We start from the raw sequence: 141,426 nt of genomic DNA, 5'->3' as shown, positions 1-141,426 counted from the left end.
CTTCTTGATCCATTCATCTGTTGATGGACACTTAGGCTCTTTCCATGTTTTAGCTATTGTGGAGAGTGCTGCTATGAACATTGGGGTCCATGTGCTCCTATGCCTCAGCATTTCTGTATCCCTTGGGTAAATTCCTAGCAGTGCTATTGCTGGGTCCTAGGGGAGTTCTATTGTTAGTTTCCTGAGGAACCTCCACACTGTTTTCCAGAGAGGTACTGCCAAATATTTTTCCAAAGTGGCCGCACCAGCTTGCGTTCCCACTAGCATGGCAGTATATGAGAATTCCAGTAAGTCCACATCCATAACAACACTTGATATTTTTACTCTCTAGTTTTAACTATTTTGTGATATGAATAGGTATTCCTCTGCGTTTAAATTTGGTACATTCCCTGTTATAAAAGAAAGGAATATGACAGTTCTATAAAACATTAGGTCTGAGAAAATGATCTCAAATAATATTAGCTCTATCTGGAGTGCGTGGATGGATCCCAGTACTTCCAATTTGGGGGCTACTTTAATAGGTGAGTGTAATATGTCTTTTTGATACATTCCTTTTATTCATTTTGGGTGCCATGATCTTGACAGCATTTACCAGTCAAATCTATTTGGTAAAAATGCTTAGGGGCACCTGGGTGGCTTAGTTGGTTAAATGTCTGACCTCAGCTCAGGTTTTGATCTTGCGGCTCCTGAGTTGGAGCTCCCTGGCTCTCTATTGTCAGTGCACAGCCTTCTTTGTGTCCTCTGTCTCCCTCTCTCTCTGTTCCTCCCTCACTTGCTCTCTCTCTGTCTCTCAAAAATAAATATTTTTTAAAAATGCTTAGTAATATTAGAAAGCTTCTTTAAATTTAGCACTGTATAAAAAGACTAAGTTAGGAACCTAATTAGTACTATGTAAAGGACTATGCACATTTGAATAAATCTAACCATAAATATAAACAAGCTACAATTAATACAGAGAGATCTAACTTCAGAATGGGTCCCTGTACTAAGGAGGTAGTAAACACATGGTGCTCAATAAATGTTTATGAATGGTATTGATTGCACACCTTTTCTTTCATTGTCTGTTCTGAGTGGGGCTTTACCATTTTTATTGTTGTTGTTCAGTGTTTTGTGCTGGTCCACATTAGATCATTACCTTAACCGAGGCAGACTCACTAATTTACAGAAAATTTGCAGTGTTTACAGATACCCTGAATGTACATCTTAAATAGTCTACAACTGTATTTCTACATCTGTAGTTATTTTTATTCCTAGTCTACAACTTAATATAATTTAGAACTGTAGGGAAGACTGCTTTCCTTCAGTGGCCGGACTTTGAATTCACTCTCTTTTCTTTTTAGAACAATGGGTAAATCTTCGCTAGACAGCTATGATTTGGGGCAGGAAAAAGAAAAACAATGAAGCTGCCTGGCTTTAAAACCTATTTCTATTACTTAATTATGTGACCTTTGGTAAATAACCTCTGTACACTTCAGTTCCCTCATCTGTAAAATGGGAATAATCACTCCAACCTAGGAGAGTTGAGAGTTAAATAAGCCGTTATTTGTAAAGCATGTAGAACAATATCTGATACACGGCAACAACCTATAGGCATTTGTTAAGTAAAATAAGTTAAAAATTTTACCTCAAACTCAGTCTTCACTCAGTCACTCAGAAAACTTCGCTTTGGATTCCTGTATGCCCTGTTCAAATATGACACCTTGGATCCATGCATCCTCCCAAGCCAGCTCGGGCACAGTCCTCTTAAAGCAGACCAAGATGTTCAGGAACAGTGACCCCCAAAACACACAACAGCGTGCCCGGGTCTCCACTGTGTTAAGCTGAGTGAAAGAAGCCTGATACCAGAGGCTACATGTTGCAGGATTCCATTTACTTGCCATTCTGGAAAAATCAAAACCATTGGGATAAAAGCAGATCAGTGGTTGCCAGGGACCAGAGGTCAGGGGAGGAGTTAACTGCAAAGGGGCCCGAGGGCAATTCAGGGGTACCAGTGGTGAAGTGATGCAGCCACTCTAGATCTTGACTGTGGTGGCGGGTGAATCAACTATATGCATTTGTTAAAAGATACGTCACTATACTTCTCAGAGGGCACATTTTGCCATATGCAAATTACACCTCAGTTTTTTTAATAGAAAAAAGAGTAAGATGCACCACAAAGTCTTTTACAAAAAAGAAAGGTCATTCAGTTACACGTAAGCAGTCCCAGAATATGTGCAGACCCACGTCTAACTTCAGACACAGCTGGTTCCTGCATTTCTAGAAACCAATCTCCAGTAGTCCCGAACCTTTGGCCAGTTGCAGGATGATCTCAGCGAATTGGTCTTTGCTTAATTATCTTACAGGAAACATTTGAAATGTGCCGTAGTTGTTTTGCATCAGTTACTGACATCTGGCAACTAGGGATCCGTTAAGGACTCAAGGAGGGATAAAAAGAGCTGTAAGAATGGGCAAGGTGAGTTTCTCATGTCTGGAGAAACGGTTACTCCACTTGGTTGGCTTCATCAGTACCTCTCTGTCATTGTTGCAGCTGGGGAACTGAAGCCTGTATGTGGGTCTGAGAGCGTGTCACCTTGTCTCCTGCTTTGCCTGCTTCCAGAACTTTATCCCTTGTCATTTTAGCATTACGAAATTTTTGTTCCCGTACTGTCTCTGCTGGGATCTTTCCATCGATCGCGTCCCTTGTGACACCTATGCAATGTTCCACACGAAAGCTAACTTCCACGGAAAATCAGAAGTAGCTTCTAGAGCCTGTGGGGCTGCCCCTCCCCCCTGGGCAGAATCTCCACTTTCCACTCTGGATGCGGGCCCACAGCTACCCGGTTGCCAGGCTCCTGAGGGACTTCTCCCCTCTGTGACAGCCCCTCGCTGGCCCTCCCCCTTTCACTTGTCTCCCAATCTCCTAAAACCCTCTGCATCTTCAGCTTTGCTCCTCGAAGCCATGTGCCTAGGTGTCTACTTATTTCACTGCATCAGCATCTTTCCCAGAGGCAGCTGAAGAGAGGCTCTGGGTCCAATGAACAGATGACTAGAGAAGAAAGCTACGTTTGCCCTTCAGCCCCCAGGTCTAGCATCCAGGAAAAGAGTCTGACTTTTCACAGCACTCCAAGGGACTGCCTTTTGGCATGACGCCTATGCATATAGCTAGAAGAGAGACCCCCTTCCTTCTACATAAGTCACATAAACAAGTCCCTGAAGCCTCTCCCACCTTGGAGTATGCAGAACCTGAAATTAGGTTCAGTCACATACACGTGTGATGCCAAACACATGTTACCACCCACCATAGCCAACATAGATTAATTGGAGCCCTCATGTATCTGATCATTTTTTCTAAAAGTAGAGGTCACAGACTGACACTGAGAAGTGGTCAGAAATGTCTAATAGGAAACCAGTTTAGTAAGAAGATGGGTAGTTCTATAGAGGTCTACTACTGGTAGGCAAATCAGCCAAATGCTATAATAACTGAGATTTGCGTGGCACCTGGGTGGCTCAGTCGGTTAAGCGTCCGACTTCGGCTCAGGTCATGATCTCACAGTTCGTGGGTTCAAGCCCCGCGTCGGACTCTGTGCTGACAGCTCAGAGTTGGAACCTGCTTCAGATTCTCTGTCTTCTCTCTCTGCCTCTTCCCCACTCACACTCTGTCTCTCTTTCTGAAAAATAGATAAGAATTAAAAAAAATTTTTTTAAACCTGAGATTTGCCATTATGAGACAATATGACATGGGGGATGCTCAAGAGAATAGGCGAGAAGAGCAAAGACCGTGCCACAGGAGGCAAAATTTTAACTTTAGGTTGTGGTTCTTAACTGCCATTACATGAATCAGCTGCAACAGGCCCCTCTCCAGACGGACGGAATCACAACCTGTGGCAGTGGCCCCAGGAACCCGCACTTTAAAATATCTCTCAGGGGATTCCGACATGTGCCCAGGTCTGGGAACCCCATGTTTAGAGACTTCACCAGGAAAAGAGCCCCTCAGTGTTTACTATTCATTCACATAGGGCTCACAATGACTCTGTAAGGAAGGTACTAATATGCCCATTTTGCTGATGAGAACACTGAAGCACGGAGCGGTCACACAGCTAGTAGGGGGTAGAGCTTGCTTTTGAACCCAGGTCATCTGGCTTCAGACCCCATGATAATATTTCACAGAATTATTATTTTTTTAATTTATTTTTTAAATTTATTTCTGGGAGAGAGAGAGAGAGAGAGAGGCAGTGTGAGCAGGGGAGCGTCAGAGAGAGAGGGAGATACATAATCCGAAACAGGCTCCAGGCTCTGAGCTGGCTGTCAGCACAGAGCCCGATGCGGGGCTCGAACCCATGAACTGTGAGATCATGACCTGAGCTGAAGTCGGACGCTTAACCGACTGAGCCACCCAGGAGCCCCTCAACAGAATTATTAAGAGGAAAGAAAACAAGCAAAATATGAAATGTATGCTAACATGGTTAAGAAAGACGTTTAACGTGAGTTAACTCTTGTCCCATTGCACCCAGAAAGTCCCATGGAAGGAAGCACGCTAACATTCTGAACATTCTGCCTAAGGAAGTTTTTATTCCACTGTGTGTTATTTTCCCATTGTGTAAATGGCTTCCTTTTCTGTCTAACCTAGATGGACGCCATGATGTCATGCTTATTTGCCCTTTCCTGACACAAACAGTAATGAAACTTAGGTCCTTGAAAAACCCTCCTCTTCAGAGCCAGGGCACTAATAGCTTATTCAAATATGAGACAAGTGCCCTGATATTATCTAGTCTAGACATAGGGACTCATGAAAGAAGGTACAATTAGAATCTTTCAGTCTGGAGTTGATGTCTTCAAATACGTTTTCTGAAAATCTGATTTTAATATGTGTTCTCTTTTATAAAGAAAGCGAGAGAGCAAGCGTCTTTCTCGGGTCTTCGCCAGAGCAGTTAATTGTGTTTCTTCTTTCTACATCCTCTGGAGCTGCCAAAGTCCATAATTGAACCTGTGACTGGCAGGCAGAGTTTCTCTTGCATCAGCCACAGGGCTCTGCACGCCTAAACAGAAGGGCTGAGGAGCTGGCCACTCATTCTCCCGGCACATGAGTGGTGTTTCCTGAGGTCCCACCAGAATAGTCATGGGGCTGTCCAGGGTCCAAAATTAATTTATTAAGATGGCAGTTTGGCCTGTGTTGCCAGACAGATGGCCCATGGGTAACCCTTTTTCACAGAACACGGTTATTTCCAGAACCGAAGACAGACCAAAAAAGTCCTTTTCCTCCGGAGGACCCTGCTGCTATAGGTGCCAGTAAAGTCGTGCACGGAGAAGCTGTCGCAAAGGCCCCACCCAGGTTAGAAAGCAGGAGACCAACAACACAATTAAGCTAGAAGTAGCTGAACTATTTCAGGTGCTTCTAGTCAACATGATCCTTACCCATACTGATAGGGAAGGTCTTCAGGACAGAGAGAGGGAAGAGATGTCGTTTTTATATTAATGCAAATCAATACTTGTCGAATGGATAGATGAAGGCACAAGCCTTCACTGTGGTTGTTTTGCCCTAAGGGTGCTCCTTACCTCCTCTTTCCTGCTCTTCTCTGTCACCTCCTTCTCAGACATCCCCAGATGGTTAGTGTTATGGAAACCACTCAACTATTTTGTGTATCAGCTCTGCTCTCGTTTTCCACCCTATCCCATTTCAAAGCCTACCCCACATTGTCATGCAGTGCTTCTTCCAAAACTCAAACCTGGTTATATCAGTCCTCTGGAATAAAATCTTCTGTGGTTCTCACTTATCCACACTGGCTGAAATGTCATGGAAAGTACTTCCCAAAATGATCCCAGCCCACCTCTACAGTCCACAGAGCACTCCACCGATACAGCCAAGCCATTTGCTCCCAATATGCCACACCATTCAGGGCTCACAGAATAAGCCAGGAGTCCCACCGTCCTGAAGAGACAGTTACCTAGCTGCAAAACCCCCTTTTTCTGTTACTTGGCACTCAACCGCCGTCTCAATTGCTGACTGTTCTGAAGGCTTTCCTGGTAACCCAGACAAAATAATTCTATCCCGTCCCTCTGCTTTCCCTCCTCAGTTTCCCCCATCTGTGCTCCTACAGTGTTTACATGGCTGTCCCGGCTACTTAGCCAGTTTGATTGAAGATGTTCAACATGGACTCATTTTATCTTTCCCATGGCTACTAACCCACTCTGTTCCTTTGTTTGACTCTCCTTTCGCTCTGGGCAGCAAGCTCCCTTAACAATAGTTCATTCTATCCCAGAACTCTTCAGTCACTTCTGTTTATTAAGACAATCTGGTCCTGTTAGCCATCTCACATTTGGTACAAACCCCCTCTCCATCTCCCCAGGGCAGACAGGACAAGGCTGGATTGGGGGCCCATCTGCTTTCTGACATGGTCCCCTTTTTAAGGACCGGAGTGAGTAGGAGGAGCAGAAGGCTCCCTTTGTCACTTTTTTCTTCATCTTCAGTGGTGACGAGGGCACCGGCAACTCTTTTTTTTCTCACAGCTCATTCATTGGGGAGGAGGGGGGTTAGGAGTAGTCTTATAAAGAGTCACTGTGGTCGGGATGGAAGCCCCCAAATCTCCACTGATGGGAACTCAGTCCCAAAAAGTCCCCTAAGCATTGGTGGTTCCTTTCCAGGTGAATCCACAGCAACTCCAGCTGACCATTACCCCCAATCCCGCCCCCAGCCCCAAGAGAGGCATCACTCACAGCCCTCTGTGCTCCTTGCCACACCTTTTGTTGAAACAATTGACAGGTCTTGTGGGCTTTATTGGTGGAGAATTTCACCAAGACCTATGGAAGCAATAATAAAATCTTGACAAGGAAAATAGGTGCTCCTATGCTCAGGTTCAAAATAAATATTCTGTAAGACACCCAATTTATTGAGGATTCTTTTTAAGATGTTTTCAATTTTCCCTTGGCTTTCTTAAGAGTTTGTCTGTGAGCTAAGTTAGGGTATCATATGGAGCCAATCACTTTTTAAGTTTTTGTAACTTTAAATCACAAATAAAAATGTGTGTGTCTTTAAATGATAATTAGATTTTAAGGAAATCTGGCCCAGCATTTCTCAAAGTATGCTCTGAAGAAGTAGGCGCTTTCTGCGAAGGCATCCCGCAGGGGTCAGATTCCTTTGGGAAACAGCATATTGTTTAGAGCCCCCTCCTGGAGAGTCGCCGCGGGTATTGGAATATCAAAATCACTGAGAAGTTATGCAGTAAATAAACCTGCTGAACATTCTTGAACCTAAGATTTTGCAAAATTATTTGAGCTCTGAATTTCCTGCCCCAACTTTTTACCCTGTGTGACACTTATTGACCCAGTTTGGAACTTGCTGGCTCTTGCAATGAGTCAGTGTTGAATGCCAGAAAGAATATTATGAAGTGACAGTTACAGGGCCTGGCTTTGTCTGCCTTGTACCCTGGAGTACCCCCAGGCACAGAAATTTATCTCCTGGTGTCACTTCTCTAGCGTCTATGATACATGGGAGGCTTTAGCTCAATGCAGACCCAACCTTCCCCAAGCTAGGCATTCAGAAAAATTACCCTGTGATTCAACTGCCAAAAATTAATGGTAAAGCAACAGTAGACCTTTCTCTATGTGTTTTTCAGCAAGCCTATAGAAATTCTGCCTGATTTGGTTTTTAAAACCTTTATATGAAACATTAGTCAAAGGCAGACAGATTTTTCTGGAAAAGGAACAACAAACTAATTTTAAGCCTCAAAGAGGTGAGTTATCAACAAATTTAGTTTTTGTATACATAGAGTAGCACAAAATATCCATCTTTTTTCCATGCCAATGCTCTTTATAGATATTACTAAACAGAGTTAACACCCAGTCTATGAAAATCTGGATTAATCAATTATCAGCATATGGTTTTATCAGGGTGTTACAATTTTTTAAGTAGAAAAATAACTGCTATGAATTCTCCAAGGTTATTGGAAAGAAACAAAAATTCATTGTTGAGCAAATATTAAATTGGAACATTTGGAATCTTGTTTCTAAAATTATAAAAGTAATTCTAAAGGATGTCCATGAGGCTTATTTTTTGTTTTGTTTTGTTTTCAATGCAACTTAATTCTTCCACTCCAGTTAAATATTTCAGATTTCCTCTCTGTGGGACTCAGGCTGATTACTGAGGGGTTCCTGGCACCTGAGAATGGCATCTGTCTTCCTGTCACCATGCCAGCTTCACTACAAAGGAGGGATTTCCCCTTTATTCCCTAGTCTTCCCTCCATGAGGGAGAGACACACTCCTACCTCGGGGGTGGGGGTGGGGGGAGAGGACCATTTCCAATTACAATTGGTTCCTTTCCTCTGCCTTTGTGTGAGGAAAAGCCTTGAGATGAAACTCTTTGTCTTTTTTAATATGATTTTTGTATTCTCACTAGTCTTACTGACGTCTTTGTGTGGTGCAGTGGCTGGGATCCCACTGCATTTACATGGCAACCAGGAAATCAGTCATTCAGAGTTGCCATGGTAACCAGAGGTTGTGGGGGAGGGGAGGGAGAAGTCCATTTTATCACAGTAGGCTGTGTCCCTTCCAGGAAGCCTACAGAATTTTTAGAAAGAGGTCATTATGAACACAACAACAACAACAACAACAAATGCCAGTTGGCGTTAGGACAACCATGCCCCGGCATCATAAAGCTCTCTGTAGTAGAGGCGGGTGCCAGTGAGCACGCGGCAAACATTGCAAGGAGATAAAGGGCGTTGCCTTCTCCCCTCAGAGCCCTGGGTGTTGACTTGGTCTAGCAAGTCCGTGCAGGGAAGTCCGTAAGCACAAGCTCCACAATGAATTGCCCAAGTCTCTCTCAAGGTTCAGGGCTGCAAAGGAAAGGCAGGTAACTGATGTGTAAGGAGGGGGAATGTCTTGATTGGGTTGGGGCACAGCTCTACTTTTATGGTAAGAAGAACCCTGAACTGCACAAGTGGGGCAGAGGGTGCTGTCCCAAGAAAAACGGAAGTGTCTGTTAAATCTTGTTTCCTGCCACATCTGCTCCTGGGGCTGGGGGTAGTCATATTTCAAAAATATTTTTTTAAAAACAAGAAAGTCATGTGAGGTTAGCCAGTGAGATTATCTTTTACAGGCTTGATAATTAGAATCCCTAGCTGATGGGCAGATCATGGTTTATAACAGACAACAGGGGCTCTGGTTCCCAGGAACAGACTTGGCTCCTGGATTTATTTAGTCTGACCTGTGGGGAGTCAGAACTGATCCATGACTGATCATGTTTATAACTGAACTTGAGAATGCACTATTTGATTTTAAAAAGTTTTCTGATGGCAATATCCTAATGGGGAGATAAGAAAGTTCCTCTGTAGAGGTAGATCGTCTGGTTTGTAAAGTGAGAAAAAACAAACAAATCTCTCATCTTGCTTTCTAACAGCAGAGTGTTACTCTTTTGAAAATGAAATGATCCCAGGCACCTGGGTGGCTCAGTCGGTTAAGCATCTGACTTCAGCTCAGGTCATGATCTCACAGTTCGTGGGTTTGAGCCCCACGTCGGGCTCTGTGCTGACAGCTAGCTCATAGCCTAGATCCTGTTTCGGATTCTGTGTCTCCCTCTCTCTCTGACCCTCCCCTGTTTACAATGTCTCTCTCTCTCTCTCTCTCTCTCTCTCTCTCTCTCTCAGAAATAAATTAAAAAAAAAACATTAAAAAAAAAAGAAAATGAAATGATCCAACCCTTGATTTCTGTCCCTCCTTTCTCCAAACTTCCCTCCTCTACTACCTGTGTTCCTCTCAATAAACGGCTCCAGCATTCATCATTCATTTGAGAGTCTTCCTTACCCTTACTCCTCTGACATTTAGCAGCAAATTCTTACAGTTCTGGTTTCAAAACATATCTTGAATGCAGTCTCTTCTCTCCACCTTTAATATCCATCATACCCAAGCTATCATCATCTTTCTTAATTCTAAAGGAGCCTCCTGACTGGTCTCCCAGTTCCCATCCTGATCACACAAGGCAAGTTAGGTCATGCCATGCCTACATTGAGACCACTCTTTACCCACCCCGTGGCTGGGCACAACACTCAAAATGCAACCATGACCTGCTGTGGCCCCAGCATGCCCCTCCATCCTCATTTCCTAACCCTAACACTTCCCCATGGGTGCACTCTATTCTCTTATGCTGACCTCCTTGTCATTCTTTGACCACATCAAGGATTCCCTCATCTCAGGGTCTTTGCACCTGCTTTGATAGTCTTGCCCCCACGTTAGGAGGCCTCCTTCTTTCACTCCCTTCAAGTCTCTAAACGTGCTCAATTACAGGAAGCTTTTTGTTTGTTTGTTTTATCTATTAACATAATTTATTATCAAATTGGCCAACAGTATGTGAAGTGTGCTCTTGGTTTTGGGGGTAGATTCCCGTGGTTCATAGAAGACTTTTGTATCAGCCTGGGTCATTCATTGAAAATGAAAGTCACACAAGTTTTAGGAGATGAAAGGACTTGTTCGCCGTGTGCAGGAATAAGGTAGCCGACAGTGAGATCGAATGTCATAGCCGTCTTGAGAGGGCAAAGGGAAGAAATGACATTGTAGGAGCACAGAGGGAGCTGCACCCTGGAGTCCCGTGGGGCTGTCCAGAACAGAATGCTGAGGAATAAGCCACTGACCTCACTTTCTGTGCACTGGCTAAACACGGCTGGAAACCAGAGTCCCGGGGAGTCCAGGTAATGTAGTACTGGGTACTATAGACGTTATCTATAGTTGCACAACAAATTGTCCCAAAATAGAGTGGTTTGAAACAATAAACATTTGTTATCTCTTTCTTTGGGTCAGGAATTTGGAAGCAGCTTGTCTTTGTCTTTCCAGTCCCGGTGCTCGTATGAAATTGCAGTTAAGACGTCAGTTATTCGAAGGCTCATGTGGGATGAAGGATTCATTTCCACCGTGACTCACTTATATGGCTGGTGAATTGTTGTTGGTTGTCAGCAGGAGACTTAAGATCCTCCCCTTGTGGGCCCCTCCTCAGGGCTGCTTGAGTATCCCCACAATATGGCACCTGGCTTCCCCCAAGGGAGTGATCCACGAGGCCAGAGTGGAAGCTACAATGTCCTTTGGTGGCCTAGCCTTGAAAATCCCTTAGGTCATTGCATACTATTAATTACATAGAGCAGTTCTGAGTCAATGTGAGAGGAAACCACCCAAGGGTATGAATACCAGGAGCCAGTCATAACTGGGGCACAATCTTAGAGATACCACTGACTGAGCACAGCACAAAGCAAAGGGTGGAGAATGAATTGAAATGGTCCAGGGTGGCGGGGCGGGGGGAAGGTAGAAATCAGGGAATAGCAACCTTCTTACTTAAAATATCGTATGCAATCCTGCCACTCCATTCCCCATTACTCTGTTTTATGTTTCTTCACAGGACTTAATGCTACCTGACACATATTTGTGTATTAACCACATTGACCCTTGAACAACACAGGAATTAGGAGCGCTGACACCCCACACAATACATACATAATTCTTGTCTCCCCCCAAACTTTACTAATAGCCTACTATGGACTGGAAGGCTTACCATAACATAAACAGTTGATTAACACACATTTTGTATGTGATATGTATTATATACTGTATTTTTGCAATAAAATAAAGTAAAAAATACTAAGAAAATTGAAGAGGAACTATATTTTCAGTCCTGTACTCTATGGGAAAAAACCCATGTATAAGTGGACACATGCAGTTCAAACCCGTGTTGTGTAAGGGTCACCTGTGTTTTATTTTTGATTCTCCCTTTAGCGTATAAACTTCATGAGATAAGAGACTTAGTCTATTTTGTTCCCTGCTGGCACTTAGCAACCTTCCAAGATATACTTTTGTATTTGAATGTATAAATGATACCCCACTTTAGATTAAAAAAAATGTTTTTAAATGCCCAATTCCAGTAACATCCCCACCCTTTTTAAACCAAAAGTTTATCCCTTCCCCCAACCAAAAAGAAAGAGTACTGCTACTCAGTGAATTAGAATTTGCCTCTGGGAGCTTAGCAAGAAACACAGTTGCCTCTTAGTCCTGTCTCCCTCTTCAGTTTGCTATTCCTTTGAGGTGTTGTTAGTGCTTTCCTGTAATTTTAAAACCAAGTTTTCACATTTCTCCCTCTTAAAAGTAAATTTAATTGTCTTCTGTTTATCTGGCTCTCTGTTGAGTTCTGTTTTCTGAGGTCTTGTTTAAAAAATGGTTTTTGCGAGAAATATAAACACTTCCCTCCTAACTTCCCCTTTCTTTCCCCTCCTCTGTTTCTTCCTGAAATCTGCCAAGGGCACATGTGGATATTTCTTGCCCTCTGTGGCACTTCTGAGGCTAAAGAGGTTGCTGACCTCTGGTTACCCACAGTCAGTAGTGAACAGACGGCAAGCAGAAAACACTTGTTCTAGACTTCTTGCACCAAATGGGGAGCCCATGTTCATGTTTTATCCCAACTGACTGACTGTAAGAAGGAACCAGCCTCGGGAACATCTGCACCCAAATCTAGAGTGGATGGAAGGATGTTTTTTATCCTCTACCAGCCCTAGAAGGTGCATTATAATTTTTTTTTTTGATGTTTATTTTTGAGAGACAGAGCATGAGCAGGGGAGGGGTAGAGAGAGAGGGAGACACAGAATCCAAAGCAGGCTCCAGGCTCCAAGCTGTCAGCACAGAACCCAGTGCGGGGCTCAAACTCACAAACCATGAGATCATGACCTGAGCTGAAGTCGGACGCTTAATTGACTGATCCACCCATGTGCCCCTAGAAGGAACATTATAAATTAACACCTTTCTAGATATGAATGGGGAGAAAAGTAATCTGTTATGCTATGAAGCAGTGGCCCTTGGAGTGGAGGAGACAAGCTGGTTCTTATGGCCGGTGAGAAGACATGACTTAGTGCCACCTGTGCATACTTACTCCACACGAAATCTACACAGAAGTCTTCGTTGTAATTCCTTTCGGTGATGAGGTGCACCTATTCAGAATCTGTACCAGACCCAACAGTTTGGGTTTTTTTATGTTTTATTTATTTCTGAGAGAGAGAGGAGAGAGGAGAGAGAGAGACAGACAGACAGACAGAGACAGAGACAGCATGAGCAGGGGAGGGTCAGAGAGAGAGGGAAACACAGAATCTGAAGCAGGCTTCAGGCTCTGAGCTAAACGTGAGCACAGAGCCTGACGCGGGGCTCGAACCCACAAACCATGAGATCATGACCTAAGCCGAAGTCAGAAGCTCAACCGACTGAGCCACCCAGGAGCCCCAGACCCAACAGTTTTAACTCTTATCAATACAAAACCTCATCATTTGTATATATTAAAATATGACTAGTGAGTTTCTGACATTCTTGTAAAGTTCACTTCACAAAGATTTAGTGAGTACTTACTGGGTACCAGGCTCCATCAAGACCCAAGGTAAGCACATAGTTATCTTCTTAGAAATTTAGGGGTAGAAAGGTGTTTTGATTTTCCCATCTGATGATTGTCATAAATGGTGGGTCTTTGAAGAATCTCCTTAGGCTATTGTTCCAGAATAAAGTGGGAGTCTGTCTCACTAAAAATTAAGTGAATCTATTCATTACTGTACACTTTCACTTCTGCCTTGGAATCTTATTTTTCTCTAGTGGTGTCTCCTTGGCTATGGGCATATATAGCATTTTTTCTTCTTTTATATATTATTATTTCTTCCACTTTCTGCAGGTATAAAACCACTGATATATACAATCCTTAGAACATGGGGAATGTCTCTTCTGCTCTTATGTTAGAGTGCCAAGTGGGTTTACTGGGTACTGGTGGAGTTTTCTTAGTCATATTTATGCCATTAATTTTTAGTTAGTATAAACCTACCTACTTTCTAGATGTAAAACTGTGGGGTTGGGGAGTTAAGAGGAATGTATATAAATATTTTAGTAACAAACAAATGATTTGGCTGTGGGTTGGGCGAATTCTGGTATTTTGAGCTGGGAAGGATGCAGTGACAATAACTGATTTTGAACAAGTAACCCATTCTTTTCATTTGAAAGCAAAGCCATAAAGGACAAGGTATAAAGAGTGACAAACTTGCCTACCAACAAGATACTATAGGACATTATTAATTTTTTAAAAATTACAAATAAACCCACAAATGTTTGGCTTATAATCTTCCTCCTAAAATTAATCTGTGTCTCTTACTTGGCATATTTTCACCTTCATTCATATACGCAACAAGTATTTATTTCACACCTACAATGAGCTGTGCACTAAGCATTGCAGGAGGTACTAGAGATAGAGTGCCGAGTAAGACATTCCCTTGTAATCTAGAATTTCACATATGGTAAAGGATAGAGAAAGAGAAACACACAATGATAGTAAAGTGTGATAAGAGCAATAGCCAGGATACGCAAGAGGTGATTTGTGGAGGAGGGAGAATATACCTAACCCAGTCATTTTCGTTGAGAAAACTACACAAATAAAAATAAAAATAAAAAGTAAAAAATTTCCTGAGGAATCCTATTGTTTATTTTTGCCAATTCATTAACTTGAGATTTCCAAATTTACTATACACCACACAAGTCTCTGTTGGAATTTCCTTGTGTAATCATACAAATGAAAGAATGTTGAATACCTTCCTTCTAACGTAACTGATATCTTTTTTGTAATATTTCACAGGAAGTTATTGCAAATGTTTTGCGTTACTGAAGATGAACCTTTCAAGTGTGTAGATTTGTAAGAAGAGTCGTCAATGACAAAACGTTCAGGAGCTTACTACATAGAGTGGGGCTTCACTGTCATCTGAGCACATAATGGATTTTTCATACTAGTTGACTATTAATATTAGTCAGTTGGTGACCTCAGGGTCTGTCCTTTTAAAAAAATATTTATTTTTGAGAGAGAGAGAGAGAGAGAGAGTGAGCCTGGGGAAGGGGAAGAGAGAGAGGGATACAGAAAATCTGAAGCAGGCTCTGTGAATGGGGCCCGAACTCATGAACCGTTGAGATCATGACCTGAGCTGAAGTCGGACGCTTAACTGACTGAGCCACCCAGGTGTTCCGGGGTCTGTCCTTTTTTACTTTAGTGTCACCTTTTCCACCTTCCCACATCTTCTGATTTTCTGATTCCCGAGGACATTTTGGGTAATATTTTAAGCAGCGACGGTGGTTTGTTCGCTCATTCTCTTTGAATTTTGTAAAATATATGTGCTTGTGTTTTCAAAGTGGTCAGTACTACTCATAACTTTCTCCCACAGGGCCTCATTGTTTAGATTTAGTTAAAGTCAACAAACACGTACTAAGCACAACGCGACACACCGAGTGCTGTGCAAGGTGCTGAGTGGTACAGAGAGGCACAGCACTTGTCCTCAGCACTCAGACTACTTATTAGACTCAAGTGGACTCTGGTTGGAGAGAGGGAGTCACCACCTAGCACTTAACACCATAGTTCCTTCCTCAGTGCCTGTGGTTTTGTTTCTGAAATTCGATCATCGGAAAATTCAAAGTGAGAACTTAGGAGAAAAACAGAGCTGTTGGGGGACCCGAGGTCATAAGTAAACCTATGAGTACTCTTTACAATGGGGAAATCAACAAAGACACGAAGACAGAGGTTTTCAAACATCTTTTGTTCTCCAGCCTTTTGCTTACCTGTTAGCTATCTTGAAAGAGATCATCTTATCTGGTTGACATATTTGGCACAGAAAAATCAAGACTTGCCTTTCTGCCTCGCCTGGAAATGATTGGAGTTCTTAGTGTACAGCTTTTCTTTCAAGGCATTTCAAAATGGTTTCCTTGTGGGATGTTAATCTCATCGATTCCTATTCTTTAATACTGATGTTCCTTTCAGGGCATCTGGGTGGCTCAGTTGGTTAAGTGTCTGACTTCAGCTCAGGTCATGATCTCACGGTTTGTGGGTTTGAGCCCTGTGTCGGGCCCTGTGCTGACAGCCCGCTCAGAGCCTGGAGCCTGTTCCAGATTCTGTGTCTCCCGCTCTCTCTGACCCTCCCCTGCTCATGCTGTCTCTCTCTCACTCTCAAAAATAGATAAAATGTTAAAAAAAAAATCCTGACATTCCTTTCAAGGGTTGTTCTTCCAAGCCTTTGCTGCCCTCCATGGTCCCTAACCTCTGTCATACTTTCTTGCTGACTCCCTCTTCTTGATCCTGTTGTTCACTTCCTGTTGTCCCTGATTTTCTGTGTGGATCTTCAGATACTTTGTGAAGGAAACAAGTTGAATTTCGTGGGAACTGCTGTTTCTGTTTTTATGACAATAATGCATTTGGTTTAGACTCTTTTCATCAAGCCAGTCGATGGTCCAGCTCCACTCCTGCTGGTGGAGGGTCTGGAATGTTTCCTTCTTCTGGGAAAACCAGAACTGCAGACACAGTGCAGGCAGTTCCCACTCAGGGAGCATCCAGCCTTCTTTTGTCTGGCCAAATGCCTGCTGTTTCCATCCACATCCAGGCCGCTTACTGACTGACTTCCAGCTCTGTTTCTGCCTCCCTCCCCATCTCCCGCCTTCTTCCTTTCTGCATCCCTCCATACCTAGTATCTTCTAGCGAGACCTCATGATTTATGGTTAGCCTCCTGAGCTCCCAGCTCCTGGCAACCCTCGGCCTCCAAACCCATGCCCTTCCTTCCCGTCAACACTTGTGTCTCAGGAAAGCAAACTTCTTGAACTCACTCATCAGTGACTATCTCCCCAGTACAGCACTCCTATAACGCACCATATACGCATTTGGGTTAACGGCCCAATGTGGGTTAATGTTGGGGACATTTCAGGCAATATCAGGGAGGTATCTGGGGGGCTTGACACTATTCCACTTAATCCCCTCCTTCGCCCTGCCCAGGGGAAACGGGAAGGGGACTTCATGCCTCTAACATTGTGTCCTCTAGAGGAAGCCTTGGTCATTACTTTGCAGACCCCTTGTCTTACTAGCTTTTGTCCTGGGCCATAACACAGAGTCGGCCGTTTTTCATTAGTGAGGGGCAGCCTCTCTCTCTCAAGAAAAAGCTCTTCTCTCTACCTCACCCCCTGACTCTCTTTAAAGCAGACATGATTTAGTCTTCTTGACTCCTAACAGCTGGGGTAGGCTCAGACTTCCCGGGGGAGACAATGACCATGTGACACATAGATCCGAGTGGCACAAGATTTATTAATGTATGAACTTCCTTTCTTCCCATTTCACTCTCCTGTCTTCGCTGCAGCCACACCCGTGTGCTCCAGCAGTGGCTTTGCCGGTGCGCTTTATGGCTCCTGTCTGCTACGAGGGATACGAAAGGACAGAGAGACATCAGAGCTGAAACATGGACAGAAAAGTAGGCAAGGCTTAGCCAGAGAAAGCAAGTCAATCAAAATGGTAACGAACTGGCAGGCGTGGCGAGGGCGGCAGAGGGAGAGGAACAATATTGTCAAGAGATTGGAGAAGAGTTTGGGGATCTGGCAGAGGAGAGCTTCTGGGACAGCTGCGAGGTGGCAAAAACTGAAGCGTGCAGGAGGGACTGTGAAGAGTGTTTCTGGCTTATAAATCAGTCTCTTTAAAGTTCATCCAGAAATGCAAGTAAAGAATAGCTTTTTTCCCATTTCTTTTTAGAATTTATTTTTGAAAATTACTTTTTGTTGCCAGATTGTGCTTCTTTATAAGCAATTCGGTGTGGACAGAGAAAGGATTTACCTATATACCCAAAATTGAGAATTTGGCATGCAAGTTGCAGAAAACCAAGGTTTTCTGAAAAACAAACAAACAGACAAACCAGAGGGATTACTGTCTCTTATCCCATGACCAGCTTCTCATATCAGAGACTTCCCTTTCCTCCCCCTCCCCAGGCACCCAAAGGAATACAGTGGCAGGTCTGGAAGTTCTGCCAATGCCTACTTATTATACAAACAGTAACTACCTGCTCTGTGACAGACGAAGATGAGCAGAACCTTAAGGGGCTCTCATAGTAACAGGTGAGGCAGACCTATAAAAGCTCATTGAAACAATGCAGTTAATGATGCAGGGGTAGAGGCCAGGCTTCGTGTGTTCCCCCAGCAGAAAAACACCCGGCCCTGTTTGTGCAGTCAGGGTAGGCTTCAGAGAGAAGCCGAGTCTGAAGGATAGGAAGCGGGTGCCAGCAGACAAAATGGAGGAAGGAATAAGGGTGTTTCTGCCAAAATGAAGAACATATGCCAAGGTGCAAAGGAGAGCAAGAGCACGGTCCTATGAGAAACCGCTGTGCAGGTGGGGTTGCAGGTTAGCTAATAAGGTGAGAGTATAGTTGGGTGACATTCTGTAAGGCCTTGTATGTCAGGCAAAGGAATTAAGACTTGTGTCCTGTAGGTGATGGGGAGGGGAGATGCTGACTAGGTATAGCAGGGCGGTGATGGCATCAGTGGCTCATTTTCAAGTTTATTTGTTTAGTGAGAAAGAGAGCAAGCGGGGTGGGGGGGTGGGGGAGTAAGGGGGAGTGGGGGGGGGCAAGGAGAGAGGGAGACAGAATCCTAAGGAGCCTCTGCACTGTCAGTCGAACTCAGGAACCAAGAGATCATGACCTGAGCCTAAGTCAAGAGCCAGAGGCTTAACCGACTGAGCCACGGAGGCGCCCCCTGAACTGTTCATTTTAGAAGTGTACTTCTAGCGGGCATGGTTTGTAAGAGAGACAGGAGTTAGACACAGGTGGTAGTGCTGCAGTCATGTAGGGGAAACCAAAGCATTTATGTTAAGATGGTTGCAAGGAAAATAGGGATTTGGTCAAAGGGATAGTTCGGTATTATCAAATTATTCATTTGGGAACAAACAGACAAGGAACTTTCAATCAGACATGGGGTAAAGAAGACAAATGGTTTTGATAGCGTTCTTATATTCTGAAATGGGTTTGAATTCCTCATTAAATAAAATGGAGAACATAGAAAGGGAAACATGCTTTGGGTGAGGCAATGTGTAAAATTTGGAACATGTTCATTTCAAGGGACATTCAGCTAGAATGTTCAGTAATGCAGGAGAGATATCAGGCCAAAATGATGGCCTCTTTATGACCATCAACCTCTTCTACATGGTAGACCGAAGAAATAGAAGGTATCAATGCCAATAAATAAAACTATTGATGAATGTTGGAGTCTTTTACAGGTTTCTGTTCTATGCATTGATAACATGCATCGAGGATAGGTTGACGTTTAGTTGCTGCCGGCATGAACTGTTAACGGTGAGATGTAATTATATCTCCCAAGAAATGAACACTTTGCAGACCTAGCATGTACTACTACCATGCTCGTGTTCAGAGATCTGAACTGCACTGATCTTCTCTTTTGGCCAATCTATGCACCCCATCCCCCTCATATTTTTCTTCTCCAGACAGAGTCTATTAGGACCAATTGAAAGCAATGAGGTTAATGACAGAAAGAGAACGAGCTTAAAACCTAGTTTTCAGCTGTGAAGACAGGTTGGTTTTGAGAGTTCACAGCATTGGTCAGGTGAACCTACTGAGAGTTCATGAAGCTCCGGAGTGGGGAAGAGCCAATCAGAAAGCAACAGGTCAAATTCCTGGCAGACTTCATTGTCTGAGATTTTCCTATAAAGATGTAAAGGTAAATACCCACCACTCTCTGTTAGTTGAGAAAGTGTGTGAGAAAGAGAGAGACAAACAGAGGATATAAATAAATAAACAAAGAGACCTGTTTGAATCCAGAGTTAATGCCAAAATCCACTAGTCTAAAATTAGCCAGATTTGTTTCTGTAATCTTCCAACCATTAATAATTGTGCTTCTGTTTTTTTAGACTTTGTAACATAAATACTGTATTTAAATTTTTCTTTAAAAGCTCCTGGTAACCTTTGATGTGAAGATTCCTGATTTGGAGATAATTTGTGTCTGATTTTCACTGGGCTGTAGGAGGCAGTGGGAGTCTCCGTCCAATCTTTCTTCATACTACAATCCTATATGTTGGTTCAAAAGCAGTTCCTTATTTTCAGTCTTAAAACAATCCATTTTGTAATTTTCTGATGTTAGTTGACATTAGGGTCATTTTTTTAAAATTTATTTCTGGGAGAGAGAGAGAGACAGCGTGAGCAGGGAAGGGTCAGAGAGAGAGAGGGAGTCACAGACTGAAACAGGCTCCAGGCTCTGAGCAGGCAGCACAGAGCCCGACGCGGGGCACGAACTCACGAACCGCGAGATCATGACCTAAGCGAAAGTCGGACTCTTAACCGACTAAGCCACCCAGGCGCCCCTTAGGGTCCTTTTTGATAAAAGATTTCCAGAAAGAAAAGTAAAGTCTGTTCTTGGAATATCAAGTAAAAACAAAGAGTATGCTGGGACTGTTTCAGAACATTTCATAGGAACCGAATTCTGTACTTTCCAGGTTACTGTGCTGTGGTCTCAAACTGCTGGAGGGTTATTAAGGCAAGACTGGATTTAAAAAGGTGGAGTTGGGGAATTAACTCCATTGCCTGGGGAGGATTAGCTTTCCAGGCACTGAAGCCTAGAGAGAGGTTTCTTAACAGCACTGCCTGGCCACTGGACACTCCTGCCACCAGGCCATGCTTAATCTGTAGCTTCCCCCAAAGCACCTTGTATTGGTATTGAGGGGAGGGTGATTCACAAACTGAATAAATTGTCACCAAGAGCATCAGAGTTTGGTAGTGAATATACTAATGGTGGGGAACCCAGAAGCCAAGGACTCATCCTGATGTGGCTGCTGACTGTCAAAGTCATCTCATCGCTGAGCATAAGAGCTCTGAGCACTGAACACTCCCTAAGTCCCAGGAACGACTAGCATTTTGCGTACATCTTTAATCCTCCTATTTCTGCTGTGGGATGTGGCTATAATCCTTTCCATTTTGCAGATGAGGAAACTGAGGAACACAAGTTAACTGATTTACCCAAGTTCATATAGTCAGTCGTGACAGCTTGGATTCAAATCCTAGTGGACAGACTGCCTGCAGTCTCTACGCTTACCCATAACATTACACCTCGTCCTAAAGCGAGGGGAAAGGGTAAAAGGGTCATGAGGGTCCTTTCGGCCCTACCAGAGTGAGGGGGGCTGGGGGCAGGGGGCAGAATTCTCTTTCTGGGCTGGGAAGGCATTCAGCTCCACACCGTTCCTTGGCATCTCTGAGAATCTTCTGGGAATATGTCTTCACTGTCAGGCTACAGGTAGCAGCGCAGGGCTTGGTTTAGCAATGGTGCCCCACAAGGATACTTATCAGGGCCATTCCTTCCTGAGCATGTGGGTTAAGTAAGATCTCAGTGGTAGTGGGACCCTGGAGAAATTAAGCTGCTGGGATGCTGGCCACAGAGCAAAATGCTGCAGCAAGAAGCTGCAAGCTGCAGGCTCCCAGCTAGCTGCCTCGAAAGGGCCCACAGTAAATCATGAGCAGTCATTGAGGCTGGTGCTGGATTTCAGGGGCTGCGGACCCCCAAAACCAACAGGAATAGCAGCATCAGCCACAACCGGCCGCTACCGGCCAGTTGCTGGGAAGCAGACTGCGTGCGGGGAAGGGGGCCCGAAGAGGCGGCTTCTGGAAGCTGCTGTGGAGGTGAGGGAATGAGAAGGGGGAGGAAGGAACAGAGGCCCCAGAGGGACTTGGAACAAAGGGGCAGCGGGGGGTTCTGGTCACACTAGTGTCAGCCGCGCGGGAGGAGGTGAACGCGCTAGCTTGAAAGCGAGGGAAAGAAGAAAGCGGCGAAGAGCTACCAAGAAGAGGAGGAAGTGGGAGATGCGCCGCTTCCTGTAGAAAGCGCGATGATTGAAGACAAAGCTGGGTGGGGACTAGTCCCTGGGCTGCAGGCGCCGCTGCTACACACGCGCAGCGCACAGCGGCGGCCGCTCCGTGGCAGCTCCTACTACCGCGGGGCTGGGCCGGGCCGGGCCGGGCTGGGCTGGGCTGGGCGGGCTGCGCCGGGCTCGCCTGCACACCGCGGCTCCCACGCACACCCGCCGCTCTCCGACCCGCCGCGGGCGCCAAGGTAAAGGGGACGCTTTTCGGCTCGCTCCTTTTCAGTTGGGAGAGTGACCACCGCCTGCGGTCGGTCGTAAGGGCGGATTTCCGAGGGGAAGGTGGGGACGCTGCTTCGGGCTCGGGGGAGAGGAGTGAGGCTGGGTGCTTTTCGGAGGGCTTTTGAGAATGACCAAATTCGTGGCACATTTGCTTTTTGGTTTTTTGGGTTTCTTGAAATCATCATGAGCGCTTCGCTTTGGTGATTCGTCAGGAAAACACGCTCAATGTTAAGAAGCCGTTTGCATAGTTCTCTTGGAAGAAAAGCGGGGCTCAGTTGAAATCAACTGAGGCGGTGAAGCCCTGGGCTCATCCTCTGAGCGTTGCAGTCCCCTCGTTTTAAGGGTGTAAGTGGTGGGAAATGTTCGTTGCATTATCTTTCTTACATATTGCACCGAGGTGGCTTCTGTTTTGCACTATAATGACTGTGATTTAGCTGTTTTTTAAATTATGTTTATTTTGTTTCGGTTAAATCCTTTTGTACTCAGAATTTGCCAACAAGGGCTGGGATTGCGTATGTGAGGGGCAGTATTTACCATTAAAAAAAAAAAAAAAAAGGTGTCTTCCTCCCTCTGCTCTCTGTGCAGCTGCTTTCTGGATAACCTCAGAAACAGCTACCATTTGGCAGTAGGTATCATCCTAAAGTTGCATCCTTTCTCAAAGGGAGTGTGGCGGGTTTAACTTGTCCAGAATCAGATATATATGGATTTGATGTTTATTTGAATTTTATTCGTCTGTAGGTCAAGATGCATATTAACGTTAGTGAGGGTCAAAATGTAAAAGTGGAGCTAGGTTATTTCCTTATCTCTATACACAGTACACAGACCCCAATGGTAAGATCGGAATGTGATTTTTGTTCTTTGATTATCTTGAGCAATGGATCCTCTTGATGAGAGTGTCCATGATCATGACTTGTTCTTATAAATGAATGATATGTAAAAGTACAATAAATGGGTCTAATGGATTGGAAATGAAATTGTGAGATTTCTTTGGCAGGATATGTAGCAGAAAGAGCGTAAGACACTAATGAAGCATGTTTTTCAAAATTAAGCTTTGTCTCTAACAGAGAGTGTGGATAAGCAATAAATGGTCATTGATAAAAGGTTTCTTCTTGAATTTTTAGAATGAAAAAAGACGTTTTCAAAGGAAAGAAAACTGCATATAGTAAGGTAAAAAAATAGCAAAAAGGTCATATTTAGATACTCAAATTCTTAAAATACAGGCTTTTAAACACTAAATATGCCATTGAGAGCGTACAAGCCTCCTCATTTATCACCATTCTCGATTATGAGAAGCTGTAGGGTCTGTTTTTCAATGCCATCTTTCTGAAATTGATTTGGCTTCCCAACATTGATGGGTATCAGCACATGTTCAGAGATGAGAATCTTTAGGTAATAAAAAAAAAAAGTCTACTTTTCTGAGGTTACTTCTTAAATTAAACTTGTGCTGTGTCTAAGGGGCAAAATATTGCTTGTGTTGAAACCATAGAGTTCCCTGGGGACTAACTGAATTTCATCAAACCTGTAGGCAAGACGAGTCATCCCATGTACTTCACAGTTGCACTTGCCATTTGCCTCCTAAAGGATAAAACATGTAAAGATAATCCTCCAGGGAGGAGATGTAGGGTGGATCGTGGACCCAGAATGCCCCTCACCCGAGTTTTGTGATCGAGCTGCCTGTCATTAAATGAAATAGTTGGGAATCTGGGCTCTCCCTTTGGTACTCCAGCCTGTATTCACTAGATCCTGCCAATACTCTGCTTTATTTGGGGATGTGTAGACAATCTGCGTTCCTCTTTGCTGTGTGTTTCACAAAAGAGTAAGAAAATGAAACCTTGGCCCTCTGGTACAGGAGAGTCAAAAACAGAGTCAAAAGGGCCCCCTGTTCTCTTTCAGAAAACAATTAAGAGCTGCCTATTTCTGCACAGCACAAAACATTTCCTTTATTGTTAAATTCCAGTTGGAAGCACAACATTACTGAGTAACAGCAGGTCAGTAACTGTGATGGTAGAGGGTTTAGGAAAAAGAGAACGCTTCTATGCTATAAAACTGGATTATTTCCACTTGTTCTGGCCATACGGAATATTGAAAGACCTAGTGCTTTTGCCCAGAGTATTCAGTGGCTTTTGAGGGAGTCGACGGACACTGAAATTTTAATTGTATGGGTTTTTCTTCCTGCCATATGGCCAATGGCTGAGTGGAAACATGACTCCATTATTTCATGTCCAGCCCTGAGCCTCATATGGTGGGCACATAGTGAATGTATTTGGTTGACTGACTTTTTTAGCCTACTTCAGAAGGCAGGCCTAACTTTTAAGTAGAAAAGCTCTATCGTGAAAGCAGAAAGCCAGTTCAAAAAGAGAACTGTGGATAGAATAAAAGTACATCGTGGATTGAAAAGAACACAGGCTTCGAGAGTCAGGCAAATCTGCCTTTGAATCCTTCCCCTGGTTCTTACTACTTCATCTAGTACGTTAATGTATAAATTTTACTTTCTTCATTGTAAAGAGAAGTTAATGGTGCATAATCAAGGTTTGTGGGGTTTTTTTTTTTTTTTCATTTTGTTGCATTTTGGTTTTGCCTGTGTGTGTGAATATGTGAGTACCTGGTATGTGGTAGATACTCTGATGTCATTTTTTTCTTTGTGGGTGGCATAAGGGAAAATTAGCATATTCTTCACCTTTGCCACTACCTCCAAGATTCCAGGAGGTATTTTTTTTATTGAAGTAAAATATATATAACATAAAATTTCCCTTTTTGATCATTTTTAAGTGTATCATTCTGTGGCATTAAGTATATTGACATTGTTGTGTAACCGTTACCACTGTCCATCAGCAGATCTTTTTCATTTTTCTCAAACTGAAACTCTCCTCCCATTAAACAGTAAGTCCCCACTGTCTCCTCCCCACAGCCCCTGGCAAACGCCATTCTACTTTCTGTCTCTGAATTTGACTACTCTGGGTACCTCATCTGAGTGGAATCATACAGTATCTATCTTTTTCTGACTGGCTTAATTCACTTGCCATAATGTCTTCAAAGTTCATCCATGTTGTAGCAGGTGTCAGAATTTCCTTCGTTTTGTTTTTTTATAGTGGATAAGATTCCATTGTGTGTATATAGCACACTTCGTTTATTCACTCATCTGTTGGATGCCGGGGTTGCTTGCATGTTGAACCTATTGTGGATAATGCTGTTGTACACATGAGTGTACAATTATCTGTTTGAGTCTCTGCCTTCACTTTTTGGGGGGTACCCAGAAATGGAATTGCTGGATCAAATTGTAATTCTATGTTTAATTGTTTTGAGGAATGGCCATACTGGTATCCACAGCAGCTGTACCATTTGACAGTCCCACAGCACTACATAACGGTTCCAAGTTCTCCTCAGACTCCCCAACACTTGTTATTTCTTGAGGTTTTTTTTTTGTTTGTTTGTTTTTGATAGTAGCCATACTAATGGATATGGATTGGTATTTCTTTATGTTTTCAATTTGTATTTCCCTAAGGATTAATGAGGCTGAGCATCTTTTCATGGACCTATTGGCCATTTGTATGTCTTCTTTAGAGAAATGTTTACTCAAGTCTTTTGCTCATTTTTTAATTGGATTGTTTTTTTCAAGGAGACATTTTTTAAATGGTGGAATCTCTTAACAAAGTGCATCATAAAGATCATGATTATAATATTTATATTTATTCGCTTGTGTATCCAGTATTATCTCTGCCCAAGTAAAATACTTCTCTCAGGAGTAACTTTTAAAATCAAAAGTAGGGCTGCCTGGGTGGCTCAGTCCATTAAGTGTCTGACTTCGTCTCAGGTCGTGATCTCGATCTCATGTCTTGTGAGTTTGAGCCCCGCGTTGGGTTCTGTGCTAGCAGCTCAGAGCCTGGCATCTGCTTCAGATTCTGTGTCTTCTTCTCTCTCTGCCCCTCTCCCGCTCACACTCTATCTCCTTCTCTCTCTAGAAAACAAAATAAAAAACATTAAATTTTTAAAAAAAAAAAAAAAAAAAGAGAAAGTAAGCAAATCTGCATAGCTCCTGGTAATTGGTAATATCAAGGACCTGACTATAAAGTCCAAACCCTTATTGTAGACAGTCACACCAGTGAGCTTGCTCGTCACATGTGGACCAGGCTACTACACGGGGGGCACTGGCAGACTGTTGTTCCCACATTTTTCTAGTCTCTTCTCATTAGCTGGATGAGAAAAAAATGCCCAATAGTTAGTGGGGTCAGAAAGAGGGAAGAGAATCTAAAGTGCTAAATTGTTCCCCAGCTCTTTATTTTATTTTTTAAAGTTTATTTATTTATTTATTTTGAGAGAGAGAGACAGAGAGAGAATGTTCATGCATGCATGAGAGAGCAGGAGAGGGGCAGAAAGAGAGGCAGAGAGAATTGCAAGCAGGCTCTGAGCTGCCAGCGAGGAGCCTGACCTGAAGCTTGAACCCACAAACTGTGAGATCATGACCTGAGCCGAAACCAAGGGTCCAACCCTTAACCAACTCAGCTGCCCAGGCGCCCCTCTCCAGCTCTGTATAATGGAGAGGACTGATCTGTGAAGAAGGGGCTATCGTGGTTAAACAATACATTTCTGAAGAAGGTTTCTACTGATGAAATGTGATTCTAGTCTAAATTTCACTTTTGAAAATAGAGAATCCTTCTGTGTTTCATTTCTCACTACAGATTTCACCCCTGATTGTGAAACTGGTGAAGCAGGGTGTGGACAAGGCTGAGAGGAGCTGGGCAGGAAGACAAAAGGGGAGTCTATTAAGAGCAACAATATCTGGTGGTGTTGTGGGTACAGAGATTGACCTTGAATGATTTGAAGAGCCCCTGAGTGATCATATGTGTATTTCTTATAATGCACTCTTTATGTGTTGGTTGGGTGAATAATGAACTCTACTTTGTTTAATTTGCAAGCCTATTTATTCTGCATTTACTGGGAGGATCCGTGACTGGCTTTACTAGATCCAGGTAGAGAGGGGACTACAGAGCTGCATTAAGACTTAGTTCCTGGCCTATGACATTGTAGAATGGTACCACTGAAAATGACCTGGGGATGAGCTTAACCTGTATCCAACCCTCGATGAGGGATAATAGAAAAGGCCCAGAATGTAAGTTACCTTTCTAGAGTTGCCCAGATGATTAATACCTTCTTGCCTTCCAATTCAATCTCCATTTCACCTCCCTCCATCTTAGGACAAATGGACAGAGAAAGTGTTTATAGTTTGTCACTTTTAAAATTGTTTGTAAGACCAAATTATTTTGTTTCAAAAGAAGACCATAAATGTTTAAATTTAATATCCTATGTAATATGTAAGTATGCAGTTTCTGTGTTCAAATGTAAAGATGTCACAGTGGAATTGTGATTCAGGTTTCCAGGTAAGAGCATTAGAGATATATATGTTCCCCCAAATGCTTATGTTAAAGAAAAAGACTTATATTTAATGGGAATCAATGTTCAGACAATCTCTAGAGGACTTCATTAAACATTAAAAAAGAAGGAGCTCAATCTTAATCTCTAGTGATAACATGTTTCTTAGAAATGGTACCACTGTATACCAAGGTTTGAGATAAGACAGGATCAGCTCTTTTATCTCTTGACAAATATGTGTAAACAGTCAAGCTCTTTAAAGGAGAGGCTTGGGAAAACTAGGCCCTTGACCCCTTCCTCCCTGTTCGTTTGGACTTTCTTGCCCTCCTGCCAGCCTGGTTGTCAGGGTCAGACCTTTCCACGATCCTCTCCCCCAGTACCTGGCACTCAGAGCTAATGAAGAGGGTCTAAGAAGCTGGGTTCTACTCCATATTCACTGCGAAGTCAGTAGGGCCATTGCTGTTCTCTGAAAACCCTTTTCTTCTTTTTTCTTAATTTCCTATTTTACTATTCCCTGTGTATTTTCAATAAAACCATTAAACCCAAGTCCTACTACCTCTGTTTATTTCAGGTGATCTCACCTTCTGTTTATCTGAAAAGGTAAATATTACAGGCTTCCTCAACCTCATTACTTACCACCTCATAATATCTCTGTGTCTCCGTTTATTCTCTTCCCCTATCTTCCTAGGTCAAATGAACACAGCCTTTCATTCAAGCTGAGAGTAAATTCTCTACTCGGACTCTCCATTCCATTTTTTTTTTTTTTTTTACTTTGTAGGGGACTGTGTTCTGACAATAATTCTATCTCTTTCACATGTATTTGCTTTCTCCTCTTTATTGGCCCTCTCATCTTTGCCTGCAAATGTGATTAGTTCATGCACATAAATTAATTTAAAGTTAGGCCTGTTGCCAACAGAGCTTCCCCTTGACTTTTATAATCTCAGCCAACCTGTTCTCCTTCTACCTGTTGGGGGAGAAAAATAGTTTTCCCACTATCCTTCTAAGTTCTCATCTGGGAACCCTGTAACAAAAGGCAGATTAGTGAGAGAAAAGGAAATATGGTTTTTAACGTGTATACTTCATGTATACATGGGAGATACCCAGGAAAAGATGAGTAACTCTGAGAGGTGGCTTAGAATTCAGGCTGAAATACCATTGTCAGTTTTAAAGGTCCAGAAGAAGGGTTAGAGGAAGCCAGTTATGGGGGAGGTGGCCAGGAAAAGCATGGTAAATAAGAGTAAGATTAAGATTAAGCAGATTTAAGTTGATGCCTGTCCACTGACTAGAGTCTCTAGGGATTTAGTCATCCTTCCCTTTCAGGAGGAGGCACCCTTATAAATGGAGATTTCCCTTGTAAATGTAAATTTCCCTTTCACAAGAGGTAACTTCTAGTTTTTTTTCAGAATTTCTCCTGTGTCTGCTGTTACTCAAATAACCTGCTGAAAATAATCTATATGTCAAAGAGGCATATTTTGGGGTGACATGTTCTACCTTTCATAGCTCTCTTGAGTCCCCCAACTTCCCCACTAACTCCCAAGTTATGATCCCTAAAAATGTTTGTTCTCAAGATTTGATTTTTCTGCCCCTTAATTTCTCCCTCTCCTTTGATAAAGGACTCATTTTCTATGACTTCAGTCATTGTCACCCTGCAGTTTCAAATGTGATCCTTCACCATGATCATCCATCTGCTGCCAAACTTGTACATCAAGCACCATGCAAACATTCAACCCACTGAAAATGAAACTCACAAGTCCAAATCAGTGCTACTGTTGCCTTTCCACACCCAAAACCAGCTCCTACCTGATTCCTTGTGTACTAATAACACCCCATTCTCTCAGTCCCTAAGTTACAGAAACTAAACAGTTTCAGTTTTCCTCATCAAACAGCCCAAGTTGTAGCCAGTCCCATAGCTTTTTGCGCTGTCATTGGGCATGTATCTGGACACTACCTACTCTTCTCCATGGTGATAGCTGGTGTCTTACTTAGTCCAGGCTCTCTTAACCTCCAGTTGGACTGGTTTGTTTGTGTTCTTGCCTCTCCCTAGAATAACTTTTCTACTTCCTCGTCTACACTTCACCCCACAGTCTTATTTCTCTGAATGGCTAAATTCCATGAGTTCTATAAGACTCAGTAACAGTGCTAGCTCTTTCATGAAGACTTCCTTGGTTTCTTTCCTCCCCTCCCCAGTAAGAAACAATATTTACCTCTCCTGACATCTTCTGTTCTTTCATCATAGCACATAGCATATTTCATATACACATCCTAATGTGTATAATAGCAATCTTCCTTTTTTTTCCCTTCAGCCAGCTCTTTGAGGACAGTGGCCACGCCCAGTTTCATCTTTGTCTTCCTTACAGCATACGTATACAGTTATGTGTGGGTTTTTTTTTTGTATATTTGTTTTTAATTTCAGCTATACTGAAGTATAACTGACAAATTAAATAAGCCACTTAAAGTGTACAATGGGCTCCTCTGATACATGTATACATTGTGAAAGGATTCCCTCGATCCAGTTAATTAACACATCCCTTACTTCACAAATTGTTGTGTGTGTGTGTGTGTGTGTGTGTGTGTGAGAGAGAGAGAGAGAGAGAGAGAGAGAAAATATTTAAGTTTACAAATGCAGTTTATTTATAATTCATTTATTTACTGAACTTTCTTTCATCGCTTATTTTTTGATGCAGACTGGGCTAGATACTCTACGAGCAATCTAGGAGCTCATAAACTACAGGGAAACAGATAAAAGCTGACGTAATTACAATCCAGTTGGTCAGTTGGTCCACAAGCCTTAACTGAATGTCTGCAGTGTGCCACGTGTCCTTGGAGGGGCCAGGGAGACTTGGATGAACAAAACAGGCCAGTTCTTTGTTTCTTTGGAACTCACATTCTAGTGTTGGGAGAGATCCAGTAAACACATAAACAAGTGGCTTTTAGATCTGGCTGTGTGTTCAATATCACTGAGTGGTACTTTGAAAAAAATATCCAGGTCCTGGCCTTTTCCCAGGCTAATTAGATCACAGCCAGTCAAGTTTGGACCCCATTGACAAGAAACAAATTATAGTATAAGAAAATATCAGGTAGTGAGAAATCCTGAGATGGATGAAAATAGAAACAAGTTGAATGATGGAGATTGTATGTATGATGGTGGTGGTAATGGAAATGTACTTTTATTGGGTAATCCCTGAAGACCTCTCTGAGGAGGTGACATTTGAATTGAGACTTGTGGTGAGGAGAACACCATGTGAGAATGTGGAGGGTGAGAGTTCCCAGTCAGGTGCAAATGCTTTCTTGACATAAGGCTAAGGTGAAATTTGAGAGGCAATATGTTCTTTTCACACACTTGTATAATAATCTCGGAGTGCCCAAGTGGCTCAGTTGGTTAACCACCTGACTCTTGGTTTCAGCTCAGGTCATGATCTCATGGTTTGTGAGTTCGAACCCCATGTCAGACTCTGCTGGCACTGTGGAGCCTGCTTGGGATTCTCTCTCCTCCTCTCTCTGCCCCTTCCCCACTCATGTGCATGCACTCTCTCTTTGTCAAAATAAATAAATAAACTTAAAAAAATAATCTATGAAATACACCTTTCCTGTACAGAAAGCCACTTTTCCATTAAACTAGGCAGACTCCAAATGTAGCACACTTGGCTGCTCTTTTGAGTACTTGGTCTGGGTTAGATTTTATTCAGATCAAATTGATTAACACAGTCAGCAAGGCTACTTTGTTTAATTGTATTTTTCTACACCGCAGTCAGCACTAGAGGGTTTGTTGCCTAAACTAAATGCCAATGTGATTGGTTAAAATAAACCTTAGGTACTTGGTATTATCTCTTAGATGAACAAAGTAGACAAAGCAATGATTTTTGCCCTTAATTCTGTTGGGAGGAACCGAGGAAGAGCTCACAGAGGAGTCATTCGAACCACACAGAGCCAAGTGCTCATTGCTGGTTGAACAGTGAAAATCAACTCATTTCAGCAATCAAGTTGAGGACTGACATTTTCTGGGTGTGCTGTTTGTGCTCCGTACTTTGTGTACGTTACTGTTTGCCATTAGTTTTAAAAGTAACCCTGTGAGAAGTGAGCAGAATTTTTCTATCAACGTACTTTTGGTTGCTGCTAAAAGAACACCCTACCAAGATGGCTTAACCAACAGGAAATTTGCCTCACGACCTCCTAAGGGTAACACCAGAGCTATTCACAACCAGACACTGTTCTTAGCAACCTGCAGTCTTTCCTTCCTCCTGTTCTGACATCCTCTGCAAGTAGATTCTCTCTCTTAAGCTGCTCCCCTGCCTGTGCTGAAGTGGCTACTACAATTTCAGAATAACAGGCAGATTTCAGTATCTAGAGGCACAGTGAGGTGACTGATTCCTTTTCATGGACCTCTTATGAGTGTTACAGAACAGCTGTCTCCAGCCGAATTCCCCTCACAGCTCACATGCCTTCTCTATGGCGGGTAGGCAGACGGAAGCCCTGTGATTGGCTAACGTGGGGGTTTCCTCCTGAGGCCGTGGAGCCTCTTCTCTGAAGAACATGGTCACCAGAGCCCGGAGAAAAGGTCTGGTTCTGTTAGCAAAGAAGAAGGAGTTGATTAACAAGTAGAGTCTAGCACTATTATTATTCCCATTTTATTTTTTATTTTTTTAACTTTTTAATGTTTGCCTATTTTTGAGAGGAGAGGGAGAGGGGGAGAGAGAGAGAGAGATAGAAAGAAAGAAAGAAGGGCAGAGAGAGAGGGAGACACAGAGTCTGAAGCAGGCTCCAGGCTTTGATTTGTCAGCACAGACCCCAACACGGGGCTCCAACCCACCAACCATGAGATCATGACCTGAGCTGAAGTCGGCCCCTTAACCGACTGAGCCATCCAGGCACCCCTATTATTCCCATATTATAAGTGAAGCTATCAAGGCTCAGACATGTTAAATAATACCAAGAGCCCACAACGTGGAGTTGAACAGTGTTTCCATGCATTTTCTTTTGAAAAAACACACATACAAATGAACAAAAAGCTTATTTTCATTAATGGTGGTGATATAGGTAGATGGGAGAAAGAATTCTGAAAGAAAATACCAAATGGCTAATACAAGACTTAGTAAGTAACCTTCTAAACAAATTATTCCGGAAGCAAATACATCAGGTCTTATAAAGCCATAAGAATGCCATTTAACTTAGACAACCAGTCTCACATTATTTGCATTGTAAAAAATATATATAAAATATATGTATTATGTATATATGCATTTTATATGTATATATAAAATGAGATTTCCTGCCTGGTCAGTTAAATCAATTTGATGTAAACAAAGTCCACCCTTGGCCAAGACAAGCCCCAGGGAGGCCAAGGGTTCTGTGTATGGCGCCTGTCGGACTTCAAAGAAAGCCTTGTTTTCTCTAGAGAGGTGTGTATTTTGTTGATTACAGCACCTGTAAGAGAAGAATGACTAATCTCTGGAATTTCTGATTATGAGTTATTTCAAAAATTGTTGTCACTTTCCAGCTCTGGAGGCAACATGCAGTTCCATTATCATTGCCTTTTCTTCGTGCTTCCTACTTTCCACTTGGCATTGTGCTTCAGAGGTCACGTGTGTGAGGCAGCCATAGTGAAAAAAGGGAGATTTCAGCTAAATTGCTGTTATTATAGTGTTTTGACTGCTTGCCTTGAGGTGTGGTTTCTTTGCGTTCTCATTATAGCAGACTAAGTATTAATAGTAGGAGTACCTTTTCTGTAATAAATGATTGAGTGCTTCCTACTCATATTTGCATTTTTAAACAGGAAAGTGAAGTTAATTTCTAGGCTTTGCCAACAGAGCTCTATTTAAGAAGGATATTCATCTGATCTGTACAGAACAGATCATATGAGAAAAATGGTGAAAAAACAAATAGGAAAAAAATCCATTCATTTTGAGTCTTTTTGGAGAACTGAGCTGATCCTTTGCCATTAAACAAAAATCTCATAAGTGATGGCTATGTTTAGGGAACCTCACCATGCATAGGCATTAAAGTAATTTCACTAAGGAAAAAAAAACCACAACCTTGGTATTGAACAGCCCCTAGATTTTCTTTTAATTAAAATAGTACAAAAGTTAAGTAAGAAAAGGTAAAGGTTTCTAGGTAAAAAAAAAAACATGCTGTGTTTTTTATTATAAGTCTTAAAATGATCCTAAAACACCGTAGTGTAAAAAATACTTTTCTATAGAGTCTGAGTGGCTCAGACAGTTGAGCATCTGACTTCATCTCAGGTCATGATCTCATGGTTTCGAGTTCAAGCCCCGTGTCGGGCTCACAGCTCTCAGTGCATAGAGCCTGCTTCAGACCCTCTGTCTCCCTCTCTCTCTGCCCCTCCCCCATTCATGCTCTCTCTAACACATAATAATAAATAAACATTAAAAAATCATTTTCTAAAGCTTAATACACAGGTGAGCATAGTTAAAGGACACCAGTTTGGAATCAAAATCTCTTGAGCAAGTTACTTTCTAAGCCCCAGTTTCCTCATCTATAAAATGGGAAATAATAATGACAATACTTACATCACAAAATTGTCAGGAGAAAATGATATAATGGATTAAAATGTTTATTTAGCATAGTGCATGACATAGCAACTATTTAGAAGTATAGCTATTATTACTGTAATTTCTACTGTTACTACAAAGCTGGAATAGAGTATCTTTTATTCCATCCACGGGATTCTTACCAAATTCTAGTAGAAGTGACTGCTATGGCCCAACATTAATCACAGGTATAAGGAACTTGGAGTAAGGAATCACTCGAGGAAGCCTATTTCCCTGGGATAGCCAGATATTAATGTTTTGACTTAAGCGTCAATGTCAGGCTTGCACTATTTGTCCAGTAATCTATGCACTTAGTCATCCATATTTCCAGTTTTCCTTCCCAGCCCATGATAGACTTACACTTCTCCGTCCACTTTAGTTAGATGTAGTCACATATCTTGTATTAGTCAGTGACATGTGAGCATAAGTGCTATTTATCACTTCCAGGAAGAAGCTTCTAAGAATCAGGATGTGAGTGCATCCCTTGGCAATCGGTGGTGGTAGAACCAGAGAAATGGGGGCTTCATCCTTAGGCCTGGGTCTTGGAGTAAAGGCAGCACAGAGATAGTCTCTCCACTGACCTGCAATGGACATGTAGTGGGTGGGAGTGAGAAATAAGCTTTACTGTCTTAAAACACTAAGATTTGGGGGTTGTTTGTTACCACAGTATAACCTAGCCTATTTATCCCTTCACATTCTTGAGGAAAAGTATGTTATTGGTAACAGTGCATAAAATGTGTAGCTACTTGGAGACTGTCATTTTTAGTGACTATTTTGTGTGTGTGCGTGTGTGTGTGTGTGTTGTACATGATAGTATGTGAAAGCATCAGGAGATAGAGTTTTAAGTTAAATAGATGTACAAGTTTCCATTTAAATTTTATTTTAAAATAAGGTTTGTTCCCAATTTGTACAGAGGAAAACCAACATACCAAAATTACCAGCCTGTTCTTTTTTTTTTTTTTTTTTTTTGAGAGTCAACTATGATGCCAAAGTCAGGACTCTGAATTCTAAGCCCAATACTGTCATTGGAAAACGGTCCCTCTCACTGAGAGCTTACTCTGAATGGTGCCTTGTGAGGCAAAGAATCTTTTTCATGGACTAAGCCCCACCCATGGTCTTTGTCTCCAATAAAAAAAATGGTCTTCCCTAAGCCCTATTGTGACGTTCCAGTTATAAACACTGATACTTACTACATAGAGGGTCTCAAATAATATGTATTGGATGAATGAACAGAAGCAGTCCACAGTTTTTCCAAGTGTCTGAACTCTTTCATGTTTGCATTTAAAAAGTAAATGTCTTTATTTTGGACATCGATTTAAATACATCTTGGTATTAAGACTTACATTTATTCTTTTGTAACACTTTACAGGTGACCGATCATGTAACCACAGATTTAGGCTATTTTCTTTGATATTTTTTTAGTGCTGATTTCATTTCACTTGATTATTTCACTTGGGTCTCGAAAACTACATTATGAAATACCTTAATTATTTAAATTAGGAACAGATTAATTATCTCCAGTGTACAAACTCAAATTAATTTCATTATTAATCCAAGTTTTAAATTGATTAATCTTGGAGCATTTAAGGAACGAAGCTGCATTTTTTTTTCATCCTTAAGGAGAAGGGCATATTTGATTTGATGAATCTCTCTCCATCACACCAGTTTTGCTAATAGGAGCGAGAAATTTGCAAGAAAACTTTGAATAGCTTTTGTAAACCACCCAGAAACCTGTGTGTCTGGGGCTTCTGGGAGAATAATCTGTGAGTCATTTTAAAAAAACAAACACACTCATAATCACAGTGCATGTTGTTACCATGGTAATTAGGCCTGTTGAGTTGGCTCGCTTATGTTCCTGTCAAGGGAAGAGGGGGAGAGAAACTGAGAATTCAGAGCTTGGACTATCAGCTTCTATTTGCCTACTGCAAGAGAGAGCTTAGGGGGGATCTTGAAAACACACTGGCATAGTCATCCTAAGAGGGGAGTGAAGAAACTGGCACATCTCCTTTGTTATTGAATATAAGTTAGCCATATTAATGTCAGGTGTTGTGATTCACAGGGGGAGAAGAGGACCATTTGACATTCTCTTGGGGGGGCAAAAGGGGGAAAATAGATCCTTTATCTGATATATAATTAGCTATAAGTCTCTAAGGTCTACCTGGGGAAGTGTTTTATATGCCAGCATACAAGGCTTTAATGATCTTCCAAAAGACACCACATACCACTGACATAACGTTATTGCAGAATTAAAGGATCCTCAGTGCATTATTCTAATATGGGTAGAGACTGGTTTCGTGAGGCCATTGTTTCAGAGCTGATCTCCAAGTGGATGAGCATCTTTTCTCTATTATATGAGTAGATATGACTCCTTTATCTTGGACAGTCATCTTATAATACAGGCCCATGGGTCACAGAGATTAGGGAGGTTATGTGAGCTCTGACAAATCTGTTGCCACTCCAGAGGAAAGTAAAATCAAAATATAACACTTGTTTGATGGACAGTCAACAGAGTTATTGGACCAGTGGAATTACGGGAGGGAGGAGTCATTATGATTCTATATGGAGAAAAACAACAACACCCTTAAAGGTATGAGTTCGTGCATATAAAGCTGCTTTTAAGAATGTTTCAAAGTTTACTTTAAGAAGTCTAGATATCCTCTCAAATGGATAATTATAATATGTTGACTAGAGTTTTATTTTTTTAGGGTATTCCTCAAGCAGATTTTAAAGCAGATTTTATTTAGAGCTAAACAACTTTTCCTTGTTAAAACTGTTTTTTCAAAAGGCTTGAAATAAAGTGCCATGGTGTGTGACGAAAGGGTCATAGAAACTCAGGGAGTTTGTGTGTGGTGTTTGCCCTTGATAGGCTATATTAACTACTTCTTGAAACTGTGGATTTCATTTTTTCTTTCATATATGGAGAGAAGTCACATGTGGCTTGAACTCCATCCTGTGCTATCTTAATTTTCTTAACATTATGAAACAATGCTTAACAAACTTTTTTTTTCAGATAGTAATTCATGGTGATTATTGAAAATACTTATGTATTTCAATACTTACGTTGTTAGTTGAGCTGCATGTAACAGAGACTCGACTTCACTGTGGGTGACAGAAATTATTTCTCTTTCACATAATAATTCAGAGGTGTGAGTAGTCCAGGGTGGAAAGGTAGCTCTGCTTCCAAGTCCATCCAGGGACTGAAGCTTTTTCTATCATGTTAGTCAATCACTCAAGAGTGTTTCTCTTGCCTTGCAATCTGAAGTAGTAGCTTGCCCTAAGGATCTCACTTATCACCAGCAGGAAGGGACATAGTTGGAAAGGGGAGGGCATGGCCCACAAGTTGACATTTATCACTTTTGCAGCTGTCCCATTGAACTTTGTCTCATCGCTACAGTCCTTGCAGCAAGAGAGGCTGGGAAAAGTAGTTATCCTTGACATCTATGTTCCTAGCTTAAAATTCCATTATAAACACAAAAGAGAAGAGCAGATATTGGACATATCCAGCAATTTCTGCTACTTTCATTATCCCATAGATAATAGGATAGAAGAGGTAATAGACAGTTTACATTTTGATATATCTTCTCCCAATCATTTTCTAGAATAACCTATATCAGAAAGATTATGTATAATATTTATCAGAAAATAATATTTGTGATATACTAGAATATTACATACGAAAAATATAAAAAATGATTAGAAAAAATATATTTGAAACATGTATGTTACAAAATTAACTGAGGTCATACTATATGTAATTTTGTATTTTTTCACATTACTTTATATGGTGTATATTTTCCCTTAACATTTAAATTTTTGTATGTGTTTTTAAAAACAGTTTTATTTACTTATTTTGAGAGAGAGCATGAGCATGAGAGGGGCAGAGAGACAGAGAAAAACCCAAGCAGGCTCTGCACTGTGGGGCTTGAACTCACAAACCATGAGATCATGACCCGAGCTGAAATCAAGAGTCGGACGCTTAAGTGACTGAGCCACCCAGGCTCCCCAGTTTATTGTATGTATTGTTTCAAAGTTCCGTCATGCCGAGTTTTTTACTCAGTAGGTTGTATTACTGGTATTTCATCTATTTCTAACACCTTGGTAAAAATTCTTTGTCTACATTTTGGATTTTTTAAATAAAGTCAAGGAGTGATAACACTAAGACAATGATTGAGGACATATTTGAGGATCTTGATAAGTAGTGCCAAACTCTTTTCCCAAGAGGCTGCTAGCGTCAGTAATGCATAAGAGTGCTGGACTCCAAGCAGCCTTGGGCAGGCTTGTTTTGCAAGCCCCACTAATCATTGTTTCCGTAGGGTTCTCTGAAAATCGGTTGTTTTTGGCCCTTGGCTTCTTTTATTTCTTTACTGTCATTAATCATGAGATAATGCTTTCCTGATAAGTTTGGCTCATTTTAAAATATATGATCCCTTCTAGTCATCTGGGAGCTGGTTGGGTTCACAGATGTGAGAATCTTATGCAGTGTGAGATGTTTACAGACACTGATGTTCATGGGTCCTGGGACCCAATGTGGTTTTCATTCAGCATCCTCAGAAGTCACTGTGGCCAAGGGTATGCGTGTCTCTACTTCTAAACAGCCCACAGAAACTTTAGGTACTAACAATGCTTTTAGAATTGCTAAGCTGATTGCTTCTTGGCCTTTTGGCTAAGATCAAGTGTAGTATAATTGCTAAGCTGTCCAAATCTACCCTCTTCAAGGGCTAGATACACACAAATGGAACTGCAGCTCTGTCCAGAACACCTAGAGCAAGAATCTTTTCTGCCTCCGCCACTTTGGTCCTGTTGGGAGCAAATTGGGTTAGGTCAGGAGAAAGACTTCTTCTTAGTCATCTCGCTTAGTCATCTCTGTCACCAAGAACTCTGCTTTCCTCAGGTTCCCAAGCCGACTTTTGTGTGTTCATGTTTTCTTACAGGCCAGGGAAGTTCACAAAGAAAGTCTTTTATTTTCACATTTGCTTCTTAAAGGAAAAAGGCTTTACAAAATGTTTCTGGATTCAGAAATATAAACCTGTGAGACCTTCAGCCCTTAGAGCTCTTCAGCCATTACCACCAAACTCTATTTACAGAAACACTCATTTGCGTGTTCAGCTCTTATGTATCATGTTATTTTTCCTTTTTATAAAAAAAAAATACATTTTCCTCTCTGCTTTCTCAACAGCCCAGATCTGCCAGTGAGCCTCAGGCTTTGGGAACTCAAGAGGTAAGAACTATGAAATACTTTCTCCCAGGATCTTCTTAAATCTAACCATAACTTTAAGCAGAAAATAATATCTGAACTGATCCTACAGATGAATGCATTTGACATGTGATGTTTATCAAAAAGAAATATCCATAGAGGCTTTAGCAAAATTAACCTGACTTCTGGATTTAAGGAAAAGCTGGTTAGCCTTGATGATACTTAAAATCAGGTTTTTCACCCAGATTTTCTTATTCTCTTCTAAAAACCTGAGATGGAGAGCCTTGAGGTTACAGCCTTAAAATGTATTCCTGTGACATCAGGCATGATTAATCAACTGCAGCTATTGAAGACATACCCTGTGCAAGGCAGACATCGCAGTAGATTAGATCAGAGGAGAGTAAGCCCTTTTCTTAACAGATAGGTTGTAGACATTGTAAGGGCTTTTTCCCAGCAGCAACAAACAATAACAAAAGGTCAATCTCATGCTATAAGGGCTTCTTCTTAAAGAATCTAACTTGGCTTTTGAAAGTAGCTAAGCCATTTGATTCTGGTTGTAGACTTGAAAGGTTACCATATTGCTGACACAGGTGATAATGTGATTGTCAGCCCCAACCAATAGTCAGCAACTTGGATTTTTTTCCCCTATTCCCTTATTTTATTTTAAGTTTACTTATTTTGAGAGAGAGAGAGAGAGAGAGAGAGAGAGTGAGAGCAAGCACGAGCGAGCATGCAGGGTAGGGGCAGAGAGAGAAGGAGAGAGGGAATCCCAAGCAGGTTCTGCACTGTCAGCATGGAGCCCGATGCGGGGCTCGAACCCACAAACTGTGAGATGATGACCAAAACCAAGAGTCTAATGTTTAACCAACTGAGCCACCCAGGTGCCCTTTCCCCTATTTTAAAATTTAACCTCGTTAGGAACATTTCAGGCGTATTCCAGAATAGAATAATATAATGAACTTCCATATCTCCATCGCTCAATTTCCATAACTATCAGTTCATGGACAGTATTGTTTTATTTATCCTGCCACCTGTTTCTCTTTGTCCATTGGATTATATGTCAGTGGCTTGCATTTGGTTGTTGGGTGTTTAATTATTTATTTATATAACTATTTAGTAGTTGCAGAAAAGTGCTAATAAAAAATACTGACAGTTTCCTGGAGCTAGTCTTTCATCCGTTTAATATTTATTCAAATATTTAGTATTTTCTAGTATTAGAAACTTAGGATAAGACTCTCTAGTCAAGAGCGTATTAGAAGAAATGCCTGTATAGGTGTGTTTTTAAGATCATATATAGCTTTTACTGCCCCATAGTGAGGTTCTTTTGGATTTAAGTACCTAATATCTTGCAGGTGAATACTGAGCCATCCCTACATTGTACCAAACACAGTAGCCCCCCTTATTTGTGGGGGATATGTTCCAAGACCCCCAGTGGATGCCTGAAAAGACACTCATACTGAACTGTATATATATTATGCTTTTTCCTATACATTAATATCCATGATGGAGCTTAATTTACAAATTAGGAATAGTAAGAGATTAACAACAATAACTAATAATAAAATAGAACAACTATAACAATATTCTGTAATAAAAGTTATGTGGATATGATCTCTCTCAAAATATCTTATTGTACCGTTACTCATTCTGATGATGGGAAATGATAAAATGCCTACAAGTGCGATGAAATGAAGTGAGTGACATAGCCACTGTGGTGAAGCATTAGGCAGAGAGAATCACCTGCTCCCTTGTGGTTGACCAACAGCCACTGGAATCGTGGAAAGCAAAATCACGGATAAGGCCGGTACTATTGTATTGTTAGTAATGAAGACTCTCTTATAAGTATCTCATGTCCTCTGATGTTTGTGTTGATTTCTTTCATGCTAATGAATGTAGTTAAATGTTTCAAATCAATCCAGGCAGAGTTTCTCAATGGGAGTTACTGGCATGTTGAATGGGACAATTCTTCATTGTACTTTTTGGTGTTCCTGTCCTTGGCTCACAAGAGGCCAGTGGCATCTTCCAGTCATTGTGAGATCCAGAGCACCCTCGGGAGACATTGGGAACTACTGTGTCTTTGCACACCACGTAGAGAGGATATTTGTCACTTTCCATTCTCGCAAGCATTTTTGCCTCATGCAAAATGACTGATTTCAGTTATGCTCAGTGCTTCCTTATGTAAGTGGTCCCTGTGCTAACAAACTAAAGAAAGAAACTGAATAAAGTAGACATGTAAAGAAAAATAGTGTTTTGCACTGTTGGAGAGATTTTGAGTATATTTACTCTAGTACCAAATCTGTTCTGTTTTTTAAAGTCTATACAGAGAAGCAAATTAAACATTGGGTAAGAAATGGTCAAATATTGGGGTTTAAAGCAAAATACTACCAAGGTAACTTGAAAAAGCAGCAACAATGAAGGATCTAGTTCGTTTCCTGTTTGCTATTATAACAAATTATCACAAACTCAGTGACTTAAAACAATACAACTTTATTACAGTTCTGCACATTAGGTTCTCTTGGGATCTCACTGGGCTAAAAGTAAAGTACTGACAGAGCCACCTTCCTTTCTGGAGGCTCTAGGAGAGAATTCTAGAGTCTACCTTCCTCTGTCTTCAGAGCCTACAACTATTTATGCCTTCTACTATATATCTCTTAATTCTGAACTCAGATAGAAAAGCCCCTTTGATTTTAAGGACCCCTGAGATAAGGTTTGGCCCACTGGTAATCCAGGGTACTCTCCCCATCCGAAGGTCCTTATTTTAAAGTAAGGTTACATATTCACAGGTTCCAGAGGTTAGGACATGGACCTGTTTGGACGCTATTATTCTGCCTACTGCAAAGTAAAAGAGATTAGTTGTACAGAAGAGTGGAAAGACGTAAGGTAATAGAGGGGGGATTATTTAACATTCCACTGTGTAGGGTTGAGCTGGAGTTAGGGGTGTCAAACTGCTGAAGCAAGTTCTTGTCTTGACTCTAGAAATCCTGTATTATAGGTATAGGCCCTGAAGGCTTTGGGTTTTCTTAGAGTATCCACATAGAGATCTAGTGGACAGATTGAAGACCCACAGCTCCTTTCTTGGCCAGACCTTTTGGTACTATGGGTATGGCCTCTGGAGGGTATGCTGTTCTTGGAGTTTCTCCAGCTCTGGGGAGTTTGGCCAAGGTGTGCAAGTTGCAAGGTCTTTGAATAGTACCAAAGACATGTGAGATTTTTATTTTATGCTGTTATGTCTGCATGTCATATTATGCTGTATTTATTAGGCTCTAAAATGTGGAAATTGGAGGAAAAAATAACATAATATTTTAGAACCTCATTGAAGTGGTATTTCTTATTGCTAATTTCTAAGTATGGTTTAATTTCCATCATCTATCAGGTAGGTCATCCCCACAAAGTAAGAAACCATTTCCTGCCTAGTGAGTGAAATGGACCACTGGGTTATTTTTTGAAAATCCTCTCTGGTGGACAAGGTAGCTGGACATTTTTGTTGGGGATTTTAAAATTTTTCAGCGACTTTTTGTAGCAGGCCCCCTCTCTAATTACTTCTAGACACTTCAGCCATGCAGATCTGAAGACCAAACCTAGGGCTAGCAATAGGGTAACAAACCATCCTGATTTGTCTATGACTGGGGGGTGTCCTGGAACATAGAACTTATGGTGCTAAAACTGGACCAGTCCCGGGCAAATCGGGACAGTTGCCTCCCCCCACCCCCCATCTGTCAAACAAATAACTCTAGTAGAAACTAACTGTCATGTCAATGAATTACTAAAATGGAAAATTTTTTAAAGATTTTATTTTTAAATAATCTCTATACCCATCATGGGGCTCAAACTCTTAACCCTGAGATCAAGAGTTGCACACTCCACTGACTGAGCCAGCCAGGCACCCACAAATAGAAATTTTGATTGAACTAAATAATGACAACAACTCCCAGGGTTTGGGGTAAAGATAGGAGTGAATCTAACTGTTGGAAAATCTGATTCCACATATACATGTTTGTCCAAACCAACTTTAATAAAAAAAAGAAGAAAGAAAAACTCTCAGATTCAGAACTCAGAAGAACCTGTGACATGTAGGAGGTGCTACATTTCATGGCCTTCCCTTTCAGTTCCCCAGTGTTACCAGCACCCTCCTACATGATGCCTCTGATGAGCCCATCTTTAATAACTTTGTTACTGAAGTGACCACAGTGCCTCACTGCTTCTTTTTCAGCACATAAGCATGTATGAAGATGATAAAAACCCAAGTGTGTCAAAGCAACCCAGGGCTCTCTTAGTTTGAATCCTGTCTTCTGTCTGACAGAATTGAACTTGCCCACCTAAGAGATAGCTTAGACTGTTCAGAAATAGATAAGGATTAGGAAGACTCTCTTGAGTGCTTGAGGGGAAGGGATTGGAGTGGATGCCGTGCTGGAGTCTTACCCAGCTCTTGATGCTTCCTGACTTTCCAGCTTTAGAGTGTGAGTTACTTACTGTGACCCAAGTAGCAGCATCTGGGTAAAGACTCTTGCTCAGTCCTTCCTCCCTGCTTCCATAAAACATGGCACCATGTTAACCATAGCAAGCCAGTCTGGGAAAACTGGAATACTGAAGGTCCTGGGGTCTCTTCTTTTATGTTTCTGTGACCTTTATTTGGATATTTTTGTTTTCTAAACCACTGGGACAAAGAGGATGGTAAGTGTTCTTGAAAGAACAATAAATTAGCTTTCCCAGAACAGGCATTTGACTTTCAGGAGCAGGCACTTTTTTTTTTTCTTTTTTAAAAAATGTGCTTAATTGTTCCCTATCTTCTGAACTTTCCTTGTTGATAAGTACAAGGAATTCTCTTTCATTATCTTTTTTTTTTTTTTTTTTTTTTATCACAATAGATTGAATACTATCAGTCATGGAGGTAGGATCTGGGTTTCTGACAAGGATTTGTCTTGGGTAGAACTGCAAATAATTTTGAGATCTTCCTCAGCCCTTCTTTGGGTTCCTTCTAGGATAACCAAACCTGGTTTCGTTTTGTTAAGATTAGCATCATTTCAACTTCAGACCTGTGTGTGCTGAGTTTTTGTGAATCAAATTACAGAAGAAGTGAAACATACCAAACCATTACGCTGTCATTTAAACCCTGATTTCTTTTATTCTTTGCCAGAGAGACATTAGACAGTAAATGTAAATAAGAGGTCCAGAGGACTACTCTGGGTGCAGGGTTCCTTTGGGGGTAATAGAAATGTCTTAGAAATAGAGAGAGGTGATGATTGCACAGCATTGTGGGTGTACTGTATGCTGTGGAACTTGAAACAGGTTAATGGTTAATTTTATGTTATGTGAATTTTACCTAAAAAAGCTTTTTTCAAGTGAAAAAAGACGGCTTTTCCCTCTCTTTAAATTCTGGAAGACGTCTTAGCCGTTTTAATATACTCATGTCAAATTTCTAGACCAAAATTCTGGTTGTATCCTGTCCCATTACTCAGAGAAGATACTTAAGACTTAAAAATATCTGCAAGGCAGGCCTAATGAGGAAACTCTCAAAAGGGCGAAGGAGGAACAATTTTGAGAGTTAAGACAGTAGTTGTTTATTAAGATGTATAGTTTTTGTTACTAGATTATAGACTGGCCTACACTTTGCAAAGTTGATCACTATATCAATGTGGTTTTTCAGTTAAATAATTTAAAACATTGGCCTCTCTTCTATCTTTCATGGGATAGAACTTGTGTCAAGTAGGTTGGAACCTTCTTTAATATCCTGTGGTGGCAGACTACACCTGGATATGATAACACAGGAAGAGTACAGATGTGATAACTTTGATGAAATGTGAGCAAGGTAACAAATTTCAGATACAGAAATGCCTTTTATTAAAACATCTTAGCTATCCCAAGGCCTGTCATGTGATCAAAGTCTGATGGGGACTTGTTTTAAGGGCTGCTTACCTAAGGGTTCACACAATCCTTGGTTTAATTATAAAGCCTTAAGGTTTTTTAATTCCTTTTAGATTTAGAGGCAACCATTTTGACCTTTCCACAGAGATGTAACTAGGCAACCAGTAACAGCACGTAGCCAGTGCACACCATCCAAACTTCATAGCTGTTGCATCATTTTTAAAAAATACCACTTAAAGCAGTCTTTTCGCTTTGGCATATGCTGCCGTGTAACCTTTAATTTCTTAGAAAATATCATGTAAACCCCCAACTGTAAAATCGAGTGGTTCCTAGAAGCCCAGCCTCCTCTGATGTGAATAAGGAAGTGAGCCTACATGAACAGCAGTAACAGAGTTGAAAGGTAGCTGCATGCACTGTGCTTTATGATTGGGAGTTAAGGCAGAGTTCATTTTTGGTGTCTGAACGTGTAAGAGTTGAAAATTGTATGCTCAGGAGGTGGCATTGAGCATTCCTCGCAATACTATTAATGGAAAACATGTATAGTCACAGAGATGAAAGTTGGCTTTGATTCTAGTGAAGTTGATTTACTTTGCTGGATAGGTGGTAACTACTTTGATCAATAAATTAGAACTTGCTGAAAGGTTTTTATGTGTCAGACACTAGACTAAGTATATACTGTATTCCTTTTCTGTGATGTGATAACCATGATTTTAATTTAGTTCTCTTTATTATGAAAGAAATATATGTGTAAGATTTTTAGAATTCAAGTAGCAGAGACAGGCATTAAATGAAAAAAAGAAGTTTCTTTCCAAATGCTAATTTCTAGTCCCACTCCTTGGAGGTAACCACTGTTAATAGTTTCTTGTGTGTCTTCCAAAATGTTCCTCTTTTGGTTAGTCTCTGTTGAAAAGGTAAGTATGATAAGTGCCATTAAACCATCTGTCAGTATGCTTTTCTTCTGAACTAACTCTTTTAATCTGGGGACACTACTTGATACTTCTTTTTGAAATGTGCCTTCTAAAACCAAAAGAGTAAAAATGTCAGCACCAAAGTGATGCCTATAGGGCATGGTTGGCGGGGGGGGGGGGGGGGGGGGGGGGGGGGGGGGGGGGGGGGGGGGGGGGGGGGGGGGGGGGGTGTCGTAAGCTGAAGAATGTTACTGTGTCATTTTAGCCTCCCTGAAATTTAAATACAGAGCTTAAGTTTATTACTTAAGGTAGCTAATTAAGGTAGCTCTTCATAATTTTCAAAGTCATCTGAAGTACATTATCTCCTTTGATCCTTTAAAAAAATTTTTTTAATGTTTATTTATTTTTGAGAGAGAGACAGACAGACGCAGAGAGAGAGAGAGGGAGACACAGAATCTGAAGCAGGCTCCGGACTCTGAACTGTCAGCACAGAGCCCAGTGCGGGTCCCGAACCTAGGAACTGTGAGATGAACCTGAACCTGAGCTGAAGCCGACTGAGCCATCCAGGCGCCCCTGCCTTGATCCTTTTGGTGACCCTGTGACGTAGGAATTGTTTATGTTACAAAGGAGGAACCTGTGGTTCTCAGAGGTTAAGTAAGTTGCCCACAAACGTAGCTGATGACTGACAGGTTGAGGACTAGAACCTGAGTCTAGTCCAGGTTTTATTCTGGAGCCAGACTACTGGTAACTGTGAGGAACAAAGAGGCACGTAAGACCTTTGAGGCTCCTGCAGTGATAGGCTGTTCGGTAAAGTAGAAGGGTGCTGGGCTTGCACTTGGAAGATCTGGTTATGAAGTCATTCTGATTCTGCCTGGGGCAATTTATTTTGTGTAGTACATACAAATTAGGGTGGCTGGCTTTCTGCTCACAATTTCCTCACTGGCTCTGTCTACTCCTGTTTTGTTTGTTTGTTTGGGTAATACTGGCCACAAGGGTGGGGACTTGACCCAAGCTGGGGAAGCCACAGTATTTCATCCCCAGACCACAGGAGTTAGTTCAAAGGGTGGACATGTGGCCAAGCAGGGCCCAATAGGTTCTTCCTCTGGGATATTCCAGCTTAAGTTGAGGATGACGTCCCATCCTTTCTCATCTCTAGGCAGTAAGAGTCATATAAGGCCAAGTTTCAGTCTGCTGAGAGAATGAAGTCTGATGCACAGAGGAGAAGCAACAGAGAGAGAGCCAGATAGGTAAAAGGAAAGGAGAGAGCTCACTAACAATTGGAGTCTATGAATTCAATTGATGTGAGCCAATACATTTTAATTTCCATTTTTTACCTAAGCTGATTCAAGTTGCTACAGAGACTTCTGGGTGGTATGTCTAGGTGTTTTCTCATCTGTAAAATGGAGGCTGTTAATATTTGCCCTGTCTATATCCGAACTGCTCTAAAGCCTAGTGGAGATAATGAATTGGAAAATACTCTGTAAATTGTAAAAGGCTGTACAAATGCAACGTGGTGTTATTCATTGATACTTTGTATTGACTTAGGAAAAATCAAAAGCATGAATTTACCACTCATTTGGAAAGTAAGAAGTGAGGACTTTGTAAGAGCCATCTGGTGTGATGCAGAAGTAAATGGAAGCTCCCAGAGTCCTTCAGATTTTTTTGAGATCTTCTTTCAAATACTCTTAAGTTCTTATAGACACTCATAATGAACACTAGGATAGATCTCACCTTGCTGACTCAGTTAATTCAAGGGGTTTCTCTTTTCTGAGTGTAGCTATAATCTACAGCAAGCACACACAGTCACACATGCCCACGTGCACCCAAACCAGGGTAAACAAAGCACCCTATTGATATCTCAATATTTTAGCTTTTTTACCTAAAAGATCTTTACAGATTTGTGCTACATAACATTTTGCCTTAGAGAAGAATCTTCTTAGAGAAGAATCATCAAAGAAAGTCACCTTTAAAGTAGTTATTCTAGTTACAGAATTTTCTTCATTTGGGAACAATATAGTTAATTCTGGAGACAGGAGGTTAGTTGTTTTGGGCTTAGATGGGATCAAGATCCATCTTTTTCTTTAATGGTTTTTATATCTTTGGTATAAATCCTCAGTAATCAAAATCTGCTTGAGATTATAATTTATGTATGACACAGGAAGTGTCACCTCACTTTCATAGCATTTTTTACTATATATGATAATACCTCTCAATGAAGGAAAACAGATGGTACCTCTGAAATCTGCTCTTTTTCTCAGATTTGCCATTTAGGCAGTTTTTATTGTAGCAAACATCTTTCTTCATATTGATCGTTAGAATTCCCCAAAAGCGGTGTAAAGCCTCAATCTAAGTAATGTAGCATATGCAGAAATGTTGAAGGCACCATGGAAGTATGATTTATAAGCACAAGGAAAGGATGACATAGCAACCTGAAAATGTTTTACATCTCCCACATTTTAAAATCCAAGAAATGCACCCACTGCCTTTACTGTATGCTTATAAATCTTGTGACTAGGTCTTTGCCTTACAGGCTCGCGAGTGCAGTAAGTTTGAATCAGAGCTGTTTAGCTCTCCATTCCATGCCTCATCTAGCCTTTGTTTATTTTTACCTGGGCTTGATATCACCCCCATGAATGTCAGTGTTTTCATATAAATCGAGGACTTGGAATAAGTTCATTTTCTGAAAAAGGCATACTCTTAGCCCTGAGAAAATGTCAGCTGTACTGGGAAAAATTAGCATCTTCAAATCAGTTAATTTTAGGAGAGCTTAATAAAGAGAGTATTTACAAGCATGTGGGCAGAGTCTAGGGAAAGTGCACTTCTCCAAGGCCCCTTTACTATCTAGCAGTCTGAAGGGATGAGGGTTGGGAGGAGAGGCCTCCAGAGTGAAGCTGTAGCCTCCAGGAAAGACGTGGAGCCAGATTATAATGACCCTGGAGGCAGAGATCCCAGGAAACCTGTGCGCCGAAAGGATCCTTTCTCCCTCTGAATCTGCTTGTGCTCCCCATTGACCAAACCCAACTGGAAGACAAAGAATAAGAAAGTCTGCTGCTGAGTTCATACGGTTTAGTTTCCTGGGGCTTGGGGCTTGGAGCTTGGTGGAACAGGATGGAGAATGGGTCTGGAGGGGCAGAATGGAAGATACCTAGCACAGAGAACCTTCGATGTCAGTCGTGCGTAAAAGAAATGGCACCCTTTCCTTCCCCAAATGTAACTATCTTATAAAAACAGTTGTTTTAACCACGTTGTGTTTTTTCGTTAATTTTACTTAATCCAGAGCATAGCCCGTGTTCAAATGGGCCCAAGTACGTTAGTAGCATTTGGACGATATTCAGCTGTTTATGTGGCGAAAGACGTTCTGGAGGTTATACAGAGGTGAGAAAACCACCCTGTCGGTGTCCCATAGAGAGAGAGGACGGCAACCTCCACCTAAATTTTCATGCTAGGGGTAGCCAAAAGGGGATAGATGCCTCAGAGCTTTGGAGAGTTCCCATTCTTGGACCCACGTATTCGAAAGAGTGACCTATCATCCCTGTGAAGTACAACACTCAGCTAGTGGGTTGAATGGCTACTTTTTGTTTTGTCCAGCTTGCTTTTAATCTCAGATAAATTATATTCACTTCTTTGACCCAGGGACCAGGATTACTTGCCTTGGTCTAATCCAGATTAACTACTCTGATCCACTGAAAATGAATAAATCAACTGACTTGGCCAAATCCCCATACTTGGAGAGGTATTTGTGCCAGCATGCAGTGATAGGCAAAAGAAAACACATTTGGAATACTACTGTAAAGCATAAATCTCTTCTGTGGGCCAGAAAACTCCCTGACTTGGGAAATGCTGGGACTCAGAGATTCCAAAAAAAAGAGTTGGGTCTGGAATAGCAAGAGTGAGTGGCAGTGGTATAGAGAAAAGAACATGGGTTTTGGGATTGAGAATAAGAGATCTCAGTTTCATACCGACAGTGGCCCCTTTGGCAAATTATTGAACTCTCTCAATTTTAACCTTCTTTGTGTATAAAATCAGAATAATTTGACTTATTACAAGATTGATTAAAACCATATATGCAAAACAAAAACAGTGTTTTTCACACAGTCATTCAGATACTTCCGGGGGGGGTACACTCACCTATTAAAAAATAGTTTCTTAACTGCTTTATTGAGGTACAGTTGACGTACGATATAATTGATATACAGTAAATGATGCATATTTAAAGTTGAGTTTTGGGGCACCTGGGCAGCTTAGTCAGTTAAGCATCCAACTCTTGATCTCAGCTGAGGTCATGATCTCACCGTTTGTGAATTCAAGTCCTGCATGGGGCTCTGTGCTGACTGCCTGTGGGGCCTGTGTGGGATTCTTCCTCTCCCTCTCTCTGCCCCTCTCCTGCTCACATTGTCTCTGTCTCTCTCAAAATAAAAATTAAACTTAAAAAAATTAAAACGGGTGCTTGGGTGGCTCAGTTAGTTAAGCATCCAACTTCGGCTCAGGTCATGATCTCAAGTCCATGAGTTTGAGCCCCATGTCGAGCTCTGTGCTGACAACTTTGAGCCTGGAGCCTGCTTCAGATTGTGTCTCCCTCCCACTCTGTCCCTCCCCTGCTCATGCCCCGTCCCTCTCTCTCTCTTAAAAATAAGTAAATAAACATTAAACAGTTTTTTTAAAAAAATAATAAAGTTGATATGTTTTGGCCCAATCCACCTGTGAAGCCATCACCACAATCAAGGTCATAGATGTTTCCATCCCAAAGTTCCCTTATACCCAGTAGTTGTCTTTCCTTCCCATCCCCATCTTCAGTCAGTCACTGATCTGCTTCTGTCACTCTAGAAGAATTTGCATTTTCTAGAATTTTACGTAAATGTAAATACATAATCATCTTATGTGTTTTTTCCTGGCTTCTTTTACTCAGCATAATTATACAAGACACATCTGTGGTGTAAGGATCACTAGTTTGTTTCCTCTTGTTTCAGAGTAGTGTCCTATCGGATTGGTGTGCCACAGTTTGCTCACCCGTTAGAGGATACCATTCAGTTATGTTTTGTTTCTCTTTCCCTTCTTTCCTCATTAAGACCATACGAAAAAATTCTCTCGTATTCCATGTTACCATAGTTGACATTTCCATTAAGATCCTCCGGAAGTAGCGTGGTTAATAACAACTGGGGATAAATGCAGACATAACAGTAATGGTGCTTATTAATCCCTGGCTTAGGTTGATTCTGAGCTGAAGCTCAGTTCTTTCCACTTCCTCGGCTTTCTTTTGCTCTTTAACAGAAATAAGCAACCTGGAGGAGCCAGCCTAAATGTCCATTAACTGCTACCTGGATGAACTTGTGATATAGTCATATAATGGAATATCATTTGCATAAAAAAGAACAAAATACGGATTCATGCTTACATTGTGGATAAACCTGGAAAACATTATGCTAAGTAAAAGAAACCAAGCACAGCAGGGCTGCCTGGGTGGCTCATTCGGTTAAGTGTCTCTTGGTTTTGGCTCAGGTCATGATCTCATGGTTCGTGGGTTCAAGCCCCGTGTCCAGCTCCTTGCTGGCAGTACAGAGCCTGCTTGAGATTCTCTCTCTCTCTTTCTCTGTCCCTCCCCTCTCAAAATAAATCAATAAATTTTAAAAAACATACAGGCCGCATGTTATATGGTTCCATTTATTGAAGTGTCCAGAATAGGCAAATCCATAGAGACAAAGTAGATCAGTGGTTTCAGGGACTGGGATGATGGAGGGGGAAATGGGGAGTGACCGCTAAAGAATATGGGGTTTTTTTGGAGGGTGATAAAAATACTGGTGATAGTGCTGATAGAAGCATAACTTTGAATACTCAAAGTTACTGCACTCTACACTTTAAAAGAGTGAATTTTATGCTATGTGTGTTATATTTCAATAAAGCTGTTATTTTAAAAAACAATCTGTAAAACTGCTTGGGGAAAAAAGTTCAAGGGCAGCAGTTAATTTAATTTGCTTTTTTTAATTTGCTAAAGCAACACATAAAGCTATTTTCCTCATTGGTCATGATGTACCCACATTTCTAGGTCTTGACCACAACGTGGAACTTTCTAGCATTAGGAAGTAAAAACTGTCACATCTGTAAAGAAGTCATATTTTGGAGGCAGTTTGGTATTGTATCGTTTTAGTTTACTTGAGATGATAAAGAGCCTATAACTGCATTGACATTTTTGTCTTTTCCTTTCCTTTGAAAAATAACATGTGTTCAGTTTGTCTAATGACCCTTTCCTCTGGCCTTAGTTAACTAGACGCAGGATATCCTGTCAGTAAAGCCTCTTAGCTAAATCAGATTATTTACCAGACCCCTAACAGCAATAGACAGAACAGAGTGAGTAAAGTAGAAGTCCAGATATTCAGAATAATCCTTGGAAAGGAAAAGAAGCCAATAGCTCAGAGTTCTAGTGATTCATTCAGAGGTGTAACTTTGATTTCAAGCAGCTGTAGAGGATGGGAATCAAGATAGACTTCCTCCCTTTCTAATTGCCTTCCTTTACCTGGTGAAACACCGCCTTATTTAGAATGCTCTTAGCGGCTCCACTGCTGTGAATCAGGACCGACATTGCAATGTCTGGAAATAGAGTTCCAATGGGTCTAGTCCCAGTAAGTCAGTGTTTCCTAGGTACTCGCAGTTTGTAGTGGACAAGAGACATTTTTTTTCCTGCTCTCAGAATCAATAGCCATGGTTTGAGTTTTGATGTCATTTGCTTTAAATCATGATGTGAATGAAAGATAGTAACAGAGAGTCAAAGTAGAACCCATGTAACTCTACTCAGGATTGTTACCTTTGTCTTTTGCTGTAACTTAGCTAATGAAGTTCTCCCAAGGTGACGTGGTTTTTATCTTGGGCTTCCTCTTATATCTGTCCAGCTTCTGGTGCACTGCAAAAAATTGCATAAGAGAGTTTCTGTTTTACCTTGGCCCTGAAAAAAGATGGCTCGCAGGGATGTCCATTTGTTTATGTATTATATCCCTTCATTCTCGAAATATATGCAGGGATATATTATATCCATTCATTCTAGAAATATATATAAGAGTATAGTATATCCATTGATTCTAGAAATATATCCATTCATTTATGTATTAAGCATCTGTAATGTAAATATGCCTGGAAGATGTTTAAGTGACTTCTCCAGTAGTTGGACCAGCTTTGTAGGCATAAGCAGACATTGACCTAGATTCTGTCCCTATGTGTGCGTGTGTGTGTGGGTGAAACATACCATACATCAGAATACATGCATGTATACACACACTCACGCTAAAGACTAATAAAATAAGCACACATCTATTTCCCCATCTTTTTCCTCCCTAGCTTTATTGATAAATATCACGTTGAAAGACTCCTATTTTCTTATCACTGACCCTTTCCTCCTTTCTCCTCATTCCTTGAAACCATAATCTGGACTTTTAATTTGTCATTCCCCTGCTTTTTTAAAATTTTTTTTATTGGTTAGTATTGCCTGTTTCATGCTTTTTCTCTTATTTGGAATTTATTCCACATTATGTTTTGAGATTTCTACAGCTAGATGTCTGTGGTTATTTTCACCACTAGTATTAGTTAGTATTTCAATATTGTTCTTCTACTGTATGACATATACCCCGCATTATTTATCCATTCTACCCATTTGGGTTGCTTCCAGCTTCTCGCTTTCATGAAAATGCTGTTGTGTACACTCTGTACGTGTGTCCTCGTCATCATCCAGGGGTTTTCTAGGACATGTGCTTTGGAGTTCAGTTGCTGGGTCATAGAATATGCAATGCTCAACTGTATTAGGTAAGGCCAGATTGTTTTAAAGTGATTACACCAATTTATTCTTCATTAGCATGTAAAAAGTTCTTCATTTTATTGTTTCCCTTGTCAATACTTAATGTTCTGTGAATTTTCATTTTTACTAGTCTTGTTGCAAATGTATTCTGAAATTCTGTTTTTAAATAGCAAATAGTGGTTGGTGTTTTCACTTTGAACTAGCTTAGTGAAAGAGACAAGGAAATAAATTGGGTTTCGTTTGCTACATTTGACAAAAGTAAACAGACTGTTGCTAGAGATTCTGCCCCTAGTTACAGGTCTTCAAGTAATATCGAGCCGGAGCATCTTGTTTCTTTTCTATTTTTTTAACTTAAATTTTCACTTTATTTGAGAGTTTTAATTTGCAAGTGTAACAAGTAAAACAGTGCAAAGGTATATGAAAAGTTGTTCCTTATCTCTCTGCTTCCCCAAATGACCAGAGTCAGGTCCTGGGCTATATGATTTCACTTTTTTTTTTCATGCTCATACATATGTAATAAACATATGTAAGGTTGTGACTAATATAATTGCCATTTTATTAGATGTATAAACAATTGAATATCAGCCCAATCACACACACATATCAGCAGTTTCCGACAGTTCAATAACACATGCATGGATATTCTGTTTTTATAAGCATTACCATCAACTATGCTTTATACGACAAATGTCACAGACATTCACCTGGCTCACTGATATGGATCTAAGTCACTCATGTTAATGAGTGCACAGTGTTCCCTGTACTGTCCCCCATGGAGTGAAATTAACATTGTCTCCTTTGGTTGTGGTTGTATTTCCCCTAACCAATGTCTTTATACACCAGGACTTCACTCTGGTTGAATTTCAAAGGGCCGGGGGGGGCCATGGGGGAGGGGGTGTTGTTGAGTCAGAGGGCACATGTATCTCAAATTTTAAAATATGGTGTCAGAATTCTTTCCAAAAGAGTTGTACCAGTTCAAGTTCCCATTAGCAAGTATGAAACTGTTTGTTTTCCATATTCTGGTGACCACTGAGTATTATTACTCTACTGGGTAAAGAATGCTATTCTATTTTAATTTATACCCCATGAATTTTGTTACGTTGAGCACATTTTCATATGCTTTTAGTGCTCTTTTGCATTTCTTCTTCTCTGAATTTTCATTTCTTTTGCCCATGTTTCTATAAAGTTATCTGACTCCTCAATTTGTAAGGGGCTTTTAGTTTATTAGTGATAGTATTGCTTTGCTCAACATGTTGCAGTTTATTCATTTCCCGGTCTATCATTTGCCTTTGATTTTGTTTATAGTCTCTTTTGCCATACAAAAAAGATGTTTTTTATATTTAGTCACCTATGTGTACCTTTTTCTTCATGGTTTCTTATCGTGTTTAGGAAGGTTTCCTTTATCGAAGGTAATATAAATATTCTCCTAACTCTTCTTCTAATACTTTTATTGATTTATTTTTATATGCATATATTACATTCCTCTGGAATATATTTTGTATACGGTGTCCAGCAGGAATATCTGTCAGGTAGGATTGCGTTAGTTTTGTTTTAGGTTGTACTATACAGAAAAGCAACCAAGTCCTATTTCATTCCTTTTTCAGTATTTCTTGGTATTATTTGGCTTTTTTTAAATGTAAACTTTAAATTCCTTTTGTTACAGTCTAAAAAGGGGGTGACAACCATTGAAGATTCTGATTAAAACTGTGTTAAAATCATATATTAATTTGGAAAGGACCAACTTTTTTTATAGTCTTTTTTTCCCCCATCCATGTCTCTTTGTTCCAGTCTTGTTTTATATCTTTCAAAAATATTTTACTATGGTTTTCTTTTCTTTTTTTTTTTTTTTAAGTTTATGTATTCTGAGAGAGATAGCCCCCACTTACACAAGAGGGGAAGAGCACAGGGAGAGAGAGGATTCCAAGCAGACTCTGCACTGCTAGCACAGAGCCTGATGGAGGGCTCAATCCCACGGACTGCCAGATCATGACTTGTGCTAAAACCAAGAGTTGGATGCTTAATTGACTGAGCCACCCAGTGAAACCACCATAATGATTTTCAAATAAATACTGAGCTTTTTTTAAAAAATGTGTTCCTCAATATATAACAGTTTTTGATTCTTTTGGAATTGGTAATTTGGTTAAGTGGCTAGATGCAAGATAAATATAAAAATGCGTGGCTTTTCTTCTCTGTGCTAAAAGTTATTCTCAGACTAAAATACAGAGAGTCCCTAGTTCCAGTCCCCAGGGACAGCTGTGATAAGCCTTAAAGAATATTAAAGAAGAGCTTTGAGCTACTTGATCTTATTCTGACTTTGCTAATGTGGGGCAACATCATTATAGATGGAGGCAGTGCTGTGAGCATTGTGGGGTTAAGCATGTTATTTCTTTGTTTGGTTCTGGATTAGCCAAGACATTCTTAAAAGTAGGATGTTAACAGAGGGGAAACTAATTACATTTCTGTTTTCTTTGAGACAACCATCTGTTGAACAGAGGCTCATACAAAGACAAAATCTTAAGATATATGATAGATAAGAATATTACTTATTGGAAGAATTTTATCATGAATTAAAAGAAATATATCTGCAGTGCTCCTGTATTTACTTTTAAAGAGTAGAATTTGCAAGTAGAAAGTTTTTACTTCTTAGAAACCAGTGGCCTAAGTAACAGTATAGATGTTCTACTTCATAGCAATTAAAATGTCAATGAAAGGGCACTTGGGTGGCTCAGTGGGTTAAAAGTCTGACTCTTAATTTTGGCCCAGGTCATGGTCTCACAGTTGTGAGATTGAATCCTGTGTCTGCTCCTTGCTGTGCATGGAGCCTGCTTAAGATTCTTTCTCTACCTGCCTCTGCCCCTCCACCACTTAGGCTCACTTGTGTGCATGCACGCTCTCTCTAAATAAATAGCCAGTGAAAATGTCTCAAAAATCTTCACTAAAATAACCTCATAGCCAAACAATTTTTTTTAAAAATAAAAAAGAATTTTCAAAATAACCCAACTAATTTTTAAATGTTGGAACTCCAGAGAACAATTATACAAGAATAGAAAAAAAACAAAAACAAAAACAAAACTTTAAAATTGTCCAATATAGAACAACCAAAAAGTCTCCACTGGAATTTAAAATATGACATAAACATACTCTAAATGATGATAAAAAAAAAATAGAAAGCCAGGAAACAAAGGTCATGTACTAAACATTGCAATATCACAATTAAGGACACTTCTAGAAGTAGTTAAATTGACACAGATAACTTCCAACTAGTTAAGTAGGGAAGTATGCTTATACTTATAAGCATACTTTGAAGCTACTCATAACTTCAAATCCAACATTAGATGGCTTAAGTAAACATGTATAAAGGTGACCACAAAGAATCATTTCTAGAATTGAGCACACTGTTTTAACATAAAAATAATACTGTAAGCGGGTGCCTGGGTGGCTCAGTCGGTTAAGCATCTGACTTCAGCTCAGGTCATGATCTCACAGTTTTTGAGTTTGAGCCCCACATCAGTCTCTGTGCTGACAGCTCAGAACCTGGAGTCTGCTTCAGATTCTGTGTCTCCCTCTCTCTCTGCTCCTCTCCTGCTCTCACTCTGTCTCTTTCCCTCTCAAAAATAAATAAACATTAAAAAGAATAATACAGTAACTAGTTAAGCCAATAGAAGAAATACGTTTTAAAGAATCTACAGTCAAAGGTATGAAGTCCAGAATTGAATAAAGGCTTAGCCTATAAACGGATAGTAACATCTAGAGAAAAATATCAAGACATTACTTACAACATTTTCAAACTTCAGTGAGGAAGAAATCTTAAAACATCTGGAAGGAAGACCAGATAACATTCAAAATACTGATTGCAGATACAGCTGCAACTGAGACCATAAACTCCCCAGGGAAATGGAACATCTGCAGTTCCCTTTATGGAAAAAATTATCCAGGCAAGATGTCACTCATTTGGGAAAGCTAAAGAAAGATTTTCACATATCCCACCAACCCTAAATAGTCACTGACCTTACACTTTGGGTCCCAAACAGGAATTTGTTCTTATTCTGGCTGCCTTATCAACACTCAATATGAGAGACTAGAAGCACGAACTAGGAAGGATTAGTGCTTCCGACCACAGTCCGCTGCAGGATATGACTGTGATCTAAAACTTGAAGGGAGCTAATATTTAGGGAGCATCTGCCGTGTACCGGGGTCTTTACAGTACCCCATTTCACTTAATCTTCAATACCCCTGGTGGAATGACCCCCTTGCTTCAGATAAGAAAACAGTCTCTGGTTAAATAACGTGCTTTGCTAAATGATAGTCAGAATTTGAATACATGTCTTTCTGAGTCCCCAAGAAAAGTAGAGCTTTCAGAAGAACAGTCTGAAAACAGAATGAAATAAGATGGAAAAGGCTACAGTCTATAGCTCAGATACTCTTTTTTACTCCTATAAAGAAGCTCAAGAATGTTGGGTTTTATAATGGCTATAACTAGAAATCAACAGAGAAATGAACTTGGTGATTGTCGCGATTGTGTGCGTATATGTGTGTTGGTGTACAGATTTGGTTTAGGTAGAGATAGTTTTATTCAATACTTTCTTCCAAACATATTTCAGAAGAGATGGGAGTATATATATATATATATATATTAGTTAATACTAGTGTTTAGTTAATACCAGTGGCATATATTAAGAAAATATAAGAAATAGCAAAAATAAGAGGCAATGATAGATGATGGTCCATATATGACAGTCATGAGATATAACTTAATTATTCCACATGAAACAGAGGCACTTAAAACAAAAGGTCATATATTTAAATATAAGGTAGAAATGATATACATTAATGAAAATAATAAAGAGACTGGGAGTAATAATATTTGAGAACTAATATCACAACAGAGTGGGTAAAAGGGAAGAGTATTAGAAACAAAAGGAACAAGCAAATAATGTTGAAATGCACAAGTGTTGGTATTAGATTGGGGCTGCTTTGAGTGGTTTCATTGCAAGAGTGAAGGCTGTCTTATGCTGGAGTATTATGTGAGGGTTCCCACAGGCCCTCAGAGCCAGGGAACAGCTTCAGCCTCTTGGAATTTAGGTATCAATGTTGTCTACCTCCTGGTTTACTCACATCGAGTAGAGTTAGACAGCCAGGCTTTAGCTGGACTTAGCTATAATAGAGTCAAACCTTTTGTTCACTTACAGATAGGAATTATATGAGTTTCCTTGGATTGCTCCTCTTGGAGAGAAAGACACTTCCTAAGGTCAACGAACTGTGCAAGTGATTGGTCCTATAGCAGATGAGGTTGGAATTGGATATAGAAGTCAGGGTGGCCCCATTACACCACTCAGTGAGAGTAAGTGTGTGATGTGGAAAAAGGGTAATGTTAGAATTAAGAGGTATCGGCTGAGCGGGTTATACAGATGGAACCAAGTTTCCAGTCGAATCCATATGCTAATGACAACTTCAAGGAGAGATGGATTGAAAAGTTTGACGAAAAAGTTATTAGGTGGGGGAATTAGTGATCAGCTTTGCTTCCTAGGGGCATAAGCCTATCTGCAGCATTACCTGCCTTTCCCTGAGTAGATTACCAAGTAGTTTGGGATCTCTTTTCACCTGGCTCTGAGACGACAGGGAACTTCTTTGGTGAAAAACTAGTTGGCGCTGAACATGGCTGCATAGACAGAACATTTTGGCCTCACCATATTTGAGGCTACAGTCCCATAAGGTTAAAACTGCTGCGTGCCCCACAATGTGTTAAATGAATAATGTTTTAAAGGAAGGCAATGAGAAATAACTGCATAATAGCAACATTCTTTTCAAGCTCCACTTTGAAATGAGGCTGTCGGAAGGCAGGCCAATATGAAAGGGGCTCTGTCAACAGAGAGACCCTCTGACTCTGGATTTATTTAACACTCTTTGGCTCTTCTCTACAAGATTCTTGCTCTCTGGATATTGTTTTTCATTTATCTTATTTTCCATCTGTGGCTTGGACTTCTCAAGAAAATTGTCTCTGTCTTGTGGTTACATATGTTAGAGGCCACAGATTCTAGTTTACAGATCTCATATTCTGAAAATTTTTGAATGGTATCATTTCAACCATTTCCCCCAAGCTGCCTTTGAAATTAATATTATTGCTTACAAATGATGTGAAATATTTAAATTACACAGGAAAGGACAGATAATTTCTTTTTTTCTTAGTGGTTCTTTTGAATGACTTGCATAGTGAATTTTAAGGGTAGAAAGAGCTCCCGCATTTAGGTTTTGCTGCGTCTCACATAGATGTGCACTGGGGTAGATACAGAAAGGAACACCACAGACTTGGCCAGGAGAAAAAAAATTACCCTCATAGTTCTTTCCTTGCTCCCTTATTCCCACTTAATAAAAGTGAAAAAATGCAATAAAGTAACATGAAACAAAGCTAAAAAGATCACTCATTAAAAACAAAGGAAAGAGAAAATTGTCAAAATAATAGTGCCAGCAAAAACCCAATGGAACAAACAAAATCACCACAAAGGACAAAGGAAAGTCCTTTGTCTGAATTAAAAATAACTAAAAATGGTCTGATATGCAGTGAATACAAATGTGGGTTTCTTTGCAGAGCCCTCAGCGCTGTAACTTCGCAGCCCCTGAGATAGGGAACAACTTCCCAGACAAGTACTACCAAGTCACTGTCCCCTTTCTTCCTGAACAGTCCACTACAGTACCTGGACATTGTCAACTCTGCCATAAAGTTTCCTCCCCCCAATCCATGAGGATTCAGTGGAAATTAAAGAGGTAGAAATGTCAAGATCAGTAATTAATAAAGACCTAAGAGGTGCTGATGTATTTTTGCTTCAGCAGCAGTGAGAGATAGGAAAGAAAAAGAAGAAGCCTATTGGAGATGAAATCTCCATCTCTGATAGTACCTTGTTAACTTTCTGGAAACCCATCTCTGCTCTGGACCTGACCTTCAAGGACTTGTGTCCCAGCTTGTTTGAGACTCTCCCTGTCTCTGCAGTATACTCCTGATTCTGACAGCTTGCTGACAAATAGGAGTTTGCTTCTGGGCTCTGTGGGGAAATCCGTGTTTTTCCTTGTCTCAGCCCATTTCTGCCCATCAGCTCTTGCTTGGCCTTGTCTCTGCCAAGATCCATCCATTTTTGGCTGAGCCCACAGACTCTGAATGAGCCCCTTTCCTGGGGCTCAGGCCATCCCCAGCCCACGACTTCGTTGGAACTGAAACAAGAATGGTACCAACAATAAGACAGAATTGTGATTTGTATCAAAATTAAGGGTAGAAAAGAGAAAATCACCATCTTGGGGTTTTTTTGAGGTTTCGTTTTTTGAAATTGTGGTAAAATACGCATAACGTTAAAGTTGACCATCTTAACCATTTTAAAGTGTACAGCGCCATCATATTAAAAACATTCTTATTGTGTAACCATCACCACTACCCATCTCCATCTAGAACTCTCTTCATCTTGTAAAACTGAAACACTACCGATTAAACAATAACGCCCCATTCCTCCCTCCCTGGGGGAGGGAGGAATCACCCTTCTACTTTCAGTCTCTATGAATCTGACCAGGTACCTCATATAAATATTTATATACAGTATTTGTCTTTTTGTGATTGGCGTGTTTCCCTTAGCTTAATGTCTTCAAGATTTATCCATGTTGTAGCATGTGTCAGAATTCCCTTTCTTTTAAAGACGGAATAATATTCCATTGTATGTATACACCACATTTTGTCGATCCAGTCATCTACTGATGGACACTTGAGTTGCTTCCCCCTCTTGGCTATTGGGAATAACACTGCTATGAACAAAGCCGGGCAAATATCTCTTCAAGACCCTGCTTTCAGTTCTTCTGGGTCTATACCCAGCAGTGGAATTGCGGAATCATATGGTAGTTCAATTTTTAAAGTTTTTTGAGGAACCACCATACTGTTTTCCACAGCAGTTGTATATTTTTTAATCAGGTGTTTTATTATTGAGTTGCAGGAATTTTTTATATATTCTGGATATTAACCTGTTACATGATTTGCAAATATTTTCTCCCATTCCATGGGCTGTCTTTTCACTCTGTTGATTGTGTCCTTGCTTCGCATTTTTATCTTTGATGTCATCTAATTTATCTGTTTTCTTCGGTTGCCTGTGGAAAGTAAACACCTTTTTCCTCAGACACATAAAAAGTTATTAAAAAAAAAAAAAAAAGGCAGGGGCCGCCTGAGTGGCTTGGTTTGGGTGTCCGACTTTGCTCAGGTCATGATCTCTTGGTCCATGGGCTCCAGCCCCATGTAGGGCTCTGTGCTAATAGCTTGGAGCCTGGAGCCTGCTTCGGATTCTGTGTCTCCCTCTGTCTCTGCCTTTCCCCTGCTTGTGCTCTGTCTCTCTCGCTCTCAAAAATAAATAAGCATAAAAAATTAAAAAAAATAAGTTAGAAAAATGAATTCTCTACTTGAACACATGGAGAGTTTCAATAAGAAGAAATCAGAAATCATATCAGATGTTCCATTTGATGAGCATAGTACATCTCACCCCAAAATGGCTACAATAAAGTACACTAAAACTGAGTCATATATGAGCACTACAAAGGAAGAAATGTATCACTCTCAGGATTGTTTTATTCTTCATTTATTTCATCTCTGGAACAGAGAAAACTTAACTAACTGGATACAAAAGAGAAGAGGCCTGCAGTATTTTAGAACAGGAGGCCCCAAAACGGCAGTGATGTTTTGGAGAAGCTATAAATGGACAGGTGATTAGCATATGTTGTTTGATTAATTTCCTACAGTAAGCCTGGGAGAGAGGAGCTGGCATTGCCAGCTCACAGGATAAGGTGCAAAGCACAGTTACTGAGTAGCAGAGCTGGGATGGGAACCAAAAGCCTGGTTTTTTTCCTAACCCATTACCAAGTGAACTGATTGTTAACTAATAATTGACTAATAGTTAATTTCAGCTGAAATGCTAACAGGACACTTAATGGAATGTAACAAAATTATTCTAAAATCGATTGGTAAGAACTAACTTACAAAGGAAGGGGCACCTGGGTGGCTCAGTCGGTTGGGTGTCCGACTTTGGCTCAGGTCATGATCTTGGCGATTCATGGGTTTGAGCCTCGCATCGGGCTCTGTGCTGACAGCTCAGAGCCTGAAGCCCTCTTCAGATTCTATGTCTCCCTCTCTCTCTGCCCCTCCCCTGCTTGCACTCTCTCTTTCTCTCTCTCTCTCTCTCAAAAAAAAAAAAAAACAAACCCAAAAAACAAAAAACAACCAAGGAAGATTAAATATGTATCATAATGTCTCACAATTCAAAATAGTGTGATATAGACTTAATAATGGAAATACATTATTGTGACAGAATAGAGACCTCAAGGATAAGCCTTCATACATTCAGGATTTAATATATAATACTCTGAGCTTAAACAGTTGTCAGGAAAAAGCAACCCATCATTTTATTAAGACTGAGATTAGTCTAAACCCACATTTAGAAAAGTAATAGACTGAAGGTCGCACATCAGCTAGTGGAAGTTTTGTTTGGCCAGAGGTGTGTAAGTGAGTGAGTGTGTGTCTGTCTGTCTGACTCAGTTTGGATGCTCCCATGTGGGACATCTAGCCTACAGTTTGCCAAAGGAATCTATCATTCCTTGTAATTCTCATCTTGTCACAATTGTCTTTCTGCCTACCTGGCCCCTTTGCCATTTAAGCTTATGATTTCTGATGTATACTCATCCTAGGTGAGTATTTCTTGCCTAGAATTAGAAAATTGATTGGGCATCAGAATCACACAGAGGTCTTGTTAAAACACAGACTGCTGAGGGGCACCTGGGTGGCTCAGTCGGTTGAGTGTCTGACTTCGGCTCAGGTCATGATCTCAGTTTGTGAGTTCAAGCCCCCATCGGCCTCTGTGCTGACAGCACGGAGCCTGGAGCCTGCTTCGGATTCTGTGTCTCATTCTCTCTCTGCCTCTCCCCCACTTGTGCTCCATCTCTCAAAAATAAATAAATGTAAAAAACTTAAAAAACAAACAAACAAACAACACACTGCTGAGCTGCAGACCCAGTGTTTCTGATTCACTGGGCCTGGGATGAGGCCCAAGAATTTGCTTTTCTAACAAGTGCCCTCATGCAATGTAGTCTCTGGGCCTCAGATAAATGCATAAATTGGAAGTAAACATTTAGAGATTTTTATGCTTTTAAAAGGAACTCCTACATTACAGAGTAATTTGGATTCTATTGAATCTAGTAATAAAAATGGGCCTATATTTTCTATGACTTTTTAAAATTTCATTTTTCTGGTAATATATTTTTATTGAATTTTATAAAAGCACTGGTTCACAAGGATTGGGAATTTAAAAGCCAACGAGTGAATAAACAGCATGTCCACAGCCACAGACCATGTGAGGAGCACTGTCACCAGAGTTCTCACCGGAGGGCATTTCCCTTGGTGAGTGATCTGGGATAGGCCCTGACCTGTAGGCCAGACACTTGATTTTAAGACTTGATTTAAGTCATAACACAAACACATGCTGTCAGTTCCACAAGGAACTGGAATGTAAAACCACATGCCAATGACAATTTATTAATTTCCAGTGAGAAATGCAGCTGTCATCCGGACGGGTTACTCATGTTGGCCTGACCAGCGAGTCATTTCCCTGCCTGAGAAACCAACCTATAATCCAGAGGTTACTCAGTGAGCATGAGCATAGAAAAAATAGGGGGGAGGGGGGCGCTAAATAAATTATTTGTGTGTTAGTGGCATGAGACTGGTACCCAGTGAAGATGCAGGGATCCACCCGCCGAGTGGATGCTGCAGCCACTGGGTCAGTGGTTGGATGGATGGACGTTTACTTATGAAGCTTCTGTTGCTGATCCACCAACTTTCCCTTCCTAACTCACAGGTGATGAAATTAATTGAGTCAAGTTACTGTCATCAATGTAGTCAGCCGTGTCTAGAAGTAAGTCTGTCTCTTTGATGATGTCTTTGCACATCTTCGCCACAACCCATTAGGTTATGAGTGTCAAAGTCAGTTTTTGAAAATGTGAGGAACATGAGTTTCATACAAATACATAGTACATGTCAAGGATTTAATTAACTCATGAAAGGAAACAGTGAATGAAAAACCTGATTTAGGGATGCCTGGGTGGTTCAGTCGATTAAGGGTCCAACTCTTGATTTCGGCTCAGGTCATGATCTCACGGTTCATGAGTTTGAGCCCCGTGTTGGGCTCTGCATTGACAGTGCACGGCCTACTTGGAATTCTCTGTCTCCCTCTCTCTCTGCCCCCTCCTCTCTCTGTCTCAAAAATAAATAAACATTAAAAAAAAAAAAACAACCTGATTTAAAGAACACAGGAAGTATATATAGTCAATGAAAGAAAGGACGCTGAATATCACCAAATTACATACCAAACTGGCTCATACTCCACTGGGCAATAAAGGCATAAGTTTGGAGGTTAGTTTTGCAATTAAATAATTTGTATTTCTGCCAGAAAAAAATCATCTGTAATTTATCAGTCTTCTACCAGTGAACATCTAGCTTTATAGAGTATGGGTCCTAATCAACAGTAAATAAAAAACCTGTCCTCCTCAGTGTCAGATAAAGCCAGATGAGCTTGTTAGACCATGCTCTTGTGTCACATTGAAAGGGCCATGAATTATCCTGCCTCATTTCTGAGTTTTGGACAGGTTTTTGTGGCAGAGTTAATAGTTTTACTCTCAGAAACAATGTTTCCTTGTTCCCATGTGCTGTGGAAGAGGGTAAGATGGTCTGAGGGCAGAGCAGAGAGGAGCTTTTCCCTCAGTTAACTGTCACCTTCCTGTGCTCTTCCTGGCCAGAGTGACTTGGCCTTAAAGGGATTTGAATCTATTGGTTGTCTAATTGCTGGAAAGAGTAGCTCAGTATTCATAATTGGATAAAAATGATGATGTAAATTTACCCAGAGGCATTTAAATGCTCTCTTCAGCTTTGGGCTTTGGGTTTTATTTATTTAGGGTTAGAGATTCAGCCAGTGCATGCGAATTTCAAATGTGGAGCATTGGAGGATGATTCCAAAGTGTTCCCATGTTGCCCGCAAGCTGACAATCTAAAGTGTTTGGGAATACTTAGAATCTGTTATTTAAGCAGGTGTCAAATCTGTAGGACTTACATTTCTGAATAATTATTTCATATAAAACCTTATTCTGGGTTATCCAGGCCTAATAATCAGCCAATACATACTCGTAGAGCTGCTTTGGGTGTTCAGATACTGACATGTTTCCATACTGGTTGGTGAAGAGAAATGATCTCTCCACTGAGATTATGAAGTATCTAATGATATCTCCCATCAGTGGCCGTGGAGGTGGTAATGAACCTGGGAGGAGTCCCAGCACAGATGGCCCCAGCAGCCGCCGAGTGGATTGAGAGGCGGTGGGGGGGGGGGGGGTGTACAGTGCCCTGCCTCTGACCCATGGCTGCTTAGACTTGGTAGGGGTGGCAAAGTGGGCACAGGCCCTCTGTGGGGGCACTGGCATCCAGCTGTATACCAGTTGTGAAGAGCCTTCAGCATGTCCAGCTGCAACAAAGATACTGGAAATTTCATGACTATTAATATAATGGTGAAGTCATTGGTGTGGTTCTGAACAAGGGCATCACTTAGCTAGGTGAGGCTTCATCAACTAAGATGGCAACATTTTGTAAAAATCAACAGATTAGGAAATGTCTAGATTGTTCTGGTGGATTATTTTCTCCACAGTGTATTATTTATGAATATTTTAGGATGTAGTTAATTTAGAAAATAAAAGAATGTTGAATATATTTTGGTTAAATATTTTGATTATATTACATATTAGCATTTTATCTTCCAGTTAACTATTTTGAGTATGTCTTTTATTTCTGGCTATATAAAAATTTAAATTATTTCAGTCAAACCATCAAAACTAAGGAAAAAATGAATTGGGAAAATAATTGGCAATATAATAGGTAAAGATTTATTGTCTAAATTTAAGGAAAGTACTTATTCAAAGCCAAAATGATAACATAAGCCTCTAATAGGCAGACAGCTGAATTTTAGTAGGTAGCTTGTATACATGTAAAAACAGGCAGAAGGGAGATTTCCCAAGGGCAGGGACAGTGTCTGACATGGGCCTGGGCTCCTCATAGGGATTTGATAAATGTTAATTGACTAAGTGAATGACTGAATCAATATATGAAAAAGCTCTTCATCCTCACCAGTAATTAAGTAAATGCAACTAAAACATTCATGAGATATAATTTCACACCTATTAATTTAGCAAATTAAAGGAATAAAACCAATGCCAGAGAACCACTGGGGAAATAGGAAAGCTTGTCACCGCTTTCTGAAAGGACCTAATTAATTTATTACTAACAATCATGGCTGCTTACTTTCTTCATCCATTTGGGGGATTTATCCTTAGGAAATAATGTGAAAGGGGGCGCCTGGGTGGCTTGGTCGGTTAGGCGTCCGACTTTCGCTTGGACCATGATCTCGCCGTTCGTGGGTTCGAGCCCCGTGACGGGCTCTGTGCTGACTGCCGGCTTGGAGCCTGGAGCCTGTTTCAGAGTCTGTGACTCCCTCTCTCTCTGACCCTCCCCTGCTCACGCTGTCTCTCTCTCTCTCTCCTAGAAATAAATAAAACATTTAAAAAAAGGAAATAATGTGAAAGGAAATGAAAACCTTCTTTATAGACGTTTATAGTAGAGCTGTGTATAATAGCAAAAATTGCAATCAAAATGTCCGACAGCCCAGTGAAATAGTATGCACTCATTTGAAATGATACATGTGAATATTACATAGAGACGTTTAGATGAAATATTAATTGATAGGCACATTCGGTTTTCAGCCATGCTTGAAAACCACACAGCATCCATCTGCGGAATGAAAATGTTAAGGGGCAATGGCGAGCATCTAGATGAAAAGCTGTCAGAGTGTAATTTTTATTAAGCTGCTTTTGCTTATGAATGAACAAGAAATGTTAAAGAAAAATTTACCTCCCTTACAGATTACCAATCTAGGATGTCGCTAAAGATCATTAGCACATGTATATTTAACCCCAAATTTATTTTCTGAAGGTTATTTCCTCCCGGCAATTTACACTGCTCCTCAAAGATTCATGATACCTAAATTCAGCGTGATGGCATGCAGTAACAATGTCCATAAGCACCTTATTGTATCCAGAAAGATTTCTGTGAACAAAGAAAAGTCAATCCTCATTATTCACGGATTCCATATTTGTGAATTTGCCTACTCGCTGAAATTTATTTGTCACCCCGAAGTCAATGCTCATGACGCTTTCATGATAATTTGCAGACATTAACAGAATAAGAATATTGAGTTGCTCAACACACACATACCCAACTGAAGTCAAACCAAAGCAACATTCTGTCTTTTTGTTTTAGCTCTCATGCTGTAAATAAGTGTTCTTTTCACGGTGTATTTAGTGCCATGTTGTTCGTATTATCATGCTTTTTGTGGTTGATGGTGATTTTACTGTTTAAAACAGTCCCCAAAGCGTAGTGTTAAAGTGCTATCTAGCATTTCCAAGTGCAAGAAGGCTATGAGTGCCTTTTGGAGAAAACATATATGCTAGATAAGCTTTGTTTAGCCATGAACTATAGTGCTGTTGACCCAATGTTCAATGTTGACCAATCAATAATAAATAGTCTTAAAAAACAGTAATACATAAAGTGTCTTAAGTAAGGTGTCTTTAAACAGAAATACACATAAAACAAGATTATATATTGCTCCGTTGACCAAATATTTTGACAGAGGTTCCCAAGAGCCTACCCCTACATTTCCTTTAGATGCAATGCTACTTTGCGTTTGGTAATTCAGTGTTTGTGGTAACTCTATAGAACATAACTACCATGGATAATGAGAATTGACTGTGGTTTTAGTAGGGGCATAAACTTACCTGTTCACATCTGGACCAATATCATCAGACAAAATCTTGAGCGGGGCAGAAAAAGACATCTGTTTTTAGGTTATGGTTAATTTTTTTACTCTCTTCTGGTAGTGAACACACGTAGTTCTAGATCTCAGTGATTTTCAGTCCCTTTTTTCTCAAAGATCAACAAGAATATTGTTATATGAGTAGCATAGGCCTGCGTGAGAATTCCTGAGAAAATGGCAGGAACCTTCGTAGATGTCTCCAGTATTATTTCCTTAGTCTCCACAAGATCAGAAACCGACTACCAGTTCTTTGTTTTGGGAAGAACTCAGATGACAGTGCATCTGTGGCCTCAATCTTTACCAGATAGTCCATGCTGAGCATAGAAAGACTTAAACCTCAGAGAGCTCTGTTCTGTTCCCCAGCTCTTTCCTCTGTGGACATTCTTAATTACAAGCAGTCGCAACTGACTTGGGTGAATTTTACCGTAGAAGGAATTTATCCGAAGGCTACACAGCACTCATAGAATCTCTTGGAGAGATGGAGGGTCTTTATGTGTGGAGGATGGTTAGTCAGAAATAACACCCAATTCCTACCACAGAGCTGGTCCAGAGAAGACATCACTTGACTGCGTGCTCTGCTGTTGTTGCTCACACAGCTGACACCAACCCCTGGGCACTTGGATGCCACAGCCGGAGCTGCTACCACAGCTGTCTCTGAAAGCTCGGAGTAGCTGCCACCAGTTCTCCACATCCGCCATCCCCAGTTCTCCACATCGCAGGCTTCCATTTTGGAGTCTGGGTGCCAACTTGGGTGATGTGCTTGTACTTCTGCTGCAAGAAAGCCAGGGAAATGAATTGTAGCCTCTGCCTCCAAACATAGGAATAGAGGTAGAAAAGGCAGGGGAAAAAAATGATAAAAGCGTCTTTCCTACACAGCCAACATGAACAGGGTTCACTTATGACTCAGGCTGCTATAGGAGGATGTTGGGAAGACTCACTGCCCTGTCCTGGCAGCTGGAGCTTGATCCACGTGGGAGCCTGGGCTGCCACGGTGCTGTAGCTGCTCAGTGTGCATCCCCTTTTACTCTACAGTCAGGAGACGGAGACAAGCCATATACATACAGTAACACAAAACCACTTTCAAAGAAATACCAAACAGACTTCAAAGCCTTTTGACTTATGCATGTTCCCCGAACATGCCCCAGATCTAGACTTTCAGAAGCTTCTGCCTCCACATCAATTGTGAAAGTCAAATCTGATTTTCAGAGGCATATTTGTGTCTTAGAAAAATTTTGATCAGCTTCGTGTCTTAAAAAAGTTATTCTTCAGAAAGCACTTAATTTTTTAAATTATTTTTTTATGTTTACTTATTTTTGAGAGAGAGAGAGATGGGATGAGTGGGGAGAGGGGCAGAGAGAGATGAAGACACAGAATCTGAAGCAGGCTCCAGGCTCTGAGCTGTCAGCACAGAGCCTGATGCAGGGCTCGAACTCATGAACTGCATGATCATGACCTGACCCAAAGCTGGACACTTGACTGACTGAGCCACCCAAGCGCCCCTGCAGGAAGCACTTTATGCCCATTGACAATATGATACATATTCCAGTGGTGTCTATAACTGCCAAATGCTGAGCTCACTGGGAACACACACAACACAATGGTTTGGTCATGATGGGTTTTGAGGGAACTTGACAGTGAAAGCACTTGCAGTTGAAAATGCTTTTCTTTTACCATCTTATTTATTTTTCTCACTGTAAATTCCTTGTTATGTGAGTATGAAGGAGAGTGGGGAATAGGGTGCTCTTTGGAATTTCTGGCAGGGTTCATTGCCATGCTCCTGAGTCACTCCCATCATCCATGATGGAAGTAGTTAATTCAAAGTAATAATTTACCTTTTGCTGTGCTCCCAAGTTTTAGAAAATTTTGTTGTTTCCCCCAGATATTTGGAATCAAATAATATTTCTTTTGAAAAAGTTTTGTTTGTAAAGCAATTTTTAACTATTTTAAATTTGGAGACAGATATGTGAGATGGCTAGAGTTTTGGGTTTTTTTTTTATATTTGGGGGGTTTGTCATTTCTGACTATTTACCACATAACTGACAGTGATATTGGATAGGTAGCTTGAAAATAAAAATGATAGTTACTTAGGTTAAAATTGCAACACCTAAATACCTCCCTTACATGGTTTAGCTGAGTTTTTCTGAACATACCTCTAGATTATAAGTAAAAAAATAAAAATAAATTTAGGGAAATTGAATTCATTTTAATTACCTTTACTTTTTCTCTTTGAATTATAGATAAACTCAGGAAGGATGGAGGCCAAATATGCCACAGAAAAGGGTCACTCATACTGACAGGGTATTACTCTTTGGCAGTGCCATTAAATATGACAAAGACCCAAGACAGACAGCATTTCCCTTCACTCTTCTAAGGCAGTAAATTCAGAGGGGACTATTGCTGTTACTAGTTCACTGAAGTTTCTAGAATCTTCCACATGAGGCAAAAGTTTCTACTCCTTGCCATTTCTACCACCTAAGCCTCAAGGGCCGTGCTCAGTTGCTTTTTTCCTCTTCCATATTTTACCATTTCATATTAAAGTTTTGGGCCTACTGGAAATTATGATATTATAGGATATTTTGTATGTCCTACTTACCATATAAGGAGACTGCTTTTCTTTTAGTTTAAAATGTATATTCTATAAATGTAAATCTATACATAAAACATGATTTGTTTTAATCAGTATATGGAATTTTCACATTCAGGGAGTGGGTGAAACGAAATTCGAATGCAGGTACATTTCAGTGGAGAACAAGAAATGGCTTCATCTCCCGGATCTCCCTGTAGGATCTCTAGAACAATGATTCTGAACATGTCAGTTGGAAAAGTCTTTTTTTTTTTTTTAAGTAAAATTTTACAAATCTCAGGATATCAGTTGTACTTTTGATATCAGTTGGTTAAGAAAACTCTTAATTGAAGAGTGCTTTTAAATGAATTTCCATTTGATTTGTCACACTGGCATCTACTGATACTTGTGAAAAAAGAAGAACACAGATGTATAGAATAATATTTTACATGCAGCCTGTCTGAGAACTCCTCGTAAGGACTCCATGACTTTATTTACTCAGGCACACCAGCTCTACATTTTATTCAGGTTGGCGGCCACTGCCAAGTCTCCTTGGACCAAGCTGGCAGTGAGTCAGTGGTGCCCTGGGAGATATTGGCTCTCCTTGGACAACGCTTCCCTGACCTCTCATTAATTTTTGAAGTGGTGGTTCAGACGCACATTTTTTCCGGTTATACAAAAATGTACAATATGTGTGCAAGCCATTTTAAAACAAAATAAAAGCCATTCCTAGAATTATTTGAACAGAGGCTTATGGCTAGATGAAAAACCAGGGGTCTTGAGTGGAAACTCACCAACAGTATATCAGAAAAGTCTTCTGCGACAATGAAAGTTCATTTCCTTCTCTGCACTTGGCATTAAGCAGAATTAAACCTACATGTGAGAGGAGTCCATTTCTTCTTTTGTCAGGGAGCCACTTAGCAAGGAAATAATGGGCAGCTTTTTCAGCTGCTCTGTCCTTTTAGTTATGGGTGTTTTCTTGTGACATTTAATGTGGACCATTGTCTGAGTCAATAAAGTAATGGTTTGATTGGATCAAATGGATTAAAATGGCAGAAGGCTTTTTTAAAGCTTGGGATTTTAATTTGAAGATTTGAGACCAAATCAGTTCCAGGCTCCTGTGTCTCTGGTCACCTCTTCTGGATTCAGTCCCCACCCCCTCACAATCAATAGTACCCTCCCGAGGACAGGACAAAATGCCCCATACTAACTTCAGTTGCTGGTCTTTACCCATCTGAAATTGGTGCAAAGCAGGAACCAAAGGGAAACTAAGTTTAAAGCACAAAGATGGCAACTTTATTTTTTATTTGTTTATTTTTTTAAGATGGTTAACTTTAGGGGCGCCTGGGTGGCTCAGTCTGTTAAGCATCTGACTTCAGCTCGGGTTATGTTCTCACGGTTTGTGGGTTCGAGCCCCTATTCAGGTTCTGTGCTGAGAGCTCAGAGCCTGGAGCCTGCTTCAGATTCTGTCTGTCTGTCTGTCTGTCTGTCTCTCTCCCTGCCCCTCCCGGCTCACACTCTGTATCTCTTGCCTTCAAAAGTAAACAAACATTTTTTAAAAAATTAAAAAGAGATAGTTAACTTTAAAAGGCTGTTTGTGTAGATTAGGAAACAGGCACTAAAAATTATATAGTTGATCAACTATATATGTAGTCCAATGTAGTTATTGGACTACATAACAATCCAAACATAGTGTTTTCAAACAACAGACATTTATTACTTAACGGTTTCTGTGGGTCGGGAATCCTAGACTGACTTCACTGGGGAGTCTGGCTCAGGTGCTCTTGTGAGGCTGCCGCTAAGGTGACAGCCAGCGCTGTAGTCATCTGAGACGTGACTGGGTCTGGAGAATTGGTTCCAAGCTTATTCATATGGCTGTTGGCAGGAAGCCTCAGTTCATCACCGCAGGGGCCTCTCCGTGCAGCTGCTCATGACATGGTTTCCCCCAGAGCCAGTGATCCGGGTGAGAGAGAACCCAAGTCCAAAGCCACAGTCTTTTATAACCTAATTTTAGAAGTAACATACCATCAGTTCTGCCACATTCTATTGATCACACAGGATGTGAGTACCAGGAGGCAGGAATGATTGCAGGTCGTTCTGGAGGCTGCCTACCACAGGTTCAAAGGCCGAGCTTTTCTAGAAACCATGGGTTAGGTAGCTGCCTTTCTAGGGACAGCATCTTGATCAAGTAAATAATAATGATCTATCATACTTTGAAACTAATTTTTACATCTTTGCTTAAAAAAACTTGATTATTTTTTTTAAGTAAAATGCAGTTATAAAGAGACTGTAACTAATAGAGACTTGTGTACCACCTAGAAATTTAAAATTTTATGTGAACTCCTTATAACCACAATTTATAGCATACATTTATATTACTATAAAATATATTTATTTTAAAGAATTATAGGGGTGCCTATAAAAATTATAGGTGTGGCTGAGTCTGTTAAGCATCCAGTTCTTCATTTCAGCTCAGGTCATGATCTTGCAGTTCGTGAGAAATAGGCCTGTGTTGGACTCTGTCTTGACAGTGAGGAGTCTGCTTGGGATTCTCTTTCTCTCTCTCTCTCTCTGCTTCTCCTCTGCACACATACTCTTTCTCTCCCTCTCTCTCTCTCTTTCATTCTCTCTCTCTCAAAATAAAAAAATGAACTTAAAAAAAATGATACTCATACTCTTTCTCTCCCTCTCTCTCTTTCATTCTCTCTCTCTCAAAATAAAAAAAATGAACTTAAAAAAAATGATACACTAGTCTGAATCTTATTTTTCATTTAACATAGTTAACATAGTTAACATTATTTAACATAGTTAAATAACTATGGCAAGTGGACTAAACTGCACCAGAATTATCTATTCAGTCCCAACTGTTGGACAGTTGAAATTTTCCCCTGGTTTTTGACAAAAAAATCATTTTTGTGCATAGATCTTTGCATGCTGTATGGCAATGCTTTAGAGCAAATTTTCAAAGTATATTCTTGAGTGAAAAAGTATGTGCATCAAGAATGTAGCTAGCTATTGCTAGCTATTGCTGCATTGTTCAAAATATTGTACTTAACAGTGTGCCTGGGTGGCTCAGTCAGTTAAGAATCTGACTTCAGCTCAGGTCATGATCTCAGAGCTCGTGAGTTCGAGCCCCGTGTTGGCCTGTGCTTCATATTCTGTGTCTTCCTCTCTCTGCTCTTCCTTGTCTCACACATTCTCTCTCTCTCTCTCTCTCTCTCTCTCTAATATAATTAAACATTTAAAATTTTAAAAGAATATTGTACTTACAATATTTTGGTGACAAAGGTGCCCCAAACACCTGCCTTCTAACATCAGCATTACTTCACTGTGATACACCTTGCTGTAATTTTGAGGCAGGTGATTGTGGCGTACTTGGCAGAGAAAAAGAAGGCTGGCAGGGAGGCCTGTGGTGTGATGAGACAGTCATCAGGGAGAGTTGAGGGGATCCTGTGAGTGGTTGATTCCTGGAGGGCACCAGCCACTCCCTGAGCTCACACAGCACTAGACCCCCAGTTAGGCTCTTCTGCCTATGAACATTAGGGATGTTTGCCCAGCTCATCTGTTAATAAGATAACTCTGATGTCTTAAGGTGTCTGTCTGTGCACCAGTGAAGGAAGTGATAGAATAGACCAGAAGATAAGTGGATCAGAAAAATCCAGCTTCTTCCCAAGAGCCTCCCAACATTCCTTCCTGAAAAATCTCACTGTTGCTTTACTGACACCTTGGACTCAAGATTCTTTTTTTTTTTTTTTATGTTTATTTACTTTGAGAGAGAGCATGCATGAGCAGGGGGAGGGGGAGAGAGAGAGGGAGAGAGAGAATCCCAAACAGGATCCTCGCTGTCAGCAGGGCTCAATCCCACAAACTGTGAGATTGTGACCTGAGCCAAAATCAAGAGTTGGATGCGTAACCCACGGAGCCACCTAGGCGCCCCTCAAGATCCTTTAAACATCACACAAATTGTCTGAGGAAAGTAATCTTGATATCAGCCACTAATGTGTAAGCAAAGTTAATATTTCACAGTAGTTGAAGAGACTAAGACTCAAAGAATGGAATTCATTCATTCATGAGTTCATTAATCAAATAATAACTATAGTTCCAATTGTAGACCAGAAGCTATCAGACACTGGGTCTATAATCATAAGCCAAAACAAGTACCAACATGGACTGCCAGGTAGTGGAGAAAGTGGACAGTGTTCAAATAATCTAATGATTATATGATATATACATGATTTATGATATATATTTACGGACTGTAACTATGTCTAGGAATGAGCAGTATCTTGAAGAGCCAGGAAAGTGACAATCTAAAGGATGAGTTTGAAGTCAGTAAGAGGGAACCTGGGAGCATCACACTGGGCAGAACACAGAGTAGCAACATGCTGGCAAAGGATTTGAGGTGGGAAGGAGCTGAGCTGTTTGAGAAATGGAAAAAAGCCAGTGTGGCCAGAGGGAGTCCTAGCAAGAGTCGAGGGCCCAGAGCCAGAGCATGTGGGTCCTGCACATTTTGTTAGAAGCAGCAGCTTGAGAAAGGCATTCAGGATATGGAAATGTTCATAAAGGCAGATATGGAGGAGAGGAAGGGGAGTGATAGCCATTGGGTTGGAGGGGAGAAGGGCCAACTGGATAAGAAGCCTGCCACTCCATTAGCCATGTACCTCCGTGTCCACCCGGTCTTCAGGGGCATGGTGCCGCTGGGCTCCCACCTGTCGTTACACATGGCTGATGCTCAGGGACCGAGCCGCCTGGCCAGGACCTGCCTTTGTCCCCTCATAGACTTAAAAGTCTGTGCTCCACTATGCCTTTCAGCTGCCTGGGAGGATTCCAACAAACGTCCATGCCTGACTCTATTAATTGAATTACAGAGCAAAGGCCCTAGCGCATTCAGCAAGCCTTAATCCATCTCCACATGGCCTTACAACGTTCATTGTTTTAACAAGCCCACTGCAGCATGCCTCCACAGCAGCGCTTAATTGACATAATATGGGTCACCTGTCTACATGGAATTGCCCGGCAGAGCTTCCAGAACAACCTACTTTTCCTCCCTTTTGCCTCTAGTGTTTGAACTTCGAAATGCATCGCTGCTGCTGCTCAAGTCAGTGCTGAGCCATTATTTAATAAGGAGGGGTGAAGTGCGGAGCTGTGCATCCAGCAGCATTTGTCTAGCGGTGCCCTGAGGGGTGAGAAGGGAATGTGGGCGGGGCCTCAGGGTCCGGGGCGGGGCCTCGGGATCCAGGCCAGGGGCCTTCAGTGCCGCTCACCAAGCTGGTCAGTGTCAGCTTTTGCAACTGTGTGAAATGAAAAGTATAACAGGACTTGATGTCAAGCTTTATAAAAACTGTGTGTGTGTGTGTGTGTGTGTGTGTGTGTGTGTGTGTGTGTGTGTGTGTGGGATGGGGAAAATGAATCAATTATGCTTTGCAGCAGGGAAGAGAATGCCCACCCAGCCCTGTGAGAATGACGTAGTCAGCATAACTTCCTGTGTCCTGATTTGAGAAGCCACAGAGCCAAATGGCCATGTAGATGGCCTTGGAGACACACCAACTGAGCTCAAATCCTGCCCCCGCCCCCCACCCACACTTACTATATGGGAAACCCTGGAGATTTAATGAACTTAACTGAGTTTCATTTTCCTCATCTGTAAAATGGGAATAATGATAGCCTCCTCTCATGGGCTTTTGTGAGGATTGAGGCATGAAAAGGCCTCTGTTGAATGTGATTATTTAGTAGATTGAAAATACAGCTAACAATGCCAGGCACTGTTCTAAGTGCCTCGAATAAATCAACATATTTAACCTTCCAAGATTCTGGGAAGTGTGTGTGATGATTCTCATCATCCCCACTTTCCAGATGCCCAGGATCGCCTAGCTCGGAGATGGCAGAACTGAGTCTCAAACTTGGACAGTTGGTCTCAGAGTCCAAGCTCCAACCACATTCCTACACTGCCTCTCAACCATAAATAAACGTTAGCTTATGTTTTCCTTGGGAGGGAAGAAAGAATGAGAGAATTACGGTAGAAAAGGACCAGAAAGGGAGGATGAGAGCACTAAGATTCCTTTGGACCTTGGAATGGACTGTGAGCCTCTCTGCCCTCCATCTCCACCCTTGACCCACCCCACTCCAAATCCCTTAATTCCAGTGTCTCATACTAAATACCGAGTATGCCCTGAGTGTTACACCCATACTGAAACCTCTTGATCCCACTTAAGTGAGGGAGAAACTGTCACTTTCTGCTATTGCTACAGCTGTCCTGGTTACTGAAGGCTGGCCAGGGGTTTGTGCAGGGGTACCTGGCACCCTGGCTGGGGGAGATCCCTTCTGGTGGATTCAGTGCTGTCTACTTTCATTATTGCTGGACTTCTTCAGATAAACCAGAATCTCCTGGGTGAAATTCTCAAAACGGAATTGTGTGATTGACCAGATCTGACATTCTGGAGAAGAGTTATTCCCTGCAGGGTTACCAGCCTAGATTCTTTCTTCTAATATGTCAATGATTCTAATATGAGGCCAAAGTCACCACAATGGGGAACAACGTCATGTGGGCAGTCCTTTACAAACACGTCACACCAGCAAGGTATAATCCATATTTCAAACACCGCGATCCATATTTCAGTTGCCTGGCTTGGTTTTGTTTTGTTTCGTTGAGGTGGGAGATGACCCAGGAAAAGCTAAAATAAGTATTTAGGTAAAACTGCTGAAGTTCACTAACTTCTGCTGGGAGTTATCGTAACCTGTTATCTTCTAGTTCTGCTTTCAGAAGGATGCTGTTGCCAAAATGTTCAGGGATGGAGTCTCATCGTGTCTGCTACCTCGTTTCAAAGGGTGGGTGGGGAGACAGAAAGCGGAAGTGATGATTGTCACATCTAGGTCGATGGTATATGGGTGTTCATTGATTTTCTCTTTGAACTTTTCTGTGCATTTACAGCTTTAAAAAATAAGTTGGGGAGAATAAAAGCATCACACAATAAGGTTTCTGGGGAAGAATTGGAAAAATACACTTGCTACTATGGGAGGGCAGTACAGGGTTAGTGGTGCTTTCCTGTAGGTCGTCATCTATAGCACCAGGCAGAGCAGCAGAGGCATGGAGAGGCTGTAGAGAGGGGGATGGAAAAGGGGTGCTCCAGATAAATAAATGTCATGGCTGTTTGTACTGTCATAGAACTGGAAGTTACTGTGGGAGTGACAGTTACAACCTGTAAATTACATTCCTAAGTCTAATATGGGGCTAGGGGCACTCCATGTAGTCCCTTGAAACTGATCCAACAATAACAGAAACGTTGCATGTACATATGAATATTCTTTTGATTTATGTATTTCATTCTGTATATATGAAAAATAATGGAAAGAGTATCACTGAAAATAGATTTTGAATATTTATTTTTGAGAGAGAGCGAACGCATGAGTCTAGGAGGGGCAGAGAGCAGGGAGAGAGAAACCCCAGCAGGCTCTGCTCTGTCAGCATGGAGCCCGATGTGGGGCTTGAACTCAGGAACCGTGAGATTGTGATCTGAGCTGACATCAAGAGTTGGATGCTTAACTGACTGAGCCACTCAGGCATCCTGCACTAAAAATTTATCTTTAGATAGTAGGATTACAAATGATTTTTATATTTCCCACATTACCTCTCTGAATTGTATAGATTTTTTTTTCAAGTGACAGATTATTTTATAATCAGGAAAACGTCATGATTTAAAAAAATATTTTTTAATGTTTATTTTTGAGAGAGAGAGAGAGAGAGGGAAGGAAGGAGAGAGAGAGAGACAGAAAGAGACGGAGTGCGAGCAGGGTAAGGGTGGAGAGAGAGGAAGACACAGAATCTGAAACAGGTTTCTGAGCTGACAGCACAGAGCCTGTCACGGGGCTCGAACTCAGGAAGAGCGAGATCATGACCTAAGCTGAAGTGAGACGCTTAACTGACTGAGCCACCCAGGTGCCCCATGGAAAAAGTCATTATTATACAAAAAATAAATGTTATATATGTAGTATCTCTTTGTAACTTGTTTGCTATATTTAGCATTATTAGCCACAGCCATCAAATGGAAATATACTCCTTTAATCTAGAAATTAAAATTAGAGGATTTTTCAGAGAATATGTCCTGTATCTTAACAGGAAATAATGAAGAAACTTTTGATGACTTTTATTCATACTTCTGACTTTATGAATTTTAAACACCTTTTAAGGAATTTTGCACATTTACTGATTTTGTGCTTTTGGCCAATACCTCCACAACTTCACCCTTACTTTTTTTTGATACACCTGAATATAACCGTCCTGTCTGGTAATTTATCTAGGTGTAGTGAGTCAGTCTGGTCAAGAATGTTGTGTGCATTTACCACTGTTTGATTTAACTACTCACACATTTCTCTTTCTCAAGATTATTTTTTTTTATTTTTTTAAATGTTAATTTATTTGTGAGAGAGAGACAGAGCACAAGCGGGAGAGGGGCAGAGAGAGAGGGAGACACAGAATCCAAAGCAGGCTCCGGGCTCTGAGCTGTCAGCACAGAGCCCAACGCAGGGCTCAAACTCACCAACCGTGAGATCATGACCTGAGCCGAAGTCAGGCGCTTAACCGACTGAGCCACCCAGGCACCCCTCAAGATTATTTTCAGTGGGACTCTCCCTAGGGGCTTCCTCAGTAAAGGTCAATGCCAATTCATTCAATTTCTTGATAAATATGTTTTCATCTCTAGCCTCATAGTATGTCCACAAATAACCACATGGTTTTTTTTTAATTTGCATGAATGAGCTTTATAAAGGATACACAAAGTTCCTTCTGGCCTAATCTGATAGTTCTACCCACTTTGCCATAGTTAGTAGGCCTATTTCAGCCAAATTTCGGTGAGAATTTCCATACGTGTGCTTAATACTGGGAGTCACTGTATAAAGTGTAAGGTTGTTTGCTTGCTTGCTTGCTTTTTTTATTTAGTTTTGTAGGAAGTATTTCAACACTTTGTAGCCATTTTCTGGAGGATGTAGTGTTCCATCTTGGCTCTTGTGTAAGTCTGTCAGCACTTTTATTCCAGTGACAAACTACCACACACAGCAGCGCCATTGTGCAGGGTTCATTAGGCAACATGGCATGGACATCAGACCAAGGCAAAACAGAAGAAGACCGTCATCTTGGGCTGTTTTGTTAGGTCTAAAGAAATGCTGGTGAAGTAGAGCTAACCACAGTCGCTGTAGCTCCTGCTTTAGTCCTTTTTTCCTGAGTCTTTCTGAAGAATTCTCCCTGCTCAGGGTGCCCAGGGTGGAGGAGGAGTTAGAATAAATGCTAACTGTTTTGGGAAAAGATTTGGTAAATTATCTTGTATGCTAAGCCCCTACGTGACATTATCTGATAGTAATGAGATGTCAGTAGTCTTTGTCTACTTAAAGCTTTAAACAGACCACATGAGTAATGTTCTTCAGGTGCTTATCACTAATTAATTAATTCATTTGTAAGTGAAATACCTAATTAAAGCAGTCTAAGGGAGCTCCTTTGCGGCCCTGATGTGGTGGGTTCAATAAAAGAGAGAGATTTTAGTTGGTGAAACGTGTTGGGCAGGGTCCCACAGGCTAGTTATCTTCATCAGGGTTTATTTGAAGAGTGGTGTGTGTGTGTGTGTGTGTGTGTTTTACGTGTAATATAGGTTTGAACTGGTATTTAATATTCACCAGAGTCACTCACAAATTCCTAGCTTTGGAAGAAACTTGAAGATCATGTGGTTGGGATGTTGTGATAAAACCAGGGAAATGGACTGAAGATATGCATGACCCGCTGTCATGCCTCACTGCCATGCATGCTTCTGTCAAGAAGGGCCAAGGTGCCTGTCACTTCAGGACTTCTTCCTTGGGCTTAACTTCAGGGGCATTTTCTTCTGCTCATAAGTTTGCTTTGCCTTTACCCTGCAGAAAACTATGTAACCCAAAGTGTTCACCATTGTACCTCAGCTGTTAAGAAACTTTAGCCATGTTTAGATCTCCAGTATATTAATCAGTTCAATTATCTGTTCCCGATGCTCCCTTTCATCTTCTTTGTTCTTTTCTTAGAATAAGGGCATTGTCCTTAAAGGAAAAGAGCCTTGTAAAGGCAGTTAACTGGCTCATGGATGAGAATGCAGTTTGGGGTTGAGAAATTTATATTTAATCATTATTGTACCTCTGCTCTGTTATGATGGAAAAGGACACATTTGAGTGTAATAATTATGACTTACTTATAATGTGTTTTGTTTATAAATTGTTACTGCCTCAAATAAAAGGGATAGAACAAACAGCATAAACGAATTCACAAAAGATACCTAAGCTGCTCTCAGGATATGGAGTGGATATAACGAAGAAGCAGGAAAACAAGTTGAACCTGAGATAAATGGAAAATTAGGGGGGAAGTGGGTAAATATAATACATTAGAGCCACCATTCTCTTCTGCAGTAGACTTGTCCTTATGGGGTCTGACTCACCATGCCTTTCAAGCAAACCCCGGTGCTCACTGATGCCTTCTGCTCTAATCAGAGCTAAAGTGAGTTTTCATTAAGAAAAATCTTCCTCTATAACTTTTAGGTCCTTAAAAATTTTTCTCTGCAACAGAAAATTGATATTTTTCCAAAATGTTTTGTGACAAAATGCTATTTGAAACAAGGTGGTGTTGGGGCACCTGTGTTGCTCAGTTGGTGAAATGTCTAACTTTGGCTCAGGTCATGATCTCACAGTTCATGGGTTTGAACCCTGCGTCAGGCTCTGTGTTGACAGCTCAGAGCCTGGAGCCTGCTTTGGATTCTGTGTCTCCCTCTCTCTGCCCCTCCCTTGCTCTTGCTCTGTCTCTGTGTCTGTCTGTCTGTCTGTCTCTCTCTCTCTCTCTCTTTCAGAAATGAATAAATGTTAAAAAATAAATAAATGAAGGGGCACTTGGGTGGCTCGGTTGCTTAAGTATCCAACCTCAGCTCAGGTCATGATCTCACAGTTCGTGGGTTCAAGCCCCACATCAGGCTCTGTGCTGACAGTTAGCTCAAAGCCTGGAGCCTGTCTTCGGATTCTGTGTCTCCCTCTCTCTCTGACCCTCCCCTGCTCATGCTGTCTCTATCTCTCTCTCAAAAATAAATAAAACATTAAAAATTAATTTAAAAAGTGGCATTGCTTTAAATTAGTTCCGTCAAAAAAGCACACACTTAGCATGAAATAATCCTTTTTTCCTACGTATATGAAGTAAGGATATATGCTGAGAACTTTGGAAATAGTTGCTATACCCTCTTCTCAGGCTGAAATACACCAAAGAGCACCATGTTCAGGCTCTTTTGTTCTCCTGGGAATGTGGCAGCAGGTGAAAGGTGAAAACAATATTTGCTGTAAGATAAACCTATTATTACTGTCACTTTTAGAGAGGGACGCATTAGAAATACAAAAGATACAGTGGGACTATAAAAGAATATCATTGCCAACCTCAAAGATAAATTCCTTGAGAACAAGAACCTCTGTCCGTTCCTGTCTTTATCCCCCTATTGTGCAACATACTCCATAGAGAAGGCATCAAATGAGTATGGAACGGTTGATTTAGTGGATGGAGTTATGCATCATTCTATCTACATAGTCATGTTATTTCTGTATAAAATTTCCTTGTGTTGAGTGGTAGCGGATAGTGTCTAACCAAGGGCTAATTTTAGATGGAAAGCCATATTTTAGATCTATTATTATTTTAGCCAAAGAAAACACAGAAATTGAGTGGGTGCTGGAACAGATCCATTATTTGCCCCCTGCAGATAAATGGAGTAGTTGAGAATAGCGTACCTGCTGGCAGAACATGGTGGGAAACTTTTCACATGGGTGTCCCAGCAGGACCTGCTCTGTGCTGTTACTTCATATTTCGGTCACAACGATGCCTGTGTTATAATATCTTAAACTGTTAACGTTTCACCACCAGAATAATTCTGAAGAAAAGAAACAGAAATTCATCAAATTAAACACACTCTTCTGCAAGAACAGAATTTGTAGCCAGTGCGTCTTCGTCATTGGCCAAGGAGAGAGAAGGAAACCAGGAGCAGAAGTCCTAGCTACATGCCATGGGGTGGGGACAGCCCAGGGCCACCTTGGACCACACCCAGCTTGGTGTAGATATCCCAGGTATGCGGTGTGATGGACAGAGAATGTTAGGTGGAGGATAGTGTTAAAGCCACAGGGCCATCTGCGAGCTGCAAAGCTGCCTCCCACTTAATAGGGTTTATTGGGTGCCTGGGTGGCTCAGTCAGTTAAACATCCGACTTCGGCTCAGGTCATGATCTCTTTGTTCGTGGGTTCGAACCCTGCGTCAGGCTCTATGCTGACAGCTTAGAGCCTGGAGCCTGCTTTGTCTTCTGTATCTTCCTCTTTCTCTGTCCTTCCCATTCTCATACTCTGTCTCTCTCTCTCAAAAATAGATAAGTATTTTTAAAAATTTTAATTGAAAAAATGGTGTTTATTAACGTTCAAAGAGGAAGTCCTGGCCATTGGAGGCTGACGCCTGACAGAAGACCCAGCCAAATGCGCAGAATGCAGGAAACATTATGTGGGTGTCTTCAGTTCTCAGGCTATAAGGCCCAAGAAGCAAAGTTTGTTTCAAACCGCACCCCATTGCTGGAGATCCAATCTTATATATAATGCCGGGCTTGTTCAAGGCTGGCTTTGGTATCTGGGGAGCACAGCCTGCTGAAAATAAGGCTGTCACTAGAAAGGAGGAGAAAGTGGCTAGGAAAGACGTGTCTAATGGACTTGACCTGCCTAGTGGACTTGACCTAAACTTTTGGTAGCCCTTAGGCATGTAAGCACATCTCGAGCTTACCCCTCACCCCTTCAAAATGATACCTCCTTTCTCAAATCTCCTCCATCAAAGTAGAAGCAGTCCCCAAATGCTCTCCAGTCAAAAACACCCAGTTACCACACTTTGCAGTGAAACCCACCTGCTGCTGGGAAGAGGGATGGAGAAGGAGCAGTTTTTCCATAGCTGCACTTGCATAGCCCCAGGAGGAAAGCACGGGAAAATTGCATCCCATTTGTCCAACATCAATGACATGATTGATTTCCTTCATATTGTAATCTCCTTTGGAATCTTCTGTGAGATGTAACATCGTCTATGGGGGTTGGAGCCAGAACCTTAGCCCAGTGCTGAATTTATTAGAACCATGTTTTTTTTCATTACTCAACATCCAGAAAATGGTATAAATCCTGCACACACTGAATTTTCTCTGATTAAAGGTATTTAAGATTAATCAAGGGAACTTTTTGTTCCTTAAAAGTAAAAATCAGACTTTTTAAAAAAACCATACCACTGAGTTATTTTGCCATGGTTATTTCAATTGTGAAAGCAAATCTAATTTTTATCATTTTCTTACCAATCATCAGAAATACTTATATTATTTTTAAGACTAACAAGCCCCCCTACCCTCTCCAAAAAAAGGGAGAGATCAAAGCTACAGCATAAGGGGCCAGAGTGTCCAGGCAAAAGCAATAGGACACGGTGGCATAGAAATGATCCCTAAAGCACTTTTATTTAACAGTGTCAAAGACAGCTGCCGAGGTTGTGTCCTAATAAGATTTGGCCCTGTCACCAAAATGTAATCATGCGTGTTGGTAAAGAGCTGCACTGTCTCCGCCCTGCACAGAACAGCTTTCCACTAACTCTGCATCTCTTAATTGTTCTTCCGTAGATGTTAAGTCCCCAGGGGAGAGCACTTTATAAAATATGAAGTTGACTTTTCTCTCCTTCATTTCAAAAGGAGAGCACGTTTTGTGGTTTCGTCTTTATGAGATGAGGCCAAGGTTGAACTCAAATTTGAAACAGGTCTATCCATCCCAACTTACACAAAAGTATTTTCTGAAAATAAAAGAGCAGTTGTTCATCTCCGGCACGGTCCCCAGGCAAGTGCTTATTTACCTTGTGTTTTGCAGACTTTTCTCAGAATCAGTAATAGACTAGCATATATCACACAAAAATAAGACAGCTTTTATTTGAAGCTGGCTATGAAATAGAAACTAAAGCATGCTTGTTACTTAGGCACAAAATTAAAACTGCTGACTTGAATCCGTTTTCCTCACTGAGAAAGAGTTAAAAGGCAGAGTGTGACTGTTTTGGAGAAATTCTTGTACATTGTCATCAAGGAAATAGAATGTAGAAAACTATCATTCAGCTAGAGTAAAACCTTTGTTAATTTAAATTCTATTAATTCACAGTTTGTTTTGTTTCTGATAGTGACTGGATTGACATTTAATTTTTACTCAACTAACCTATTCTTTGTGGGTAATTATGTAAGTGATTAAAATGTAGTCAGTTGTAAGCAAGATTGTAAGAGTAATATTTAAAATGTTAAAGGAATGATTTGTTTTTGCACATCCTTGATGTCTTTAGAAATAACTCTTTCCATGTAAACAGTGAACATGCCAAATGCAAGTTGTTTTTTCTAGTCTTTCAATCAAGTCACTGATGAAATATCATGTAGCAAGCTCTGCTTGTATACTTTTGAGTTACCCTCAGAACTTAAAAGTAATACATTTACCCTGATATATTCCATGATTTTGATGTTTTAGACTGGTCTTCCCTGCTATTTAGTGTGATGACTGAGGTTTAACAATATAGTCAGCCCCACCAAGGAGGTTTCCGGGCCATAAATAAAAGGTAGATTTGTAGGGGCACTTGGGTGGCTCAGTTGGTTGAGCATCCGACTTTGGCTCAAGTCATGATCTCATGGTTCATGGGTTCGAGCCCCGTGTTGGGCTCGCTGCTGTCAGCATAGAGCTGGCTTCAGATCCTTGGTCCCCTTCTCTCTCTGCCCTCTCTCTACTTGTGCTCTTTCTCTTTCTCTCTCAAACATAAATAAACATATAAAAGGTCTTTAAAGGTACGTTTGTAGGCCAACTAGGCTGCTGCTGCTGAGGGTGACTTTGTCTGTTTGAGCATGTTTTGCCCTAGTAGTGGATGTGCTCCAGTGACTGGGTAAAGGCAGTGAGCACTGAAGAAGAGACATATTATGAGGCAAAATGTGATGCAAACTAAGATCATCTTTTAGCACTGTGTTGCTGAGTCTTTGGAGTAAGTTTACTGAACACATATTAATTGAGTAACTACTGTATACCAGGTTCTGGGTATTTATAGGCAAATAAAAGAGATATGGCCCCTGCCCTGTCCTCATGGAGTTTATAATCTAGGTTGGGAGACAGGAAGTAAACATATACATAACCTATATATATATGTGTACACACATATATATATATATACATACACACACATATATATAGCATATATATAGCATAACTTGAATATATATGTGTGTATACACACACATACACACATATGCACAACCTATAAATTGTGCTATAGAAGTACTCTGAAGGATGGGAACAGAATGCCATGACATATAGTAGGGAAGACTTACTTTGGATAGAACTTAAAATAGAAAGGTCCAAGTGAGCATTCGAGATTTTGAGCTTAGAATGGTATCCTTTGAATGGTTCTGAGTCCCTGCTTCCCTTTGTAAACAATGGAGGATGACAGGAATGCCCCAACCATGAATTTTAGCTGTTGTTACTGCCAATATCGATCTTTCTAAACCATGGCATCATGAATTTATATAGACCTACAGTTGCAATCGTTGGGGCCATGGAAACAAAGGAAGCAATGTGGAACAGTGAGCGAGGTGCTGGGTTCCTTAGTAAGACCCGAATTCCTCTGGGGATGGAGAGGAGGGAAGAGAAGAGGACAGAAGATTCTTTTTTTTTTTTTTTTTAATATTTTATTTATTTCTAGGAGAGAGAGAGAGAGACAGCGTGAGCAGGGGAGGGTCAGAGAGAGAGGGAGATACAGACTCTGAAATAGGCTCCAGGCTCTGAGCTGTCAGTCAGCACAGAGCCCGACGCGGGGCTCGAACCCACGAACCGCAAGATCATGACCTAAGCAAAAGTCGGACTCTTAACCGACTAAGCCATCCAGGCGCCCCAGGACAGAAGATTCTTAACCTCTCTGTGCATCTGCACATCTATTTCCAAAAATGGGGGATGGGGGATGATATTAGTGCCTACCACACAATGTTGTGAGAATTCAATGAATCAGTTTAGGTAAAGTACATAGAATAGTGCCTGGCTAGTGGCAAATCCTTAAGAAGTGTTACTATTATTATTAGTGTTACTATTGTTACTAGTGTAATAGTGTCACTACTGTTGCTGAAAAGAGGTCACCTCCGTGGAGGATGGGACTCCAATAGAGGCAGAATGCTCAAGACGCTGGAGGGAACATATAAACAGAATAATGTGTGGGAACCAAGATTTATGTATTCAGAATTCCTACCACTCCCCCCACCCCCTTATTTTAGGCATGTTTTAAAGGGGCAGTTTTTGGAAGAGGGGCCATAACCATCGAGTGCTTTATTTGATACCCACAGACCTTGTCTTCTTCCTGAGGACACAGGCAGGTAACTAAGCCCCTGGGTATGAGGTGTGTACAGGATATTAAACTAATTTCATCATGCTGTCATACCTGCCACCAGGACGACAAAACCACAGAGATAAATGCCATTTTACCAGAAAGGCTGAGATGCGGCTTCTCTTAGGCAGTGACTTGTTATTTTTAAGCAACGAAATGAGACCTTGTAAATTAAACCTGGGAGGGAATCTTCAAATCATGAAAAAATATATTAAAAAAATACAAGCATTCACTTGAGCTGACTTCTACAGAGATATTCTGTTTTAACAAAGCTAGTACAGAATTGCAGTAAATAGCATCATTTTCTCTTCATTGCTTAATGCATACAAATCTGAAGCCGGATCATTTTTTTCTTCGTACGTTTTCCTTAGCATTTCCCTCAGTAGTACCCCACTTGGATTCAGTTACGTTACGATACATTTTTACGAAATGTTTCATTAACAAATAATAAATTAATGAGACTTTATATCCTTTTTTTGTGTGTATGTGGGTGTCCGTGTGTGTATAATCATGTGACAAACAATGTTAAGTTGTAAACCTCAATCCTTTTCCTACATATTCCTCCGATTTGGGAATGTCTGAAATAGTTTAGAAGATTATACTTCTTTAGCAAAAGAGAAATAAACTAGGATAGTATGACAGGAAGGAAATTGCTTGCAAATCTCATGAAATACAACATGTAGCGCTTTTTTTTTTTTTTTTAAAGAAAAGGAGAAGAAAAAAATTTGGGTCTTCTCAGAAAAAACCTCGTTCCCTGGCATTTTCTGGAGCCAGGAAAATGCCAGAGCACTAAGGATCTCTCGTAAGTGTTCCTTGTGTGGACAGATCTCTTTCTGGGGAAGAAGACCCCAAGTGGTTGTGACCAGCCAGCACCCCTTAGCCCTCATCCCACTTTCAGCCAGAGACACTGGAGGTTTTACCTCAGAAGTCTGACACTTCGCACTGCCTTTCTCTGTCCCTGGCCAAGTAGCATCCCCCAGTGAGCCACCTCCCCATCTTCAGTTTCTCCTCCCTCTCCAAAGTCCACTCAGAAGGAGCTCAGTTTTTCCTAAAGAGTGAGAAACAAAAAAGTCTTTATGTGGGAGTCTGTTTAAGAAATAACCGACTCCTGTTTATAAAGGCCCCTTTCATTCTGTTTGCTGGTATGTGCTTCCTGGGCAGCCACGGGTGGGACGGCTCAATGGAGTCCAGTCAAAGATTGCAACTGCTAATTTCCAAGGCTGCGATGGGGGTGGAGGAGAAGGGGAAGTGCTGCGCATGCGGCCATGTAGGTACTTCCCACAGGGGTTACTCACAGGGGCCCCAGGAGCTCGGCCTTAAACAGGCCAACATACATTCTGTTAGCAGAGTAGTTCTCTCTGCCAAATAACCTTCTTTATGCTTTCCCATGTACAGGGTGGTTTTCTTTTTCACAAAATACCCTTGGTTTTTTTGTTTTTTTGTTTTTTTTTTTTAAACTGAGCCGAGGAAATATTAGGCGTTAAGTAGGAAACTGTTGGAACCTAAGGTTTTTTTCTGTTGCAGGCCAGCTGAGTGCTGAAAGCCAGTGTGTTGCCTTTCCTGAGGAAGGCATCTAGATGGTGCCCAGCCAGGCAGAGCCATTCTGAAAGAATTCCCTCATGGTCTTGGGTCTTAAGTTAGAATCGCATAGAGGCCATCAAACCTGGAGAAAATCTGAACCGGAGAAGTAAAGAGAGGGTTGGGTTAGTGATTCACAACATTTTTGACAGCTGCGAAATTGAATGTTTTCACGTTTCCCCCTACCTACGTGATTATATATGCAAACACATTTGCATTCCATACTGCTAAATGTGTGTGTGTGTGTGTGTGTGCGCGCACGTGTGTTTGTATGTGCATATGTGATTTAGATTTAAATGAAAGGATATTTATTTGTGGGACTCGAAATGGATTTCATGGTGCCTTCTTAAACTGCAAGAATGCAATCATGTGCCAGGATTAATATGGGTAAAAGTTTCACTTTATTTTATTTAAAAGTTATTTTAGGGGCGCCTGGGTGGCTCAGTCAAGTTGGGCGGCCAACTTTAGTTCAGGTCATGATCTCATCATTTGTGGGTTTTAGCTCCGTGTCAGGCCCTGTGCTGACAGCTCAGAGCCTGAAGACTGCTTCGGATTCTGTGTCTCCCTCTCTCTCGGCCCCTGCCCCCCTTGCACTCTTTCTCTCTCTCTCAAAAATAATTTAAAAAATTTTTTTAATAAATTAAAGTTATTTTACATTAAAGCAAACATAGAATAGAATACAAAATGGATACAAATGTAAGATAAAAATGCAATGTAGCCCTTGCTTGTGATTAGAAAGGCCCACAGATTCCCGAGGGGCATAGCTTTACCCTCTTCTCTCAGCCTTAGCAAATACACTGAGACACCTCAGCTTACAGATGGCCATGCAGCTCAGCAGGAATGGGCAACAAAAATCAGAAAGATTCTCTGCCCAGAGGCACCTGGGTGGCTCAGTGGGTTAAGCCTCTGACTTTGACTCAGGTCATGATCTCATGGTCTGTGAGTTCAAGCCCCACATCAGGCTCCTCACTGGCTTTGCAGAGCCTGCTTGGGATTCTCTCTACCCCTCTCTTTCTCTTTCTTTCTCTCTCTTTCTCTTTCTCTCTCTCTCTTTCTCTCTCTCTCTCAAGTAAATAAATAAACTTAGGGAAAAAAAGAAAGAAAGATTTTCTGCCCAAAGATCCTTGAACTCCCCACTCCCCCTTTTATTCTATAATTATAAATTTATTAGCCTTTCATGTTTCTCTTTCTGAAAGCATATGTCTCTTGATAAGCTTAAGCTGTTGGTCATTCATATCTTAATATGAATTGTCTTATTAGCTTTATCTAAGTAATTACCTAACTAGCTTTCTGTTTTGTCTGGCTTAGAGACCAAGTCAGAAACTGTGAGCTCCTAACCTAGGGTCACTTACCTGGTTTGTGCATTAGAGCAAGCCAGTTCATTCATCTGAGCTCCAGTTTCCTAACCTGAATAGAGGACTGCTAGCCCCTGTTCTGCCATCACAAGGCAACTATGGAGTCAAAATCATGTAATGTATATGGAAGACCTCTATTAAATTAGGAAGTACTATTTAAATATCAGTCATCACTCAGTACTTTTAGCTGAGATTAGTGGTACATCATCCTGGTTATTAATACATTTTAACTTGAGATTAGTTAACAGATGAAGAGGAATGTCACAGGGAGAGATAGCTTTGAATTATAAGACATTTGGGAAGATCAGGCCCATGGCATTATCTCAGTGAGGGACTTCGGTACTTGAACGTTTTACCAATCAGAGGAGGGAAGGGAGAGGAAAGAGGTGAGGAAATGTTGGAACAAAGTTCTGTTCTGCAGTTAGGCGTGGGAACCTTGATGTAGAAACACCCTGATGGCCCCAGTTACTATCAAGGAAAAAGTTGATAGAAGAGATTCATCTTAAATTGTTAGGCGACCCCCAAGATACAGACTATGGAATTCTGAGTATATTTTTCAAAACAAGGATCTTCCAAAAGTATGCATAATTTAAAATAAATACTGTTCCTGCCTAACTTTTAAAATATATAATGATCTTGTGTCCTTCTGATGATTCTGCCTGTTGTCTCGTTCTCAGTGTGCATCATCTAATAAGAGCAGCAATTGTGTCCTGTGACTATGCATGTCTTATGCACGAAGCATGTACTATTCATGGGGCTCTATTCTAACACTAAGAACGAGGTACTTTAATACTCCACTTTATCATTGACAAAACTGAGGCTGAGTATTTAAGTAACTTGAGCAGTTAGCGTACCCTAGAAGATCCAACTGAAACCAGGTATTGTGACTGTAGAACTGGACAGATTCTGTATCTCTTTCCTCCCAACCATTGCTACAGCCATTGTAGGTAAAGCAATTAAAGCATGCAGAGGACAAGAAGTGCCTAGAATCTGCTTCTGTGATAATCAGAGGACATTCCCATCTTTGGGACCTGGTGCTCAAATTCTCCTATATGAGATTTGACTTTGAAGCCTTAAATATACTTGCAGAGGTGAGGATGCAATAGGGCCGAAAAGGAAAAGGCTCCAAGGAAATGATCAGGTGTCTATTTTGTTTTTTAAGCTAAATAAGGGTTTGAGAGGAACTGAAGTCTAGGGACACTGAGAATGTCAAGTGTCCATGTTTTAAAGAAGTGCCTATTTTTTTAAAGAAGTGAACCCTCAAATCTGCTGTTAGTCAAGATAAGTTACACTGACTTGTTTTGCCACCTTGCAAATCGTCTGAAACCATCAGTTTGACCTGATGTTTGTTCTTCCCTCCAGGCTTCACATAGGCACATCTCAATTTATTTAGAGAAAACTCATAAAGAGCAAAGCAAAGTAGCAGACTTTTGGCCTTAACCTTAAAAAATACATCCTCTCTTCCCTTCTAAATAAGTCATAGAAATCATAGGCAAAAGTAGATTCATAGGTAAGGGAAATGGTAGAACTTTTACATCTGATTCTAGAATGAGTTCTGGACTTTTTCAGGTACAAAGGGGTACAGCGGACAGAAATGTAGGCCGACGTTTGAAGTTTCAGCACCCCAGGACAGACCCCCAGTGACCACTGACACAGAATGGTGTTTCCGCCACTGTCATCTGTCACACAACGTTACATTAGGTTCAAGGGGGCCACTTAGTGATTGAACAAGTCCATATGGTATGCAGTACTACCTCATAAGCATAGCCCTGTAACTGTCACCACACAGTGCTCTTAGAATATCATTGACTCTATCCCCTGTGCTGCACCTGATTACTTTTTTTTATCCTTTACCAACTTTTTTTAGGTCATAAAACATAGACTAACATTATTGTCTAGGTATTAAAGTCATGAAAAGACAATAATCTTGTTGAGAAAATACTTGGATATAGGTGCCCAATATTTGCATTTCTTTGTCTTTGCGCTCATTTGTGTTCAATACCTTTTTACTAATGGCCTGATCAATAATCACTGGAGTGTGTGGATACTTTTCATAAGTTCTTCATCAACCAAAAGGTTCTTGGAGGCAGATGGGATCATAAATTGAAGGAAGCTGCCAAACCCACGTCAACTGGTTCCTTTCCTTGGGCTATTAATTAGAAAAGTCTTTCCTCATTCCTGGGCTGTGCTGGCCTTCTCATTTTTTGTCTCCCCTGACCATTAGCAATTCCACTGGGTTAGATAATTCCATTTGAGTGCATAAGGCAGTCCAGCAACTGGTAAACAATTTTGTCTGGGATCAGATGTCTACTCTTTCTCTGGGCCCAATGTCATTTTGAATTACATTCCCTACCCTTCTTTTCTCCGTTCCCCTTTCCCAGTTTAATTGCATTAAAAATTTTCAAGATCAGATTTTCTTTTATAAGTAATTTTTTTCAACATTTATTTATGTTTGAGAGAAAGAGAGAGACAGTGTGAGCAGGGGAGGGACAGAGAGAGAGAGGGAGACAGAATCCGGAGCAGGCTCCAGGCTCTGAGCTGTCAGCACAGAGCTCAACGCAGGGCCTGAACCCACAAGTGATGAGATTGTGACCTGAGCCAAAGTCAGATGCACAACTGACTGAGCTTCCCAGGTACCCCTCAGATTTTCCTTTATAATTTAATGTCTCCAGTTCGATTAAGACCCAGTTCCCATTAGGTGAATAATTAGACCTCCAAAGTCAGGTCTGATTCTTCCTGTCATTGGCTCGGATTGTGATTCCACAGTGCCCCTTACACAGCTATTGCAAGGCAAGTTCATAGTCGTGCTTATTTTGTTTTCTAGGTAGACTCTTTATGCACCACAGTCTTCCTTTTTACCTTGAGCTTTATTGAGATATAATTGGCACATGACATTGCATAAGTGTAAGGAGTACAATATGATGGTTTGATTCATGTATAAATTGCAAAATAATTACCACAATAAGGCTAGTTAACATATTCATCACCTTACGTAATTACATTGTGTGTCTGTGTGTGCATGTGTATGGTGAGAGCATTTAAGATCTACTCTCTCAGCAACTTTCAAGTGTGTAATACAGTATTGTTAACAATAGTTGCTATGCTGTACATTATATTCCCCAGAACTTACTTATCTTATAACTGAATGTTTGTACCCTTAGGCCAATATTTCCCCCCCTTCCCGTACCCCAGCCCCTGGCAACCACCATTCCACTTATAGAGAAATTTCTTATTTAACCTAAAAGATCACTACTCTTCACATTAGTTCTATAAGCTATTTTTTCCTTTCTTTCTCTGGGGAAAAAATGGTTTAGATGCCCCTCCTAGGTGCTTCCATCGTACGCTGGGCTTTCTCCTATCTTAGCACACAGGATACCATGTTGAAATTGCCTTTTTATGGGTCAGTCTTTACCTTCAGAGTATAAGCTCCTTGAAAATTGAGTTTATGTCTGGTTCCCTGGCTCCCAGCACTGGTTGGCGCATAAATCTCTCGACTGTGCTGATATTTGATAGAAGAGTAGTGTGAGGGAGCTGGCAAGGCTTCTGTTTAATTGCCCAGTTAGACTGAATAAGGCCACCCAGATGTGAAGGAAGAATGATCTGTTATTTCAAGGAAGACTGAAAGAGTTTGAAACCAAGTATCCTCGCATTCTTTGCAACTCATGGTAAGAAAGATGAACTGATCTCCTTGTGTCATTAGAATCCTAAGGGTTTGTCATGATACCCAAATACTTCGTGGAAACACCAAGCCTTCTCTGGAGTCCCCGTTGGGTATTTGCCTTTTTTCAATCTTCGTACCATCACAGTAAGTGGTGTGAACTGAACCATTGTCTCATATGAATTATGTATTCTTTGTTCTCATCAAACCATAGCTCTAGTAATTTTAAAAGACTTCTCTTAGAGGTTCTGTACTGTCATTTGTGCATATGTGGAGCTCAAGGAATAAGAAACATTTCACAAGCAAGTGGGATTACTAACATTAGCGTTTTTAGGACTAAATCCTAGGAATTTCAAATGACTCAGTAATGTCAGAGTATTCATTAGATTTCTGTAAAATGAATTGGGCTCATTTACTTAATCAGAAGCCACCTGAATGACAGGCTCAGCAAGTAAGCTGGCTTAGATACAGGGCTGCGTATGTTTCTTTTCCAGCTATTTTAAATAGCTGCTAAAATGGGGCCACTGACTTTTTGCGTTCATCCCATTCCTATCTACTCCCAATGGAGGGTGTACTTCATATCTGCATGACCCGTCGAACATTTGCTGAAGAAGGGATGCTGTGAATCCAGTCACTCATGGAGCAGCCTTTCAAGACACACGGGGTTTCTGAAAATGAATATCCGTAACTCAAAGAATTTTCTAGCAGCTCCAGCAGAATTTGCTTCTCCAAGCAAGGGAAAACATAAAGAAAGATAAAGGCATTAGTCATGAATATTAGCTTTATGTGCCTAGAGCCATAAGTAATTGGGCGTGAAGGAGGGTTAATGAATATCCAAGTGTTGAAACTAAAAGTATGTCCACGTCTTTTTCCTACTTGTTGTTGGTTTGATTTTCATGGAGATACTCTCTAGAATGAGAGAAGACAGAATCCACTGGCTGCAGGGACTTCCTTGATCCTTCTTTGCTTGGTAAGGCAGAAAACAAGGAAGACGGGAGGCTGGCACTGAGAGACGAGGCTGGCAGTAGTAATTGACATAGGTTGCTCTGATGCCAGTTTGACAGGTAAATGAACAGTCTTATAGGCAATTTAATGCCTCTGGAAAACTATTTGCTAGGACGATATTATCTGTTCTCATCAGCCAGAAGAAAATGTAGCATCCTACTTTTAAACTCACCAGTAAAAAAGCATCTCTCTCTGGAAATTCCAGAATATGTTTCTATATGGATGACTAATCACGACACCTGTCTGTGAAGTATCCCATTCATCCTAGCCTCAGCCTATAGACTATGAAGAATCCTCAGCCAAGCTCACAATGATCCAACTGGGCATGAGTTGCCCTTCTGACTTTTTTTTTTTTTTTAGGTTTAATTTTGTGAGAGAGAGAGAGAGTGCATGAGCAGGGTAGGAGAGAAAGAGAGAGGGAGAGAAAGAACTCCAAGCAGGCTCTTCATTGTCAGCACAGAGCTCTATGTGGGGTTCGATCTCACAAAGCATGAGATCATGACCAGAGCCGAAACCCAGAGTTTCGATCGCTTACGGTCTGAGCCTCCTAGGCGCCCCTGCCTTTCTGCCTTGTGTGTGTCCTTCCTTTGGTAGATTTGTTAAGCACACTGTACAAATACAGTTGGGCCACTCTCATTCCTCTTCAGCAGGATTGGCTTTGTTTTGTCGCAGGACCACAGACGTGCTTGTTAAGTCCCGCCCTGCCACGTCCCTCCATGATAGGGAACGTAGTAATCATGGGTCTGACTAATCCATCACTACCATCAGCAAAGTGATTCTGGATGTCAGCTCTGTCCTTGCCCTACTTTATGGAGGAAGTTAGTCATTTTCACAGGAAGGACATGGTAAGAAATGGGATTTTTTTTGGGGGGGGGGGGGTTCTAGTGAAAGTACTAGTTATCAGAGACCTAAGAATTGGCTTATAGTCACCACTTGTGACCTTGGCCAGGTCACTTTATCTCTCTGTTGTTTCTTCATCTGCAAGTCTGTTTCTGGTTTGTCTCAGAGGTGTTTCCCCAAACAGTGGAAAATACAATATGAGTTCTTGAAGGTAACCTTCCTCTGTTATACTTAATCATTCTATATTGATGGCTTAAAATTAAATGGAACAAATAAACCTCAGGAGTATCTCTGACAAGTCAGCACTAAATCCCCTACCGCTTCCCCAATTCCCCCAGGTAAGGGCAACATTTAGAGGTTCAAACAGGAAGCCTGTTTTAAAGCTAAGTTCCTGTAAGGCCTTTTTTTTTTTTTTTTTTTAACGTTCTAAAATACCTAAGTTCTCGAAGCCCATCTACAAATAATCAATAGAAGCAAACACCCTTCTGGGAAATGACTCTTTTGACAAAGGCATTATAGGTGTCTCATTCATTTATTTTATAAATAGTTACTGAAAGCCTGCCATGAATCAGATATTGTTCTAAGCAATAGTGATTCAGCAGTGATCCAAACAGACTAATTTCCTGTGTTCGTGAAGCTTATATTTCAGTGAGCTATACTAAATAATGCAGGCAGTACAGGCCATGAAAATAAAAATAAATAACAATAAAATATGTCAGGTGGTTTTGAGTACCAAAGGAGAACATAAAGCTGGGTAAAGAGCATGAGAAGTGTAAAAAGGGAAGGTATTTTTTTTAGATCAGAGGAGGCCAGAGAAGGCCTGTGATAAGTTACTGCTTGAACTCACATCTGAATAAAATGAGGGGGTGAATTATAAGAAGAACATTCCACACAGAGGGATTTGGGATATATTTGGAAGGAAATAGGGATTTGTTGGGTTTGTTAGGAAATTGGAGGTGAGCTGTGAGACAGAGAAGCAAGAATGTCCCCAAAGCTTTTAATCTGAGCAACCAGAAGAATATGGCTGCCATTGACTGCTGTGAGGAAGACTGTAGGAAGAGTGGATTTGGGGGAGAAAACTAAAAATTTGGTTTAGGACATATCAAGTCTGAGTTGCCTATTCCTGTGGAGAGGTTGGCTAAGTAGGTGGGTCTAGACTGCAAAGGCAAGACTGGTAATGAAGACATAAGTTTGAGAGATGTAAGCCAAGGGATAGTAATTCAGCCATAGGTCTGAATGAGATCACCTGGCTTGAGTGAACAAAGAAATGGGCAGAAGATTTGAAGTTACTTCTCCAAAGAGGACATCCAGATGGCCAATAGACACATGAAACAACGCTCAGCATCCTTCCTCATCAGGGAAATACAAATCAAAACCACACTGAGATACCGCCCCATGCCAGTCAGAGTGGCTGAAATGAGCAAATCAGAGGACTCCAGATGCTGGCGAGGATGTGGAGAAACGGGCACCCTCCTACACTGTTGGTGGGAAAGTAAACTGGTGCAGCCCCTCTGGAAAACAGTGTGGAGGTCCCTCAAAAATTCTTTGGAACAATACAACTCCCCTATGACCCAGCAATAGCACTGCTAGGAATTTACCTGAGGGATACAGGAGTGCTGATGCATAGGGGCACATGTACCCCAATGTTCATAGCAGCACTCTCAACAATAGCCAAAACATGGAAAGAGCCTAAGTGTCCATCAATGAACGAATGGATCAAGAAGATGTGGTTTATCTATACTATGGAATACTACATGGCAATGAGAAACAACGAAATCTGGCCATGTGTAGCAACATGGATGGACCTTGAGGGTGTTATGCTGAGCGAAATAAGTCAGGCAGAGAAAGACAGATACCATATGTTTGCACGTATTAGGAAGATTAGGAGGAACTTAATGGAGGACTGTGGGGGAGAAGAAGGAGGGAAAGTGTGGGGGAGAGGGAGGGAGGCAAACCATGAGAGACTCTTGAATGCTGAGAACAAACGGAGGGCTGATGGGGGTGGGGGGGACGGGAAAGGGGGTGATGGGCATGGAGGGAGGGCATTTGTGGGGGTGAGCACTGGGTGTTATATGGAAACCAACTTGACAATAAACTATTAAAACAAAACAAAAAAAAAGCATAGAAAACTGCAAACACACTGAGACCTGGGGACCAAGGAGATGAATAAAACCAGGAAGCAAAACAAGTATCCAGAAAGACAGACGATAACAAGTGTTGCAAAGAAGTGGAGAAATTGAAGCCCTTGTGCATTCCACTGTTGGTAGGAATGTAAAATTACTCAACCACTTTGAAAAACAGTATGGGGGTTCCTCAAAAAATTAAAAATAGAACTATCATATGATCTAGCAATTCCACTTCGGGGTGTATATCCAACAGAATTGAAAGTAGGAGCTTGTGTATTCATGTTCATAGCAGCACTATTCACAATAGTCAAGAGGTGGAAACGACCCTAGTGTCCATAGATGGATGAAGGGACACATAAAATGTGATATATACGTATGATGGACTACTAGCCTTAAAAAAAGAAGGAAACCCTGTCACATGCTATAGTGTGGCTGAAATAAGCCAGTCACAAAAAGGCAGATACTGTGCAATTGCACTTAGATGAGGTGTCTGAAATAGTCAAACTCTTAGAAACAGAAAGTAGAGTTGTGGTTGAGAGAGGCAGGGGAGATGGGGACATGAGTTATTTAATGGGTATAGAGTTTCAGTTTTGCAAGATGAAAAGGTCTGGAGATTGGCACAGCAATGTGAATATAGTTAACACTACTGTAGTGTATACTTAAAAGATGGTTACGATGGCAAATTCTGTGTGTCTTTTACTACTATTACAAATGAATGAATGAATCAGTCAGTCAAGGAAAAACAGCATCCCTGGAGTCAAGTGAAGAGAGTATATAAGGAGAAGGAAGCAATCCACTGTGTTAAATGCTTCCAGAAGGCGGTAGTAGCTGAATAATGGCCCTCAAAGATATCAAGTCTTAATCCCTAGAATCTGTAAATGTTACCTTATAAGGGTAAAGAGTCTTTGCAGATGTGATTAAGTTCTTGACATGGAATCATTATCCTAGATTATCTCAGTGAGCTCCAAATCCAATGATCAGTCTACTTACAAGAGAGAGACAGAGGGAGATGACATACAGACGAGAAGGAGGCAGTGTGACCGCAGAGGCAAAGACTAGCGTGATGGGGCCACAAGTCAGGGCTCGCCAGCAGCCACCAGCAGCTAGAAGAGGCCAAAAATGGATTCTTCCCTGGAGAGTCCTGGGGGAACCATGGCCCTCCTGTCACTGGAACTGATTTTGAATTGCTGTCCTCCAGAAGTGTGAATGAATACATTTCTGTTGTCTCAAGCCGTCGAGTTTGTGATTGTTGGTTACGGCAGCCACAGCAGACTAAAACAGAGGTCGAGTAAGGTGAGGACTGAGAAGTGCTCACCGGGCTTGTAAAACTGAAGTTGGGCCTGCTGCCAACCTAGACAAGTGTAGTTTCTGTAGAGTAAGTGGAAGAGAAGCCATTTGGAGTGGCCACAGGAAAAAAATGGAGGAAGGGAAATGGATATAGCGAGGCTACAAGTCTTCCCAGTCATCTGTAAGGGAAACAGAAAAATGGGGTTCTTGGTGGGAGGGCATGTAAGATCAAGGGACAGGTTTTGTTGTTTTTCTAAAGATGTTTTGACATGTTTATATGCTGATGGGATTGCTCCAGTACGGAGGAGAGGAAAATTGGTGATGCAGGAGAAAATGAGAGAAAAGGACAAGGGTCAAGTTCCTTAGTAGACAGGACAGGGAGAGAGAGAATCCCAAGCAGGTTCTGCGTTGTTAGCACAGAGCCCCGTTCAGGGCTTGAACTCATGAACCGTGAGATCATGACCTGAGCCAAAACCAAGAGTTGGACGTTTAACCGACTGAGCCACCCAGGTGCTTCTAAAGAAATTTGAATCTTAATAATGCTTATGATATTATAAATACTCAGGAAACAGGTATAAGTCCTTGGTTCTGACATTAGATTTTAGTGATATTTTCTAAGGCAGCACATCTCCTTGCTCTGGCCCTTAAGTTTTGTTTTGATCTGTGAAGTTAAGATCTTAGTTTAGTGAATTTCAAATGCCTCATATTTAGCCTCTCTTTAAGGGTTAGCGGCATACATTTGCCGAGGAGCCATATTGGAGCCATTTCTTTTAACTTGCTCGTTCCTAGAAAAATCCTCACCCCTTATCCTGGAGAGGCCTTCATGTCATGAGCCCACAGAGGATGCCAAAACTGAACCAAACTTGTTAAGGAAAACACAGTGCTACCCCGGGCTCCAGATGCTCAGAGCTATTCTCCAAACCCGTGTCACAAGTGATTAAAGTGTATTAAATCAGTGGTTATAAAAAAGATTTGTTTTGGGTAGAGGGTCCTGCAAAATAACTTCAGGATCCTGCTAACTTCTGAGATTTCAGAACTCCGTGAACTCCGTATTAAGGACGTTCAGTCAAGATCTCAGCCTTTGCTTTCTTAGAACTGTTCTTGGTACCTGGGGCCTGACCTCAGAAGTGTTCCTTCTGTGAGGCCAGGCTAGGAAAGGAAGAAAGTGAGCAGACACCGTGGTTAAATAGCTCCCCAAAATAATATATGCAATTAAGGTGATTTGGGGATTATACATACACAATTATCTAACCCTTTCATTGGCATACTAAGAAAGGGTGAACTTAAATGTATATGAATTATATCCTGATAAACCTGGCTTTGATTTTAAAAAAGCATCTGAGAGGCATCTGGGTGGTTCAGTCGATTAAGTGTCCAACTTTGGCTCAGGTTATGATCTCACGGTTCATGAGTTCAAGCCCCACAGCTTGGAGGCTGGAGCCTGCTTCGGATTCTGTGTCTCTCTGTCTCTGAACCCCGCCCCCTCTCTCTAGTATAAAATAAAACATTAAAATTTTTTAAAAGAAGTTGGAGAGAGGCACTTGAAAAATGACTGTGAAGGTTTATTTGGTTCTCCCTTGATGGTAGATTATAGGGGCGTTGTGCTTTCTGAATCTGTGTTTTTCAGGTTTCTAATAACAGCTGTGTATTTCTTTTAAGTATTGAAATATTTTTGAAGTAGAAGAAAGTTTTTAATCTTTCTTTTTTAATATTTAAAAATAGTTGCAAAAGCAAGTTCGAGAAAAATGTGCTCCTTGCTGTCTCTGACACTAAACTAATAAAACGGAGTCAAGGTCTTCTGTGCCACGTTTTCAGGGCCGTGGCCTCACACTGGGTTTCTGCCTGAGCCAGCGGTTAGAGCCTGGTGGAGGAGGGGATGTGAGGCCCGTGCTACAAAGGAGCTTTTTCAGCATCAGACTGATGTTTACGCTTTCAAACAGTATGTTTGTGTAACTTTGCAACTGGGAAAAGTTACTGATGATTTCCCTGTTGCCAAGTACGACCCAGATTGCAGGTGGTTACCTGAGGATCTGTCCCTTTCTTTGCAGTAGCCAGGAAATGGTGAGAGGAAAGAAGGTACAAGTCACAAGCTTATTTTTTGCCCCAGTTATGTGGGGATACTTAAAGATCAGATGAGATAAAGAGCCTGGGAGGTACCCTTTTAGGGAATATGCTCCACGATCCCCTTTGCCCCCAAACAAAAGCCACCCACCGTTAGCAACCTGCATTGAGGAGCAGCTGTTTGGTGGGAATGCAGTGAGAGGCATGGATGATACTGTGCTCCAGGGACCCATCCTCATAAGTGGCACATTTACTAAGAATCTAATGTATATAAGACTGGGTGCTGGGGATGGTATTTGAGGGCTTCTGTTCATTTAATGAATATTTATTGAGCACCTACTGTGAACATGATAAGGTCTTTGCTCTTAGTTTGCATCTGGGGGAAGAGAAAGATGGATGATCTATAAATTAATTCAGTAACTTCAGATTGTGGTAATGCACTAAAGAAAATAAACAGGGTGATGTGCTTCAAGAATGATAGGCCAGACGGAGCACTTTAGATAGTGTAATCATCAGGAGACTTGGCATTTGAACGTAGCCTCGAAGGAGAAGGCAGCAGCCATGAGCAGGACCTCACAGGGCAATGCAGCTTGACAGATGGGAAACAACCGGTACCTTTGGAGGTAGAAAAGTAGGTTTAACAAGTGTTTATGGGAGGAAGCCTGGTAGTAATTAATTAAACTCGTAATTAAGAATGCCAGTCAGCATGCAGTTTTCTAAAAGGCCCAAGAAATGGCTTAGTTTATACTAGCACAGGCTCCTGGGTTAGTATGAGTTTGAGGGACTGAGGAGGTCAGCGTAGTAGGTAGTTGCTGAAGAAGGTGTCTCAGAGGAAGAGAGGCTAGAGTCTAAAAGATAAGGTGTGCGTGAGGGAATGAGAGATATAGCAAAATCATGGCTGCCAGGGGCATGTGCTGTGTTGGGAGAAAAGAGCCGGAGTTCGGGGCTGGTGATGTGGAGTGGCAGCATGCACTGTAGGTTTTAGTGGAAATCTGCTATGTATGCAGAGACACTCTCCTGGCCTTTACTTACAAGAAATAGATGTGAGGAGGAGGTAGAAGACAACTAGCCTCAAGTGCTTAGCTTGCAAGTTTATTCTGTGCCCACAGTAAACCTTTACAAATGCTATAGGTGGATGTGAGCCTTTCCTTCCAGAAGATACCAGTGAAAGATATCAGCGCTTTCTTAGAATTATTGAGGTAGCCCATGGGGTTCCCACATCCACTCAGTGGCCGGTTTCCGTAGAAATTTACCATGTATAACATGTGCATGTACTTCAGAGTCACACGCATTAGGCGCTTAATAAACCACTGTGTACTGATTTGAAATCACAATTGATTTTCAAATAATCATCATCTCTTTGATGAGTTGGCAGTACGAATTAGGAGTTTCAGAATTGGATGTTAAGGTTTACCCACCCTTCCTTTCCAAAAGAGATCCCCTCCACTTTGGATTGTTTATTGAGTTCTTGCTTACTATTGAGTTCTTGATTAGTAGAGTCACCGCTGGTCATGATCATAGATTTTTCCTTTTGCCTTTCTTAGTTCCTGATTCCTTTTCCATGTTCCTTGTGAAGATTGGAGATTCTGCACGTAATGTTATAAGGTTACAGGGCTTAGCAGTTGCCCAGTAAATGGTGGTGGTCATTCTTTATTCAGGCCTGTTCCTTGTATAGCACTCCATAATTTATAACACTCTGTCGCAAACATTAAGCACCCTTGTGCAATCCTGCAATCCACTTGAGCCACTGAGGCCCAGAAAAATTAAATGATTTTCCCACTAAAAAAAAGCTGGGAGTGCCAGAATGGATTAGAATTCAGGTCTGCTGCCTCCTAGAGTCTGTTTTTCTACTCTAGTACCACCTGTCAATTACATCACAAGAAGCATCCCTAGACAATGCAGTGATAACAAACTTCAGTGGAGGGGATCCAGTTCTTACTGGGGAAACTGCATTGAGGAGCTCAGACGAAGGACCTCTGTTATTACCATTTTGTAAGCCTAAGAGATCGTTTGAGCAGAGGCAGAGAAGCTCAGGCAGGTTAAGTCTCCCTGGGCTCCAGGGGTCGCCTAAGGTTTGAGATCCACTGAGGACTTAGAGTTAAAGCAGTGGGGGTTTTTTTTAGAGAGAAATTAATTAACCAATAAGTTATTTCCTACGAGGAGGCAGAAGGCTGCTGCCTATCAGACCCCTCCCCCCCTTGCCGGCTATTGCAGCATTAGACATCAGTAGGGTAACAGAGCCATTTCTATGGAAACAAGCTCATTATTTCTCTTTTGTTGGAACCCTACTGGTTCACGGTCTAGGCTTCCATTTTTTTTTTTTTAAAGAAAACCCAACATATACCATACAAAATACAAATCTTTTTTCCTTGGAGCAAACAAAGCCCATCTAACCCATCTAACATCTGAGAATGCCAGCCCCCATTTGTGGATACAGCCGTTTCATTATCCAAGGCTCAGATAAAAACTAAAGCTCACATGTCATTTTTAAGTTGCAACATGCCTATTCATTTCTGGTTCATTTTACAAAACCTGTGAAATCCATGACTTTCAGTCAACACTTTTCAGAGGGCTATGTTTTTGTCAAGGTCGTAAAAGGCAGCTAACCAATGATGCCTTTTCCAGGCAGGAGACTGCATCTCACAGAGATGTTTCAAAAACAGCAGTTTACTGGAAAGCAGAGAGCTGTCATTTCAAATAATGGTTTCTGGCTCCCAAGTAAGCCAGGGAAACTGTGTTGTGTCTTACCCTCCACCTACACAGCCTACACGGCCCCCATGCAGATTTGAGGGAAATCACACACAATCTTGCCTTTCTCCCGTTTGTCAAGTGGCGACGTCACAGAAGAACCACATGGAAATAATTCAGAGGGGATTTCAAGTGGATATGTTGCTCCCTCAGTTCATGTTCTTCCCTATTGGCCCATAGCTTCCACACCAGGTCTCACTCTCGTTAGCTCTCCCCGTAGCTACAAAGACTATAAAAATCTCTCTTATGTTTGTGAAAATGGCCAAACGTGTACCACAGTCCCCAGATTGGCATCAGTCTGCTGTATCTAAAAATGTGAATTGAGAAGGGCCAGAAGAACATCTTTCCCTGGGCTGGGGTGGGGAGGAGGATGGGGCTTGCTTCAGAAATACCCCTCTCTCCAGTGTTCGGACTTAATCCCAGCCTTGGTTTCCTTCAGCTCGGATGCAGTGCTTACTTTTCTGGAGTTGTGAGGATTAAACAGGACCTTGGCTCAGGGCCTGGCACATGGCAAGCCCTTGGTTTATAAGCTAATAATTCATTAGTATGCGTTTCTGGTCCTCTGATAAAAGAACAGAGCTTTTGGCCTGGAAGATCAAATTCCCAGAAATGAGATGCACTGAAAGATGGGGAGGGGAGAGAAGAGGAAGGGGGAGGGGCTTGGAAGACTCCTGTTTGGTTTTATTTGCAAATCCATCCTTAGCCAGCATTGTGCGGTCCAGCTCTCTACATTCTGGGTTCCCATGAGCTCTCTGGGTCTCCACAGAGGAGGGTATCTTCTTCTGCCTCTGCTCCCTTCCCCACCCTCCCCTTCCTTCCCCAACTCTCTTCCCCTATTCAAAGGCCAACCAGTGCCCCAGGGTCCAATATCACTTCATACCTTCCTTCCCCAGGGACTTCCATACCAAAGTCTGTGTGGACCTACCTAACCCCCCCCTTCCCCGACACCCCTCTCCCCGTTCTCCTCTCCTTTTCATTTGCCACCTCCACCTCCACACCACTGCTTAAAGATGATGAAAGGCGAGTGAGGAAACCAGGACATTGTGACATCCGAAAGATATCTTCGCGCCATGTCCAATTGTTGAAACACATGTTTGGGAAAGAGTGAGCTTGTGAGGCGGATTCCAATCCTGACACTCTAGGGCTTGAGGGAGAAGCAGCAAGCTTCGCAAAGAAATCCTCTGTTGGTGTAAAATGTCCCTAGTGGTGGGCGAACTGGAAAGAAACGAGCGTTTGCTGATTAGTGGAGATTGAAATGTGCTATTTTGGTATTTTCAGGTCAGAGTGGCAGCTGGTAATAGAAAGGGATAGCTGACCAAAAAGTTCCCTAAAACCAGACAGGCTCTTTTACAGTTATTATTGGATTCTCACTGCAGCCACAACTCAGAAATTCACCCATGGTCTGACTGTAAAGACCCTTCCCTGGACTCTCTGTATACCTACTCTAATCAATTTGATGATGGTGTTGTGACTTGCTACAGAATTAACTAGAGTAGGGATCCAAAAAGCAAAACAAAACAAAAAAATAAGTTTGGCAAACTGGCCAAGCTAAACTTGTGTTGTAGAACAGTCAACATAGACATTTATCCAGGTGCCTAACTGAAGCAGCTCTGGAGAATTCTAAATTGAAATTGTTAGAAATTGGGCCCCTAAGTCAATAGCAACTAACAATGACTCACCAATGAGCCGGCTACCTGACAAATGAGAATAATAAAAGATGTCATCAAGTGGCTAGGAGACTGTAAACCTCTGATTTGTTTTCCTGACCTAGAATTGTTGAGTAATTCTAACCTGTGAATATACAAAACAAGTAAATCAAGCCCCCTTATCACCAACTGCAACTATCAAAACACAATTCTGAGAAACACACAGTTGTAATGAAAACGAAACACCATAGGGAAGCCCGCCTGCATGCAGGGCTTAAAAAACACCAGTAGAGCATGAGAAGAATGCAGCCCTCCACAATTAACCTATACTCTCTAAGGGAAAGATCTCATTATCCGAACATTTATTTATCTTTGTGCCACAGAAATAAGGAGTTGTGTGTTTACTCCCAAGCCTAAATGACAAGAAAATGTATGGTGTCTCAATAGAAAAGTTCCTCCTGAAAGCAATGAAGATGCTGGATGTATTTTTAGAAAAAGAAAACTCATCTAGTGGTTATTATTCTATAACAAGCCTATCTCATGTTCAGGGGGAGGGACACTCCTCTCATCGGTGAAAAGAATAAAATGCCTTCTGTATTAGTCTCAGGCTTGGAATTCAGGTGGGATCATTAGGACATTCTCGCAGAGTCCTATCAGTCTCTCACACAAGCTCAAGAATTGTTCTAGGGGCTTTGGTTGGTTGTTTTCTTTTTGCTCACTGGCAGATGCGACCCAGCATAATCTCATTCCACCAGCACATTGCAAGAGATTGTGTTCTCTTTTAAATAAGCAGGGAGCAAATATCCATAAAGCATCATAATGCTAATGAGACTTATGAGCACCTAACACTTACTCACCCCTTTGAAAGTAATAGGGATCCTAAGGCATAATATAAAAGCCAAGCTGGTTGAACCTTTCCTTGTGGACTACTTTCTTTGAGCAAGATTTTTCATGCAGAGATCTGTGGCTTTCTGGGTGTGTGCGTGTGTGTGTGTGTGTGTGTGTGTGTGTGTGTATGTATGTGTTTAGTGTCCTTTCTCATTGAGAGATGAGGAACAGCACAATTCATTGTTGCCTGGCACTCTGCAAGGTGTTAGAGTTTCTGCCTCTGCTCACTAAATGCCAGTGGCACCCCTAATTACTGTCATAACTCAGGCCACCCTCACACATTTCCAAATGCTTCCTAAAGGGTGGCACTTTCCCTGGTTGAGAACCTTTGCCAGTGAGGCTTGGAGAACAGATTGAATCCCATTCGGAATTTCCAGAGGGTAGACTATTAGAATTTTAAAAAGAGATATTGGCTATAGAATTCTGAAAGAATTGATCTGTGGTATTATAGTTCTCTGATTCAAATTCAGGGATGTGTAACCACCCATATTTTAGGCCATAAAATGCAGCACTTGACAGGTGTTGCCCAAAGATGCAGCACTTGACAAGTGTTGCTGGGCTGAAGACAGCTGGCTGGACCTAGCACACTACTCAACCTTGGATCATCATCCCAGCTGATTCCCAGAGATCTTTTGAGATTCCAGAAGTGACCTCAGGAATCCAGAGTTTCCCCATGAGAACCAGACTCTGGTTTCCCCATGAGAACCAGAGTCCACAACTGGGTGCTTCTTTGAGGTGCGCCCCTCCCTGCAAAGGTAAACTATGGTACATCACAAGGCGGTCCAAAGACTGGCTAATGGGGTGAGAGAACAGTGTATAGAAATTAATCACCCTCTCTTTTTAACTAAAAGTTTTTGGTTATTTTTTTTTAAGAGGTATGTGTGTTTTAAAACTTTGTCTACATGATCTTTTTAGCAGAATTTTACTTTTCCTTTTGGCTATTTTCGTGGTTGGTATATTCAAACCATTTCCTTCCCTCTTAAATAATTTCTGCTCAATTTTAGATGTAAAATGAAACAGGAACATTAGCAAAGGATATCTGATATGCATCTATGCTTCTGCCTAAGCACTTTGTCAACACTTTTTCTTGGCCCAATATGCTCACTGTGCAACACCTTTTTTTCAACAACACTTCTCATGGCATGCAGTCACTGTCAGTTCAGGTAGAGATGAAAGACAAAAGCTTTTGTCTTCCTCAGTAGGAATCTGTGATGTAGCGCCAGCATACACTAACAATGAACAGTCTTAAAAGGATATTAAGAAAAAAAAAAAAAAGCTCCATTTGACGATAGCGTCAAAAATACTAAAATATTGGAGCACCTGGATGGCCCAGTCGGTTAAGCATCTGACTTTGGCTCCGGTCATGATCTCATGGTCCGTAGGCTCGAGCCCCACGTCAGGCTCTTTGCTGACTTCTGACCTCGACTTCTGACCTCTAGAACTGTGAGATAATAAATTCCTATTGTTTAAGCTACGACATGAGGCGCACGGGTGGCTTAGTCGGTTAAGCATGCGACTTCTGCTCAGGTCATGATCTCACAGTTTGTGAGTTTGAGCCCCGCATCCGTCTGTGCTGACAGCTCAGAGCCTGGACCCTGCTTGAGATTCTGTGTCTCCCTCTTCCTCTTCTCCTCCCCTGCTCGTGCTCTACCTCTGTCTCTTTCAAAAATAAATAAACATTAAAAAACTTTTTTAAAGCTCCTGCATTTGTAGCAAAGTGATACAGGAACAATAGAAAACTCACACACTTTCTATCAGTCTCCTTGGGACAGCCGTAGCTTTCCCAGGGAACAGGAATAGGCATTAGGACACAGACTTCCTTGATATTCAAATAAAAATAATGGGCCATTTACTCAGTTAGTAGCAGATCTGTTGTCCAGTAGCTGAAAAACTCTTAATAATGGTGTTGTAAACAAAATAGTACTTATTTCTCTTCACGTAGATGATAGCCAGTGCCCAGCTGCCCCGGGGGCTCTACAGTGTCAGCAAGAACCCAGATCTTTCCTGCTCACCCTGGTGTGAAACCCCACAGTTCAAGATGGAGCCCTGTGGTCAAGAAGACTGTCTTCTAGGCCAGGAGCAGGAGGAAAGGGAGGCAAGGAGCGCACCCCCCTCCCTTCGAGGGCACTTCTGCTTATATCTTATTGGCCAGAATTTGGTCATATAGCTGGAACGGCCCGCAAGGGAGACTGGAGAATATATATTCCAGTAAAGTCTGCCCAGCTAAAATTCAGGGCTCTTCTGGTGTCTGTTAAAAAGAAAAAAAAAATTATTATTACTAAGAAGAGAAGAAGCAGTATTTGAGTATTTGGAAGCAAACTGCGGTCCCTCACACAAGTTACTATGAAATCTGGCTTGAATTCAAGGGCAGACGAATAGCTGGCCAGACTCCCAAAGTTCCCTCAGGCCCAAAGAGTATTTGATAATTCTGTGATAATCTGTATTCTAGTGTGATAAAGTCTAGCTCAGAAGAAATGTTAGCTTCACAGAACAGTGTCCAGGGTCTTGTAGATCATGACTACTTCCAACTTTGGATGAATAAAAGTTAGGCTACCCTTACTTGGTAAGTCAAAATTCCATCTTGGTCCTGTGACATTTTGCAAGGGTGTTAGATTTTTGTTCCATTTGAGGATATGTAATGTCCCTGTGGGGGAGATGATTGGGTCCCTAATTATGCTGATGAAATCATAGTTGTCAAAGCCTCTTCTTATTTTTTTTTGTTTTTACATAAAGATCCCTCCCTTGATTTTCAAGCATATGAAAGTAGTGTTCAGAGATCTTTGTGGCTTCAAAATCCCTTCTGTCTTCCTTCCTATTTTATTGTCTCCAATGCCTTTGAAAATAAGTTGAGAGAAGAGTTAATTATTTTCCAGTTTATACTGTAAATGCTGTTGGGGTGGCTGATTTTGCAGTATTCTTTATAAAATAACACTATGAAGGGACCTCTTTGTTTACAGAGAGTTATGCATAATTTATTCTTTTGTCTTGAAGAATAAGATACCAAGATATAAGAACCAAAAGAGATAATTTACATACTTATGCTTTTTGGGGCATTAAAAACTGTTTCTTGATTTTACTGAATAAGTGACAGTCCTGTATTGAACTTACTGTGGGCCATTCTTCCTTCCCCAGGTTTTCTATGTGTTCGCTTTCATTTTTGTGTTGATTATACTTTATCCCTGAGTAAAAATACTCCCCAAAGCTAGCAGAAGTCACAGTTTTTAATATACTGTCTTCAGAACAAGATTCAACTGTTGACTGAAGCAAGGCTTTAATGCCTCTCATTTCTTGTGTCAGGCACTCTAGTTAAATTGCTGCTCTCAGACATTGCTTCACTGTTGGGTGTCAGTGACCATGAGGGGCACATTTATACAGACAGTCCTGAAATAGCATATGGCACCTTGACATGTAGCAAGACCTGATCGGAGTATGGCGGAAATAGGCACCAAAAATAAAAGAGGGTACTTTCCGAGATGAATGACAAAAATCAAATGAGATGGTGGGTCAAGAAAGAATTAGAAGAGAAAAATGAAATTGGGATAGGACCTGAAAGGGACGGGAGCAGAGATGGGAAGGAGATCTGGCAAAGCCAGGGGCAAAGAAACTATCTCACAATTTACATAGGTGCAGAATTCTACTCTCTGAACATTTGTGTCCCATTTTCATATTTAGAAAAGTAGTAAGTCCATTATACTTAATAAGGAACTCACCAGAATTCTGTGAACTCACTGATGTAATTAACAGTTCAAACATGGCAATCCTTCCCCCTTGCCATTAAGATGAAAAGTTGTGAGTCAAGTACATGGTTGTGAATCTAGCCCTATTTAAATAGAGTAGAGAGAAATGACTATTTTTTTAAAATGCTGGATAAACGACACTGAAAAGCACATATTTCTGCAGTATAATAGACTGAGGTGATTACAGTTAACTATAAAGCTGGTATTTGAGCCCATCAGGAGAGCATTGCAAACCTGGCGTCTTTAGTCCTAAAGGATTATATAATGTGCTACTCCTCTTTCCGTTTGCCTTTCATTGTTCACCTTCTGAGGGCACTTAATAGCATATCTGACAATAGTAGTACCTGAAAAAATAGTACTGAAAATCAGTAATAATGCATATTGTCCCCCTTACTATTTTGAACTCATTTCATAAGATAACTTTACTGACTTGATTTCTTAATTCAGCGGTACATCTTATTCTAACTGGTTTGGTAAACATTGTGTTTCATTGTGCTTCTCTGAAGAAGGGATGGAAGTCCAGAGGGATGTTGCGGGGGGAAGGAGGGACAGGGCAGGACAGTGAAGTGGAGGGGACAGGTATTTGGAAACACACACCTCATCTCCTGGTCTGCCTGCAATCAGACTCAGTGCCGGACTGGGGATGTAGAGGGCTGGCAGAGCCAGGCCTGACCCACAGCCACTCTTTCGAGGCCCCTGGGTGTGACGAACCTGCACATTTGGCAACTCATGAATTCCCTGATGCATCCTTCCTTCTGTTTTCTTTCCTAGTGTATCTGAAAAGCCTACCCAGCATTCCAATGGCCAGCAACAACACCGCCAGCATAGCACAAGCCAGGAAGCTGGTAGAACAGCTGAAGATGGAGGCCAACATCGATAGGATAAAGGTGAGGACCACATAGCCCACACAGCTCCCCCAGCCTCGATGATGAGGAGCATGACTTGCAGCCATGTGTGACTTGACTTCCCTTCTATAGAGAATGATGAAAGCAGTGAGGGCAAGAGAGAAACTTAATGATTGGGCAAAAGTTCATTTTCCTAATGTGACTGTGCTTTCTCTAGATTTCTCTAGAGTGAAATGACAGCATAGATTAAAACTGGTTCTCCACGTAGACTTAAACACAGGACAATAACAGCAAAGCAAACAAATGAAAAACTTCGGCTCATGGTTGAATTCTAGCCAAGGAAAGTGGAGAACACGCAGAACTTATCAGGTCACCAGTTGACCTCCCTGACTTTATAAAGACTGTCTTCTCATTTGGGTTTTAACTTTTCTGTCTTGGTTTAGGCTCTAAGTTTAAGTGTCTCTCTCTCTCTCATGATGAATCCTTCTATTCACCACTGCAGGTTATAATTCTTCATTTTTTTTTTATACCTCATTAGATTTCTTTTCTTCAAAACACTGAAATCACACATGGCCTCCCTAAGGAGAAGTCAAATGACATAGGCGGTTAATGAAAGTATTTGATCAAGTGAAACTCAGAAATGTATCTCATTTTATTAAAATAAAACTAGAACATTCTTCCAAGTGCCAAATACTTTTTAAAACTAGAATATTCTTACTATTTTCTCCATACCTGAGTAGCAGCCTAAGCAATCCACCCAGGCTTTGGAGTTATGCTTGTAGATAAAGGGTCAGTAGATTAAGGGTCATGAGCCAGAGCTCATTAATTATAACACAGCGGTTCATTCACATATTGTCTGTAGCTTCTTTCCCGCTACAACAGCAGAGCAGAGTAGTTGCAACAGAGGCCACGTGACCCACAAAACAAAATATTTACTCTCTGGCCTTTTCAGAAAACGTGGCTGAACCCTGGTCTAAAACAATGGTTCTCCCCCACCTGTACGTTCAGATTACCCAGGGAACTCTGTAAAAAGATCAATTCCAAGGCCCCACTCTAGACCAATTAAGTCAGAATCTCTTCAGGTATGATTCAGGCATCAGGGTTTTTTTGGTGTGTGTTTTGTTTTTAATTATCACTTAGTTTCAATGTAAATCTAAGGTTAAGAACCCAGGGGAAGGGGTTCGCCTTTTTTTTTTCCATCTAAGTAGGCTCTATACCCAGCGTGGGGCTTGAACTCATGATCCTGAGATCAAGAGTTGCATGCTCTACCGACTGAGCCAGCCAGGCACCCGGGTTTGTTCCTTCTAACTCCCATCAGATACATGCTAGAGAGTGAAGGGAAAGGTGGCCTTCCCTCATAAGTAAGCTGAGCAAATATCCATGGACGTCTGTCTATCCTAATCTTCTGTTTTCAGTTCTGATAATGGGGCCATAAGATGTAAACAGCTTCTCTTCTTTCAACAGCTTTAACTCTTTATGCATGAATGAGATGAAGGGTCCTCACCATATGCCTTGCTCCTTTACCACCTTCCTTCTCTCCTCTTTTCCTTTTGCCTCTTCTTTTTTACCCCCTTGCCGAAAAAGCAGCACAGTGACTGCTGAGAGAAGTGAGGTGGCTTGAGGATTGTCACATCAAAATGAGACATTTAGCTCTTCTTTGTGAGGGATGGGGAGAGAGGAAGGTTCTGCCCATGGACCTTCTGGAAAATGTCACTTTGCCTTTCAGGGCAGCCCAACTAAAATAAAAGTGTTTGTGAAGCACTGTTGTGGTTGGCATTTTCTGTTACTCTTCAGCATCCTCAGATCTGGCTCCTGAAGGAGGATGTGATGATACCAGAGGTGATGAAAAGCTGGCAGTGGGAGAGAGGAGACAGAAATAGGCCTGTTCAGCCATAAGTCAGACCTCCATCTTCCCTCACCTGAGTGATTGACTACAAGGGGCTCCTAGTTGATCCCTGAAATCCCATCTCAACCGTGTCTTCATCCCTCCCATCAATCCTCCACGTTGCTGCCAACGAAAATTTTCTATAAGAAAATCTCATTATGTTCCTCTCCTACAGAAAACCTTTTATGCTTCCCATCAGTATAAAATAAGATTCAAACTTTTAGCAGAGTATGCAAGGTCCCTCTGGCCTCTGCCTCTCTTTTCAGCTTCATTTCCTTCTTTTCGCCAACCTGCCATACTGAGCCACTTCTGATGCCCTTGATAGAAGTTTCAAATGCCTCAAACATTCACTGTCCTTATTTCTATCTTTCTGCTTTGTTAACTCGGGCGACTCCATGAAGACTCAAACCAGTCATTACATCCTTTGAGAAGCTTTCCCAGACCCTCATCATAAGGATGGATTCTTACGGATTTTCAGTTGTTCGTTCTTTTATCTAACAAATATTTTACTGACAGCGTTTTAAATTGCCAGACCTTTGCTGGGTCCTAGAGATACAGAGACAGATAAAGTTGAAGACATGGCTCTTGCCCTCAAGAATCTCCTTGATCCCCCTTCTTCGTCTAGGAAGGTGTTACAAAAAATACGAACAAGACCCATCACTGACATAAATAAGACAGCCAAGAGGCATAATCTCCAAATATCATTAGAAAGAAGACAGCACCACATCCCGATTCCCTTTATATACTACTTCTGAAGACACCAAAGGAATCACCACGTCAAAAGAGACAAGCGTTCACCTAATAAAGCGAGCACTGGGTGATGATCTTCCTAGGAAATCTTTACATCCAAATATCTGGACCCTTGCTATGTCATTAGACCTCACATTGTCGGAAATACAGCAGCAGCTTGTATTTCTGTATTTGTTCTGCACATCAGAGCCAGGCAGGCACACTGTGGTGAAGTGTCAGGTTATTTTTAGTTCAGCTGTTGGCTAAACTATGACTGTGTTGACAGAGTTGACAGCTAGCTGGTTTAGGGCTGGGGCATGTGCCTTCAGGAGTCCCTTCAAAGGCTTCTGAGCACTTGGGCTTCTCCACCTGCTGTCCCTGCGTGATCCCCTCAGCAAGAGAGGGCTTCTCTCTGAAGATCCCATCCCATGTTTGTGATTTTGCAGTCAGAGTAGGGACCTCTTTAAGCTATAAAGGGCAGCGATGGTGTTATGTACATCTGGCAGAGCCCACTGTGGCTGAGGCCACGAGAAAGAGTGGCAGGGAACACAGTGGCACTGGAGCTTCCAGAGTCCCATCAGCAGGCACAGCCGTATCCCTCCTGTGGCCTCCAGAATAACTCACGCTACAGAGAGAAGCTGTACAGTAAGAGGATCTGAATCACGTATTCATTTTTAAACCTTCTTGTGTCCTATCCCTTTGCATCATGGATCCTGGGAGAATTGGGCTAATGAATCCATTATCTGTTCATAAGCCTCAGGCATATATAAATTATACTCCCAGCCTTTCTGTGTTTCTTTGTTAGCATTTCATTCAAGGACAGAAAGTAAAGGGAAACCTAAGGAAGCTGGGAAGGGATCTGGTGACAGGGATGGAGAAGGGCGTAGAACTCTGACACTCAGATGTATGAAACAGCAATATACTCATACTGATGTTGAGCAAAGGCAAATGAGAAGAAGCTTGTCCTTCAAGCACAAGTTGAGAGAGCAGATCCAAAAGTAAAGGACAGCAGGACTTCAGTAAATCTATTTGTTCGTCACCATATTAGGGCTCCTTGGGTTTCTAATAATAGGAGCCTAACCCAAGCTCGATTAAGCAGGAAGAGGGGATTGATTATAAAAGATAAAGTGTGTCTCAGATTCCAGGAGCAGAAATGTAGCTGGGTAAGCAATAGAAATAAGAGCTGGAAGACCATTGGAAACCAGGAGAGCTCTGTTACATAGGTCTCTGCCTCTCTTTGTATGTCTTTCTTTTCCTAGATTTCTCAGCTGCCTGTTCCATGTAGCAGGCATGATGACTGCCTATGGGTCCCAGGATTCCATGTCACTTCCAGCTCCATGAAGAAAAAGATAGATTGATAGATAGATTGATTGATTCCTTTTCAAGTGCATATTCCTAGAGTGGCATCTCTCTTCGAGCAAGAGCTAATCAATGGACATTAGAATAGAACTACATTGCACAAACATTAGTCCTAGGAATTAACACACCCATATCAATGGGAAAAGGATAGATACTTAAGGGAAAGTGAGAATCATTGTAAGCTGGAAAGATTCTTTTTGACGGAGGGCATTGTTAGCATAATGAAAAAATAATGTAGATGTAAGAACAAAAGAAAGCCAAGGCCAGGGTCATGAGTGAAACGAGTGCTTCTTAACTAATTGGATGCTCCATAAATTGACCCCACATAAAAACGTCAAATTTAGTTCTCGTTTCTCCCAAATGTTCTTCATAGACCTTTACAACTTGCTCCCCTTACTATTCTAAGAATATGCTCTGTAAATTCCCACCTCTCTGGTTATTCTGGGTCCCTCACTGAGAATGCCCTTCCACTTATCCTTTTCATATCTACTACAGACTGAATGTTTGTGTCCCCCACTCCTCCAAACAAAATTCATATGTTGAAATCCTAATTCCCAATTGGTATTTGGAGGTGGGGCCTTTGGAAGATGATTAGTTCAGTAGGGGTGAGCCTTCATGAATAGGATTAGTGCCCTTATAAAAGAAACCCCAGGGAGGTCCCTGATCCCTTCCACCATGTGAGATAATAGTAAGAAAACATTTCTGAACCAGGAAGTGGGCCCCCACCAGATACTGAATCTGTCAGCACCTTGATCTTAGACTTTCCAGTTTCCAGAACTGTAAGAAATAAATCTCTGTTGTTTATAATCTACCCATTCTATGACATTTTGTTACAGACTCTGAATCGACGAAGACCCTGTCTAAATCTTGCTCCTTTTTAACGGTCAGCTCCAATCCCCATTTGTCCATGAATCTCTTGCCATTCTGATCATTTTCATCAAATAAATTCTTCCAACTAGACCACAGTCCTCAAAGTCAAAGACCATGTCATTTACCTCTCTGCATCCTTCAGGGTGGTGGGGTACACAGGCATTCAAGAAACTTCTTTTTTAGTGGAGAGCTTCAAGTTCATGTACTAAGAATGTCATGTAACAGGACATCAGAAGCCATACTCCACATGACATTTCCATTGACATTTATGGTTTGGAAAATTGCAAGCATGAATATAACTGGCTAAATAAAACTGTGATTATAGGAAGAAAATTCACTGAGATACAAAAATAGAGAGAGGACAGGCACATAGTTTCATGTCATATGTATGATTGTTAAGTAGCCAGCATTTATAGTACACCTTCTTTTTAAAACAGTTCAACATAAAAATACTGATTTTAATAACTGACAAATCTGTGTAAATTACTGAACAACAGACAAACGTTCCTTGTTTTTGGAGGCAGGGGGAAGGGCAGAGGGAGAGAGAGAGAATCCCAAGCAGGCTCCACACTGATCCACATCACCTTTCTAGTGATTGATTCATACAAGATCAGAATTGTACCAATGATCAAAAAATTGGAACTGAGAAGAGGACCGGTTAGACATCACACTTGGTACTACAGAGGGGACTACACCCGAAGTTTGGGACTTTTGAAATTTTTTCCAACATTTGAAATGAAAGTTTTAACATCTCTTCCCTAAAACGCTTGCATTGGATTTCCTAGGGAGAAAAAGATACTATCCTCCTCATAGGCCAACAGAGGGTATTTTCAGGGATTGTAAAATCAGTATAGTATGTCAAAAGACTAAAGAGGAAGGGGTTGTGTTCGGCATTGGCCAGTCCTAATTCATTCAGTTGGCTGAAAATGAAGCAAAAAATTTAAAATTGAATTCACACATACCTCAGTAACTGAGCTTGCCACTTCATTTGTATGCGAGTTGATATAACTTTAAAAAATTCAGTCGCTATTTGTTAAGCACCACACACGTGCTTAGCCTCATGCATTGTAGCTAGGGGCTATCGAAGTACTGTTAAACCTTGATGATTTGAAATCTCTAGAAAATGAATTTTTCTGAGTAGCCCAGTTTTCAGGCCAGATGAAATCTCCCTTCTTAAAAATGTAACTATTTTGGGTGACACTCTTCAATGTCTTTCTTATTAAATAAGAATACTTTTTTTGATGACTATTTTGAAGTTATTAATTTCAAAAATATCATTCTATTTCCTTTTTTAAAAAAATGCTGTCAATATGCCATTAGTTTAATGCCACCCTTAGAGGAGAGGAGAGGGGAAGAGGACTCAGAATATTTACTCATTATTTTAGAAATAAAAAATAGTAGATATTTATCCATACAATTTTATACTTTCCATAGTATTGCAATCAAAGTTTGATCCTGGGTCCTCCACACACCCAGGAAAGATCCTTTTGACTCAGTTAAGGCCACCCGCAGTGATGTAGACTCCATGATGATGACAAGCATGTCAGAGAACACTGCGCTGTCTTCTGCATTCACTAGTGTTAAAACTGAACATTTGAATTTTTTCTTACATTACATCTTCATGGTTCAAAGAAAAATGAAGACTTAACAGTAGCCAGTTGCTTTCGACCTGAGCAAAAGACCTTTCTAGACAAAGGTCAGACCAATCTCTCCTGCTTTGGAAATTCTGTCTCTTCCCAGAGTTTGCCTTCAGAGACATCACCAGGCCCACGACAGGCAGTGTTCGAAGTTCACAATAGCTTCCTATCCCAAACCTCCATCCTAGCACAATCTTTGAGGTCCTTTTAAGCAACAAATTAAAGTTGAGTCAGCCTTGGGTGGTGCCTTAGTGTGGACAACTCAACTGAGGGAGTTGATTGAATGACTGATCCCCTTCGCACCCATGAGAATTCCCTCATACATAGGCAGCAACCACCTGTCAGTGCTTACTTCATTGCCTGATGGCTGGCAAGCAATTTGCGACATCAATTTTAAAATGTGTCTCAATTTCAGAATGTAATGAAGACAGAAGTATATCCTTACATACAGTTTAAATTCTTGGGTCCGATTTTTATCCTTAGGGACAACTGCTTCTCAGAGTTGTCATGGTATCTGCCTGGAGGTGGGCGGGGGGGGGGGGGGGGGGGGTCGTAGTTCCTAGTTTTTCAGAGCCTAAAATCATAGCGTGGAAGCCTTTAAGGGGACTGTGTAGAGTCCCCCTTTCTTTCCTACTATGTTCTCAGCCACAGTCTTGTTTGGAGCGGTTGCATGATAGCTGGGTTTCAGCAGTGATCAATCTGAGGAGATCCACATGCTTATCAAATGTAATTCCTTCACCTGTGCATCAGACCACATCTTCCAAATTGAGGGCATGCTCCACCATCTGCCCATCCTGAATCAGCAGTTTTGGTTCTCTATTTCATCATCTCCAAAAGTGTACAAGCATAGTGCTATTTCTCCATCTTAAATTAAAAAAAATTAATGCTTATTTTTGAGAGAGAGAGAGCATGAGCAGGGGAAGGGCAGAAAGAGAGGGAGACACAGAATCCGAAGCAGGCTCTAGGCTCTGAGCTGTCAGCACAGAGCCCGACGCAGGGCTCAAACCCACGAACCGTGAGATCATGAGCTGAGCCAAAATCAGATGCTTAACTGACTGAGCCACCCAGGCTCCCCCTTAAATAAAATTTTTAATTTTTTTCTCTTGACTTGCCCACTTCCTCTTCCAGCAACTGCCTCATTTGTTTGCTCTGCTTTGCAGAACTTCTTGAAAAAGTTGTCTGTATTCACTACCTCTAATTTTCCCTTTCTTTTAAAAATTATTTTTCCTCTGGCAGTAATCTCAAAGCTACAACAGGGTTGTGAATACAGTACAAAGTATTTTATTTTCCTCTGAACCATTTGAAAAATAACTTGTCAATAGCTACCCCATCACCTCCAGATATGTTAGTGTGTGTTTTCTGTAAGTAAAAACATTCTTCACATAATCATAACACATAATACAGTCATCAGAATTAGAAAGTTAACATTGATATATTGCTAATTTCTAATCCTCAGGCTTCATTTAAATATTGCAAATCACCCTAATAATGTCCCTTTTAGCAAAAGAACCTAGTTCAGATTCATGTGTTGCATTTAGTTGTCCTGTCCATAGACTTCCTTGACTTTCATGACCTTGGCACTCTTGAAGATTATGGGCCATCTATTTTGTGAATACCACTCAATTTGGGTTTGTCTAATATTTCTTTTAAATGATTAAATTCAGTTAACAAAACTGGGGCATTAGTATAGAGTCCGAAGCAGGCTCTAGGCTCTGAGCTGTCAGCACAGAACCCGATGCAGGGCCAAACCGATGAACCACGAAATCATAACTTGAGCCTAGTTCAGACGCTTAACCGACTGAGTCACTCTGGTGCCCCACAAACATTCTATTTTTAAAAATTCATTTAATTATATTGATATGGACTCATGGTTTCCTCTTTTCTTCAGTGGCTTATAATCTGCTACTGTCATCATTTATTTTGATGTTTTAATTGGCACAGACTAAAAAGCTAGCTACCGTGTCCTTTTGACATGATTCCATCATTGTTTGACTGCCTCCTTAATGTTTGGTACAAAAAGATGGTGGTGGGGGCGCCTGGGTGGCTCAGTCGGTTAAGGGGCTGACTTTGGCTCAGGGCATGATCTCGCAGTTTATGAGTTCGAGCCCCGTGTTGGGCTTTGGGCTGACAGCTCAGAGCCTGGAGCCTGCTTCAGATTCTGTGTCTCCCCCTCTCTCTGCCTTCCCCTGCTCATGCTCTGTCTCTCAAAAATAAATAAATGTTAAAAAAAATTTTTTTAAAGATGTTGGTGTAGGGGCCTCTTGTTATTTTCCTGCCCCAGGCCTGGAATCATCCTTTCTCCAAGAGCACTAGTTCCTTTGAGAATAGTGTTTAGAAATGAAAATCTGGACACCATGTGTTGTCATTGGTGGAGTATTTGAAATGTTGCCACCCCTAGTCCCTCTCAGTGGACAGAGTTAGAGACTACTATACATACACACACTTTTACATCTGCATTTCCTTCTTTCTTTGTGTATCTGTGTATATGTAACCATGAGTTCACACCAACACCACCAGGTCCTGCCCTACACCACGGAGTACATTCTAGTTTTTCTGCTTCCCATATTTGTATGTCCCTTCCCTGACAGTGAGAGTTCTGGCTCCCCTTGTCCTTGTTTGGGCAGCTCTCCTATGGGGAACCAAGGCCCCATATTCCATGGCCTCTCTTCCCAACATGGATGCATTCACCGCCCACTTGAGCTCCTACACTCCTTTCCAGGCTATGCCCTGTACAGATACTCTCCTTACCCTGCTCAAATTTTGACATCTCACCATGGGCCCCTGACCTAGTGTGGAGCCCACCTTGCTTAATCTCACCAATCTCTTTAAGACTGAATTGTTCGTGAAGGAGGAGGAGGCCCCATTTGCTCTTTTCTTTCTTTTTCTTTTTTCATTATTATTTTAGAGAGAAAGGTGTGAGTATTGGGAGGGGTAGAAGGAGAGACAGAGAGTCTTAAGCAGGCTCCACACTCAATGCAGAGCCCAACACGGGGCTTGATCCCACAGCCCTGAGATCATGAGCTGAGCCAAAATCGAGAGTCAGGTGCTCAACTGACTGGGCCACCCAAGTCACCCAAGCGGCCCCCAATTTGCTCTTCAACCTGTTCCAGTGAGACTTTCACTCCCACTGTTCTCTTGAACCGTCTCTCACCAAGGTTGCTGATGGCTGCAGATGGCTAAATCTAACTAATAGTTAATTCTCAGTTTCATCGCACTTGACCTACTGGTAGCATTTGACATAGTTGATGATTCCTTATGCCTTGAAGCATTTTCTTCAGCATTTGGCTCTCAGCAGCCCCTACTCTCACAAGTGACTCCATCTAAATTCCCTTTCCTGGCTCTTCTTGAGCTCCCCAGTTTCTTACATTGAAGTGTTCCAGGGTTCGGTTCTTATCCCTTTCTTTTCTATCTAAACACGCTCTCTTGATTATCTTGTTCCTTCCCAAGGTTTTATCTACCATCTGTAGGGCCCTGACTCTCAAATTTATACCTCTCGTCTACATCTCTCTCAAACTCAAGCATTATATATCTCACTGATAGACATTTTAGTTTCAAACTAAAAGTGTATTCATGATCTCACCCCTAAAACTTCTCTCCCTGCAGCTTTTACCAGCTGAAATGAGAACTGCTTCATCTTTCTATTTGTTCAGTCCAAAAACTTTAAGAATTATCCTTACTAGTTCTTTGCATTCAAACTCTATCTCCAGTCTGTCATAAATTCCTGGTGAGTCTACATTCAAATACTGTTTATCCAGAACTGTACTACTTCACACCACCTCTGAACCACTGCCACGTCTCTCTTGGATTACAGCAGTAGTCTCCAAGGCAATCCCTGCTTCTACCCTTGACTCCCCAGAAGCACTCCGTGTTCTTCACACAGCATTCGGAGTGCTCCTTTACAATGCAAGTCAGTGCCTCCCCTTCATTCTGTAAGTTTTTACCCAAAGATTAATTACCTTCTCAATTAAGCCCAACTATTGCGATCTGTTCCCCCTCTCACACACACACATTCATAAGCCCTTTTACCCTGCTTTACTTTTCATGTCCTTATAAAACTTACTACCTTTTAACATTCTCTATAACTCTCATGTTTTTTTTTCTGTTCTCTCCATTCTCCTACTCAAATACTATGTAAGCCATTTCATTATGCTGCATATTGGTATAGTTTGATTCATGTTGCTTCATTTGGGGTTTGTCAAGTTACTTGAACCTATGGATTTGTTGTTTTCATCAGCCATTATTTTTTTTTTCAGCCACTATGTCTTCAGATATTGTTTCTTCCTTCTCCACCCTTTGGAGAATAACTTTTCTCCTCTCCTTTGGAGACCCCCATTACAGGTGTATTCAGGCCCTTAAAGTTGTCTTCTAGCTCCATATTCTATATTCATATTTTATCAGTCAGTCTATTTTCTCTCTGTACTTCATTTGGGAGAGTTCTTATTGTCGTCTTCAAATTCACTCATCTTTTCTTCTGCAGTGTCTTAATCTGATGCTAATGCCATCCAGTGTATTTGGGGTTTTTTTAATGTTTTTTATTTATTTCTGAGAGAGAGAGACACAGCGTGAGCAGGGGAGGGTCAGAAAGAGAGGGAGATACAGAATCTGAAGCAGGCTTCAGGCTCTGAGCTAGCTGTCAGCACAGAGCCCGACGCAGGGCTCAAACCCACAAACCGTGAGATCATGACCTGTGCCGAAGTCGGACGCTTAACTTACTGAGTCACCTGGATGCCCGTGTTTTTTATCTCTAGAGATGTGATTTGGATCTTTTAATTATCTTCCATGTCTCTTTTTATCATGTTTTGCTTTCTTCTATCTTCTTGATTGTATGGACAATATTTACAATAGCTATTTTAACAACATCCTTATCTATTAACTTTATCATCTGTGTCAATTCTGGGTCCTCTTCTTTGGATTAATTTTTCTCCTTATAAAGGAGAGATTTTTTTCCCCCACTTATTTACATGCCTTTTTTTATTGAATTCTGGACATTGTGGCATACTGGAATTTTTTTGTATTCCCTTTAATATTTGGGGGTTTTGTTCTGTAGTGCAATTAAGTTACTTAGAAACATTTTGATCTATTCAAGGCTTACATTTGGACACTGGCAGGTGGGTCCACAGCAGCCTTTAACCTAGGCCAATTTGGCACCACTCCTAAAGCAATACCCTTTTTAGGACTCTGCTCAATCCTCCATGTGTTATGACATCTTTCTACTCTCCCAGTAGAGACACAAACTTTTCCAGCCCTGTGTGATCAGCAGGGATTATTTCAGTTTATCCTTTTTGATTTTTTTTGCACAGCTTCAAGAAGTTTTCTCCCACATACGTGCTGATCAGTATTCAGCTAATGACTCAAAAGGAATCCTCTGGAGGCCCCTGGAGCTCACACTTTCTACCTCCCTCTCATTCTGTGCTGTGTAGCACTTTCTTCTCTGTTACTCTCTCTTCAACTCAGGGAGATTCCTGAGCTCTATTTGGGTAGCCCCTCCCTGTGACATGGCCTAAAAACACTTTTCCTTTTTTTTTTTTTAACATTGATTTTTGAGAGAGAGAGAAAGCAAATGGGGGAGGGGAATGAGAGAGGAGGACAGAGGCTCTGAAGCAGGCTCTGTGCTATCAGCAGAGAGGCTGATGTGGAGCTCAAACTCATGACCTGTGAGATCATGAACTGAGCTGGAGTTGGATGCTTAACCCACTGAACCACCCAGGAGCCCCTGTTTTATTTTTATTTTTTTAATCTAGTTTATTGTCAAGCTGGTTCCCATAGAACACCCAGTGTTCATCCCAACAAGTGCCCTCCTCCATGCCCATCACCCATTTCCCCCTCACCCACCCCTCACCAACCCTCAGTTTGTTCTAAGTATTTAAGAGTCTCTTATGGTTAGCCTCCCTCCCTCCCCGTAACTAGAGGGACCCCTTTCTTAAACAGTAAACTGGGACAATCACAGGGCTTATCTTATCTCCCTTCTCTCACAGATCACTGTCCTGTCCTGCCTATTGCCTAACATTTAAAAACTACTTGTTCATATATTTCTTCCAGTTTAGTTGGTGTGTGTTTTTTCATCATAGTCTGAATTAGAAGTCTATAATATTACATAAGATTCACAAGGACAGGAATCTTTATATATTTTGTTCCTTTATTATCCCAAGTATCCAGACCTATGCCTGGCATATTAAGTACTTAGTAAATATTAGTTGACTAGAATATTTGTTGAAGAAGATTATGCTTGAGAATCCCTGCAGGACTTATCTGAGTGTCTACTATGTGTCTGGCACTGATTATACAATGAATAAAGTAGATACGGTTTCTGCCTTCAGAGAGCATAGTGCCTGAAGGGAAAGACAGATATCAGACAGCAAATAAACAAACAATGGTTGTCATTATAAATTGTGAGAAGTGTTTTTCTCTAAAGGGAAATAGTAGGGTGCTCTGAAAGAACATATGAGGGAAGTCATTATTGGATGAAGTGGTCAGTAAAGACTCTGCAAAGAGCCAATATTTTGGCTGACTCCTAACAGAGAAACCAAGGAAAGAATATTCTGGGGAGTTGTATATATGAAGCTCCTAGGCAGAAAAGAATTTGGAGCTTCCACAAAATTAGTGAAGGCCTGTATGGCAAGGGAAGAAGGCCACACATGAAATCGGAAAGATGCGCAGGCCAAAATGCAAGACTCACAGGCTGTTTTAAGGTGTTTTTGTTCTCTGCAAAGTACAATGGCAAACTATTAGAGGTTTTGAGTAAGAGTGTGATATGAGCCCATTTATGTTTTTAAATTAACTTTTCTAGCTGTAGAATGGAAAATGCTACTCTTGGCACTGTAGTGAAAGCAGGGAAGTTCATTTAGAACTGAGATTCCTAAACTTTTCTGCCCTAGACCTGTTTGGCAGCCTCCTGAAGCATATGGTCTCCTTCTCAGAATAATGTTTTAAAATAAAAAAGGAAAGTAATCATATTGAAATATAGTTTATCAGACCATTTTTTAGAAAAAACATTTGTGATAAAGTTATATATGTACTCCTTTTTAGCTGGTTATATAAGATCTCATAGTGGGTCTATAATTATAAAGTAGATGAGCATAAATGAAATGTTCAGGTGTTGGCAATAGCTTATAATGTGGTGGAAAATATCTGATTTCTGTGGGTAACCATGTCAGAGGGACGGCTCATGGGCTCGTGCTATTCTTATGTGTTGTCCACATCTGGAAGTGTAATGCAAGAAATGCTGAATGAAATGGACAGAGATGCTAAATTTCCATTTGAGTTTAGTGAAGATAAAGAAGTAATTTTTATTACTGAAGTTCACAGACCACCCCCTGAATTCTATCCATTGAGCCTGTATTAGTCTGTTTGAGCTACTATGATGGAATACTGTGGACTGGGTGGCTAATAAACAACAGAAAGGTTTTCCTCACAGTTCTGGAGACTGGGAAGTCCAATGTCAAGGCACTGGCAGAGCCCATGTCTAATGAGAGCCTGCTTCCTGGTTCATCGACGGCTGACTTCGCACTAGGTTCTCACATGGCAGAAGGGGTGAGGGAACTCCGGGATCTCTCTTATGTGAGCGTTAACCCCATGCATGAGAACTCCAGATCCCATCACATTGGGAATTAAGTTTCAATATATACATTATGGAGGACACAAACATTCAGTTTATAGCATACCCCTTGTGAAACCCAAATTAATCACTTTTTATTTAAGGGGTTATTTCTGTAAACATGGAGAAAGAAGATGGAGGCTTGAACCAGGGTAGTCACAATAACAATGTCAATAGGGAAATAAATTTGAGATATTTTTGGAGGGCTAATCAACAGGACAGAAAAGAGACAGATTGTATGGTTATTGGGAAAGTTTACATTTCCCAATGTAGGCCTAAGAGTATATAATGGAAAAGACACAGTAGGCAAAATCTTAGCAGGGATAGTCAGAAAGCAAGAGGACTTGTCAGGCAGACTATGGCTGTGACTCATTTTAAGGTAAGGGACAAGGATGACACTATGGGTTAGAAAGGAAGAGTATTCATAGGGTTAAGTCAGGAACACTGATACTCACTACTCAGCCACCCATGAGCTGTGAGACCTAAGACACACACCTACCTAATGAAGCCTCAAATTTACATATTTAAGATGAGGATAATAATAGCTCATGACTCATAATATTGTTGTAAGTATTAAATAAGATACTGAATGTAAAGTGGTTAGTACATTTCTCACACATAGCAAGGGCAGATAAATATTAGCAATTATTCTCATTCCTGCTAGGATTCTGACAATGTGTTGGACTATCACCCACAGGGAACTGCAGTCTGGTTAAGGAAACTGGATAAAACCCATAAAATATTTTTTAAAAGAAACCATTCAGAATCAGATGTTCAAATATAAGATATAAGCAACTCGTAAGCTATTAATTTTTGTCAATATAGCCCTTTCCGTATCATAAAAAGATTTTAAAAATTTCTGCCACGCACAGGCAAACCTTGTTTTGTGCTTTGCTTTATTTCTCAGATACTACAGTTTTGTTTTGTTTTTTTTACAAACTGAAGGCTTCTGGCAACCCTGCATTGAGCAAGTCTATTTGTGTCATTTTTCCAACAGCGTTTGCTCACTTCATGTCTTTGTCACATTTTGGTAATTCTTGCAATATTCCAACCTTTTCCATCATCATTACATTTGTTATGGTAATCTGTGGTCAGTGACTATGATTCGCTAAGAGCTCAGATGATGGTTAGCATGTTTTAGCATGAAGTATTTTTTACTTCAAGGATATTCATTATTTTCTTAGGCATAAAGCTACTACACACTTAATAGACTACAGGATAGTGTAAATATAACTTTTATATGCCCTGGGAAACCAAAATATTCATTTGACTCACTGTATTGTTGTATTCACTTCATTGCAATGGTCTGGTATGAAACCTGCAATATCTCTGAGGTATGCCTGTGTTTGTGTGTGAACATTGCAGGAGAATAGAGATGGTGCTGGATCTCTTAACAAATGAGTTTTAGATATTCCTGTTGTCTAGTGATTGCTGCCTACAGCCGAGCTCCTGTTTGGGGTGATAGACTATGGCTCAAACAAGTAAAAGGCGTGCGCACGCACACACACACACACACACACACACACACACACATACACACACACTAATTGAGATTCAGTCTGAAAGTCTGTCCTTTGCTTTCAGTTAGAGGAGCTAAGAAAAGAACAAGTTGTTTTCTTTCATGTGATCATAATAGCATTTCATGAAGATGCACAAAGGATTTCAATTTCAACCTTTGGAACTAGCCCTGCATTGGAGTAGCTTCTGTGTAGATTGCTGTGACTTAATGGCAAAACATCAGCGTTCAGTTCTTTTTTCTGCCATGTGCTTTGCTATATGACATTGAATAACTCAAGCACTCTGCTGAGCCTTAATTTTTCACTTATGAAAGGCAAATAACACTTCTTACCTCAGGATTCTTGTGTAGATCAACAGAGAAAACGCAATGTCTGAAACATAATAGGACCATAATAAAAAGCTTTTTATAAGCGATGTAATACCAGTTAAAGAGCAATGCTTTAAGTCAGACTGTAACAAGAGACAAAGTTCATTATATAACGATGAAGGGGTCAATCATTAAGAGGATATAACCATCATAAATCTGTACACACCCAACATCAGACCACCTAAATATAATGAGCAAATATTACCAGACCTGATGAGAGAAATAAATAATAAAATCATAGTAGCAGACTTTAGTAGCCCACTTTCAACAATGGATAAGTCACCCAGACAAAAAGTTCATAAGAAAATGTTGGACTTGAACTATACTTTAGACTAAATGGATCTAACAGACGTACAGAACATTCCATCCAACAGCAACAGAATACATGTTCTTCTTAAGCATACATGTTACAATCTCTAGGACAGGACAAATAATAGGTCACAAAATAAGTCTTAGGCAATTTAAGAAGGCTGAAATTATAAAAAGACTCTTTTCCAGCCACAATGGTATGAAACTACAGATCAATAACAGGAAGAAAACTGTATAATTCACACATATGTGGAAATTAAACAACACACTCCCAAACAGCAAACTGATGTATCAAAGAAGAAATCAGAAGGTTAATAAAAAAAAAAAATCTTGAAATGAAAAAAGAAGGAAATGCAACATCCCTAAACTTATGAGATGCAGCAAGAGCAGTTCCAAGAGGGAAGTTTATAACAACAATCACCAACATTAAAAAATAGATAGATGATAGATAGGTAGATAGATAGATAGGTAGATCCTAAGTAACCTAACCTTAAACTTCAAGCAAATTTTTAAAAAGTACAAATTAAGGCTGAAGCTAGCAGAAGGAAGGAAATAACAAAGATAAGAGCAGAAATAAATGAAATAGAGACCAGAAAACAATAGGAAAGATCAATGAAACTAAGAGATGGTTTTTAAAAGATGAGTAAAACTGACAAACCCTTCACTAGACTAAGAAAAAAAAGAGAGAAGGCTCAAATAAAGTTAGAAATGAAAGAAGACATTCCAACTGATATCACAGAAACACAAAGGATCATAAGAGACTACTATGTAAAATTATATGCCAACAAATTGGATAACCTAGAAGAACTGGATGAATTCCTAGAAGCATACCACCTTCCAAGACTAAATCATGAAGACATAGAAAATCTAAACAGACCAATAAAGAGTAAGGAGACTGAACCAGTAACCAAACACTTCCCCACAAGGAAAAGCCCAAGACCAGACATTTAAAGAATTTATGCTGATCCTTCTCAAACTTTTCCAAAATTGAAAACTGGGAGGGAATACTCCCAAACTCATTTGAAAAACCCAGTATTACCTTGCTACCAAAGCTAAAGATACTATAAGAGAAGAGAAGTATGGGCCAATATCCCTGGTGAATAGATGCAAAACTTCTTTACAAAATATTAGCAAACCATATTCAACAGCATTTTAAAAGGATCATACACTGCATTTAGGTGGAATTTATCCCTGGGATGCAAGGATGGTGCAACCAATCAATATATGTGACACATCACATTAGTAGAATGAGAGATGAAAATCATAGGATTATCTCATTAGAGGCAGAAAAAAAGTATTTAACAAAATACAGCATCCTTTCAGGATAAAAACTCTACAGAGTGGCTAGTTGTTAGAGTGGCTATTATCAAAAAGACAAGTGATAATATGTGTTGGTTAAGACATGGAGAAAGGGAAACCCTTATTTGCTGTTGGTAGGAATGTATAATGGTGTAGCCATTATAGAAAACAGTAGAGAGGGTCCTCAAAAAATTAAAAGTAGAACTACCATATGATCCAGCAGTCCCAGTTCTGAGTTTATATCCAAGGGAAATGAAATCAGAATTTCAGAGAGCTATCTGCAACCCCATATTCGTTGCAATAGTCAAGAGATGGAAACAACCTAAGTGTTCATCTGTGGATGAGTGGATAAAGAAGATGTGTTATATACATACAATGGAATATTATTCAATCATGAGAAAAAAGGAAATCTGGCCATTTGTGATAATATGATGGACCTTAACGGAATGGTGTTAAGTGAGATAAGTCAGACAGAGAAAGACAAATACTGTATGATGTCACTTATATGTGAAAAACAAAAAAATGTAACTCACAGAAACAGAGTAGAATGGTAATTGCCAGGGCTGGATGGTGAGGGAAATGGAGAGATGTTAGTCAAAGGCTATAAACTTCCAGTTATAAGATGAATAAATTCTGGTGATTGAATGTACAGCAGGGTGACTATAGTTAACAATAGTATATTGGATACTTGAAAGTTGCTAAAAGAGTAATTCTTAAGTGTTCTCACCACACATGTACAAAAAAAGGTAAATTATGTGAGTTGACAGAGGTAGTAATTATCCTACTGTAGTTATAATTTCACAATATAGTAGTATATCAAATAATTACAGTGTACACCTTAAAGTTACACACTTGTATATCAATTATATCTCTATGAAGCTGGAGAAATGATAAAAGATTATTTAAAATTTTTAAAAAGGTGAGACTGACTTTTACACAAATATACTGCTCTGCATTGAATAGTGTCCCCTAACCCTACCTGGAACCTTAGAATGTGATCTTATTGGGAAGTAGGATATTTGAAGATGTAATCAAGTTAAGGCAAGTTCATACTGGATTAGGCTGGACCCTAATCCAGTGATTGGTAGGTAGGAAATTTGAGCGTAGACAGAGAGGAGAATACTGTGGGAAGACAGAGACACACGGGAGAAAGCCATGGGGAGATACAGGCAGAGTTCTGAGTGATACATTTACAAGTCAAAGGACACCAAGCACTGCCAGAGACCACCAGCACTAGCTAAGAAGCAAGGAACAGTTTCTCCTTGGGCCTCCATTGTGAACCACCAACCCTGCTGATACCTTGATTTTGAACTTCCAATCTCTAACACTGACTACCGGAGAATAAATTTCTGTTATTTTAAGTCACCCAGTTTGTGGCGATTTGTTAAGGCAGATGGAAGAAACTAATACCTATACCTCTTTGTATCAGTCAGGGTAGACTAGGTTTTGTTGCAGTAACAAAAAGGTCCTCTCCTCCCATTCCTGGGGGTTACAACAACACAGATATACTTCTTATTCCCACCACGTATCCTTTACAGATCAGCTGCCACTCCACACTATGTCACTTTCATCAGGGACCCTGGCATATGCAGCAGTCTCTATCCAGAATATCTGGATGTGTGTGTGATGAAAGGAACAGAGAGTCCAAAAATTCAAGGATTTATGGAGTCAGATGACTAAACCAGCAAACCATAAAATTGGAAGGCCTTTAAGTGACAAAGCTCTAGTCAGCTTGGCCATAAGGCAAGAACAAATCAAGAGTATGGCCACTATGCCTTTTGTTAAAACCTCTGAATCAGTTAAGGTGGTTCTCAGTAAATTGCTTCAGTTGGACAAATTGTCAGAGAGAAAGAGCATGGCAAACTGTGCTTTGGTTCTTGATGCCTCTGCCCTAAAGTGGCCCACATCACTTCTCTCACATCTCATTGGCCAGAGCAACTCTGACATCATTGCATGGGTATGTATAATCTACCGGTAGGGTGTGATGGTGAATTTTTTCAGCAGTAATATAATCCACCCCACTCTTACAGAGGACTATCCTTTCAGTAGTCACTCTGAAAGGCTATAGTAGTAGTACAGTGATATGGAAAAATCTTTTGGAGTGATCTCCAGAGCAAGTATATTATGTCCTGTAAGAAACCGACTCTTAACTTTATGGTTTTTGAGCCCAAATAACATTCCTCAGGTATACCATCCACCTAGTCCCTAGGTGTGGTTATAAATGACCTTTCGTTTATTTTACCAAATTAAGTCCACCCTCAAGTAGTGAAAATTTACCATTGTCAAGATGGGTCAAAGCAAGGTACTCCACAGACAATTCCTAAGAAGAAGCTACAGAAATGTGAGAAATAACCGTATGGCTGAAATCAATGACCCGCCTTGCAATGGGACTCCCTAAAGGATACAGCTGTCGATTGAAGTAATTATATATATATATTATATACATAATTATTTATGTATCATGACATAATATAGAATATGCAAAAATATGAAAATACATAGTTATGTGCATTTTTTTGTTTTATATAACACACACACACACATCCTGCTGTGTTTGTTTAAAAAGGAAATCAATAGCCTTTACACACCCTAACACAATTCCCGAAGCAAGAAGACACAACTGTGGAATGGTAATAATGGCTAGCCTGCATGGAAATCCTACCACGTGCCAGGCACTAAGTAAATTGTGTGGATTCACTCATCTAACTCTCGCAGCCGGGGCTGGGACTAGGATGAGGCAAGTAAGGTACCTGAGGCACAAATTTCAGGAGACCTCCACTGTCAGCGCTATACAAATGCAGGGTTGATCTTCACCTGACCTTGGCAGTGACCACCCCATTCCATTTGTGCCCTAAGAGCCTCACTCACCTAGGCCTAGTCCTGGGCCCGCTGGAGACGGTCCTGAGAGGTCATGATCCCCAACCCCCGTCTTTGCAGACCAGGAAACAGAACCTATGGAGGTTGAGTGCCAGCCTCACTTTCACATGAGCTAGTGAGCAGTGCAGCATGGAGCTGAGCCCAGATCCTTCCAGTCTGGGCCTTGACTGATGGCAGCCGTGGATGGTTCTGCCAAGGCCACATCTAAACATCCAATTGTTTTTGTCCCCCTTTCCAGGTATCCAAGGCGGCTGCAGACTTGATGGCCTACTGTGAGGCCCATGCCAAGGAAGATCCCCTGCTGACCCCCGTCCCGGCTTCAGAAAACCCATTTAGGGAGAAGAAGTTTTTCTGCGCCATCCTTTAAGTCTTCATGAGGAGCCTGAAGAGCCACCGGGCTCCTGGGACACTGATGTAGAGTTTTTAGCAAAGTGGGCACCTTTCTAGTCCACAGCATTTAAACAGAGGGAGGAGAACCATCCTGGGAACTCCAGGCTATGCATGTTTAAAGAACCGGTCCCCTTTATGAGAATGAACACCAAACCACGTCCCAAGTTAAGAGATCTGATTATCTGCAGAACTGCCTGGAGGAGGGGAATCTGTAAAGATAAAATCCGCATCATTTCTTTTCTGCTCTCCCTCCCCACACTTTATGTTTCTGCTTCATATTTAAAAAAATAAAAATCAAAACAGACAGCCGTACTGAGCTAAGATATGTATGAGCTAAGATATGACCTTCTCGGAATGACTATTGCCTTTAGAATACCCTCTGATAAGCTGAATTGTCCAGTGTAGCCGCCGTTTGGTTTAATGGCATTGATGTTTAGTCTTTGTGCCTTTTTCTTTTTTCCTTCCCCCTTACCTCTCTTCCCACCCCTCCCGTTAGAGTAGTACAGAGATAAGACTGGATTGTCTGTAAGACTGAACTCCAAGGATGAGCACCCAAATGTTTAGAGAGATATTCCCCGTGGTTTATCCTCATGGTAATAACCACAAAAATGCCGGTTGTCTGTGTTCTCTTATCACAGTTCCTAACATTTGTACATGATAGCTTTGATTCTGCAAGTAAAAGTAAATCATGTGTTGTGACTGGTGCTTTCATATATTTGTGACAGTTTTTGAGTAATAGTGCATGAAAATGTCCCTATGTTACATCCATTCAGAAGGTTTGTTGTTTCACTCTAAAGTTTGGAACAGGAATGTGAAAGGAAGAAAGCTGGAGAAGAAAAAACTCAGTCTCTTGAAAACTGAGATTACTTCAGAGCCTTAGTCATGCCTAAAATACCTCTGAGTTCACAGTGGCGTATATGCCTCTTCAATGTATTTTCCAGAATCCAAAGCAGTTTGGTTGTGATCCAGGATCCAGGGCAGCACAGGAACCACCAATAGGACAGGGAAGGATTCAGCATCAGTTGGGAGGTGCTTTCATTCTTGAGTAAGAACGAATTTCATCTTTCCCTGAATCGTGGAATTTCTAGATTAAAGAACACTCTCTGTTTGTTCAAGTACCAGAAGAAATAAACCTTTTGCTCCAGAGAAGACCCATTCTCAGCATCCTGTCTGTTGACTGCCAGGGAGAAGGGGGCAGGTGCGGCCCCCTCAGCCAGCAACTCCAGAAAGGGTTCTGGCTCTTTTTGCCACTGAGATGGTCTTTGCTTTTCACTCAGCACGTTTTTCGGTAGAACCTTCCCTGGTTTTGTTTTCCATCTTGTTTGTTAGAGTCTCTCAGTTTTTATTCACAACTTCCTGGCAGCTAGAGCTCTCTCTTCCCAAGAGATGATATTGAAAGTGATTTTTCCTTACAGCTCTAGCCTTCATCAGTAATGGAAGGTCCTGGAAGCCTGTATCACTTTTTTTCTGTGCCATTCCCAGGCAAAAGAGGACCTCTCTTACATGTCACTTTGATATCACAAAAACCATTTCCAAATTCATTCTATTCTCTCTCCATTCTCTTCCTTCTGTTAAAGAAAAAAAAAAAAAAAGATGGAAAGGAAGGAAAAGAGACATAAAAGTTTAATATGCCAAGGACAGGTTTTGAAAGAGTAAATATTTTCTTTAGCTCCTTTTATAGGCAAGATAGTAAAAGAATAAGTGCATCCAATTAAAGCTCGTGCCTGTTGCCAGGAAAAGGGAATGCTGAAACATTTGCAAAAGGTATGAATGTACTACTGTAACCAGAGACTTCTGTCCAAACCTTGGGGTGTTGTTACAATCAGTGAGACACTAATGAAGATTTAGTGGGGAGACCTTGGCAGAGTATTTATTAAACTACATACTGTATTGTACCGTTAGCTTAGTGTTACTGTGGAATCAGCTAATACTGTACCACATTTTTAAAATTAGCCAAAACATGGATTGAATATGTGGTCACATAAGAACAACTATGAATAAAAATAAAGCATCTTTTGGTGGTGATTAAGGTATCATTTTGAGACCCCAAGGATTTTCATAATCCACATCATTTATTTTCTTAGAGGGACTCTATATTTTTATGTGACTCTAGATCTTTGGAGCAATTAAAATGGAATTAAAACTTGAAGCGCGCACCATAATATGGCTCTGGTAATTAAAAGTAAAGGCGGTTCCAAACTGCGTGTGACCTTGTTTACAAAAGAAAAGAGAAGGCAGAAAACACACAGCCCGTCTGAAATTAAGTTTAAGGAAAATGTTTTGGCTTTTTCATACCTTCATGTCCTATCGTATGGAATTATAATACCAGAGTCTTTATATGCATTTTTGCTTATTGGTATTTTTACTTGTTAAGGGGAAAAGAAATCTTTTGATGACTTATACCTCTAAAGAGATTTAATTCTGTTAGAAGTTCACCAATCATTTCCACCAGCATGACTTTATCTTAAAGAATAACTAATAGGAAAACTTAATGATTCAAGGCCCTAATATCTGTATATAATGTATTGGATAGTACTGAGAATCTGCCACGCAGTTAGTTTAAACAGTAACAATAACCCTCATATTTAGAGGAAAAAAATATCTTGATTCATCCTCAATATTAACTCCAATTTCTTTTTTTTTTTTATTTTAAACCAAGTACTTGGTTTTAATTTTAATTAGAGGTTGCAAAAAAGTACTTTGAGGCTAATTTTAATAATAATATTTGAAAGAGATTGCTTACCAAGGAGAAATTAAAAACAATTTATCCATATACTCCTATTCACAAATGGGATTTGGGGAAATCAAGCATGCCGTCTTAGATTTTTGTAGATTTTTTTTTAAATATTTGCTTTAAGCTGCTCCTGGCAATGGTGAATTGTTACATATACATTAATATATTCCCAACGTATATTGGAATGGTTCATGTTTCTCCTATATAAGATCTATTGAGTGTGTCTTTCAAAGAGAAGGGAATACGGAAATGTTAAAGAAGGAAAACCTGAATGTGATGTGCACATTTTCATCCCACATGGACAATGTATTTGTTTTAATAAATGGAATTTTCAAATTCATTTCATATGCAGTCAGTTTTATTGTGAGGACCTGTGGGCCACCTCACCCACCGATTTCATGGTTAATTTGAGAAGGATGATGACATGTAACAGGATGGATGGGGAAATAGAAATCCATTGATTTTCTTTAGGATTTTGTTAATAGAGGTGCCCTAATGAAGGAAAGACTCACGTGAGACTATCTAAAAGCCGTTCTCCCTGGGTCTCTACATCATCATACAATGACTGGGGACAGAGGAAGGTGATGGAGAAGAGCCCAGGGCTCTAATAGGCTGGATCATCTGGACAAATGAGCTGCAATTACGCCCTACTCTGCTGTGAGTGTGCTGCACTGGGATTTTTCCTTCACACATACACACACACACACACACACACACACACACACACGACACACTTAAGTACACGCACTCACCCACATACTATAGTCCGAGGACAATGACAGGACATACAATAGCTAACTTTGCATAATGCCTAAGGAAAGGCGCAAACCAGTCATATCTATGCTCCCTCTTATTCCCACAGCCCCAGGCCATGGCTGTCCAGGAGTCGACATGTAACCTGTGGGTGAGAATCTAGGCGGATCCTAGGCATGAGACACTGTGAGGAGGAAGCTGGTGGGTTTTAACTCTGCTCCTGTTTTGTCGAGCCCCTGTGAGAGGATTGCCTCCAGCTCCGGCTCTTTAATAAGCTGGTCACATTGTAGGCAGTGCTCACAATCACGTGGGAATCGGAGCTGGGTCAGCTTCAATCCACAAATTGCAAATAATTTGCCAAGGGAAATCCCTTTCCCTTCGGTTCTGCCCCAAATCTACATTTTCTTCTATTTAGAACCAGGAGACTCAGGCAGAATTTATTTTTAATGAAAAGGGTCATGGGCTCCCGGGCCTTTCCTTGGTAAGAACTCCTACTGTTTCTCCATGGCCTGGGGGTGGGGGTGTATCTCCATCCTAAGGTGACAGAAAGACGAGGCGGTGCCTGGTGACTTCGTACTGTACTGTACTCACCCGAGAGCCCATCCGGGATGAGCTAGAGATGCAGAACTAGACCCCAGAGCTCCCATATGACCGGAGGCAAGTTCTTTAACTTCTCCATGCTGTAAAATAAGGATGAGAATATCTGCTTCACTAAGTTGTCAAAACCAAATGAAAGAGAGGGGGATAGAGGTTACATAAAGGATGAGGTGATAAAGAATCATTAGACACTGATTGCACAACTTTTGAAGAGAGGAAAAGTCTAGATATTTCCTTCTCAGTGCCTGGGCTCCCGTCCTTTCCTCTCAGCCCCCAGAGTTTCAGACCTTCAGTACCTCACATCTGAATTCTAGCCACGCCTGCTGCTGTGGCCACTCTGACTCATCAGCTCCCGCTCTGAGCCACCCCACTTGGCCCAGGTATTCGGTAATCAGGACTCCTTTGGTTCCAAGCAGCAGGAACCTAACTGAAACTGGCTAATTGTAACTGAAGAGCTCAGAAACAGGTCCCACTTCAGGCTCAGCTGGATCCAGGTGCTGAGATGATGTCATCAAGTGTCTTTCTTGCCCTTTGGCCCTGTTTTCCTCTGCACTGGTTTGATTCTCAGACTCTTCCCCTTTCAGTGACAGGATAGTGTCAGTGGTTTCCAGGCTTGCTCTCACCTGTTCAGCAATCACAGAAGAAAGATTAAGACCTCTAGTCACAGATCCCTGGCTATATCCCTGCCACACTTTCTGAGACTCTCACTGGCTGGATCTATTCAAGATCCCACCCATCCCTGTGCCCCAGAGGCACTGTACCACTGGGGCAAAAGAGCCGATCTAAGGAAATTAAAGTGCTCCCGCTAGAAGATGGATAGAAGGTTAAAGTCAAAAACACTGATGCCGCCACACCTGGATGGCCCAGTCAGTTAAGCATCCGACTCCTGATTTCAGCTCAGGTCATGATCTTGCGGCTCATGGGATCAAGCCCCACTTAGGGCTCTGTGCTGGGCCTGGATCCTGCTTGGGATTCTCCCCCGCACTCCCACCTGCCCCTCCCCTGCTCACATGCACGGGCTCTCTCTCTGTCTCTCAAAATAAATAAACTTTTAAAAAAAACGATGCAAACCACGTCTTGCCAGATTCATGTGTGTAAGTTTCTGCACAGACCCCAGAGTGCTCTGGCTCATGATGCTCTTACCAGCCCATTAGGGCCACACTCAGCTGCTTGGTTGGCCAGGCCCTGGGGAATCTAGTCCCACCTTACCAATTCTACCTTGTTTTCTCAGCTTTCTAGTGGTTCATCCTGCAGTCCGCATTTTCAAACCCAACTCCACATCTTTGTTGATGATGTTATTCCTCTGGAATGCCATTACTCAACTCCTCAAGGAAATAAATCCTGCTTATTTTTTCAAACCTAGTCTGAATTCCATATTGTCTGTGAATGACTACAGGAAATACTTATCTCTTTCCTCTCAACTCCTATTGCCACTGTCATCAGCCTCAAATAATTTAGTATTTGACTGTGGTAGAGGTCTTGTGCGGGGGTAGACACTACGTCCTTCATGGACTTGGTGCTTTTAGTGGAGGAAAGAGACCAGGAAATACTCAATTACCAATCAGAATGAGAAGCTGTAAACCACAGGGAGCTAAGGGGAAGAGAGAAGAGGAGGTGATGCTGGAATCCATGGCTTGTCTTTCAGGGTAAACTAATCTCCTTGGGAGTAGAAAACACCAGTTGAGCAGGCCTCCGTGCCTAGTACAGCACTCGGGAACATGGTAAGTACTCAACAGTGATTACTAATGGATTCAGCACAGTACACAGGTCTGCAGAGGGAAATGGGACAAGGCAGAGGCATAACTAGTAAACGCTTGGCTTGGGGGCTTGCCAAAGGCAGCTGAGAAAGCAGCTCCCTGCCGCACAACAGCCAGCAGTTGGCTCTGTGCACAGAATGATGGACTAAACTGTGCCAGCTGGTGCCAAATAGTGTCCCCAGGGCTTGATCCCCTTCAGTCGGCAGCCCCTTGGCCCCGGTGATAGCACCACTCTCCAAACCAGGAGCGAGACTAGTGGCCACCTGTGGGCCCAGGAGCCAGATGAATGACACCACAGGCTGCATCGCCTTAATTTTAGCCCCACAGGAAGGATCTTTTCCACTTTCCACTGGGAACACCATCTTTAAGTTACTGTGTCTACATGTGGCTATTTCAATTTAGACGTAAATTAACTAGAACTGAGTAAAATTAAAAATTCAGTGCCTCAACAACACTAGCCATATGTCAAGTATCCGATAGCCACGTGCAGCTCGTGGCTCCTGTATGGGAGAACAGAGATCTAGAACATTTCTCTTGTGGCCGCAAGTACTAGTAGACAGTGTTGCTCACAAGCAATGGCCAGCAGCCTTTATCCCACGCCATACAACTAACAGAATGTGCCTTATCTATAGGCCCAAATTTTGGCAAAAGACACACACGTGCAAACAAAAAGGGAGAAAATAAAAGTACTAAGATAATCACAATTGGCCATAGGTCATGGTTAATTATATAGGCTGTGGTATAGAAGAGATAGGTTGTGGATTATGTAGCATTCCTAGAGTCCCCTAAGCCATACACTTACCTCCATCTCCCTCATTCAAGAAAATGCAATTATAATTATCATGATGATGATAGCCATAATAGCAGTGGCACCACCAACAACCAAGAGAACACTTATTAAGCACTAAACTATGTGTGAGACACAGTGCTAAACATTGTAAAGCACCAGTGTGGTCAATGCTCACAATAACTCTATGACATGGATATCCTTTATCTCCTGCAGCAGGAATCATATATACGTCATATCCTTTTGATTTCAGTCACACTTGCAGGGGCTTTATTCTTCTCCGAAGAAATTCATTCCCCTGGGGCAATCCTCAGCCAATGAGAGTCTGGATTAATGTTACAGGCACCCACTCTTCAGAGGATACTTCTGTGGTACATTTCACGTAATTTCTTTTATTTTTAATTTTTTTAATGTTTTTTGGTTTTTTTTTTTTTTTACTTTTGAGAGAGAGACAGAACATGAGCAAGGGAGGGAGGGCAGAGAGAGAGAGAGGGAGACACAGAATCTGAAACAGGCTCCAGGCTCTGCACTGTCAGCACAGAGCCTGATGAGGGGCTCAGACTCACGAACTGCAAGATCATGACCTGAGCCGAATTCAGAGGCTTAACCTACTGAGCCAGACAGGCACCCCCATTTTATATGGTTTCTTAGAAGTCTCTGGCAGGACCGAGCCTCAATTGTCCAGAATAGTAACCAGCCCAGAAACACACTGTATTGATTTTTCCTTCCAACTGCCTCATTTTTTTTCTTCCTACATTTCTGCTTTCTGAGATCACCCTTACCACCATTAAACTACATTAATCTAGGGCCTACACCCAAATTATACCACAGTAAATTCGCTCTACTTTGGGAGACACTCAGATTAATTCCCCTTCATCTTACAGCCCAGGAATTTGAGATTTGGAAAGGCTGACATTTCCCCAAGTTCCCTTTCCTGTGAAGCAGAGATCAAGGATCTGTCTTGATTGCAAAAATTTAACCCTTAACTACTGTCTTATGTGAATTTGAACACAAGTACTGGACAAGGAGGCGATTAGAAAGTTCTGAATCTGGGAGCACCTGGGTAGCTCAGTTGGTTGAACATCTGAGGACTTCCGCTCAGGTCAGGATTTCAGTTTGTGAGTTCGAGCCCCACGTTGCACTCTCTGCCTCATGGAGCCTGCTTCAGATCCTCTGTCTCCCTCACTCTCTGCCCCCTCCCCTGCTCATGTTCTCTCTCTCTCAAAAATCAATAAAACTTGAAAAAAAAAAGAAAGTTCTCAGTCTGTTCTCATTTGTAGAATAAGTAGATTGTAAACTTCCAACCTCTGAGTTGCTTTGCCGGAACGAAGAAATCAGCGAACTCTTTCTTGTTGATGCTTCTTCCCTTTCCTTCACTGGGGTCATTTGGTACCTAAAAAGTGTTCACTTGCACAAAAAATATTTCCTGGTCTGGAGGAGCCTGTGTAAGGAAAATCATGACGAGTCTAACAGGGAAAGTCCAAAGGGTTTTGGGTTTTTTTTTGTTTTTTTGTTTTTTCCAGATCTGTTTCAGGAGGGGAAAATCCCTTCCCTTTCCAACTGCTGTTCTAACAACTGCTTCCCTGTGATCTCAGAGCTCAGTGACCATCCAAGGGTCAGAAGCAGGGTCTAGGTGGCTACTTCAATTCAGTGGAGACTTCCAGGGGCTTCGCTCCAAAAGCGCTGATCAGAGGAAAGGATGGAGTCTCAGGACAAAGGCCCTTGCAAATGCAGCTTCAAGATTTCACCCAGAGCTTCTGGCAAAGAGATAAGAATGGTGCTCATTTCCTTTCCCCACCACGCCCCCACCCCATTTCCTGTCCCTACTCCAGGAAGATGCAATATCCCACTGGAGCTTGCCACACGGGATCCCAGCACAGAGCATGTGCATAAGCACACCCATGAGAAAAAGCTTACTGTTCCAGACTGTCTGCAAAAGCAAACTGTCGCTTTAAGAAAGGGGTCAGCATGCCTAGGTGCATCCCATCATCCCGCCTGTGGGACATCTTGGTTTATTTTATAACAGCAGTTCTCAAAGAGTATTCCAGAACTCTTGAGGGTCCTGAGATCCTTTCTGACAGTCTGCTGGCTCAAAACTATTTTCATAATAATGCTGTGGTATAATTTGCCTTTTCTACTCTCATCCTCTCCTGAGTGTACAATGGAGCTTCTAGAGTTGACATGACATTGACATCACCACAGATTAGAGGCAAATGTACATATGAGAGCCCAGCACTTTCTTATTAAGCTGAACAATAAGGGAATTTACAAAAATGTAAAACAATGATGCTTGCCTCAGTGTATTTTTTTGTTTGTTTGGGAACACAGTTATATTTCATAAAGATGTTATTTATGTTAACATATAATGGGTTTGTTGTTACTACAATGATTAATAAGTGCATGTTTTAAAAAATTTGTGTTTTAATTTCTAATATTATAAATGGCAATAGATAAAACCCATAGAAGCTAAAGCCATAATAATTTGAGGGTGTTCTTAATAATCTCAAGAGACAGAAAGGTGTCCTTAGATCACAAAGTTGAAAACTGCTGCTTTGTGAACAGTTTTCTCTTCCAACCCCCTATTTTCCAGATGGGGAAATGTGTCATTCAAAATCTTATAGCTATTTAGTGTCAAGAGTCGTGAGTAGATTCTTGAAGAAAAGATGATTCTAAAGGGCAAGACAGAAATGTTTTCAGTTGTCCCCTAGGATGCTGTTCAAATGTTTTCTAAAAAGACATTCCTGAA

General features: G+C 41.1%; 1 protein-coding gene across 3 annotated transcripts; it reads left to right on the top strand.

Annotated features, from left to right (window-relative positions):
• Positions 1–21,755: 21,755 nt before the first annotated feature.
• GNG2 (G protein subunit gamma 2) lies at positions 21,756–135,126 on the top strand. 3 transcript variants are annotated; one of them, XM_039256121.1, is made up of 4 exons: positions 21,756–21,862; positions 38,982–39,023; positions 111,145–111,260; positions 131,901–135,126. In XM_039256121.1, the coding sequence occupies exons 3-4, from the start codon at positions 111,174–111,176 to the stop codon at positions 132,027–132,029; spliced, it is 216 nt and encodes a 71-aa protein (XP_039112052.1). In that variant the 5' UTR covers positions 21,756–21,862; positions 38,982–39,023; positions 111,145–111,173; the 3' UTR covers positions 132,030–135,126. The 3 variants fall into 3 exon arrangements, with proteins under 3 accessions (XP_039112052.1, XP_039112053.1, XP_039112054.1); XM_039256122.1 differs by lacking the exon at positions 38,982–39,023 and having other exon boundaries at positions 21,769–21,862; XM_039256123.1 differs by lacking the exons at positions 21,756–21,862; positions 38,982–39,023 and adding an exon at positions 47,048–47,070.
• The last annotated feature ends 6,300 nt before the right edge of the window (positions 135,127–141,426 follow it).

This window comes from Hyaena hyaena, unplaced genomic scaffold (assembly GCF_003009895.1).
Source record: "Hyaena hyaena isolate Hyena2069 unplaced genomic scaffold, ASM300989v1 scaffold_559, whole genome shotgun sequence".
NCBI lineage: Eukaryota > Metazoa > Chordata > Mammalia > Carnivora > Hyaenidae > Hyaena > Hyaena hyaena.
This window is presented reverse-complemented; position numbering and strand designations above follow the sequence as displayed.

Excerpts from the sequence above, each read along its gene's own strand:
- GNG2 (XM_039256121.1), top strand. The coding sequence starts at position 111,174 with ATGGCCAGCAACAACACCGCCAGCATAGCACAAGCCAGGAAGCTGGTA. Across the intron at positions 111,261-131,900 it reads CCAACATCGATAGGATAAAG|GTATCCAAGGCGGCTGCAGA; the intron begins GTGAGGACCACA and ends CCCCCTTTCCAG.